Source organism: Strix aluco, chromosome 3, assembly GCF_031877795.1.
Source record: "Strix aluco isolate bStrAlu1 chromosome 3, bStrAlu1.hap1, whole genome shotgun sequence".
In the NCBI taxonomy this organism is placed as follows: Eukaryota; Metazoa; Chordata; class Aves; order Strigiformes; family Strigidae; genus Strix; species Strix aluco.
Window position 1 is genome coordinate 70,250,976 of NC_133933.1, and position 144,179 is coordinate 70,395,154.

Here is a 144,179-nt window from a genome sequence, read left to right on the forward strand (position 1 = left end):
TAATCATCATTCTATCAACTTCACTACTAGTTCTCCCAATCTCCAATACAGCCACTGGCTCATGTAACTAGGGAAAGGAAAGCAAGACAATAGTCAGAAATCCTGATGTGTTCTAAAGCAGTCAATGACTAGGCTCCCTGGCTGAACGTAGTAGTGATGGGGGAAAGAAAACTTCCCATGATTGTTCCTGTAAGTAACAAAAAATCCAGCAGGTTTAAGGAGGCCTCTGAACCCACAAGATCAACTAACAGGTAGTCATTACAGCCTCTGGGGAGAAGGAGAGGGAACACAGTGCTCCCAGAAGCAGTTTATAGCAGAGTTTGTCACGGGCTGTGACAGAAGCTCTATGACACTGCACAGAGAATTGGCACTGAGAAAGCTGGAGATTCTGCAACAGAAAGAGAGTACCCAGGCATCGGTGCCAAGGGAAGAATAAAGGGCTAAGAACCAAGTCTTCTACTCACAGAAAATTTTCAGTTAGATATCCCTATGCAATCTCCATACTTTTATTTGTAAATGACCCACTACACTTTTGAATGCTAGATATTATGACAGCTGAATGGATAGTAGGGGAAATAAATATGACTATAGCAAAACCACTTTCATATTTGCTTTCTTAGAGTAACTGCAACTTCAGACTTCATAACCACAAAAGTTTGTGTGAAATCCAAATATGTGACCAAGATCCTCTTGTGTTAGATGCTATACAGATACAGAATGAGAAATACAGTTTTTGTCAGCTTCATAGGCAGGGATCTTTATGCAGAAGGGGCCAATTTTTATCAGCAGGGTGGGGTGCTTTTCTGGGAGGAGGCTAGACATTTTATCAGAAGAATATTAAAGAATCTTGTAAAGGAGGACAGCAAATTAATTTTGCTGCTATTTAAGTCCATTACCTGTCGTGTGTGAGAGCATGGATGAAATTAATTTTCAGAAGTCTGGGCAAACCTCAAAGACATTATTTCATCATGCAGGTACCCACAGATATACATAATTCAAACATGAGTGTAACTGTTCACAAAGGCATATCTACACCAGAAATTTGCTTTCATAGTTGAACTAGAGTATTGGTCTGAAGCTTGTATTGCTGCCATGGTTGATGATACAGGGGTTAACTCAAATTTAAATATATCAAGTCACAACAATGTCACATCAGTCAAGCTAGTTCTACTTTAAATTGCTAATGTAGACATACTCTTAAGAAACTGTTTGTTTCTTCTTATCTCTGAAATTAATTTTATGATTCTAGACTAGTTAATTTACATGTCTAAATTAGTACATGTTATGTAGATTCATTGACTAGAGTTAGGGTATGATTTTTTATGCTGTGAAAAATCAGTTGTATTCTTAATTGAGGCAGTATAGCAGAAGTCTCTGATTTAGAAGGACAGACTTTGATGTCACAGTGTTGCAGGGTGAAATACAACTACATATTCAAGGCAATCATGTAATGTTTTAACCAAAGATACATATCTCGACATTCAGCTTGGTACCACATCTTGATGTAAGATAAATATTGTTAAGCTACGTTTGGAGTGTATGTGCACACATTGATCCTCTGAGACATCGAAAACAAAATGTCCTGCAGTTGTTTTGGGTTTTTTTGCATAGGCTTTTAAAGATTCATTTTTTAAACAGGCATATCTCCTTCAGTCCACAATTAGTTACAGACTGAAACACTCTTTGACATTTTTTTTAAAACTCCCCACTGTGCCTATAAATCAGACAAACGGTCAATTGTCTGTTGTTATTCATACCTGTGCTTAGCAGCATTTTCAGTGGAGAAAATCAGCTCAACCGTCAGTTAACACGTGACATTTCTGTAATAGCAGAATCTGGGAATTTCCACTGCCTTGTCCCACTTACCTGCCCTCAGTAGTAATTTGTGAACAGCACAGTGTGAGTTAGAGTCTCTGTGTATAAAGTCATTACAAAAAGGAACACTGACTATTTTTCGGATATCACCACTAATTTTGTGCTCTAATCTCAGGTTTAACTATTTAAAACCAGACACAAACATTTAGGTATTGAGAGGCATTTGGAAATCGTTGCAAATACAGGTAAATATCCTGACAAAATTCTTCTGGCTAGAGCATTTCTTCTACCTCTTCATGTTCAGAAAGCTTTGAGATTTCTGAAGGGTACAGAATAAAGCTCATTAACTTCACTTCACTTGTTACTAGTGTAATGATGAATTAGCCCAAGTGGAAAACACAGGGGATGATCATAGAAGACACTTCCACTATATACAAACTTTTTGTGAGTCTGAATATGTTTTATAAATACATAGCAGTTTTCCATGTGAATTAGTAGGTGAGAAAGAGAAATTCAGAACATACTAGTATTACATAACCATAATCTCTCTGATAAACAAAGGGAAAAAGCACACACACTCCTCTCAAACTTTCCAACTCCATCATAGAAATATTTTCTATATAGTTTACAATTCTGGGATCTCTCTACTATGAAACATGTTCCTTTTGAAGATCTTTATCAAACTACTACCAACAAAATATTCCCTGTTTTGAAAGCCTGGCTCAGCAATGACAATTTAATTTACTTTAAGTAATTTTTATTCAGTTGGCACAAAACACTTGACTGAAGAACACGAATTTGAATAAAGAAATTAGCTCCTCTAAGTGTGTTTTCCTGTAGAAGAGCTGTAGTCATGCTTCCTACATACTTTAGCAAGAAAAAAAGTTAAATCATTTAAATTTGCTTTCTTCCAAGCACTGACACTTTTTTAACAGATACTCAGTTAATTTCAGTCTCAAATACTGGCAAAAATGTTTTTAGCTGTAAGATCTCGGAGATGGGTTCGTTTCTTTCTTGGTAAAAGTCAAGCCCAGTTAGCAGCTCCACATCCCGAACACGTGCAGAATGAGCCTGAACTCTTTCTTCAACCCATTCGGAAAGTGTCTTATTTTCCTGCCAAAATAAACAAGAACAATGCTCAAACACATAAAAGGCACTTTGTTGTTTGGTGGTGGTGTTAGACAATAACCAGTGTTTGAACTGGTTTTGACAGACTAAAGGCCTCCAGTTGGTAAAATTTCTTTCAGGTTTTCCTAGACATCTTTACAGCCCTGCATTTAGGGATCTCATTTAGACAGAATCAAATGGATGTCCCCTCTCCCCACCTCCAAAGCAACAGAGAAGTAAAATTATGCTGAAATGGCAAGTATGACTTTTAACTACAAAGTACAGTTGAGTCATGTTTTAAACACTACAAGTAAGGATATTTTTAGTTACAGTATAAATTAACTACAGTGCTCAGGCTAGCCAAACAACAGGCGCCTGACAACCTGAACAAAGTCCTTACATCAGCTCAGTCTTGATTGCTGGACAGCCATAATAATTGCTACATAGACACAGAAAACAATGGAAATGTAAGCACTAATCAATTAAAAATTGTTTGATTCTCTTACTACAAAGTTTTTTTTGTAAACAGATGGTAATTTGCTTTTTTGTTAACAGTACCTGCTTCTGACACAAATGGTTCACTAAATTTACATCACTGCGAGACACAATGAATATAAAGTGAAACGATATTTGGGGTTTGTTGCTAAACTTTAGAAATAACAGATGTTAATTTATGAAGTATAAAGACTAATTCATTCAAATTATTTATTTTGTATATTTAGTCAGCTTTCAGCTACCAAAAAGATCAGTGGGCAGTTATGGGTTAGCCACACCACAAATGAGGACACACCCAAGTTGTTTCTAAGCAGCACAAGCTTGCACCTGTCTGGAGTTATGAGTTCAAAGTTATAAAAAATAAGCTAAATAAACACAACTGTGTTGCTTTGAGGAGCAGTTTTATCTGTGCAGCCATATTTGTGTGTTGGGAGACTCTGTAATACATACACTGAACTAAGGAACCTTCTGCATCCCAGAGTTTATGGAATAGACACTCATCTGGCCCAACAATACGTATTACACTCAGCTAATTTATTTTGTTTGCTACAAGACATGAGATTTACACTGTTAGAGGTAAGCATGGATTTTATCTAATTCAAGTATGAATTTCAACTGCAGAACCATCCATCTAAATGCCTGCTGTCTAATTTCTGATAAAGGTGGAACAAAGGATTGAAGGAATTCTTCTATCTACACTGAATGGAGTAACACTCAAAGTCTTCTGATACCTCTGGCATAAGTTTATCCTGCAGCCTTCCATAAAGCTGTCTTATCACCCTGTTGGCTATGCTGCAGTTCTCAGTCCTTCTCAGGTGACAGCATTGCCATGTCCTGTTATCAGACCCTCCTTTCTTCTTCCTTGCTTTCTATCAGCTCATTAGTTTCCAGCTGCCTCTCCTGGAGCTTCTTGCTTTCCTAGTCATTGCTTCAGCTCTCAACTCACTTTCAACTCATGGGGAATGAATTAATTAAACACTTAGACTTGTAAAGATTCTCCAAATGATGGGATGCCACTGGGAATCAGTTCACAAAGCTCATTGGCACACAGGAGCATAGAACTTTACTTACAGCACAGCTTTCCGTGTTGTCAGGTCGATGAGGAATGATAAAAGACAAAGCATCCAAGGAGCCTGAACAGTTCGATGGAGTATAGGAGCTGTTCTTGCAGCTAGTCAGAACCACAAAGTAATGGGTAGGGACAGGGATTTCTGTATTGTTTACATGCCTACAAAACAAACATTAGTTAAGGGATTTATCTAGATATCAAGTATTAAAACTACTGATGCCACTAGTAATTTATAGAACTTATCTCAGCATAGATCTTTCACTACCATATGACTTTAATTTATTTTAGAATTGAAATAATTACCTGATAGGATAGACAGCCTCACTATCTGTTTCATGAACAGCCAAACACGCATGGATTAATTCTTTTGCTACAAGAAGTCCCACTGAAACCAAGAGGATTGCTTACATGGTCAACACTCTGTTTTGCCAGATCTCTCTACATCTGGAATAGGCAGGATAGAGCATCGTATTTGCCTGTCATTGCATTAATAATTTCAACCACATGAAACTGAATTGGAGAAGAGTGATGAGAAAATTAGCTTCTGGTTCCTTGCCAGCAAGAAATGCTAGAATGATGACTTATGGCTATGTGCTATAGAAATCAGTTGAGGATACCTGATTGAAAATGTCTTTGCCTCCCTTTTGAGTATTCTGTGAATATGGTCACCTTTGTGCATAAAATGATGAGGAGCCGAATGCTTCCCAAATTTCCTGTACATCTTCAGTATTCCACAAAACACGATCACTGAAATCATTATACTGCTTCATATGACTGACTAATGATGCTGAATAAAAAAGGCTTATTCCAAACTGTAGACATTATGTGGTCAACTGGGTATTACAGCATTCTGCTTGGAAGGAAGTTCTAGTCTCTCCTCCCTTCCACCCTCCTAGTTCGTGGCAGAGATGATTTTACCATTCTCAAACCATTTTTGACAGATGTGGTATTAAGTCTAGCCTTGACTAAAACATCTCCAGTGACAGATTCAGCTGCACAGATTTCCCAGCACTTTTCTACTACATAAGTGTTCTTACTGTCAGAAGGCATTTTTCCTATATTTGGAACAATCTAAGTTGTTTGTTCTTATTCTGTTTTTTCCTCCTGTCCTCATTCACTAACATAAATAATTGGTCTTTTATATTTCTCTTTCATAGATTTTTTTAAAATATGTCTTCCCTTATTCCTGTTTCTACACACAGATTAATTTTTAAATGTTTCTGTTATGCTACCAGAGCTCAGTAAATTGTACCTAGAAATTGTCTGACCTTCAAGTGACCTGTGTAAGCCATAGCTATGCAAAGGTACCACTCAGGAACATTACATTTTACATTCCCAGTTACATGATGCAGTGAAGGCAAACACAGAAATCTGATCGTTGATAAAACTCATCAGTTTGAGACAACAGGGAGAAACAACAAACACGTGAGTGAGCACAACATGAAAGTGAGAAAATTATGCTTAAGCACATCTTCTGCATATTTAGATGTCACATATTCTCCTAGTATTTTTGTTGCAGAGGCCCAAAAATCTAGGCATAAGCCTGGGAAACAAATTACTAGTCTGTATCTGTGCATGTGTACATAGATACACATGTACCTGCAAAGCTTTTTTCTCTTTACTGGAACTTCAACTTCTACAGTACTGTATCTGTTTGCAAGAGTATTTGCCGTTGGATGAGTAGCAGTGGATATAGTGTTATAAAGGGAATACTCTATTCTCCTTGATACTTGTTTCTCGTTCTTGTTGAATAGAAGTTTGATTATGTGGAAATACAGTCAAAAATAATCTGGAGTTTGACTTCTGGATTTTCCATGTACTTACTGCTTAATTTCATCAAGAGTATCAAAATGGCCATCATAATTGTAATCAAACACTGGTCCACTAATGACATTTACTCCATTCCTCTCTCTAGCATACTCCTGAAGAAGCACATTATGGAAATAGTCCCACATGTCTGTCATTAAAAGAAAATATAAGCATATTTAATTTAAATTTGAAGTTATTTCACCACTAAAGAAAAAGAACATGCTTCCTTTTTCAATATAGATGAATAATAGAAAGTTCCAAACTAAACGGCCTCTAAAATCAACTCTTTCTTACACAAAATTTTGATTTCATCATAAGGAACATATTCTCACTCGCTATTGAAAGAGGCACGGTAAATGCTATTATAGCTCTGCAAGGCCTATTGCACTACTGGGGATAATTCATTCGATCTGAACCTGTAGCTACAATTCTAGATCCGAGAGGTCATTCATTTCTGGCCTATCTATCTGCTAGCACCTGCAACTGTGCCAATTAGTAGGAACTGAGATAATGGTTTTGTGAGAGGAATGTTTACCACCTGAGAGTTAGTCTAACTCTACAGAACTCATGTCAAATATCACTAGACAATTTGGCTTAGTTCAAAGATGTTATTTGAGAAAATACAACTTGTAGGATATAAGCTAGTGAGACTATTCAGATATTTACAGCTATCATGGTAAAAAAACAACAGATGGGTTTGGGGGGTTGAGGGCATCGCCTATTGATTTACCTCTTGTTTATGGTCTAGAGTAACTTCTTGTAAGTTTAAATCTCTTGTAGAGTTTTCCTTGGGAAATTGGATTTTTCATGATGTCTTTGATTTACTTGGAAGATTACAGCCACTTATGCTTTCTGGATCTCTGTTTTTTATGACATGAGTGAATGAATAAATGAGGTCTGAATGCATTAGAAAGATAGTCACATCACTGTTTTTTCTCCAGCTTTTTCCTTACACAATTCCTCTTCTATCCTTTGTCTAAGAAAATGACCCTAGGCCTAAGAGTAAAACAAGATGATATGCAGTTGTAGAAAATTTCTTATTGATGATTATGAACAAATGTGAATCAGGCTGGATGGAAAGAAGTAATGTAGCTTACTGCATTTGTATAATAGAAACATTTTCCTGAAATAAATATTCCAAGATGAATATTGTCTAATTTGGGTTTCTGCTTGATGAAACAGGCACTGTATCAGGGCATTGTTTACAAACTTTGTCTTGTCTTCTCTTCAGACCTTGCAAAAGGGAAGAAAAAGTGCCATTTTCATTCACCTTGAGCATTTCCCTAAGGGGATATTTTCATGACAGTTTAATAGCTAGCATTTCATGTTAGGACAGCACACAGGAGATGAAGAGAAAATTCAAAAATTCAAAACAGGCACAGCTAAGGAGAGGTCAGACAGGACTATACACAGAAAAAAAAAAAAACAAACAAATAAGTGCATTTTAAAATTTCAAACATCTACTTTAAAACAGTTTTAAATATATTTGCACAAAATCTGCATATACTGCAGGCCATGCATTAATGTTTCTAAGTCCTTGTCATAGCTTTATCAAACCCACAGCCATAATTACAGAAAATTAATCAAAATTAATCAAAACTTTGCAACCTACCTCTGAAAGCTCTATACATGGGAACAATATTGCTGATGAGTAAGGCATCATACTGTTCAACAGCAGATGAATTGAAGTCTATATAAAGGAACAAAGTATAAATTAATGAAATACTATACAAAGACAAATTTGATTCATATGTCACTATAAATTGCAGGTACAGGTATTCAATTACATTTTACATTTGAGCACGAGTGTATGATCCTACTGCAAACATATGTCCAAATTTGTTTGTACAATCTGTTCAATAAAGTAATTATCAAATTTGACAATAGGAAATTATATATTTATACAGAGGACGAGTGACAGCCCTTCAGTCCTTTACATCTTTCAAACCAGTTTTCATCATATTCAAGTTGTTCCATTTTTAAAAGAAAAACTTAAGTGTTCTAAACTGAAAATATTTAGATACAAGTAGCAGTTGTCCTGCTTTTGGTCAGTCTACAAACACTGGAAACCTTTTTCTGCCCAACATGCTGATCCGAAGAAGTTTGTTTTGGTGTTTGGGTATATGTTTAAACATAAACCCACATCCAGCTGATTAAGACTTTCTAAGCTCTAGCTATAAAAAGAACCATGCTCACTGGGAGGATAGAGGAAACTGCGGGTGAAGGTCAGCCCTTCTGGGTAGTTGGAACAATTTTGGCTCCGAGCAGCAGGGATTCTAACATCAGCCCGCAGACAGTCTGAAACAGTGGGAGGAAGAGGAGATGTGTTTTCCTGTGAAAAGGGAAAAAAAAAAAAAAAGTATTACACCCACGGCTGTGGCTAACCCAGTGCTTTGTATTGTTTTAACTTTCTAGAATGGACTTCATTGAATCTTCTCCTATTTTCGTAGTGAAACAGGTCAATGCAAGTAATGGACACTGATGTTTTCTGCCTAGTGTTTTTCCTCCACTTCTGTTTTTAGGTAATTCAGGGAAATCCTTATGCAGCATGTAAAACTGTAGTAGCAAAATAAGGTTATACCTTAGGCAAAACCAGGTGACAAGTTTGGCTCATTTGTCACTTTTACATATTTCTGGAAACACAAACTTGACATCACATCCTTCTGGAAAGCAGCTAGTATATAAAGATGACACTATCACCTCATCTTAGCATCAGAGGATGCTATCTCCATAATAAGAGTCCGTGTTTCTGAACAGTTAAAGCTAAATAAATTCATAGTAAATTCAGTATGTTTTACTGGCTAGCTTCACTAACTTCACTGAGACACGTTAACATCCGTGATAGCTAAGATGAGTATAATTGTTTATACAACCTTTATCTTTTTTCTATAACCTTTATCATAATTTTACAATAGCATTAACTAAAACATCAGAATATGCTTTTCTGTGTTTAACTGCATACTCATTTACACATAATTTATTTTCATTTGGTAAGAATGGAACATATTTATTTGCTTTATAGCTCTGTAAATGGTAGCTAAACATCTAAATTGATTTTCAGTACATTGTTCATTTCGATTGGTTAAAACCCAGCAGAAATAAAGAACTGGAATGCTCTTGTGCCTCTTTTGTACTCCTTGATTTAATTTATTTACTTAATTTTATGAGAATTCCTGAGGATGCCCATATTATGCTCAGACTGTATATTAATGGAAAATGCATATACCACATGAAATGAAATATAAAAGACAAAAGACTGCCTTTACCACCTGAGCAGATAAGCTGTCATTGTCAAGCAAATGTAAATCCCAATAGAAATCTGACATCCAATTCATTTGAGAAATTTGTCCTTTCTAGTGTCCAAATCAGTAAGGCAAGGTTAATGAATCAGGATCACTGAAGAAACCAGTATTTTAAACTTAATAATTGAGCTGTGAAATTCTACAATGGCCTCAACTTATTTATGATCACTGAAGGGAAACCTGAATCAAAGTAACAAAGGTCTGAATAAACATGCCAAGGACTGTCCCAAAGAGAACTTCATTCTTCTCACTAAATACAGAGATCACGCCTAATGTTATCCAAATACAGCAGGGAGGCCACTTTTGACCTTTTACTTTTACTTTTAGGGATATGGTGTAGTTGAGAACAGTCAGTGTTAGGTTAATGTTTGGACTAGATGATCTTCAAGGTCTTTTCCAACCTAGATGATTCTGTGATTCTGTGACCTATATCATGAATCTGGGTTATTAATAGCATTCACATTTTCTCCAGCTTGAAGCAATGAGGACACCACTCAACTCTCTTCTCACTGTTTCACATTTCTTGAAGCTAACTATATGAGCTCTAATCCAAGTGCCAAGGCAGAAGGACAGTGTTTTAGAGCTGTCTGTCCATCACATATGTAATACATCATATAACCTGTATTTTTATGAACACTCCCATACATTTAGGAGATGAAGGCTTCTCATGGCTATTTCCATTGAACAACACAGGAGAAAATTCTCCAACTGAAGAAATGAGAATTCCTAATGAACCTGTGAACTCTCAAAATGCTGAAAAAGCAACCACTCCAGAATATTTCAGCTTGTATTTTCCAATGATCTACAAGTCAACAAGTAAACAATATCAAAAGCTGTTGAGAAATGAGAATGGCTCTGTCTGCGTCACCTTTTAGTACGAGACCAAGAGTTAACACAAATCCAGATTGCAAGCCGTATTGCTAATGCTCTGGGAACTAATACACTCACTCTGCTACAACCACTCTTCATTTTTTTTACCTCAGAACATAGGAATATGCTATTTTTAAACAGATCATCAATAAGAATAGAACGAAGAAGCTGTTGAAAGTGCTCATTTATAAGAAGTGAGATCTTGGCAGTGATAGCCACCACCCCAAAACTTCAGAATTAAAAAAACCCACCCATCACCAATTCAACAGCTTTAGCCCTTTGGCTCCTTGTTTTTCAGGTCAAAGAACCATAATGTCTTCTGAAGCAAACAGTTACAGCTAAAAAATTACTTTGTCTAGCACATCATGCATTACCTTTTCTGATGAAGGTTACTGTCTTCTGATGACCTAGTAATTAATGTCGAGAGGCATGAGTTATTTGCATTACATGACAGACACCATCTGCTGTGGTCTGTCATGTCAACTTCAGCCACCTCCAGGAATCTTTTTTCAGTAGTCAAGAAAAAAAAATACTAAACCACAAAAAACAAAACTCCCATAATCCTCAGTGCACTGAGCTTTAGTTCCAAAAATCCCCGTGATTTATACAAGTCTCATTGCTGGTTTCATCCCATTGCAGGACAGATTAGATTGTTATACATTTTAATACATTTTTATAGTAAACTTCAGTGATTCTACATAACAAAGCTATTTAAATTCTACAGGTGTCTGCAGGCAGGTGGAGGGACTATCTTTTTGCAAGAAAATCTGCCTTCTTCCCTAGCAGATGAGTATAAAACCTCAAGAAAATAAATGTCCTTCAATATTAAATTTTCCTTTGACTGAGAATACTAAGTAATCAAGACTCTCTCTGACATCATTTATTTAAGATCTGTAACTATTCATAATATCCCTGATTCTGATATCACATGCAGGGGCAAAAGCCTGTGCAACTTGATCAACCAGCCCAGTTTCAAAGCTTCCAAATCACACAAAACCAGCAAAACTCTGGTTACTGTTTAAGACCTTCTTTATAGCTACCTAATGTCAAGAAATGCCCCACCTTACAAATTGTGTAAATCTGCATAGGCTTTATCCATGACATACATAACCTAGGATGCAATAAAATTTCAGTAGAAATTGCAATTTTCTGTCATTCCCAAGTATTGTAGCCAAAGCTTAAAGTCAAAGGCATTAGCTCTATCTCTCTGTCCTTCCACTCCTGTTGTAATTCAGAAAGCTTTTTTCTCTTGATTAGTACATGTCGTAATCAAAAATCTTGATGTCAGCTTACTGTGTCAGTAACTCAGTGAGTGAGCTCTTGCAGTCTTTCACCACTGTGTCTCTGAGAGTATTACAGAGGAAACTTATTCTTTCCTGTTCCTTCTATAGAAAACACATCATTATATCAGAGTCTGCTGTGAACTATATCCTTCAGTCTCAATCATTCACTGCTTCCCACAATGTTGCATAAACGACTATAGGAAGCTTACACAAATATGTATTTCTGTTGATTTAGATGTCATATTGGGCAAGAATATACACTTCTTTTCCAACTGAGAATTTGGTTTTCAACAAAGGAAAATGTCCAAAAAGTTATTTGCTTTTGTTTTGAGCTTTTTGCTTCTGGTGCTGAAATATTAAAAAGACTCCAGCTATGGTAGGACTTTTTAATCTTTTTAAAGCAAAATCAGAAAAAAATCTGCCACAATTAAGTGGTTGTCACTAGGGTAAGGCACTTTCATAGTAAGGTATAAGAGCAGATCTTCAAATATGATGAAGTAAAACCGATCTTTGTTGAAATGAACATTTGTTTCAATAGACTTTAAGCCTTCTTAGGGTTGGATTTGTCATCCTTCAGCCAGATTGTGAAAAATCAGTAGAAAGTACGGAGTAAAACTTTCTGAAATACTGACATCCTAGCAGCATATATTTGATAAAAATAACTAGCAGCATATATTTGATTAAAATAACTTCCCCATATTTGTACTGATAAATTAAGAAATCATGTAGACATCAATAACAGCTCTCTTCAGACTGAAAAGTCAGTGTAAAAGTTATTTCCTCAGGGCAACCTAGAAAAAGGGTCAAATTACAGGGGGAATTAAGCCTATGAATGTCCACTACTTTACTGACCCTGAAAACTCAAACAATTTATTCCAGAGCCACATACCCTTGAACTCTCAGAGGTTTATTCAACTATATTTTTCAGAAATGATATGATGTAATAGAGAGCAAATTAACAGAATATACAGAATTATGCATTAGTACAAACTGTCGTGCAGACTTGTACAAGGGTTTGTTAGTAGGAAAAAGATCATGATATTCATAGGAAAGCTTAAAAGGTTCTGATTTTTGAAATCACAGCCTGCTTTTCCTCAGGAACTGACAGCAAGTTGGAGCACTGTCTTGACAGTTCATCCCTTTTACAGAACAGGTTTAATGGAACAAGCTTACCAGCAGCTCTATTCTCCTATATCTTTTATGTACCTAACAGATGGCCATTCCCACTTTTTTAAACAATATTTTAAGATGAAATTTAAAAGATATTAAAGACACTTTTTCAGACATAAGGGCCTTAGTCACATGATATCCATCAGTCAACCAGGATTCCTGACAAATGAACCACATTGTCAATCTGTTATATTACATATTTAAGAATAGTACGGATATTTGATAACCTACAGGCTTATTCACAGTGTATGCAGTCCACAGTGGCATCCAGATATCATAGCTGTATCCACTCACATACTGATGATGGGAAAGGAGGCAGTAGACATTTTTCTTCTGAAGAACTTTGGGTCTCCCATATGGTAAATGATATGAATTTGCCTTCTTTACTAGAATTTAAACAATAATTATTGATTCATTCTTCTCGAACATTTTAGATGGCACAAAAGTTTAAGAGAGGAGAGAAAAAATGTAAATTAAAATATTAATAAACATAGATAAAACCAACAGTAAACATGGGCTCGGGTTTCTTTAAGCTCTTAGCTTATGAGTGGAATAAAACATGTAGAAATAGTTTTCATGTTATGTTTAAGGTACAGAAGTCAATGTAATATATCAGACTTGCAAATTCTTGTTTCCTTGCAATATCATACCAATATAAATACTTTGAACTTATCTTGCCAGTGGAGAGAAATTTTTGGCTAGAAAGCATTACAGTGCTTCCTAAAATTTCCAAAACCCCCTTAAAAAAGCACACAGAAATATCTATGGAAGTTTTTGATGAGAGAAAGGCAAAGTTATGGTTACAAGGTGGGGAACAAGAGTTATAGCATATACCCTGGAAGTGCTCAGGCTTTCTCCAAAGACCACTGAAACCAGTATGGTTTTTTTCCAAGGTTTTAAGGAAATTCAGATCTGATTCCTATGCATAAATGTTGCTATAACAGTATCAATTAGCATTTTTTAAAGAAATGCAAAGAAAAAAAAAATTAGGCTTCTGACTTGGCTTTCCAACTTAACTTTAAATGGTAAGTAACATTGCAAAAATTCCTACCAAAACCAGTAATACAAAATCTAAACCAGTCATAGATTTATAAATATGCTACTTACTTTCTTCTGTGGTGAGATTTAACCTCTCATTTAGTACTGAAACATCTGATACCTGTAAAATATAAAACGATCATTCAGAATGAATCCATAGTTTAGAAAAACCAAAGAAAAGAGAACACACTTGACAAAGATGATTAAAAGAGGCCAGAAGCCCCTACTTACATGCATGCATGTGCATCCCAGTTCATCTACGGGAGTCAGATGGGAAACTGGACATGAAGAAGGAGATGAGTCTTCTTTTGCATGTGAAGGACTGTAAAAAGGTTTTTTTAAGAGGTGATTTAAGCTGCCATGTGTTCCATTGTTTGGTGCTGGTGTAATATGCAGTAAATCTGTTGAAACATTTGAAATTTGTAAACATATTTTAAGACTAAAATGGCATTTTAAAAAGTCATTATCTTCCCAATTCTACGCATTTCCTATGCATTCTAAACATAGAAGAAATATCTTATTCCGTTATCTAAACTATTATGGCAACTACTTGCAATTTTCCACATATGAAGGTTCATTGCTATCTTCCACTGCATCAAGATCTGGAAATTATGTATCTGAGTACTGTCGATACGGTTTTATACATTGTCATAACATTCATAAGATTAGATTATTTAATGCAGAGTACAAATGTGATTGCAAATGCATCACATTATGAAGCATACTAGCCTACTGCATTTTTGTGTAATGCCTTAATACATATTTTCAGAGGCACATACTTCCTAATTGCTCACTGTCGGGACAGCAATGGTCCATCTTAAGTTATGAGCAAGAGCGGTAATTCTCTACAAGATTCTTATCCCACAATTATTCCGCAGGCATCATTTCAACAGCAAGCCCATGTGACAGGGGCTTCTCTCTGATTCTTTAGTGGAATCCTTCTGTAATCAGAAACAGCCTTCAAAGCAGAACAATTTTTGGTAGTTAATCTTTTAGCACTGTATGGAAGGCAAAAGAGCATGGCTTCAGTGTTTTGTGTGACAAACCTAACTTCTGAATGAATTCACTCAATTTTTAGCTGCTCTTTTTTTTAGCTCTTACAACACTGGTATGTGAAAACACTTGGTTTATCATCTAAAGTACTGGATTGTTGCTACTCACCACACATAAGGTTGTAAACCTCAATGTTTTCAAAAGCATCCACTTCTGTTTTCTCTTTAAAGCTTGGGCCATATGCTAAGAATATAGCCTAGATTGTAATAATAAAAAAAAAGTTGTTATCTAAAGGAATCCAAATTCAAAAACAATTCAGTTGTATTTTACAGAAACAGGGACACTGGAAAAAAACATAGTCTTTTCACAGTCATAAAAGTAAAAATACAGGATTATTCTGGTAAAGAAGGCAAATTTTGACCATTGCATATAATTTGAAGAAAAATACAAAGCATAAATGAATTTCTCAGGATACTTTAGACTATATAATGTATTGGGGGGGGCTGTTCTTTAATATTTTGATGCATACTTATGAAAATCATTGTTTGCTGTGTTTCAAATTCACACCTTTTTATGTTTTCATTGCAACAGCCAATAACAATGCCATTTCAACAAATGCAGAGTTATGGCACTCACAGATCCTATCTAAAGGCTAATACTGAGCCAGAAATAGAAGCATGGGGGGGGGTTTAAGGTGAAGGCTTGTTTGTTTGTTTGTTTTCTTTAATACATGCTGCATTCTCAAAAGACTTTGGGTCACTTAAGAGCCTATAGCCATGGCTAAAGCAAGGAGCAGGGAACTGTGGAGACCCATCCCAAGTTCAGCAGAGACCTGCGTGCTGGGTGGCCCTTGCTGGGGTCTGCAAGCATTGTAACAGATACTACTGTAAGTAGTGAACTACTTAACAGTCTCACATTAGTTTCTACTACTTTATAAGCCTCTTGAGCTGCCTGCCATAAGATACAGGAAACATGACTAAACAGGACAATGATCTGTTCTAAAAGAATACTCTTATGTTCCCATAACAGAAAATTAATTTTTAATTTATTTTAAAAAGACGCTATTAAGACATTTTGCTCCTTTATAAAGAAAAAAAAATTCCTCAGTCATTGTGCCACCAGAATAAGATTATCTATGATTAAGGTTTCCATGGTAATAAGAGTTTACATTTTCTTTCTATACAAACATTCAGCACCATTCTGTTCAGTATATTGGCATATGGTTTTAATATAGTTTTGAAGATCTGGAAGAATATGATGCTTAGGCACAGAATATGGGACTAATAGTGGCATTCTTGACCTTACTTACAGGTTCACATCACAGAAAGTACATGAAAAAGCAAAAACTCAAGACCTCAAAATATTTTCACTGTAACCAGAAGCAAAAATGAGATGAAACTGCAATACAAGCTATATTAACATACAGATTATACCAGTGACTGTTTTGTTCTGATGATAGTCTTGTAAGATAAGGGAGATAAGATTTATTTTATTTGAGCACACAGGTTTTCAGATGCTCAACTGAACTCCCAGAGCCTATGGAGATTTTTCAGTCATTGCTTCAGCAGAAGAATGAAAGAATGAAAGAATTCAGCGTCCCACATGTAAACGTGGTATGCTTGGTTTGCTGTAGTCTGTCTGGCTCCATAAGGTGAGCCCAGAGAAGTTTTACTACACGATCCCAAGGAAGCAGGCCTCATACACATCGATGAAAGGCAATATGAATATGTGGACCCAGTATCTGTTCACAGTTTTCCATGTCCAGGTAACATGGAAGAAGCAGCACACTGCAAAAACTATCATATATACTATATTCTGGTGGTTCACCTAGCACATCGTGATTTTCACAGAATCACAGAATCACCAAGGTTGGGAAAGTCCTCAAAGATCATCCAATCCAACCATTAACCTCACACTGACCATTCTCAACTACACCATATCCCTCAGCGCTATGTCAACCCGCCTCTTAAACACCTCCAGGGATGGGGACTCCACCACCTCCCTGGGCAGCCCATTCCAACGCCTAACAACCCGTTCTGTAAAGAAATGCTTCCTAATATCCAGTCTAAGTCTTCTGTATCAGAAAACTTCTATATAAGAAGGTGCAAAACTTGAACAGAAATCATCTTACCTCCATACTTTTAAATTCGTTGTTATAGCCATGGTTACCTCTGTCACAAAATGTGTAAGTTCTGTCCCTAAGGAAAAAACATCATATAGTGTAAATAAAAATGGCACAAACAGAACCAGTTAAAAACAGTCATCCTGACTCACTGGACTCTGGGATCATGTCTTAAGAACTGACTCTGGCATAGTGTTGTAGTACTTTTTGCTCATCCAGTGTTCACCTTCATGAAGATCTCTTTATCCTGTAACAGAGATTGCTATGGACAGAAATAAATTAGCCTAGGTAGCTACTGAGTGTACAGTGAATCAGTGTTTTCAAAATAAATTGAAAAAATGGCTATTGTTGAACTGAGGCCTTCACCTAGCTACAAGTTTCAGATCAAGTGTAATCTGTTTAGGAAGAATTCCTCAGTTACATTCTATGCTATCTGCATTTTAATAGAAAACTTATAATGGGAGAACTCTGCTGTTAGCCTTTATGGAACAATATAAAAAAGACTGCAAGGGATTTTGCCTTACAAAGCAGTGCATTTTCATCATGGATTCTAAAGGCTGAAGGAGAGATGAGGATGTGTGTGGGGGGGTTATAGAATTAATAACATGTCAGAATAGTCTGACTTATAATGACTAACACTTGTTTTAATTTACCCGTTGCTCAGATACATGGAAAGATAAAGAGATAGTCATCCCATACTGATTCAATGCACAGTTGTCAAGCACATGTATCCTCTTTTCAGAGGCACAAGAACATTTAGGAACAGTTTAAAAAAGGGTGAATATGAGATTTTCCGTGGGCATTTCTTTTTATATGTCCAGGACAATTATTTGGTTACATCAAAACAAAGAATCAAGTCACAGACTGATCTAGCATTTTCTGCTATTTGAAGAGTCTTGAAGTTCCAAGCCGGCTCATGCTTCTCCTACTGCAACACTGTAGCTCAGTAAATACAGTATTGCTACTAACACCACAGGCTTTGTATTGAGTTTTCAAAGTCTCAGGACTAAGGATTGTTTGAACGGCTCTTGACTTGCTCAGAGCTATTTATTTTTTTTTTTTTTATTTAGCTCTTACAACAATTTTTTGTAATGATAAGGAGATCATGTCTAATTTGTTATGAGCTTATCTTTGCATGGCAAAGACATCATTTTTATACAGATAGCAGCAACAGTTATTCTGTGTAGAATGGAGACCCCAAGGCTAGAAATAACTCACTGATGGTCAATTAAGGAAATGCAGATCTGCAACTGAGCAAAAACAGACTTAGAGGTTAAGAAAGAGAATAAAGAACAAATATCTAACACACGTAGAATGCACCATACCTAGTAAAGTGAGACGTAATGTTAACTTGCAGGCCACTGAAGAATGAGCAAGCTGTAGCATTAGCATACATATAGAAAGGACCCCATTCAGATCACAGAGTGAGGAAGAAGAAACATTGACATCGTATACCTCCTGATGAAGGACTCTAATACTGATTATTGGCTGTATCCACAGATGTGCCAGGCTGAAGCCATCAACCTCTGGACCCAAAAGGCAGTGGAGCAGTGACTGTAACGCCAGGAAAAGGGCTAGATACTAGAAAGGCTTTGTATAACAATTTTAACTGTATTATTTTTGAGACTTTTTTCTGTGTAGTAGTATTCATTATTTTCTTTTTTTTTTTTTTTTTCTGTAAAAATTTGATCTGGAGTAAATATGATTCTTTTATTAGACTGTTAAGATTTTAATCATACCAATAATACATTCTTGGCTTTATGTATAAGGTGAGATTCCTTTTTACACAATGTAACAAACATAGAGATGTAACAAGTTGAAAGGAAAACAGGAAGTAAGACATCTGTGAAGGCTGAGGATGAGAATGGGATGAAAAAAATAAGGTAACGGTCACACAAATTATGTTACCTCACAGCCAGCCACTGTCGATCAACCAAAAGATGAACTTTATCAATACGAATGTTGTTAGCATAGTGGAATCGTTTTGGCAAGTCAGGCGTCAGATAAGGCTTGAAGTGCTGAGGGGATCTTTTGCACTGTCAAGAGGAAACAGCCCAGACCTGAGTTTTGCTCAGTATCAAAAATAAACCCATCATTCCAAATTATCACAAACATCTTAGTGACAGGAATGTAAGCACAAAGCACATTATTCACAGATAGCTTCTCGGATAACTATATACTATATACTTGGAAAACCAAGCATACATCATGTAGCTTAGTCTAGGATTTTAGCTGCAAGACTGAACATGTCTCTCATGCCATGTAAATGACCAGTGCTCAGGTGTTAGCTAAAGGCCTTGGCTTTTACATACACATTTACTGTGTTAATATAACTGCTGCGGTCGCAGGCATGCCATGAATGAGTTTGGCATTGAGAGCCTAATGACAACCATATGACATACTGCAAAGATTTAACTACATATGGCCATCAGGAGCCATTCCAGCTGGCTGCAAGCATCATGGCAATGTTTCAGAAGTGTTGCTCCTGATCAGAAATCCAGCACTGGGACAACACAGAACATGTAAAATGCTGAGGAAGCTGGGTAAGCCAGAGAAGTGGATCTGTTTTACCACACAGGCAGTACAAACTATAGTGTGCTTGGAGTCAGATCTGACATCTTCACCTCTAAGAACTAGAATTGTATACTCTGCACAAAATTACATTAACATGTGAAATAAGAGTAAGTGTGTCTGGATAGTCATCAAAGCAGCATAGTGGAATCCAGGAATATGAAAAATAAGGATTCATTGGGTTCGTTAGCCCAGGAGAGGAGGTCATTCTACAAAGACAGTTTAATTAAAGGGAAAAATAGAGGAAATCAACATATGACTTTATGTCTATTGATTAGCAATTAATATACAACACACAAGTCCCTTCTCTGCCCAAACCCCTCATTCTAAGAACCTGAAAGGGTCAAAATACACTACTGGGACAAAATACACTATTTATGAACAGAAAAGGAAAGAGGAAGTGTCCAGATACCAGGCTATTCCTGTAAGGCAGAGATGTCACATGTCTGTAACTATTAGCATTTGCAGTTTCAGCTGGGGTTGAGAACATGCGAATTGTGCTATTCTCCTCACACTAAAGCTCTTTGATATGACAGGCTTCACATCATACAATGGGGTAGGTGATATAGCACTGAAAAAGCTCCTTCTGCTACTCCCAACCATTGATATCCTACTTCCGCATCTGCTTTGGACGCTGGGGAATAAAGATGTGTTCTTAGGTATTCAGAATAAAAAAAAAAATAAATAAACGGGGAACATTCACTGACCTTTGGACTTCAGCGGCAGGCAAAAGCTGCATGCAATATTGCACAACTGAGTTGTTCAACAGGTTAAAGGAAGACCTCTAGTGGTGATTTATCAGAAATATACCCAGCTGATATGCCAGAATTTTTCCAAACTGAGAGCATTTATTGTAAAAGTATCAGAATATCTGTCTATTGCTTGGACTAAGAACAGTCACAGAATAGAAAACAAACTGGCAGTGAAGGAAAGAAGGGAAAATTATGACAATATATACATAGAGAGCAAGAAGTTTAAATGTTTATCTCACTGTAAATTATAAATGCCAAGAAATACAAAAAGTAAACTTTTCTACAAGCATTTTACTTTGTATTAATGTACATCTTGAACACTAAAAAAAAAAAAAAAGGTATAATTATCCATCTAAAAACATATAAGGAAAAACATGCACTGTCACGTCTTATCACCTTTCAGTGAAAGAAATAGGCTTGGTCTTCCTTTGGTTTGCGCTGTTCTGAACTCCTTTGTTTGCACCCTTCAGAGCTCAGCTGTCACAGACTGTACCCACAAGGAGCAATAGTCTACATGGGAGACACAGTCAAGCTTGGACCTGCCCTGAAGTGCTACATCCACACAGTATGGCAGAGACCCAAGCCGAACTATCAGTATGGGGCCCAGTGGTAGTGCAGCATACCTAAAAGAACTGCAAGTACTTAAATTATATATTATGAAAGATCCTAAAAGAGCCATACTGCCTCATGCTAAAGGACCATCTTTCCTAGTACTCTGTTTCCAATGAGATCTCCAGAATTTCCAGAATCTGATGTTTAGAGAAAGTGTGTAACAAGTCAAGTGTTGAATGAACCTTCTTTCTTGTACCTTCTCAGTTTCCTCTAGGCTTCAGGGCTTTCTTAAGTCAAAGGTTGCTTGTGGATCATGTTTAATAGCCCTTACAGGCCTTTCCTCCATTAATTTGTCTAAAATCCCCCCTTCCTATTTTTATTTCCAGCCTTTACAACACCCTGTGGCAATGTGTTCTGCAATGTCATTTTCTGTTGTGTGGAAAAGTTGCTTTAACCTAGCCTGGGATCAGCACTTTTGGTCCAGAGCTAACAGATGCCTATTATCTAAAGCACCTCTGTGTTGCATTGTGTTCTGTAATAAGGATATACACTACTTTCTCCATGTGAAGTCAGCCACTTCTTCACTTTCAAAGTGAAGTACAGAAAACTCTTGTTCTGAACAGAGATCGCCCATAGCAAACCTTTGTGCACCATCTTTGAACAACTTCCAGGACTGTCTCCTACGTTACACTGGAGTCAGTACGCTATTTAAACTGGCACTATAGTCTCAGTTTTTCAGAAGCTGTGCCTATTGATCAGATAGTTATTAAGGGGAACTATGAGGAAAAATTATGAAAATATTTACTCACTGTGAGGTTTTTAACAATTCCTTCTGAGTCAACTGTTAAAAAGAAAAGATGAATTAACATACATTCAAACAACTGAAGGTCCAAAGCCTCGAGAAAAATTTCAACATGTTTTTTGCCTGTAAAATTGAATTTCTTTATTAGTCCATGAAGGTTATGGTAACCATAACCTTCCACGGGTAGGAATGTTATGTTTCCAAGGGTGACTGTCTGTAAATGTGTTAGCTTGTGGAAGTACCTAGCACTTTGGGTACATCAAGACAGACTGCAGAAAAATGCCATGGTGATGACTGCCTATACCTAAAGCTGACACATCATCAGAACCATATTTTCTTTTCCCACCTAACCTCTGTTTGAAGTATAACCTTTTTTTATATTGAACTGGACCTGGAGCACTTGTATTCCACTTCCAGCAGCAGTCACAGAAAAAAATCCAGTCTGGCTAAATACATTTAGATCTTCCACATTTTCAAAGAGTGACTTTAACCTTTCGACACTAGCTTTTTAAAAATCAAATCTGAGCACCTTACAGAAGGAAAATTCCTTCAGAAAAAGAAAGACCATTAGAGGAAATGAGTCAACAATTATACTGAGATTAAGACATATACAAAACATTATTATTCTCTCCTCTGCTTATTTCTTTTCTCCTGAGTTAGACTGTCTTCTACTTAAACCAATCAAAATCTGCTTTATGTTGTATAAATATTGTGCCTACAAATATAAATACAATTAAAAAAGATAAATAAGAAGTACAACGGGATCCCAGTTTTTATTTGAGATTTGCAAGAATTATGCCTTTTAGAATGTTTTATGAATTCTATAAACTCACTAAATAGAGCACTTCCATGGTTTTACCTCTCTCTATTCTTTTCCCTGATACGGAAAGTTTTGGGGTTTTTTTTTTTTCAGTCTGGTAGCATGGTATCCTGAGTTGGAGCCAGCTCACATGGTTTCAACTTTGTGTTCTTCTGTGATACTAGCTAAAGGGTTCAACCAGGGCTTAGTTCCCACTGTGTGGAATTCAGATTCTGTAACTTTGTACACAGTTAGTCACTGCTTCAAAAAGGCTGACTCTGTCAATGTTGCGCAAGAAATCTGTGAAGAGCAATGCACTTCACAAAAGACCTGAAGTTCCAGCTCAAAACAATAAAACCGTCTTTACTTCATCTTTCCACATGCCAAGAAAATGCAAATCAGAGTCTGCAACAAGCTCTTCTAACCTTCAATTTCATGTAAGGGGGTTCTTGTAAAAAAAACCCAGACAACTTCCATGGATGTTTAAGACAGGTTAAGTGAAACAGAAAGCTGTTCACTCTGCTGATTACTACTGATTATTCATTTTCCTTATTTATTTATTTATTTATGGTCCACACTTACAAGCAAAATAGTCCTTGGGAACATTTCTCGCTCGAATGCGAGCTGCAGGCCCAGCATATATGTAGAAATCAATCTGTTTGAAGTAATTAGTCATATATTCTAACTGTCTGCAGTAGGTCATCTCCATTCCTAAAGGACAATATAGAAAGAAGGGGTTTTTTATAAATAATGGCAAGGAAGATAAAGTGAATTACAAAACAGTTTAAAACTAGTAAGCACACATATTACAAACAGGAAGAAAACAATGAGTAAAATTTAGATTGAAAAAATAACTATATATATTACCATGATCAGCTAAAACAATGAGGTTTACACATTTGTGCAGGTTTCTTTGTTTAAGTCCATCCATTAGCATCCCCAGTGCTTGATCTGCTACCTGTAAGGCTTTGATTACCTGTGGGATAAATCAGTTTCATTAGAATTTTTCTTTCTGATTTCAAGTTCTCACTTAAATGTAATCATCAAAGTCTGAAAAAAAAGTGAGCTTTTCTCTCAGATTCTTAATATCGCTTCTTTTCTTTTTCCATCACCACTAGACTACGTACGTGCAGAATTCCACTACTTTACTGCAGAATATGCAACTTAAAAAAGACCCACAATTAACTTTTTTCTACTACCTTAGAAAAATTGAGCTTTTAAATGTTTATTGAAAGAAAAAAATTAACACATTCATATCAAATTTGTTCCTTCCTCCAAAATTGATATAAAATGCCAGATTTATAACATAAAATACATTTTTTGTTGTAGTATGAAAATGTCATTGTATTAACAACAAGCAATGTTTCAAAAATATTTACACACATGTATTACCTGTAAGACCAGTGTAGCATCCAAGAAGGCACCGTGCCCTTCTCTCATATACACAGTCCCTTTAAACTTCCTGCAGGAAACCACTGACCACCGTGGAAGTAATATGGAAGAAATGCAGCACAACCCACCCCGCAGCCCTTCGCAAAGGATGGCTCTTCCCTAGGTGGAGCAGGTGACTTACAGTCTTCCTCGAAGTCCGACAGTAAGGACGATACCTGACTGAGTCTGAGGACTCCACACCTGAGCGCTTGCACTCTTTTGTTCCCCTAACTGCTGCACTCTCTTGAATGTCTTGCGTGCATGGACAACGTTAAAGTTGGTTAAGTTCATAGTGCAGCACCATTTTTAGTGCAATTTAGTCTGAGAAAAACATGAAAACTACTTACACCACCACTAACTGGTCCAAATGAATGTCCAGAAGAATCTGGTTCTTCAATATATAAAGTGTAGAAATCAGGCCTTGAATTAGAAATAAATAAGAATGGAATATTATGAGAATTTGGAGACAGTATTTCAAAAGAACATTTTCATTACAAAAAAAAATGAATGAAACTTAAAACAGAATTATAAATAACTTCTTTAACCCTTAACAAAAATCCATACAGCAAATGTAACAATTCAACTTCCTCTGAGTTTTGTAATTAATCAACATGGACTATTTGAAGTTACAATTTCAGAAACAGTATCCAGTGTCTTTAATCGATATCCAGAAATCACTCTGAAAAACTTCAAGATCTCAGACAGCAGAGCAAGCTGTTCATTTTTGAGATGTAAGTGGAACTACCACCTAAAAGACCTCTTCCTGATTAAGCAGTGAGGCTCTAGAGAGCATCTCCTAAATGCAAATATATTAGGAATTTGTTAACAAATTATTGTATAAAAGATTTCACTTGTTTACATGTCACAAAGTTGAGCACCACAATCAGTATTGACCTCTACTTTTCATTCTGAATTACTGCTTGCAATTACTTTCAGGTATTTAACCTTTCTTGTGCAACATCTTTCATATAAAATCTTTCATCCATACACTTAGACTAGAAACTGAATGTTCCATGTTTCTTCTAGGCTATGCACCAAGAAAAAATACACAGCAATAAAAGAAAACTTATACAACAGTACATCCCATTCAGCTATATGTTCAGTTTTTCATCTTTTGTGTCTACAATCTTATCCTGAAAATGATTAGCTATACTTACAGAACAGAATTAAGTTCAGCAAATTATCATTTGATATGGTGAGAAAGATTCCATGTTTCACAAACACCAGTAGAAATTTCAATTGCTAAGCCTTAAAATCTTTCTAAGCTATACTCTCACAAACCAGCTAGATATTACTAAGTGTTACCTCTCAGATTTGGTATAATCAAGCCACTTCAATATTCCCGAAATTCTCTGTTCATATGGAACTGAACTGAAAAAAAGAAACACAAATACACAAAAGATATGTAAACAAGGCAAGGCTTTTCTGATAAGTCATTCTAATTCCAAGATACAGAGAAAATGTCCACCCTCTAGTCATATAGTAAAGCCACAGATTTGGATTTCGAGAACGGTGCATCTTAACAAGGTACCAGTAATCAGTTTTATTATTCTCATTTTTGATTGATTGTAACTCACTTCTAATGGTAAATTAGACAGATTCTGATTTTGCAAACACTAACATGTGATGCTGGTGGGAGTACTCATATATTTATAAATAAATACATGCATGTGATGTTGGTGGGAGTATTCATATATTATAACTACATGCAAAAATAGATTTCAAGTTTAGGACATAAACCTGAAGTACAAGTCAGAATAATTTTTATTCTTTCTAGCATGTATAAACCTTGGACTTCCATATTTTAAAACCAAGTAATGTCCCTAGCAAAATCTTTGTGAGGTCACGCTTTGTCTCCTAGGAGGAAATTCAGCTATTAATAGCTTTGCTTTTCCCTAAAGTCATGCACAAGCTTTATTTTAGTTACCTACGGTACTTGGGTGTTTTCTGAGTACCAATCCTACACATCACTGCAAAAACTTTTATATCTATAGAGACTGACAGTTACATATTTACTTTAGATTACCTTTGTAAATGTGAATAATCATGGGAGATTTACTGAAATCATCATGAAAATTTAGAAATAATTACTAGCATCAATGCCTTCCATAAGGAAAAAAAAATACTATGAAGTTAATTGCTATATTTTCACATGTGTAACCTGTAAATTAACTAAACAAAACATACAGAACTATGATTCAGCAGCAGTGTGCACATTATCACAAACACAAGCAAGAGGGAATTGATCTAGAGCCCCTCTTCCTTCAGTAGCTTCCCTCTCCAGTATCCTCTCTTCAATTAGTTTCTGCCTCCTAGAGTCTCTTGCCATGGCTTCCAAGTTTGTGTTCATTATGTTAGGGTATAGGTTATGTGAAGGCTTATTTGCAAGTACAAGTATTTTTAAAAATGCTATATAGTATGTGTAGATTTTATGTGTGGAAATACAGTAATCATTGGTATAGCTTAGCAGTGGCTACTAATCAGTTATAGGATGCTTTCTTAGTGGGAGATCAGTGGTTTGCAGTTGGCTGAAGCTTTCAAAACTGTCTAGGAGAGCAGAATATACAGTACCCTTTGACTTTCTCATTGTGAATCCCCTAAATGGTTTTGAAAATTTCAACTATTATTGGTAGTTCCATGTCAAAACCAGAACAATGTGACATGGCACCTATCTCTCAGACTGTTGTTTAAAGATCTTATATTTAATTTCCTTCAACTGTCATATGGCAATTTGAATTTTTTGCAGTAATTTACAGGAATTTACTACAAGCCCTATAAAAACTTACCCGTTGAATACATGGTACAACGTGGGGTATGTTCCATTAATTGGAACATCAGAGCCTGGCCAAAAGAAGGTGCCTGCTTTCAGATTTTGATACATTGCTGTCAGCCAGACCTATGGGTAAACATACAAACAAATGATTTTATGGCATTCATACAGCTGGATGACCTCAGATCACCAAAGTAAAAATACATAATTGGATCAGAAATATGGACTGCAAGAATGCATTTCTCTTCCTTCTTTCACAGATCATACAGTTGCCTAATGACCATAGCTGATTTGAAGTTTGTTTTCTACATACATATTCTGAAGAAAAATTAGCATGGAAGCCAGGGTGTTGCCATTTTTATTGGGTATTCTCAGCATAGAAAGAAATAATATAGGTATTTCCATAATTGGCAAGAGGTACAAGATCTTTTTTTCCTGTGGCAAATGCCAGTCGAATGGACCATGAAGATGCAAGAATGGTTTAAAGCTGTGTCAGGGGAGGTTCCAACTGGATATTAGGAAACATTTCTTTACAGAGAGGGTGCTCAGACACTAGAACAGACTTCCTACAGGGGTGGTCAATGCCCCAAGCCTGTCAGTGTTTAAGAGGCATTTGAATAATGCCCTTAATAACATTTGGTTAGTCCTGAATTGGTCAGGCAGTTGGACTAGATGATCCTTGGACGTCCCTTCCAACTGAAATAGTCTATTCTATTCTAAGATATGTATTCTAGTTATTACTTTATTATAAGGGGACATATTTCTATTCATCTTAAAAAGCACAGCAGTGGTTCTGTCACAAACCTGATGAAATCCTTCATGACACAATAGCACCAAACCCTGAGTACTTGAGTATACTGTAAACATGACTACACAGACATATACATATACACACACACATGTAAATAAAAATATATAAACGTATATTAAGTAGATATACTATATGCTACATGTGTATTTTTTACTGTTATTATAGCTTGATATTTCTAGTAAATGAATACTATTAATCATAACCATAGGTACAATCAGGGTGAGAGTTTTTTATGAAATGTGCCATATGTTATATATAAGTGTCAGTTTTGCTGGAAATCAAGCTCTTTGCTATTCTCTTCCTTGCTTTTATATGCCTGGACACTGTAAGTGTATTTGTAAATGGATATAATTTGGAAGTAGATTTTCAGATTTCATTTTGAGCTAGTTGTCAAAAGCCAAACAGAAAAATACCTCACAATAAAACCATATCAATCATATCAAAACCATATCAAAAATTTAGTGTGGCTTCCTGTGGCAAGAGATCCATTCCAATACTAGCCAAAATATTTAAGTCTTTTTAAATAACTGCCACATTTAACTGAAATTTTTAAGTCTCAGACTTAACATTTTAAGAGTTCTTCTACTTCCATAAAAAAGCAAACTGTTTTGTAGGCAGCCTATAATATGAAGTCTACTGGATATTTGGCATGTACTGCAAATATATCACACAGCTTTGCATTTTATTCTCTTTTTGTTTTGTTTTATAATTTGGCACACGAGACACTCTAGATGTAAAGCAATACCATGATGAGAAATAAACCTACTGGCTGCCCCTTCCACCATGAAGGTTTGAATTTTTCCGTCCCCGAAAGTGAGAAATGAGCATTCAAGTCTACATCATACATGCTGTTATCAATAATACCATGAGATTCTGGATACAATCCCTGCAAAATGAAAAGAAACAAAAAACCTCATTGAATCTTTAAATCAAATGGATCCTAAACTATGTTGCAATCCATGCTGTTACAGTGTTGCAATTATTTTTAGGGCTGTTTTATCACAGAAACAGAACCTGCTTTCTTAACTCACACAGATCAGATTCCTGCCAATGAATTCAGTGTGCCTGTCAAGTTCCCTTGAGTTTCCCTATTTTCCCCCCAGACCAGTTAAAACCTGATGTGCTATAGATGAAGTACCATATATGTCTGTGTGGCTGTATATCAGCTGCCAAATCCAGTCCTAACACACACTCTTATCAAAGGCTGTGTCCTCACCCATACCCACCCATACCCAATTAGGCTGACAAAGATCAGGAATAACCGGTTCACAGGTCAGAATCAGATAGCATACATATATAGCCACATAGATCATGCCTTCATGTACTGTCTCAGCATCTCTCTCTCTCTTTTACTCCTATAGTTTGAGTTCCCACATCCCACAAAAAGATTGGCACCACAAAATAATTTCTATGTCATCCAGATAATGAAAAGGAAAAATAGCAAATTCTCACTTACTGTGACAATAGTATAGTGGTTTGGAAAGGTTTTTGTGGGGTAAACAGCTCTCATGTATTTTGAATGTGTGCCACATGTTTCTGCAACAGATCATGGAATTAATATACATTTGCTTATAATTTTTTTTTAATTGAGAAATAACATTCTTAAAAACGAATAGAAAAAAATCACCACAGTCAGTTGCTGTGGTATTAGAAGGGAAACGTGACTCCAAATTAAGACACATACATTCTGTGTCTCCTTGTGAGCTAGGCCTAGTGTCCCACTGCAGTCAATGGACCCTGGACACCCATTTCAGCTGCCTACGGCCATCTGAGACATCTTTAATGCCTGGCTTTAAGATGCTGCTCCTACATCCTGTCTGCCAACCCAAATGAGTGTCTCAGATACTTCTGAGATCCAAAATGGCACTAGATGTATACGTTACACAATGAGACTGAAGTTTCAAGTCAGCCCAGGCAAGATATTCTGCAGAGCTGTCTGATGACCAGATGCATGGGAAGGACTCAGTTGCTTAAGCACTGGAGTTGGGTGTCATTTGAGATACCCTCAGATATCCATGACACCTGCATGAAAGTTGGCAGTTTTGACACAAGATGTGTGTGTCCTCCTGACACAGCTGCTGAAGGCTACCTAGGATATGCCACAGCACTCTAAAGTATACTAGAAACATAGGTTAAGGCAACAATTTGTCTAGTGGCACCCTCTGTCTGTTGGTTGACTTGCTCTCTAGGCTCTTGCATTGCACTGCATAGACTGTACTAACCATAAACACACTGACTATGAATAAGCATGTAGATATCTCACATGCAGACACCTCCAAGAACATATCTAAATGTAGGTGTCCTGCTCTGGAGTGAATCCCACCCCTACCTTTCTCTCCAAACATTGCATCACTTTTCAGCAATCTAAGGCACTTAACACTCCTGAACATCTATAATAGCTAAATACACTCTAGTATCCAGCTTAGTGGGAAGACTGAAGATGCCTTAATGTCATTTTGTAATCTAACTCATGTGGAGAAACAGTTCTGTATTAAGCTGTATCCAGACTATTTGATTCACACTTTATTCTTTGATGTACAGTGTTTCAGTCAAAGAACAGAAACTGATTTTAACTAAGCAACGTCAACTAAAAAATGAAAGTCTGAAATTATTCTACAAAACCGTTCCAGTGTGGTACAGAAAAAAAGGCTTAAAGAGTGTTTAAAGAAGGGCTGAATAATTGACAAATACATAAGAAAATCAGCATAATGTTTTATGGATTTCTCCTGAACAGTAAAGAAGCTACATTCATAGTGTACATATTCTATAACAACTAGCTTGATTAGCTCTATGAAAATCCTAAGTTAATGGAATTAATAGAGAGGAAATATTTTATACTACAAATCAGCATTACATTTTTTCTTTTGCAAAGAAAGGAATTTCCCTTTCCATTATAGATTTCTGAGAAGTATAAGCATGAATGTGCATAAGCCATTGCTAAAATTGACCACAAATATGAGTAATGCTGAATTAGGTCTGTTCTTGTTTAAAAGTTCATGGAAACACATACGTAGCATGGTTTTCATGCCTTTTGAGAATTTGGCATTTCAGTTTCACCTATTTCAAAAGACTGGAACTGAACACTGACTTCTGCATGCATGATTACTGACTCAAGTTCCTTTCAAAATCAGAATGATGTCAGAGAATAAAATATTTGCCCAGGAAGTCAGGTTTGCATACTGCTTCAAGTTCAGGCTTCAGGATACCCTCATTATCCACAAACAAGATTGTTAACTATTCAGTAAAATGTAGTATTTTGCAACATTCATATGAAGTTTTCACATAAGCACAATAGAAACAGAATATGATATATTCAGAACAGATACAGATACAAACACTGTTAATTTAGACTATTACTGTTGAGAAGAAATTAATAAATATGCAGACATTTTGTCCAGGTACAACATATCTTGAGATCCAAGCTCTAAAATATCCAGGAAATTTTAATGAAGTGCATGCTAATGGGTCCCACTTTTTACAGCCCTTTAGAGCACAAGCTAAAAATCTTCAACTTACTCTTTCTCCCAATATTCAGAAATATTGGGAAACTGTTACTTGAACCTTACTGCAATCATATCAATATATTAAATTACACCAATATGTAAATTACATTGCATTTAAGTCTAATATAATAATAGTCACTGACATACTTTAAAATATGCAACTTTTAATATCTTAAAATATCTGACTTGGAAAAGTGCATCTTTGAGGAAAATTTCCCAATAACCCAATGCATTTTCTCTTTGTATTATACTTTAATGATGATCTCCTTATCAGCTAGAATTTTCCAATGGAGTACAGAGAATACAGGAAATCCTTCTCTGAAACTTTTTTTCAGTCTTAAACTGTATTTGAATGTATATTTCAAACAATTTGTTTAATAAAAACTGTTGACCATTATTAGAGGCCTTGTTAAAAGAAGTCATGTTTGCTGTGCACTCAAATACAAGAATTAATGTAGAACATATAATAATGAAAATACACAACTGATGAGGGAGACCTGATTTGTGATTTTCTTATTGCTGAGCAACACATATGCATGACAGCAGCAAAAGGGACTGGAGAGGTTGCATGTAGACTTTTAAAGAACATACTCAAAGCACTCTTGGTAACTTACTGAGTTTTTCAATATTTGGCAGCAAAGAACTCCAAGTTTGCAAGTATTCTGCTCTAAACCCATCCATTGAGAAAAGGATAAGTGGTGGCAGATCAAACCTACAAGAAAATGAGAGTCTGTCATCATAAAGGAGTTTGAAGAGTTGGTGACTTGTTAAGATCTTTAACAATATAAATTCTACTTTTAAAAGCAGGATCCAGAATTTCCATTTACTTCCCAGAATTAATATCACAGTATGAGGTAATAGTTTAATTCTGAGAGGAAATACACAATCCTGAAAAAAACCACTGGAGGAATAAAACACAAGCTATTCAGCATATACAGAATCTAGAAAAAGAAATTGGGTTTTGTTAATCTTTTATTACAAATACAAATAAATACAAACGCTGCAGGCTAGCATCCACATACAAACCCAGAGTATAGAACAGCCAAAGTACCTCTGTACATAGTAATGGGTTAAATTCTGTCTCTCGTCTCGTAATGCATCTTAAAAAATCTTTCAGGGCAGCTGCACAAGGACTGTAAAAGTACAGCAGTCACCCAGCAAGCAGTTAGGGTCAATTGGCCTCAGTGCTGAGAAACGTAACATCTTTGCAATGCCAGGTTTGTGCTAACCCCCTTACCTTACCACATTTCCTCTGTGAAGACATCACTAAGCAGTCCATGTTCTTTGTGGTTTACATCTTTCAAGTTTCCCAGCTCTCATGGAGCTGGAGAACACTTCTTCACCTCAAGGCCCCTGACAACTGAACTCAATGCTACAAAAGGAATGCAGCATCTGCTAATGTGCTTAGGGTAAGACTTCATGTAAAGAAACAAGGATAAAAGCCTCAGATCTGAGTTCAGACAGTAGGTATGATAAAACAGGCACAAACTGCAGCTGATCTCTAGAACAGTGTTTAAATTCTTGCTATGAAAATTCTAACTAGGAGGTGCTAGCTGTGAAAATAAACTTCTAAGTTACTAAACATGCTTTCTCTTAACCAATCTAAAAGGACTCATGAGGAAAAAATTCATTAGCAGTTATAAAGTGCTGGTGCTATAGCACCTTTTTTCATAGCTCCAAGTGACAAATCAGTAGGATCAAGTCATCTAGTTCTGCAAACGCAGTCTTCTTATTAACCATCATTATACATTCCACAGTCTCCTTAGAAACATATAAAGAAACATAAAAATTGTAAACACACAATTAAATTTAAAATGTAGTTTGAAGTAGGCTTCACTACACGTCGTATCTAAAAAAACCCAACTATTTATAATTTATAGGAATGGTTCACTACATAAGCCTGGAAAATATTGTGGGAAAAAATTATTGATAAAATGCAGTTACTGATAACTGACTCCAAACCATTTTTTTTGAGTAATATTTTGAGTAATAACTACTAAAAAAAAAAGTCATATATTCACATCAGGTGGTAATCACTATCCCAGTTTGTTTCTCATTCACAGTAGTCTTTCCAAAACACAGAAGTACACTGGCATCAACAGTTTGTATAAAAACAGTTTGTATAAAACAGCTTCCTGATTTGAATCCAAAATTACATGGACCTTTATATAGCAACACTGTTTACAGCACTTAAAGAAGCCTTCCTCCACTAGTTTCCAAGCTTTAGCTTACGAAACAGTGTTAACTCAGCAAGTTGTTAACCTAAAAAGTATGCTTTTATACCTATGTTGGGAGATGCATCCAGGAACCCATGAAAAAGCCACAATACTAAAGGTATTATTGTTATAATTAAACTAAATTGGCAGTAAAATAGAATAATAACGTCACAAATACCATAAATGAACCAGAAAAGAATCCATTTTTCTTTGTGAACTACTTCTAAACTGTGTTTCTGCCTAGCCTCTACCTATGATTCTGCAATACTGCACAAGTAGCAACTTATCTACAGGTGGACATCAGTATCACTGTGTTTCAGTGTTTGTAGATATATATAAGCTACTTTCATAGCTTCCTTTTTAACACACCTTTCTTCCCACAGATAATTCAAGTAAAAAACCCCTGTTACTTAGATAAAGAATTGCAGTCACAGATTCTAATAGTTACTACAGCTTGCATAAGGTGATTTATCTGAATTATCACAGATGCAACATGGTAACATAAAATGGACTATGAACAATTCATGATGCATGAACCTTGAGATAACTCTTAACAATTTTTCCAGGTCTTTGCAAACTGACTTTCAATATGGATTTGAACTCCTGCTCTCTGCTCTAAACTGTAAATGATGAATGAATGTGCATCAAAATGACAAAGCTTTGAGAAAGCAAAAACATCGCTAGCCACAAACTGCTTCTGTAGAATATTCCTCAGGGCAGGAACCTTATTCTCAGTAAATATGAAAAGCTCATGAAGACCTGCTTCAGGCCACTGGAGTATTTCTGACCATCACAATGATTTTGTTTGCTAAGAAGAAAAAATTATTTTATCCTACCCAGCTGGACACTGAGGAGTTTCAAGTGATATACATGGTTCTTCTACCCAAGGTATTTCACCTATAAGGACAGAAGAAAATACTGAGTCAACATTAAAAAACTCCACACAAACAACAAAGAATTTTCCCGGTTGATCTTTTTAGAGCTCTTCTTGGTACTTTTCCTGCTTTAATACAGAATTATAGAAATGTAGGGCTAAAGATATCTGTAGAAATCATTTGTTGCAACCTATTAGGCCCTCAAACACTGAAAGGGCTAATGTTTACAATTGTAAGTTAAAAACAAAACACATATACTACACAGACAAGCAAACAAACAAAACAGAGAAGAAATCACTATGAAAGATTAGCCTAAGTTTTATCTGGTTTTAAATAGAAAACATTTAAGTTGTGTCCTGTCCACACTGGATTACTGCCTTCTTTGTTTGCAGATACCACTTACACATTCAGAGATGATTGCCAGGGCTCCCTTTAGCCCTTTTTTTTTTTTTTTTTTTTTTTTTGTAAAGAGGCCAAACTCCTTTAATATTTCCTTGTTGACCATGCTCATGCTTTCCAACTTTCAAGTAATCCTTTCTGTTCTCCTTTGAATATTCTCCACCTGCTTCACAGCTATACTTATTTATGATAATGTTTGCCCATCTCTTTGGAAGAAATAAGGGAGATCAATAAGAGAAGAAAGAAGGAAAACACCCAAAAAGGAAAAAATATGAAGAAAAGAGAAGAAGCAGTGGCTGCTGAAGTTTTCAGTTCACCACAGAAAGCTTCCCTCCCAGCAAGCAGCCAAAAGCAGGGATATACAGTGACCTTTACTACGTCAGCTCAATCAATTTAGCAGCCAGTCAAACTCCTGCTTTTAGCTTTAATTTGCATTTAAGTGACAAATATAATTTTGCGAGAGTTGCCTTAAATCTCTGCCACCTCACAATATAAAGGAATCCTGATAACTGATACCATTTTTTATGCCACGGTATACTCCTTAGGTATCATTCTTGTATTCTAATTTTACCAGTGCTATTCTTCATGTGTATGAAACAATCAGCTGTGAACAAAGATATTCATAAATATGTAAAACATAAGGAACCCAAGCTGAAAATTAATTTCTAATAAAAAGGATGGGAAAGTTTAAATTAGGGTTGATTACTACAATATGTACTTTGGATTGCATGAAGTTTAAAGCAGAAAACATGTCTCCATCTATTTTTGAAAAAAAAAAAAAGAAAATAAACAAGCCCAAACCCCCACATTTGGTATACTGCTGCAATAATCAAAACATTCTGTCTTTCTTAAGAATGACACACATTCACATTGTTCTCCAGAAATCATCTTTTTCCCAGTAAAAATACCAAAAGCTTCACCTCAAAACACCTTCATTTTCCAAAATGTCACTGCAAGACTCTAATCTTGAGAAACAAATGCATCTACCTTTATATTTGACATGTTTGCCCATCTATTTATTTCACAGGACAATTTATATATAAATCTTTTTGACTTTTGATTTACCTTTGCAAACACTGTTGTAGTTTACACAGCAGTCTTTTTTCTGCAAGCAGTCATCAGAACAAGAACAGTAACTTCCAGGTATCCGTGTCTCACCACAACGGAAATTAGTGCACCTCCAAGATCGGGCTGAAAATTGGAAGAAAAAAGATTGTGATTCAGTTCACAGAACCTTATGTAAACTCCTTTGTGTGGAAATACCCCAAATGGGTAAAGAAAAAAAAAAGGTTTTGTTAAACTATAATGTACACATTCTGCCTGAGTTGCTTTAGAACTTTTGTCTGAAAGGAAAACTCAAGATTTCATTTAAAACATAAGCCTATTTCTACGGCTATTGAATGTTAACAGAGCATAGAATAGCTTATTTTACAAGGGTGTCCCCAGAGTCACCCTGTTCAATGCCTTCCACTCTTCCAGGAAGATCTAAAAAAAAATAATCAAACCCATATTTCTCCTACAGAAGAGAAAGAGAAGGAAACTGATCTGTTTCCTGCTCTTGTACGTGATTCCCTGCAGACAGCAAAAAAAGAGATGTAAGGGCTGAAGCGGGCAGAAAAAGCGATAAGGATGAAAAAACATCCAAGCAGCTGCTGGGAGAGCAGAGAGAGTAACTGAAGAGGAGTCTGGCCTCGATGCAGAGCCAGGCCGGTCCCCTGGAGAGGAGTGCACTCCTCCAACCCCAGGCCCCACTGAGCGCTACATGAGGCTGGAGAGTGCACCTGACCGGGAAACACCCGTTCATTTTTAAAAGTGTAAGAGATGCCAGCACAGTGGCATTGTTTCGGGGCCCCTGTCAAAGGTAACCTACAATTTCCACTCACACTAATCCACAGCTTTATCTGGACCATGAAATCTGCACTGCAAATGCTTTGGTAATCTACGAGGAACAAAAATACAGGGATCTGATTTGAGAAAGACACAGGAAGATTTCGTGTCCTGCCAGGTCACCAAGTTATGGCCCTCTAGCCATCTGAGTGTAGACAACTTGAGACCGCCACGTCCTTCCCTCCATGAGAAAGCGGGACGTAACTTCCGTATATCTGTGTAAATACAGTAATTCAGCATTTTCCTATTACTATCACTTGAAAAAACAAACCCACAATAAAATGGAAACCAGTGAGCACTGCCTGTAAGGGAACATACTTGGCTCCACGCAGGTGTCCTCATAGTCCCAGCAGCAGTCCCGGCGCTCCTTGCAGCTGCTGTCGCACCGGCAGCCAGGCACCTCATTCCTGTACAGCTCATTGCACTTGTGTCTGCAGCTGACTGTAAGGAGAAGGCAGCAAGAGAGCTTGGATAACCCTGTCCCAGACAGGTCAGTTAAATGAATCACGGACACAGCCTGCAGGGAGAAATATGCTGAATAATTTCCCAAATCCATTTCCCTAGTCATTTTCCCATGCGGTCACTAGCATATTGGGTGAGGAAGGTGAAACAAAAGCTGTAGGAAGTCCTCTGGTCATTGAAGGTCCTGGTGGCTGTTTGGGCCATGCTTGCCCAGAGCCTGTGGCAGGGCTGTTTCTGCAGCAGGTCTCCCCAGGACCAGTGGCATGGGAGGCAATGCCTGGGTGTCCCATCCTCCCAGCATGAGGAGGGGGAAACTGGCATCTCCCTTGCTCATTTCTGGGTCCAGGATGCAAGATGAAGAGTGACTCCCACTTTGGACATTCCCAGATGTACCTGCCAGGGAGCTGCATGGGACAGGGGCTCCCTCAGGGCTGGACACCCAGAGCCAAGGGGCCTCTCCAGGGGTGGCTGGGCAGGGCCTGGAAGCCAGGGCCCATCCCACTGCCCCAGCCAGGAGCAGGGCAGCCAGGGGGACATGGGGGCACCCCCACTCCAGGAACCGGGCACCTCGTGGGGACAGGGGCAGGCCAAGGCCAGGCTGCTGGTCTGTGGGTGGTCCTGGCTCAGCAGGACCTATGGCCAGGCAGGGCAGGGCTGTGGGGACCTGGAGACCAGCCCTGCTGCGGTATTGCTGGGACAGGGGCTGATGGCCCCGTGGGGATGAAATGAGGTCCTGGGCCATGAGCAGGGTGGGGGCAGCCCTGTGGGGCTGAGCAGGGCCCATAAAGCTTATTAGTGCACTCAGAACTCAGACCATACCTCTCCTACTTAATCATTACAACGTCCCTTAAAAATGTGCAGGTTTGGTTGTTTTGGTCGAAAGAAAGAACAGGGTCTAAATGAGGGGGTCTCGTGTTGGAAATGGAGATATGTATTTCCTCACCACAGCTCTAACACCTTCGCGCAAGGCAAAGGGAGAACTCTGGCTGTCCTGAGGACACCCGAGGACAACCCCAGATCTCCAGACATCACCCACCGCTCCATACTAGCCTCCACAAGGACAAGCCTTGTGTCTGCATTCTCTGTACTGCAGAAATACTGTGTGAACCACTCTGAGCACCTACATTTCCAGCTTTCTTGTCTACTCACACTGTTAGACAAATAGGTATAACTACTCAGATTTGTTGGTGCAATTCTATTATAGTTGACAAAGGTTCATGTTTTTGCAGGGTGCACTGCCTACAAAATTTGGGCTTTAATATCCACTGTGTAGAAACAATCTAGAGCTAAAATGTAGAAAGTTTTCATGCTGTACCTTGCACTTTACGTGCTTCCATCAACAACTATTGTTCAATGCAAGAAAGCTTTGCAAATAATTAGAATAACAAACTATATATGTAATGAACATAAATGGATCTGTCAAAAGTAGAGATTGAAAGAAATAATTGAGTGTTAAGTGTTTTATGACTGGAGTCTGTTCTGTCAAGAAAGAGCTACAATTTTTCATGTACATAAACAAATGTACATAAGCGCAAACAGTTTTTCTGTGCTTTTTTTGCTGAAGTTTAGAGTATTTAATTTAATTTTTTCTCTATCCATTGGCTTTTGAAGAACTCAGAGTTGTTCAAATGGTCTACCTGATCTAAAATGATATAGAATGGTGAGTCTAAGTCAGAAAAAATATAAATATAAAAATATAAACCTTTTCCTCTGTCTGTACTGAAACTGTTCATACCCCTCATAAATTGTAACCCGTGCTTCTAATTTCTTTACAATATTTACATAACTGTGAGAGGTCAGGAATTTAGTATTTCATTAACTTTTATTTGAAGTAGTCAGTACAATTACAGGAGCTATGAGGAAATTTACCTTGAGTATATAAACAGAACCAATTGTGCTATCACCAAATGCAAACTCTGCTAATTTTTAAACATACAGAATGCCAGGTCCTCCTGACTCCTTTCCAGGACTGTTCTCCTGAGACCGCAAGCCCCCAGCACCCATGTCGACTGTAACTCGTTTTGCTCCTGAACAGCAACAGTCTTTCCCACTGCCCTCATAGCAAATGGAACTGTGTGCACCAGCACTCAGGGCTGAGGCTTCACCTCCCACTCTGCAGTGTAATACCATGTGTTGCTAATTCATCTTTCCCAAGTAGGTCTGGCTACGAAAGTAGCAAATAAAGTTAGTCAGTCCCTATTTAATGTTGTTCTGTAACACCTGCAGACAGAAGCACCGAAATGCTAACATGCTGATTTGATGCCATCTTCCACTTACTACAACTATGACCAAGTTCCTTGGGTAAATGTCAGTGAAGACTCAAGCTGTGGGCATCTACATATTTTAGTCAGAGAGTTGTAATACAACATACACGTCATCAAAAAGCATTCCATTTCATCCTATTTGCTAGGCCCACAGTATTAAAAGATCTCAGAAGGAGCTAAGACTTGATGAATAAGTAGGTAAACAAGTTCAATATGTGTTGATTAGGAATGAGAAAAAGCCTGTGCTTCCTTGAACTCCTCCAGTATGAGATTACTATTGTTTTGATTCTAAAGGAAGTGTTTTATTTAATTCACCGAGTGGTGTGTTTGTTCTCATCTGGATTGATCCCCTGGCATCAAAATGCTACTTTGTTTTTCTAACTAAAAAATAATATTCCACCAAATCAAAGCATTATCTCCTTTTTACCATAGCTTTACAGAAACTGAAGTCTTCAGGGAAAATTCATAACCAGTTTTAACATTAGCCACCTGAACTATGCCAAATGTACCCAAAGCATGAGTCTCAAAGATGGTCCACTGATATCTCTTCTATAAAATATATTGCTTAAATAATTGCAAAGTATTATATGTAATAAGATAACTACTATCTCAAATTTCTAAAAGTGTTATTATGATAAAATTTCCATAAAATGTCCCGTTGTGAACTAGGTTTAACGCTTCTGGAAAGAGAAGCAAGGTACTCAGTGGTTTAGGATAGGTTTTTCAAGTATAGATTGTGAGTGTACAGTTTTTATACAATCCAGTTTGAAAAATGCAAGAACTTTATTTTCACAGGTGGTAAGTTTTCACAGAGGATTTACACTATGGTATAAATGAGCCTCTGCTGAAGGCCTTTACCAGCTCTACCTTCAGTGGTAATTATGCTGAAAGTATCATAAACATACCTTGCTCCTGGTCTCCACGGTTCAATCCTAGTCCTAAACCTAGTCCCAGGGATACAACGACCAAAGCACACAGCAGAATCTGTCACACAGACACAGGAAAATTAAAGCTCACAATTGTGATAAACTGTTATGTTTATTAGAAATTAACTGTGCGATTTTTATTTCTATGAGTGTATGATTTCTTATGAACTAACCATTTCTTGAACTTGTTCATCAAAACATTGGAGACATTCTGAGCTTCTGACATTGTGAACTGCTCACAAGCCAACACCTTAATACCGCACTTTTAACCTATGGCCAGTCACATGTTGTAATTGGGGAAGTCATTGCTGGGAAGTAATCAAAGTATTTACCTGTTCTGCAAATTCTTAATCTGTGTAAAGAGAAGGAAATGGCTTTTATTTAGCTTCTGTATTTTCCTGAAATGCTCACAGTTATTTCTTAAAGAGACTCAGCTTATTGATTGAGGCTCTAAGTGTCAAATTTTCATCACATGCCAGTTTCTCGTAATAAATCACCCCATTAGTGAGGTTAGAGGAAACTGGAAAGAGACAAACAGCCTAACGAAACCCCATCACAGAAAGCAGCATGTTTGGGAGACTGGGAAAGAGCTGAGGAGGCCTCTATCAGTTTAACAGATACTCAAGATGAATGGTGATATATGCTGGCTGAAAGGCAGAGTGAAAAGTGACAACCCTCTCAGAGTATTTCATAGGGTCTGTACTTTCCTCTTCACTAAGGCAACAATGGAAAAGAAAATGCATATAAACAGAAAAGCACCATAAACCAGCACGGTTTACTTTCCATTTCTGCCTCAGAACCTTCTTTTTTCTCCTGCCATTTCCAGGAACCACCAGGCACTAGCAAATACTAAGATTCAAAACAAAGTAGAAATAAGAGCAGCTTACCCTCATACTCGATATTACTGTAATGGAGCCTCTTAACTGAGACTGCAGCAATTATAAGGAGCTGAGAAAAACTGTATGTGTGGGTAGGATATAACCAAGTGCACATACGCCGCCCTGTTACTTTTTGCCCATCCCTGCTCACAAAAACACTCTACACTCTTTGTTACTGCCCTTCCTGCCTTGCAGGTGCTGGGCAGAAGCGTGGCAGCAGGGAGAGCTGTGCAATTCTCAGGTGTGGGTGTACAATTTGGCTATGGACCAGCTTCACACCGGGACAGTCTAAGAGCACATTATTTCTTCCCATAGACCAGGAAAATCTAGGCATGTAAGCCAGAAAGTCAGGAGTGTAGCACGCTCCCAACTAGCCCTCTCACAGGGACAACCAGGAGACGTAATTGTGGGTCTGGTGTGGCACATACCTCTTCCTCTGGACAGATACAATCAGAGGGGCTCCTTCCATACCTCACATTTTTCCCTCCTGTTGCTATGCTCCCTGTGACCGTGCTCAAGAATTTCCATTACTGCCCACACTCTCTAGCCTCATGTCACTGATTTTTTTCCCAAGCAACAACAAACACCAGCAACACCAAAGTTACTTCCTCCACACTTTCTCTCTCCCACCTTTATTTTCTTCCTGCTGCTCACTCCCTGTTTTTGTACAGGAGAAATGCCCCATAAGTAGGAATGGAAATGGAATTGGTGAGAGAACTGGGTAAGACAGACAGATGGGATAAGCATGTTTGGAAAGAGTGCCCAAAGTTGCAGAGATGCTGAAGTCCCTTGAAGAGAGACCCCAGGTGCGAAGGCAGCAGTTTAATCCTACATCCAGTCAGCAAGGACTGAGAATCACGGGGAGCATTTGGGCTAGAGCAGCGGTCACTCTTTCTGGGCAGGGAAGACAACACTGCCAGAGTAACCTAACAGGTTTCACTGAGAACAGATAAGCCCAATCACCAGGGCATGCACTCTTCCTTAAAGTTCACTATGGTTTTACCCTCCATTTTCATTAAAACTTACATTATTAATTGAAATAAACAGATTATACTAAATTGAAAGTACAGCTGTTACAGCTGCAAACATTCCCACTGCTGCAAGCAATGAGATAGCTGAAGTAAAACCCCAAAACTCATGGCAGGTATACATATGAGATGCTGCATTTATGATAGCATTTGCACAAAGACCCTTGATTTTGGGACATTCATCCTTAAGGTGAAATAACATTGGTAACACCTATTCAAATCCTTAGACTTTCCATGGCTAACTTCTATGTCTAAATTCAGGACTACAGCTACTTACTCATAAAGAAGTTGTTCCTAATGCATATGCTCTGTTATCTGGAGGACTTATTAGACAGTGTGACTACTATTTGCAAGGACACAATTCTCTGCCTAAGCTTTTGGGAAAAAGTTGCCAAGTACTTCATGCACATAGTTGATCCAAAACATATATAAATGGTGTAGAACATTAACAGTATACATCTCCAATATTTAGATCTTGTTTTTTCATATAGCCAGGCATTTAAAAACTAGTGCATTTGAAAGAATGAATATGTTTTAGGATACTTAAATTTATCACTTCACTCTTCCAAGAACCTCTTGAAAGTATAATTTACTTTCCTTCATAGTTAGGCATTTCCCCCACATTGTTTCTCACGATTCATTTATCTGTACTGAACACTTAAGGAAAAATGTGTTATCTTTTTCTTTTCTCAGTTTCCAATATTTCCCTCATATTTTATGCAATCCTTGCACAACACAGCATTAGATAGGAAGTTGTACCATGTGAAATTGTTCTGATGACATAGAGCTGAGAGTATCATAACTTGACTCTCTTTTTCCTAGGGCTGTTTTCAGAACTAAGTTACGAGTCTTTCTAAAATCAGTACCTGTCATTTTCTCCAAATTCCAATTTACAGATGCAAGAGCTTGTGCAAACATATACATGTAGATATATATATGAATGTTTTTAATGTTTGTTTCTTCTGTGCTCACAAACAGAAGCTTAAAACTGTGTATCGGCTACAGCAAAAGATTTAAAAAACAAAAAAACCCTCACACATTATTATTTACAAGGCAGCTGCATGACTCTTAAAGCCCTGGGGAAGAGGAAAAGAGTTGGCATGATATTTGAGATGTGGGACTGACACTGTACGAAACGGTTCATTAGTCTTTTCCCATGCCTTGCTTCCTGAGTGTTTTTCACCAACACCTTGCCTACATGTTCTGCTTTGTTAATGACAAATCCAAAGATAAAAAAGTAAGCAAAAAGGAACGCAACTGCTTTGGCCACAAACACATCTGCTTTAAACAAATGTATAAAATAAATTATTGAAGCAATGTCTTTGCTGTGCAAAAGAACTATCTGGTTATTGTAGTAAAACAAAAAGTTAACTGCCAGAAAAAAAACAAATTTGCTTCATAAGTACTGGAAGAACTTTAGAAGTCTGTCAGTGAAGTTAGTGCATTCATGCAGTAAAACTTTAAGCCCTGATTGCCAAGCTACCCTGAATGATTATATTAATACAATTAAACCCCTAAAAATTCTGCAGATTTGAGAATGGTTAAACTAGCAGCTCTGAAGAACAGCACCTACTTACAGCACAGATGGCTTTGTATTTCAGGAGGCTTTTTTTCTTCACATACTCTCTTGGATTTAAAGACACCTCATCCAAATGTTCTCTTTGATACTTGGTGATATCATCCCGAAGCTCCATTTTGCCGAGATCTGCCTCTCAGCTGCGCGTCTGCTGTGTTCCTCACCCTCCCAGCTGGGTTAGCTGTGACTAAGATACTACTTCTGCTTCAAGTGTGGACGTACTTTGTTCATAGTTTTTTTTATGAGATCCTAGCCTTTGCATCAGTGGTAACTGCAGGAAGCCAAAGTAAGCAGGAAAACGACTCAGAAAGGTCAAAGGCTGAAAAACATTATCAGTGTACGGAGGACCTGTCTGTCACATTTCAAGATAAGGATGGCATTAGGTAAACTCTTAAATGGAGATTAGGAGTAATACGTTGCTAAGCAATAAAATGAAAAAATGACACAAATTCAAGTACCCAACTATTTGGTTAAAAGGTTGTCATCCAGAGTATTTGTTATCTTCAAAGAAAGTGTTAAATACATTAAACAAAACCAGTATGAAAGTAGATGGTTTCTTAACTCCTGCTCTGTATTTTCAGGTCCCTTCCCTTATTTAGTACCAGAAAATTCCTCCTGTGTAGTTTTAATACATCATTGTTACATACTTTTTTCAGCTTGTTACATGTTTTTTCAGTAGTGATAGATGTACTCAATAAAAATAAATTGTATACAGCCAAATCAAATTTAACAAAAAATAAAAAGGTTTTCTTTAAGTACAATTTGAAATCTTTTTTTTTTTTTTAATTTAGTGATTAATGGAAGGGTTGTTTGTTATGAAAATGTACCTTCATAGCCTACTAGGGCTACGCAAGTGTAACTATTCAATTGTTGATCTGATTCTAAAGCTGAGCACCACATGACCTGTAATTTATAATAAATAAATTTATAATATTTATAATTACAAAACCAAATCCAAAACATATGAGCTGGTATGAAGAAAATCAACTCCATCCTAGTCCAAACCAGTATAACCTCTAGCCTTTATTCTATATACTGTCATACTCAGGTCCCACATTATCCAATATATCCCCATTAATCACCCCCTCCCTCCTGCCCGTCCTTTGATATGTAGACAGATATCATTCTCCTAGTTTATGGGCCACCCCTGTAAAATGTCTATTGAGTTCTCTTCTTCCATGTCCTGGGTTCCATCTGTTACGGTGGCTGCTCAGGACAGGAGAAGCAGTGTGTTGTGTGGTTATTGTCTGCCAAAACCTATTCAAGTTGGGTCACTCTTGCAGGGCTTCTTGTGAGCCTCGTCCTCTGTTCAGGTGGTTTCTGCTATGGTACTTCCTATAACATGCAACTCAAGAAATGGGTTACAACAACTTAAAGTTATAGTCATTACAATCTCCATGCCTGGTCCCTTTGAACCAGGCTACATGGCTTAATATTGCAATGAAGTCCTCCCCTTGCCCATGCTCCCATATGGACTTATACATGGGCTGCAGTCCTTTCCTTTGGCTGGAAAGCTGCCTGGTGGAAAAGGACCTGGGGGTGTTGGTCACCAGCTGGTCGAATATAAGCCAGCAGTGTGACCAGGTGGCCAAGAAGGCCAATAGCATCCTGGTTTTGTATCAAAACCAGTGTGGCCAGCAGGACGAGGGAAGTGATTGTCCCCCTGTACTCAGCACTGGTGAGGCCACACCTTGAATACCATGTTCAGTTTTGGGCTCCTCACTACAAGAAAGACATTGAGGTGCTGGAGAGTGTCCAGAGAAGAGAACAAAGCTGGTGAAGTGTCTAGAGCACAAGTCTGATGAGGAACAGCTGAGGGAACTGGGGTCATTTAGTGTGGAGAAAAGGAGGCTGAGAGGAGACCTTATCCCTCTCCTCAACTACCTGAAAAGAGGTTGTAGTGAGGTGGGTGTCAGTCTCTTCTCCCAAGTAACAAGTGATAGGACGAGAGGAAATGGCCTCAAGTTGTGCCAGGGAAGGTTTAGACTGGATATTAGGAAACATTTCTTCACCTAAAGGGTTGTCAAGCATTGGAACAGGCTGCCCAGGGAAGTGGTTGAGTCACCAACCCTGGAGGTATTTAAAAGACATATAGATGTGCTGCTTAGGGACATGGTTTAGTGGTGCATTTGGCAGTGTTAGGTTTGTGGTTGGACTCAATGATCTTAAAGGCCATTTCCAATCTAAACGATTCTATGACTCTGTGATTCAGGAGTGTACCTGTTCCACTGTAGACCTATCCACAGCCACAAATGCTTTGGGGTGTATCTACCCACAGGTCACAGTCCCTTCAACTAGAGTTCAGATTGTAGTTACAGCATGCCTACTACAGCAGTACAGGAACAGCAGGGATGCCCTGGCCATATGCCAGACCAGGCATGTGGCCAGTGCTGTTATCAAAATGTTCCCAGAAACAGCAAACTAAGATGATAAGCAGTACAGCAAATAGCAGCCACCACTCACTAGGACTCTAATATACAGCAAAGAAAGCAAGTGTCATGGCAAGTGCAGGAGCCTGTCATTTAATAGCTAAACAGCTGTACCACCTATAAATCCATTCTAGCACATTCTGATCAAATCTGTCATTATCTTGACCCCTCTGGCCCCACACTGGGTGACAAAAAGCACTCTTGCGGGTTAAGCCCAGCAGGCAGCTCAGCCCCACCCAGCCGCTCGCTCACTCTCCCGCAGTGGGATGGGGGGGTAGAATTGGAGGGGAAAAAGTCAGAAAACTTGGGAGTTGAGATAAAAACAGCTTCATAGGTAACGTAAAGCTGCGCACGCAAGCAAAGTAAAATTGGGAAATTGTCAGCACTTCCCTTCGGCTGGCAGGTGTTCAGCCATCTCCAGGAAAGCAGTGCTCCACCATGCATAATTGGTTACTTAGGAAAACAAACTCCATAACTCTGACTGTCACACCCTTCCTCCATTTTTCCCCAAGGTTTCATTGCTGAGCACAACATCATATGGTGTGGGGTATCCCTTTGGTCAGTTGGGGTCAGCTGTCCCAGCTGTGTCCCTCCCAACCTCTTGTGCATCCTCAGTCTCCTTGTAGAGAAGGCCTCAAGGCTGTGTAAGCACTGCTCAGAAATAGTTAAAATGGGGGGGGGGTTATTGACACTGTTTTCATCACAGATCCAAAACATAGCACCATAAAAGTTTATATGAGGAAAATTAATGCCATCCCAGCCAAAACCAATACATAAATTTACAGAAGTAGCAAAATTGACCTTTGAGAGTGTGAATCATGAGTGTAGGCACCCAGGGTAAATTTCTGCTCCTACTGATATAAAAGAAAATAATTTAGCAAATGGAACAGGATGTGAGCTCATTGTATTGGGTTTGTGTGGCAAGGTTTTGGTAGAGGGGGGGCTGCAGTGGTGGCTTCTGTGAGAAGCTGATAGAAGCTTCCCCCATGTCTGACAAAGCCAATGCCAGCCGGCTCCAAGACAGACCTTCCGCTGGCCAAGGCCGAGCCCATCAGCAATGGTGGTAGCACCTCTGTGATAACATATTTAAGAGGGGGAAAAGAAAACTGTGTAACTGCAGCCAGAGAAAGGAGTGAGCATATGTGAGAAACAACTCTGCAGACCAGTGAAGAAGGAGGGGGAGGAGGTGCTCCATGTGCCATAGCAGAGATTCCCCTGCAGCCCATGGTGAAGGCCATGGTGAAGCAGGCTGTGCCCCTGCAGCCCATGGAGGTTAGCAGTAGAGCAGATCTCCACCTGCAGCCCATGGAGGACTCCACACTGGAGCAGGTGGATGTGCCTGAAGGAGGCTGTGACCCCGTGGGAAGCCCACGCTGGAGCAGGCTCCTGTCAGGATCTGTGGCCCCATGGAGAGAGGAGCCCATGCTGGAGCAGGTTTGCTGGCAGGCCTGGGTTCCCTGGAGCAGTCTGCTCCTGAGGGCCTACACCCCGTGGGAGAGACCCACGCTGGAGCAGTTCATGAAGAACTGCAGCCTGTGGGAAGGACTCATGTTGGAGAAGTTCATGGAGGACTGTCTGCCGTGCGAGGGACCCCACGCTGGAGCAGGGGGAGAGTGTGAGGAGTGCTCCCCCTGAGGAGGAAGGAGCGGCAGAGACAATGTGTGATGAACTGACCACAACCCACAGGCCCTCTCCCTCTGCACTGCTGGAGTTGGGGAGGTAGAGAAATCAGGAGTAAAGTTAAGCATGGGAAGAAGGGAGGGGTGAGAGGAAGGTGTTTTAAGATTTGTCTTATTTCTCATTACCCTACTTTTACTATTTGATTGGCAATAAATTGTTACTTTTCCCAAGTTGAGTCTGTTTTGCTCATGACGGTAACTGGTGAGTGATCTCTCCCTGTCTGTATCTCCACGCATAAGCCTTTCATTATATTCTCCCTCCCTGTCCATTTGAGGAGGGGGAGTGATAGAGTGGCTTTGGTGGGCACATGGCGTCCAGCCAAGGTCAACCCACCACACTCCTATATTTAATTTTCTTCCTCATGCCAATGCTGCTTTTCTTCCTTGTTTGGTGAGGCTTGCAGCTGTATTACCTAATACACAGCGTCTGACAGGGCTTCATGCCTTGGCAGAGACACCTGAGTGCAATCCCTCTGCATAAAACCTGTTCTGTTCCCCTTCTTGGGCATTTGGTTCCCTTCAGCAAAGCAGTATGACCATTGCTTAGGCCTGACCTGCTGTGGCACCCCTGGCCCTCAGCTCTACCCCAATGACCAGATTCTCTGCCAAAGGTAGGATCATAGGTAGTTCAGTTTTGTTAAAATGAGATCTGGTTAGACAAGGGGTTAATTTAGAAGATAAATCACCATTGGGACCTCTTAGGGTGCTGAAGAATATCATGCGGTCCAGTTTCAAAACTCAAAATTGGGTATAGTATTTGGGCCAAGTTGTGGACCAGGACTCTATTAAGGTTAGACTAAGCTTGTCTAATAAGGATAACCAGTTAGATTTGGGCTGGCATGGTAAGTACAGTTTAGAATGAATGGTGGTTAATGACCTAAAATCAAGATAAAGGTATATTAGGCACAAAGTTGTGAACAGATTGTCTCTTGGTACATACTAAGTTTGGATCAAGATCTGGAGCCCAAGGCATGGTTGGGAATGGTTTTTAGCCTGTGAGTGTGACTGAGCATTAAGGAAGACAAAAGTAAGAATAGTAGACTGATCCTCAAAATAAGGATAAGACAGAATGATGAGTAAAAGAACCTCTTTCAGGCTCCATTTCCAGTCGCATTATGGGTCACTATGGGAATGGATTAGGAGCTTGGCATAGAATTAGAGCAAACACCTATCCTGGTGTGGCCATTCTGATAAAACACAAGCCAGTCTGCCCAGCATAGGCAAGTACTGACACTAGATGCTGATGGGACATCTAAGAGCATGTCAGATCGTACTGCAATACAGTTTAAATAAGCATGCAGTGAGGAGTATAATGAACATTTCTTACAGAATAAATAGCTTTGTGTTAAGACTGAGAGCAGCCCAATTATAAGACCAACACATACAAGTACAAACAGAACTTCCAAATATATTCTCTGTGTTTCCAATGATCATTCATTACATGTATATATAGGTAAATGATACACAGGTAAGCATTATTTGTTTCCTGACCAGGTATTTCCCATTACTGACAAGAATGACTGACTTCGATGACGTCCACTACTGCCTGTCGGTGCAGCACGTATCTCTGCCAGCTCTGCCAGTGCTGGTGCCCCGCCTATCACAATTTCCTGGCATAGTTTTTAACTTTATTTATAACATTTGTCATTGCTTATGTTATGTATTCTTCTAGGCCTGTTTACATTTACAACAAACAGTCTTCTATCCAATTTGACCTGCACTTTTCCCCTATGGGTACATCCTGTTATTTTCCACTCAACTCAAAGCCTGGAAATGTTAATTTCTCACTGTTCTGAGGCCTCCATCTATCAGCTAGAATTTGGGATGATCAGCTTTATTTTTCTGCAGTAGACATAGGTTTCTATGGAGTTACCAGCACTAGCTGAACCTAGGTTCATGGCCAAACAGCCACAGACAGCTCAGAAAACAGTGTCAAAGAGCCACGAAATTTTAAAACTGCCTTGATTTGACATTTAATCTAAAAACCACTGCACATATGTATCATCAGATGTTTTCAGATAAATGCATTTTCAGTTTATTCTATCTTTATGACTTTTTATGGGAATGAGTAACTCTAATTACAGCAAACTATAGTCCCGTAATAACGTCAGGAATCCTTACTCTAAGAACCAGACCGGGTATTTTGTCGAATTATTCTAAGAACAGACTATTCCAAAACCAAAGAAGGCTAAGCAAATATTTTCGTTAAAAAACCCCAACAAAATAGCTCCCAAATTTTAAACGGCTGTTGCTTTCCCCACTTTGCCCTCGGTCCCCGCTTCCCGCCCCCCCCCCCCCCCCCCCCGTAGGAATCGCTCCCAGGCCGTCAGTAGCCGGGTCTGGGGCCGGGTGCCGTGCAAGGGCCGGGGCCGGGGCCGGGGCCGGGGCAGGGGCCGGGCCCTCAGCCGCCAAGGCCCGCACCCGGCGGGGAGGGACGGGCGGCATCGCGCGGACCGCGGCGACCGCCGGAACGTCCGGGCCGAGCAGCCGCTTCCCGGGGCGGCGCGATCAGGGAAGGAGCTTCCGGCGGGGGAGGGGCCGCCGCGCCGCCGCCTGCGCCTGACCCCGGGCCCGTCGGGGGCCGCCGCTGGGCTGCGAGGCCCGGCCCGGCCCGATGGCGATCCCCATGGTGCCTATGGAGACGCAGTTACAGAGCATCTTCGAGGAGGTGGTGGTGAGTCCGGCCCCGGAGCGCCGCCGCGGGGGAGCGTCCTGGGCGGGCCGGCCCGGGCCCGGGGCTTGCCCGGGGCCCAGCGGCCCGCCGCGCTCTCCCTGGGGGGGTGTGGGGGCATCCTGGAGAACATAAAGAACAGGGGAGAAGGAGGATTTTTGCTTGTCCTGGCGCAGTTCGTGCGCTGGAACCCCGGGGGTGTGGGACACGGCCGCCCTTCTCGGCGGTAGTTCGCGCAGTTTCCGCCGGCGGGCCCACCGCGCGGTGCGCCTGGGAGATCCGCGGAGGGGAGGGGGTTTCTCCGAGCTGAAATCCTCCCTGTGCTGAGTTTTTTATACGGAAGCTGACGCAGAGTAGGACTGGAGACATTCTTCTTCGGCCAACATACTGGCGTGAGTGAATTATGCATACACCTGCATATAGTGGTATCTGTAAAATGAAGCTCAGTTCAGTAGATCATTAGAATAGAATAGACTGTTTCAGTTGGAAGGGAACTACAACGATCACCTAGTCCAGATACCTGGCCACACCAGGGCTGACCAAAAGTTAAATCGTGTTATTAAGGGCATTGTCCAAATGCCTCTTAACCACTGACAGGCTCAGGGCATCGATCACCTCTCTGTTCCAGGGTTAGACCACCTTCTCGTTAAGGAAATTCCTCCCAGTGTCCACTCTAAACCTCCTCATGTGCAGTTTTGAACCATTCCCACACATCCTATCACTGGAACCCAGGGAGAAGAGATCAGCATCTCCCTCTCCACATCCCCTCCTCAGGAAGCTGTAGCGAGCAATGATGTCACCCCTCAGCCTCCTTCTCTCCAAACTAGACAAGCCCAGAGTCCTCAGCCTCTCCTCCCAGGACATTCCTTCCAGACTTTTCACCAGCTTTATTGCCCTCCTCTGGATGCATTCAAGGACCTCCACATCCTTCTTAAATTGTGGGGCCCAGAACTGTACTCAAGGTGAGGCTGCACCAACACTGAATACAGTTCAGTGTATTCAGATATGTGGTTATGGTGTATATGGTATATTCACCATGGATGGATAGTGTATATGGTGTATTCAGATACTGAATCACCTCTTTTGACCAGCTGGTTATGCTGTGTTGGATGCACCCCAGGATGTAGAGGTTTGCCCTCTTGGCTGCCAGGGCTCACTGCTGACTCACATTGAGCCTGCTGTCAACCAGCACCCCCAGATCCCTTTGTGCAGGGCTGCTCTCCAGCCGCTCCTCTCCCAATTTATACTTGGGCCCAGCATTACTCCGTGCCAGGTGCTGAATCCGGCACTTGTTAATTTCATGCCATTGATGATTTCCTGATGTTCCACTCTATCTAGGTCTCTCTGCAAGGCCTCTTGTCCCTCAAGAGAGTCAACAGCACCTCCCAGTTTGGTATCATCAGCAAATTTGCTAATGGTGCATTCAACCTCTGCATCCAGATCATTGATAAATACATTGAACAGAACTGTCCCTAGAATTGAGCCCTGAGGGACACCCCTGGTGACCAGTCACCAGCCAGATGCAGCCCCATTCACTGCAACCCTTTGAGCTCTGCCCTTCAGCCAGTTCTTCACCCAGCGCACCATCAACCCACTCATCCTACAGTTGCACAACTTGTCCAGAAGGATGCTGTGAGGGTCACTATCAGAAGCCTTACTAAAATCAAGAAAAACTACATCCACCGCCTTCCCTTTGTCCCCTAGGCATGTGACCTTATCGCAGAAGGATATCAGATTTATTAAACAGGACTTTCCTTTTGTGAACCCAAGTCATTTGGGTCATTAAGTCATTGTTTTGTAGAGCACAAATGAACAGGCTTCTCCGTAGATATCAGCACTTCATGGTTGGAGACAGTGGGGTGACAGTAGCTGATAAGGTCCTGAACAGGGACCTGATGTTTTGGACAGAAGAGACTCATTGAACTGTCTGAACTGGAAAGAATGTGTAGGTCTGACAGAGAGACGTTTAATTGAAAGTAATGTCCGTATGATGAATTTCAGTAGAGGGAAGGTTGGGTTTTCTTTCTGTTTGAAGTTTGCACTATAAAATGCACGAGGTACCTTTCTTTGAATGGTGTTCGGTTGCTTGTAGCGTATTAATTACCCATACCTGATTGATTTCTCATTTTGGCACTGTCACTCAGATTACGTTTTTATATGTTTAACATTGTGATTTGACTGTGTGGTCACATTGCTTGTTTTTAAGCCATGTTATTTGCCTAAAATTCTTATGGAACAAAAAAAAAGGCCCTCACAAAATTTCATTGCATTTTTGAAGCTGTAACTGAGAAAATAGCAAGTTATTACTTTCACTGCTGCTCTTACAGACTTGGTAAGTTTCACTGCTGCCCACCTAAGTTTCCGTGCACAACAGATGAGTATTGCTTTCTCTTCTGCTTCTTGAGAAAGCTGTGATGTCATGGTTTAAACCCCTCTGGCAACCAAGCACCATGCAGCTGCTCACTCCCACTCCCCTGCCTGGGGGATGGGGGAGAGAATTGGAGGGACAAAGGTAAGGAGACTCATAGGTTGAAATAAAAACAGTTAAATAATTGAAATTAAATAGACTAATAACAATAATAGAAAATACAGATGGGTAATGCGCAATGTGATTGCTCACCGCCCACTGACTGATGCCCAGCCTGGTCCCAGCTAGTGATCCCAGAGAAGAGAAGATCCTGAAAACCACAATCCCGGAAGCGAGAGCCCCTGCTTCCCGGCCAACCCTCATCTGTATACTGAGCATGACGTTATATGATATGGAATATTTCATTGGCCAGTTTGCTTCTGCTGCTCTGACTAAGCTCCTTCCCAGCTGCACCGGTACACCTGCACACTAGCAGGACGTCGGAAGTTGAAAAGTACTTGATTTCTTAGCAACAACTGAAAACACCAGTGTATTATCAACATCCTTGTCATACCAAATCCCACACTGAATCCAAAACACAACACAATTCTAGCTGCTAAGAAGAAAAATTAGCTCTATCCCAGCTGAAACCAGGACATGTAAGTAACAGTGACAGGCAGTTCTAGGCTGTATGATTGAAAAGGATCACCAGAAAGATTATTTTGTTACATACTCTTATTTCTACAATATAAAAATGAAAATACATAGTGGTCAGTTACAGATCACATCTAAGTATAGTATGAAATTCTTACAGGATGTAGAAAAAGTTGTAGGGTAGTATTTTCCAGAACCTCTTTGCTGGTGTATTAGAATAATGATGTAGAAGCCTTTGAGCAAAACGGAGTTAAAAAAAAAATGTTTTAGAGGAGATAAGTTGGCTAATCATATATAGTCTTTCACCTAGTACAAGGCCATATAATCATTCAATGGAATTTAAAAAGCAATGCATCTAAACTCAGATGAGAAGGTAACTGTATATAATTGATTTGTGTAACTGAATGTCATGGAACATAAGTGGGACAGAAACTTAATGGATTCAAAAATACTAATTTTTTCAAATTGTGAGAAAAGAGCTGCAGTAACAGAATTGAACAATTTCTCCAGCTTTGGGAAGTAAATTAATCTCTAGATGTTTAGAAGGAAAAAAAATCTTAAACAAAGAGCCTTAATCTGGATCCACAAAGTATGGTGTTTATCTATTTATATGAAAACAAAGCAATCCGAACTTTGGAATAGTCTAGCATAGCAGAAGAATTACATCTCTCTCTGATTTAGTCCCATAACAGAATGACTTACTCTTTTGTGCTTCATCCTGGTGGTGTGATACTCATAGAAAACCTCTTGACAATAGCTCACTCAGGGTTTTTCTCTTACAGAAAACAGAAGTAATTGAAGAAGCTTTTCCTGGGTAAGTGTAATATTAGTTCATTTGTGCAAGACTTTCCATATAAATGTGTTTTTCTACTTGTGCTCTTTCATTGGGCACTGCTAATAACTGATGTTCTTACTTGCATTAGTATGTTTATGGACACTCCTGAAGATGAGAGAACCAAACTGATCAGCTGCCTGGGCGCTTTTAGACAGTTCTGGAGCAGTCTTTCCCAGGTTAACATTTAATTTGTTGCTTTCGTGTTCTTTATATACTTTTTTTAATATAGTGATATCTTGTCTAGTAGACAAAGACTTAAGCTATAAGGTCTGTGTCCAGTTATTCAGAATCTAGTTTCAGATATGGCGCTGTAAAGAATATAGGAAGACTTTGCAAGAAAAAAGATTCATTTTGATATTAATAAGATTATATAGTTGTTCAGCTGAGGTTGGTGTGCAGTGCAAATCAAGATAAGCAAATAAAAGTGTAAAGTGTAAAGAAATAAACAGAAAAAGGTAGTTTCTTACAGGATTTCTGGTAGAAGTGAATAAGGAGGGAAAAGTAGGAAATACATGTTTATGTTCAAAAATTACTTTTCAGAAGTTAGATAACTCTAGGCACTCTACTGTAATTGGAGACCTGGTCATCTTTGTTTTCACTGAATTTGATTATAACTGTGAAAAGGAAAGAATAATATAGAACAGTTCTATTTTATTCTATTCTGTGCTAACTTACGTGTGAAAAACAAAGTTGAGTATAGAAATCAATGTGTCAGCTAGGAGGTGTTTCCAGAACTGGGCAACTTCTGTTGAATGACTGGACTTCAAAATAAGATCAAAAGACATAGGAAAAACTGTATGTGGGACAACTGCACAACTACCATTTATAATCTTGTTCTTGTGTTAGTTTCATTTCTTCATGGTAGGATGCTATATGAATTTTACAGTTTGTACAGTTTTCACTCTTTCTCCCCTCTACTGCTTTTTCAGGAATCTCATGAACAGTGCGTCCAGTGGATTGTAAGATTCATTCATAGCCAGCATAGTCCTAAAAGAATTTCTTTTCTTTATGACTGTTTAGCAATGGCAGTAGAAACTGGACTTTTACCACCCAGGTAAGCTATGTTGGAATGAATTGATGAGCAGGATACATGGAAGTTGTAATATTGGAGGGTATTTTATGATGATGATGTAAATTTATTGCTGGAGAACACGTGCTTGTTATCTGTCATTCATTCTTGCATTGTCTCCTTCGGCTAGGATGGTTTGTGAATCTCTGATAAACTCTGATACGCTTGAATGGGAAAGGACACAGTTGTGGGCATTAACATTTAAGTTGGTCCGGAAGATTATTGGAGGTGTAGACTACAAGGTATCTTCCACTCATTCCTTTCTTTGTGCTTTCTGGCTTTGTTTTTATGATTTTATGTCAAAGTCTGCTTTTTCGTACTTGAGCTTTAATAGATAATTCTGTATGGACAATGTAACTCTTCCTACTCTTTTCTCTATTAAACAGTTATCTTTCATGCTTCTTTCAGTGACAAGCTAAATAATCGTAATGTAGTTGCAGAAGTGGTACACATGGGAAAGTAATACTATCAAGCATTAAGGCTGAAGTTCTGTCATGTGCCCTGACCCCTGTTGCTATGTAGGAAAAAGGTCCTGAAAGCTGAGTCTTTGGCAGGGTACAGCTCTAATAGAAGGAGTAGGAAACCATGCAGCTCTTGGAGAGAATCACCTCACCAAGCGTTGGTGAGCGTGTTAGAGCAAAAACCATAAAATGCAGCGTTGTACTTTGGTCAGCCTGCACAAGCCATTGTAGGTTGGATGTCTCTGGATGCACATCAAAATTTCAACGGTTACTTTCTTGTCTGGATTATCCTAAGATTGAGAAGTTCCGTAAGGAGTTTTATGTCATTAACGTTCACATTCTCAGTAGCAGTCTGTCTTCTGACACTTAGCAACAAACAACTAATTTATCTGTCAAAATATTGTCTGACCATATTGATTGTGTAATCTTTCTGCCAGAAAGAAAGGATATCTGGGAACATTAATTTTGCATGCTTTCTTTTAGGGTGTGCGTGATCTGTTGAAAGTGATTCTAGAGAAAATCTTAACAATTCCAAACACTGTGAGCTCAGCTGTTGTACAGCAGCTTTTAGCAGCAAGAGAGGTAACTATCTGAATTTTGTATGTTATCACTATAGAGGAAGATATGCCTTATTCTTTTGTTATTAGTGAGTTTCAAGGGCTGGAATGGCTCTCTTTGAGAGTTGGTACAGTTCAACAGCAAAGACTTGTTCTTTGTGCTCTAATTCTTTTCTGTAATTGCATTTTATACAGTAAACAAAGAGCTTTTGGGGGATATTGTAGATAAGCACTAAAATCCGTACAGGAGAGTCAGGCCCAGTGTTTAACTTACCTAAGGTAAGATGTATGAGATATAATACTGAGATTAATTTCTTTATTTTTTTCTTAGTGAATAAAAATAGTAATTTTTGATGGTTTAGCCCCTGCCGGGGTCTGAGACCACGCGGCTGCTGCCCCTCCCCCACAAAGGGAGTGAAATACAAAGCCCTGAGACTGAGATAAGGAAAGATTTAATACAACAGAGCAACAGCAGCACAACAAACAGTAACAATAAGAATAACAGTGATAACAATGAACAGAGCAAAGTATATACTGATACAGCAAAGAGAGAACCGGCTGCGCCAACCCACGGGATCACCGATCACCGATTCTTCCCGCGCTCGCGCCAGCATGATATATGAATAACCCGGCTAGAGCTTCCCCCCACTGCTGGGGAAACTTAACCCTATCCTGGCTAAACCAGGACATAATTGTTTTCAATACTTTGTAGGCAGACACAGAGGCATAGTTTTACTTAGGGTGAAACAGTCTAACTTACACAATTAAAAACAGGTTTTAAACTAATGTGGTACTATTAGAATACAACTTAAGAAAAAGTACTTTAATTCTTATATCTATTTTCATGGGCTGCCTCAAACTGGTAGACAGACTATATCTTTGTTTACTTTATCCAAAGTCTTTTACACTGATGTATTTTTTTGCCTATAGGTGGTAGCCTACATTTTGGAAAGAAATGCATGTTTGTTACCTGCCTACTTTGCAGTTACAGAAATCAGAAAACTATATCCTGAAGGAAAACTTCCCCACTGGGTAATGATATGATATCAAATCATGTAATCTGGAGTTTTGTTCCACACAAAACAAAATTGCCTTTATTTTTTTAAAACAAAAGTTTTTAAATGAAGATTTGAAATCTTCTATTCAACAGTAAGATCTGTGTTTAGGTATATAAATTTAAATACAGGCTTGATGTGATTGCAGCAGCAGCTCCCTGTGTTCTTACGTGAAATTGATAACATAGTTTTGACCTACAGCCCAATGTTCAAAGCTCTTGAAGCACTGAGTGGCTTTTGTTGAATACATTTGGAAATGCGGGTCATACTTACCTACCAGTTTGTGCTTTCTCTATGGCTTCAAGATAAGAAAAATGACTTTTTAAATAGCTAAACAGTGTTTTCCTTGTGTTTAAATTCAGTTATGCAAAAATATTTGGGGCTCTGGTGCAATGAAAATGATCATTGTTTCCAGAAAGAATGTAGTGTTGATCCAGTTTTAATTTTGTATTCTGTTAAAATAACTGTTGGGAAAAGGATAAAATCCCAACTCACTTCAATTAATGGAAAACTTGGTGGCTTCTTTTCAGCTAAGATTTAATCCAGAGTATACTAATCTAGGTCCTTTGTGGAATTGTTATTCAGAGGCAAACATAGATCTGTTATAAACAGAAATTCTAAAGTTTGTCTTAAATCAGCTGTTACTAAATGGTGTGCACTGAAATAATATGGTATGTATAGGAGAAACAGTTATTCAAGTGCAAACTGAAAAGAGTGATTCCTGTCCCTTCTTTGTAAGATCACATTTTTCCTTTTATGGTTTTAGGTCCCGGGTGATTTTTCTGACTTGTTGAAATATGTAGGAAGATAGTTATTTTAGTAGATTACTGTATGTTTTATTAAAGCGTATAAACTGTTTCTAAGTCTTAAATATTCCTTATCAGTATCTGGAACTTAAACTCTTTATTTTTTCTTCTCTTCTCACCCAGTTACTAGGTAATTTAGTATCGGATTTTGTGGATACCTTCAGACCTACAGCAAGAATAAATTCCATTTGTGGTAAGAGAATGACTTCATGAATGACTTCAAAATAATTTATTTTGAACTATTTTGTTTCTTATAACCTTTTGGGACATATATTCATCTAAGCAAAATGATTCGGAGCTAATGTTTCATGTAGTATCTTTACTCTTGTCAGTTTGTTTTCAGACTTGCTTCTCTTCAGGTTTGCTTTGAAGGGGAATACTTGTATTGATGAGATCAAAATATTTTTTTGCTACAGTCTGGTAGTGAAAGTGTACTACTTGTTACATGGGCATATGGTTTCTAACTACAGTAGATGTTAAGAAAAGCATAGGTTTTCTGTGCTCAGGGATTTTGAGTTAATACAGATCCACTGGCATGTTAGTTACGGAGTGTTTTATTGGAGCTTTCGTAGCTGCTCAGCCTTATCCCTGTTGTTGTAGGCTCTCTGTGAACATTTCCTAGCTCAAATGAGTACTGGCTCTCCACTTCTGTGAAAGAAAAACTCACCTTCGTTTATTGCCAGAAATATGAAGATTTAAATTTGGCTGTTTTAATTGTGATGTCTGTTGCATTTTTCTTCAGAGATACAAATGTCTTCTGTTCGCTTTAAGAATTAAATAGCTGAACAGCTGCATTATTTCTTCGGTCTGGGCAAGGTTTATTGCAACTGAGCTTCTTCACTGAAGAGATTAAATTCATCTGTAATTCATTGTAATGCTCCAAAGCATTTTGTGTTTCAGAAGCACATAGTTAGTCTTCTATTGAAAGTGTGGCATAGCTTTAATGCATATGACCCACAGGAATCACGGAAAAATTTTTACAAGACTTGTATGTGTAAATGACCTGTATAGATATGGTTGAAGGGAAGAAAGAAATATTTATTTATTTATTACTTGTTTTATCTGATAGTAACATGGCCAGTCTGGGCAATAGAAGTCATGAAATTTGAACTGACAGTGAGATTTAAGTCAAAGTTGAGGCACCTAAATTTAGATGCTGATATACAGGTGCACTAGAGGCTCAATTCAGATGCCTGTATTTAAGCAACTGAAATAAATCCCAGGTGTCTAATCTACACTGACTTAACAAGTCTGAAATTTACCCTACAAAAAACTCATGTGATAGCTGGATCACATTGGCCTACACTGACTGAATTGACTAGATCTCCACTGACTGTAGTTGGAGTACAGATGCTTGTATTTGACTAGTTTACTGAACAGATCCTGCCCACAGTTTGTCTTACAGGCTGAATGAAGGAAAATTGAAAGACGAGCTTATATACTTAGATTAGTAATACCATTTTCCTTGTGGAAAGGATCAGTGTACCAATATTAAATCTCTAGATCAAGCCATGGCAATGCTTCTGGTCTTCTGGTAACCTGAAAGGGTACTTTTAGATTAGTGTTTGCAAATACTTTTATTTTTGGGGTACCCAATCTGAATAAATGGGGATTTTACTTCTTAATTTTATTAGTTGAAAATTAGTTAGAAAAAATAAAATCAGCCTGAAGCAATCCTATGGTAAAAAGCTTTAAACAGTGGAAATCTAAGGAGAGCATACAAGTGGCTGAGGCCACAGAATGAGTAAACAATAGGCCAGTTTCACTGTTTTAGAATTTATGTTTTATTGCATGTAGGTCGCTGTAGTCTTCTTCCTGTGGTAAATAACTCGGGTGCCATGTGTAATTCGTGGAAGCTGGATCCTACAACCCTTCGTTTTCCTTTGAAAGGTCTCTTACCATATGATAAGGTATGTCTTATTAAGCTTCTTAAACAAGTTATATTCAATAAATACGAGTCTTTTCTATCATTAGGGGAAAAAAATAATTTCAACTGTGAATATCTGATTGTTCCCGCTAGGCTAACATTAAAGATGTAGATGTTTTCACTGTGTTACATATTTCAATGATTTCAAGCTATATGCGGAGGACCTTTAAAGTAGCGTTTGGTATAACTGGCCCAGGGTGCTGAAGAACATGAGATGTTTAATGTGCTTTGTGGGTGTGTGCGTGTGAGAGAGCAAGTGAGAGCAGACAATTAATTGGAAAATTAGTTTAGTAGTGGGGAGATGAAAAATAATAGGAAGGTGGTTTCTTCTTTTCTGTACTCTTTGTTATTCCATAGAAAAGATAAATATGTTATATATTCTGGTGTATAGAAAGAATTTAAAAACTGTAACAGATTAGGACAGAAATGCACCTTGTCCAGCATCCTATTCTCCATATCCTAGGTGTCTAAGGAAGGGTATAAAGATAGTGTATCATTAAGAGATATGTAGTGTTCACACTCTACAGCTATTATCATTTTGGATGTTTCCTGAGTCAGACTGGCTTTCTGTATATTTAGTAAACCTTCCTCCTGCAAATATTTGTTCAGTCTCCTCCTGAGCCCTTGTAAGCTTTCAAGCATCCTCAGCATCCCTTTGACAAGGAGTTCCACGCTTCAACTTCATGTTGCATGAGGGATCAGCTCCTTCTGTTTGTTTGGAACCTAGCTTCAGATAACGTTTTTCTTGAAAGTGATTCAGCTATCCGAAGATGCAGTGAGCAGTTGTTCCATATCTGCTTTCTTCACGCTACTCATGATTTTTATACATCTTTGTCATGTGCTTCCTCAGTTGTCTTACCTGGCTTCCTTTGAGTTCTTGACAGTCTTCCAGTATTTCGAGGCTGTTTCAAAAGGTGTGCCATCCTTTTATTGAATGAAGAACATTCTTCTACTTGGTCCCCATAAAATCTTTGCTTCTTAAGAGCTGTTATTATTTTCTCCTTTTTTTTGAGTATCAGCAAAAAGATTTTTCAGATAATACATATCTGCATAAATGAAATTTTTACATTGTTTAACTCAGTTAAGCGAGAACTCAGTATTAAACATAATCTTGAGGCAATATATGTTTGTATGTGATTGCTTTTTTTTTCCCCAAGGATCTGTTTGAGCCACAGACTGCTTTGTTGAGATATGTGCTGGAACAACCGTATTCAAGGGATATGGTCTGCAATATGCTAGGTCTGAATAAGCAGGTACTGTACAATGCTGTAACATGTGATTTAATTCTGCATAGAATCTGCACTATTCTTTTTCTCTTTTCTTTGCTATAGCTAACTAAGCAAAACAGTTTAGGTCCAGAGAGTGAATTTTTTATTTTTGTTTTTTTTTTAATTTTTATTTTTTTATGAGATCATATTAGGTTAATTGGACACTGTTGTTCCTATCATTTGTATATTGCTTTACGAATGTTAAATTGAAAAGTAGAGATTTAAAATATGATTTTTTTTTTGCATTGCTTTTTTTTCCTATAAGGCCAGCCTCAAGTACACCTTTGACAGACAGTAGGAGACTGCTAGCTCAAACAGTAAAAATGGTGGTTATTCATTAGTTTTAAAGCATTGTTGTACTCTGTTATATTGGCATGTTATAGTACTAGAATAGTGAAAAGCTGGGTTTTGTTTTGTTACATTTTTTCTTTTTGTACCTTAGAATGGGAGGGCTTAGTCTGACTTGGGGATCCTTGAGGCTGGCCTCATAGTCACTGTTTTGTCTTTTCTTTTTTTCTTCCTTTATTTTTGTTCTGTCCTGTCTTGTCCTGCCCATCCTCCAATGCTCTAGACCTTGAACATTGCTCAGGTATGTTCACAACCTTACTGTTGTATTGTGACTAACGATACGCTGGCCGCTTTGTAGCCACTGATTCCAGTTAGAGAATACATGTACAGCCAGGGCTTGAAATTGGCAGGACCATTAGTCAAGGGCAAATTCTCACTACAGATCTCTAGAGATATGAGAGATGTAGCATAAAGCTGACAGTCAGTGGTCCTTTGGTCCTAAAATTTTTGTTGGAATGGACTGTTCCCATTTCCCTTACCAGTCATAAGAACTTTTACTTTGTCTGCTGGAATTTTCAGATGAGGAAAGATTCTTAGTTCAAAATTTCTTTCCTTATGCAGGTGGAAGAACATCCACTGAACTTGACTGTAAAATTGTAAAGCTGTAAATACATCGTTGGTTTTTTTTAAAAAAAAAAAGCTTTACTAGTGGAATTTTCTTATCATTAGGAAGACTCTGTAACGAACTTCCCAACAGGCAATTGTAATATTCTCCAAGCTAGGTGAAAGAAAGGTAGTGCAGAATACCATGTGAAAAGTAGTTCCTTAAAATTTGACTACTTGTTTAAATAAATAAATAAACATCTGAGCAAATCAACCAAGTGGACTTCTGCTTGAAATTATGGGTATTATATTTACAGTTGATCCCTTGTTAAAATAATGAATTCCACACCTACTTTAAAAGACGTTGTTTAAGACTTATAAAATAGCGTTGCTGTTTGCAATACTATAGTGAAGGTTGTGTCAGTGTTTCCATTTTTAAGAAACTTTTTTCAGATTTGTAACTTGACTATAAAATTTACATGATCCTGAAACCTTGTGTATATTTCCCATTGTAAGTGAAATACACCAGTGCTCTTTCTGAATTGGGACAATGTTTTTGAATGCGCAGATTCTTACATCTTGGCAAACAGTACTCTGTGTTGTATATGACAATCTTTTGTATTTGAGACTTAAAGCAGCTGAAATGTTAAACCTTGGAAATGAGCTGCTAGGTTTAGTGTTGAAATGAGTAGTATTTGTATTCTGTGTCTATTTCTGTGTCTACATTCAGTTAATAAACTATTCCTCTATGCATCTTGTAGCTGGTAAATAATACAAGATCTAGAGAAAAAATGTATTGAACCCATTTTATTCATCTAATTATGATGGTCTGTGCCTTCTGTTCAAAACATTAATGTTAAAAATGCTGTTTTTTAACTCCTACTTTACTGTCCTCTAAAAGTAATTGAAGAAAATTTAAATGAAGTAATGAAATATATAGAACTATACTTCTTAAAATCTGTTTACTAGTATAGGAATTCTTACACAAAGTTTCAACCTGGCGTGAATTTTTATGGCCAAGGAACAAACTTGAAGAAAGTAGCTTATAAAGGAAATGCTGACAGAACATGAACTATAGCTGTGCTACTACAATTACACCAGCATAAAGATGGTTGGAGTGTTGAAAATTTGTGAGTTAAAAATATAAATATAGAGTAGGGTGATGTAATGGTATAGAACAGGAAATAATGTTCCATTTAAACATTCATATACTCTGTTTAAAACTGTGGAAAACAGTAAAATTTTACTTGCTTTTAGGTACAAGTTAACTTCATGTTATAGTTGAATTTGTTAATGTAGCCAGCCACCTGACAAAAAATAGTAGCATACTTTTCAGAAGTTGTGTAATTGTATTGATGCTTTCAGTAAAATGGCTGATAATTTTGTATTTTATTATTAGAACTGAACTAACCTGCACAAATGAATTAACAGTATAATAGAAGACAATAAGAAATGCAAATAGTGCCAAGTTTGTTTCAAAATAAATATAGAAACACCTCAAAGCAATGATCATTATTTATTTATGATCATTAATTACTTATGTGGAGCTGCTTGTATGCCCTGTCAACTATTTACACAGATCCAGTTGCAGGATTGGAGCCTTCATTTGAATCTTTTGGCATCACAAACTAGGTATGGTTCAGCCAAATTTGTCCTAGTTCGCAAATATTCTTGAAGATGAACAATGAAATGTTCTGGTTCAATCTTAATTAAGCAGATCTATGTTAGGAAACTGTTCACTCAAGCCATCTCTGAATTGTGTAAAAAAAAAAGTACAAATCCAGCTCTCCTGTTAATCTTGCAGAGAGAAAAATGAAGGTAAAATTTGATACATTTATAGATTCATATGTTCCCTTTAGGATTCTAAGTTCTGCTGTGGGATTTGTTGTGGGATGAGGTTTTCTAATACCTTTATGAAGTATATGGGTTTGAGTCCAGATTTAGTAATACGAACTTCAAAATGTTTCTTCTGTTGGAGTCTGGGGATTTTTATTTTTTGCTGCTGTGTACTTCTGTGTGGGACAGTACCTTCTCTTGTATACCTGTTTGAAATGGTCTATAGGAAGTAGTGATTTAAATTGTATTTTATCATGTATGTTATGATGGTTTACGGTTGGACTCAATGATCTTAAGGGTCTTTTCCAACCTAAATGATTCTGTGATTTGATATCAATTTATATTCAGCTGTTAGCTGGGGTGATACTTCCCAATACTTAATTATCTTTTAAATAATTTACTGAGGTATGTAATAATCTGTTTTTTGGAAAATGATTAACCGTTCAAAGTGTCTTAATACACTGATGCCAAATTAAGATTCAGTTAGGAATCCTACAGTTGGTTCTTAAAATGGAGCTTTAGTAATGTCTTAAGGACGTAAGTCTTTTTGGACATTTTGGTTTATATCTTTACCTTCTCTGTATGTACAGACTTGCATGAAGAATAAAATGCCATTTTTGCTTGTGTAATTGCAGTCAGGATTGTATTGCAGTCCTCTAAACAATGAAAAACTTTGTTAAACTTCGACTTCTCTGGGTTGGGGAATATTTGAAAGAGGAGGTAATTTTCAGGTGTCTTGTTTCTGTACTGTTATACAAACTTCTAATTAGCAGCTATTGTATTAATGATTTTGCTCTTTAAATAGTATATTTGGCTGGTCACCTTTTAAACCAGAGTGGTGATCTGCAGCTTTGAGTAGGAAATTATCTATGCCATACGCTGTTCAGGTGATTGTGTAGTTTTATTCTCTCCTAGCTACAAACCAGGATAGTTTGCTTGGGGATGATGTTGTTTATTTCATGTCTGTCCATGCATTGTGTAAGCAGAATCATTAAGTGAAAGGAACGATGACATAATGCAATATTCAAAAATCGACTTTCCTTTCCGTTTTATTTTTGAAATATTGTAAGTTGACGCTGGGAGGTTACTATCCAATATTACTAGTGTTAACATGGTGAGGTACTTTAGGGGTGTGATTATTTTTTAGATATTTCTCATTGCAGGAGTGTGCGTTGACAACACTTGAGTGCAACTTCCTTGTTGAAACTTACTCCACTTTTTTAATGAGGAAAACTTGAGAATGTCCACCTAACTTGGTAGAAATAGAATCGGGCATAATACAAACAACAAGCTTTGAGTTTTTGTGTCTTGATAGCATATAGTTTTGGAAAATGGAAGTGGGGTGGGGGACTATAGTTCTGTCTTGTATTAACGACTTCAGATGTTTAACTTACACATTTTGAATTGGACTTTTGGAGACACCATTTACTCTTGCAGGGATATTGGGCTCTGCAGTTTGGTCTTCTGAATCCATTTCTTAAGTATAGATTTTTTTTTTAAATATTTTTGAGCTAAATGTTGTTCGCTTAAAATACTCAAAAACTATAGTAGCTTGCAGGTAGCCTTACCGACTTCTTAAAATACTTTTAGGGAACACTTCGAATGCTACCTGCCCACCTTCACCTCCCCTGCCCAAAAAAACCCTCAACCAACTGGAAAGCAAAAAACACAAGCCCAATTGAAGCTCTGATCCACTTAAAGTACTACTAGTCCATCAGAGGGCTGGTCTCAAGAAATTTTAATATCAAGTTGTCATGGTAGTGCTTTTTTTCCCCCTGTATTTCTTTATGGTTTAATAATGTTTTCAATTAGATTACGTATTTGTCAGATCTTTAAATATTATTTTCAGGGCAGAATGGAGAATATGTATTTATGTAGCCAAATTACAAAAATTTGAATAATGTTCTCTTTAGGAAAAAAGGATAGTGGTTTTGAGTGCTGTGTTTTTCCATATAAAATCCAAAACAGTGTTTGGGGTTTTTTTGTTGTTTGTTTTTGTTTTGTTTAAGCCATACCAAAACATGAATTCCTACTTATTTGTGAGGGGAATCAGCTCTCACCTATATTTTTATTCATCTCAGTGTATACTGAGATATTCTTTCAGTTACGAATAAACCAAGGCCCCAATCCTGCAAATTCTTATGCAGCACAGTATTTTATTCCTGACTGCTCCAAAACTATAGATACAAAATTTGTGCAAAAATGTATATTCACTGAAAACACAGAAAAAAAATGCCAGAAAATTAAATTAGTGAAGATAGAATGTGAAGTACTGCTATATATCTTATTGAAAATTGTTCTTAAAGCAACAAAAGCGTGATTTTTAGAATAAAAGTATGAATCTATTTTTTTAATTTCCTGGCTCTTAAACTTTTCCCAATCTTAGAATTATTCAGAATAGTGAAAATTCCTACTGGAAATTCTGGCTTTCTTTTTAACAGTAATATTTTCCTGTTATATTCTTTGAATAACTTTATTCTAAATTAATATAGCCTAACATGATTAGGCTTTTGGACATTAACCCAGTGCTTAGCAAACTATTAAATTTCAAGCCCTGTACGTAGTAGTTTTGCATGCTGGATTATAAACTAGTCTGTAGTGTTGCCTGTTGCACCCTGCTCTGCTTCATAATTAGTTGCTTTGGGAGGGGGAAAAAAACGAACCACAAAAAGCCCAGAGTATTCTCAGCTGGTGGTGTTAATACTGTTCTCTGTAAACCTGTAACGTGGTTGATCCGTAATAATGACATTATGTACTGGAAGAGAAGGTGAAACTGTAATCAGTGCTTTCTGTTTTAGTTAGAGGTTTGTGTTAAGCATGCTTCAAGAAAGCACAGCTGGAATTGTAGCTTTCTGCAGTTTTGAGCTGGCGAAGAGCATGCAACAGGGGATGCTGTTCACTATATTTTGTCAACTTTTCCCATTCTTGCATTTTATTTTTAATTGAAGAGAATCTCTTTTTTTTTTTTTCATGGCAAAAGACTACCATCGATGAAGGTAGAACAAGCATCTCCTTTCAGCATCTCTCTTTCCTTTTATTATTTCTTTCTTGATTAATTAAAAGGGGTTTTTTAGGCTGCCTGGCTAGTAAGTCAAAGAACTCATCTAAGGTATCCCTAAAATGTTTTATGAGTATTTGGGCAATCTTTTAAAACTTTTTTACATACACCTTTTTGCCTCTAGAAAGGGATACTGCATTTTCATGATTAGTGTTTGAGCAGCTCAGTTCCTTTTCTTTTGTATCATTAAAGTAATAATGTTTTCTTTAAGGCTGCATTATGTTACAGGCATCAGGTATGGAGGGAAAAAAAAAATCAACCCTGAATAGAGATTGTAGTGAAACAGAGGTTATGTTATTTCCAAAGTGCTAGCACTGTCAGGAATAAGTTAAATTCCACACAACTTTTTGTCCTTAGAAATAGTACTTAGTATGAGTGTAGCTATATGAATGCAGGGTAATAAAAGGTTGTAGCACTAAAGAACTTGTGATATGTGACATTATACTTGATGGGCTTAAATTGAAGATTTATAATCTTGAGTTCCAAATCACTGGTAGTGGGCCTGCTTTACATACATATGTGCTAACGTATCTAATGCATATATAATGTATTCCTTACTTGATCATTATTAAAAAACTTAAGGGAAGGTGTGTATTTTAAGTGATTTTGTGTTTCCATAGTTCACTGTAGAGATTGTGGCAGTCTCAGTCTAACAGCTGAAGAGCTCATCACTATGATATGTAATTTCTGTTCTATTCACAGTATGTAGAACATACCACTTTTATCAGATGAAAATTAAGTCTTTTTCATCTAGTCTTGTACCAGGTGGTGCTGTGTCAGTAGGACAGCATCTGATCGTAGGGATATTAACCATGTGTTAATTCCGCTGCTAGTTGTAGGTTGTAGGTGAGCCCAAAATGAGAGTGAAAAAGAGAATAGTCATTAAACACCTATATTGTGTATTGAGATGTTTCCTCTGGGTTTGGTGGTATAGTTGATATATCTTTTTCTTTATGATGATTCGCACTTTTGAAATGTACTTAAATGAGAAAAGAAGGGAAAAAAACCACCACCAACAAAACCCCTCAAAACAAACAAAAGAACCCCCACCAGTGTATTAAAAGAATGGACTTTGTTTTCCATGAATGCAAGATCAGAGAAATAACATTCTGCATGAATTTATTAAAAAACACAAACAAAACCCCCAGGTGTTATTTGTGCATTGATTGTGTTTTGGAACCGAGTAGGGAATTAGGTAACGTGTGATAAAAAGTAAAAGTCATTGGGACCTGTAACATAGTGCAGCTTTAATACACTGGCTTATCCTTAACTTAAGTTCAGACTTCATTTCATGCTTCCCAGCCTTCTGTCAAAATACTGTACTGTAACTGCAACTGTACAAGTTCTGAAGTTAATGGCAAGGCTTTTGGAATACTGTATCTGATCTCTGCCTTACAGCACAAGCAGCGCTGCCCTGTGCTGGAGGACCAGCTGGTGGATCTTGTGGTGTATGCCATGGAACGGTCTGAGACTGAAGAGAAGTTTGATGATGGTGGAACCAGTCAGCTTCTGTGGCAGCATCTCTCCAGCCAGCTCATTTTCTTTGTGCTCTTTCAGTTTGCAAGTTTTCCTCATATGGTCCTGTCACTCCATCAAAAGGTAAATTGTTTGTATCGCTCCCACGCGGTAAGAGAAATTTTAAAAACAAAACAAGTTTAAGAAATAAAAGGTCACTCACCCCTTCAAGAAGTACCTTATGTGTAAATTTTTGATTATTGTGCTCTGTGGAAGTAAGTCAAGTTCTCAAGTTACGTTGCTGTGAGCTAGGTCTGTTTCTAGAGTATTCAGTTACAGGATGTTACATTATATTTGGATTCAAAATGTGCTAGTAACTAGAATAAGGAGATAAACTGGCATAATTCAGAACATCTGAGTACTGTGTTGTTGCATCCAATTTACAACCAAGCCTCAGAGTGAATGCCCGGTTCAGTTTGTGAGCTAAAGAAACATGCCATGTAAATGGATGCACGAACTTACAGTTTGTTTGTCTAATCAAAGCAATCTAATCAAAGATCTTTTGTCCAATTACAGTGACATTGGCAATCACAGTCCAAAGTAATTATTACTTCCTAATAATAATTCTGTTAAAACTGATATGCTTTCTAGTATTTACCCTTTTCTCTGGTGCTCAACACCTCTCTGAATTCTAAGGGTGGTGGTGCTAATCCTCCATAAGAAAGGAAAGGAAGGGTTACAGTAAGTCAGCAACATCCTGAGCTCTTTGCTGAGAGAAATATGGAGTTGATGGTAAGAAAGGAGTGTTCTTTTTCCTCACTGTAGGGTTATCTTGTGGCTGTTTAGATACAGTTTCTCACATGCACTACACATTGCTCCATCTTCATTTGTCCACAGTTTCATGTTACATCAAAATTTACTACATATGTTATGTTTTACTTGTGATGGATTCTAGATCTCTGCTCTCTTTGGTATCGTCAAATTGGTTTTACCAGGGTTGCATTCCTTTAATTACTGTTAATGAACCTTTGAGACAATAGGCACTATACAACGCAATTGCATAAATCTAATCGAAAACTAAAGCAAGCCAGATAAGAGTAGAGGTTAAGACTAGAGTACTGGTTATTAGAGAATTGCTGTTATGGATAAAGAATTTAAATAACAAAAAAATAAATCGTCATGAGTCCAGATGAAGCGAGCCCAAGTTGTTCTGGTTCAGAGACTTTCTTTATAGGTAGAGTAAATATAAAACCTATGGCCTGCTGCTAGCAGTGGCAATACTTGTACTTGGCTACAGGTTTACAAGGTGACAGTTTAAGTCTAATATTTAAGAGTTGCTAATTTTTCAAAACAGTGATCCTCAAGAGCTAAATGTGTTTTAAATCTTACATTGTTGTGGTCCTCTGAGAGTCTGCTTCTGTGTAACAACTACTGTACCTGTTTGCCATCTTTCTGAAAACATGACGTGCATTTCTGCCTAAGTCCTCCTATGAAATTCCCAGTAATCTCTGCTGGAACTGTTTTAGTCTGCCCTTCTACTTTTATAGGAATCTTTGCAGTGATTTTTCTTCTGCATATAGTATTTGTCTGTTACTGAGTGTTTTTGACAGTTGGCAGGCCGTGGTCTCATTAAAGGAAGAGACCATCTCATGTGGGTGCTACTCCAGTTCATCTCCGGCAGCATCCAGAAGAATGCACTGGCTGACTTCCTCCCAGTTATGAAGCTTTTTGACCTGCTGTATCCTGAGAAAGAAGTAAGTCTTTTCTCTGAAATTAAGTTTTATTTTTAATTCAACTTAAGACCTTTATATGTCAATATTACAATCATTCTTGAGTCACTGTTACAGCAGTGTGCTGCATAGTTGGAGAGAGATGTTTCATAATGAAATGAAAATTTTCAGGATTTCCTAACTATGTTTCTTCAGTAACCATGTTTGTGCAGTGTTTTTAGGGGGGAAAAAAACCTTCTGTTAACTCCTCTCTTCTTTGACTTTGATTTGACTAAGGTTTTGAGGAGTTTGTTAAAGCACTGAGGATACTATTAAGGAATAATATGGAATTTTATTGTTACATCTGGGCTGTAACAGAATGATACTTTGAGAGACACTTTGAGGTGCAAAGAACTGAACAAGACACTTTAAATTTGTTTTATATTAATGGTTACTTAATGTTCATTCTGCCATAGCAAATCAAATCCTCTAGAATAAACGTTCCTGAGGAAGGGGAAGTTAGGGGAAGTTCTTAAACCTCCGTCATGACAGCACTGTCAGCATGAAGTCCTGATTGCTTTCTCTTATCATAGGGCACTCTACTTTGGGTCAGTAGATACATTAACACAAATGTGTGGTTTGCCAAACTGATACGTAGCAATTTTTCCCCCTCTTAATTTAGTTTGGACCCATAGAAATTCTGCAGTACAATTCATTTCATGAACTTGCAATTGCTTTTGTCAGCACAAAATATGGGAAAGCTGACGGGATTATTTTAACTGTAGTGATGGGCTCTGAGTTACACTTGTTTAAAGTGTTTGTGGGACTACATCATTTCTGAGGCTTCAATTTCATAGAATCATAGAATGGTTTGGGTTGGAAGAGACCTTAAAGGTCATCTAGTTTCATGGGCAGGGACACCCTTCACTAGACCAGGTTGCTCAAAGCACCATCCAACCTGTCCTTGAACACTTCCAGGGAGGGGGCAGCCATAACTTCTCTGGGCAACCTGTTCCAGTGTCTCACCACACTCACAGTAAAGAATTTCTTCCTTACATCTAATCAAAATCTACCCTCTTTCAGTTTAAAACCGTTACTCTTCATCCTATCCCTACACTCCCTGTTAAAGAGTCCGTCCCCATCTTTTCTGTAGCCCCCTTAAGTACTGGAAGGCTGCTATAAGGTCTCCCTGGAGCCTTCTCTTCTCCAGGTGAACAACCCAACTCTCTCAGCCTGTCCTCATAAGGGAGGTGCTCCAGCCCCCTGATCATCTTCATGGCCTCCTCTGGACCCCCTTGAGCAGCTCCATGTCCTTCTTATGTTGAGGGCCCCAGAGCTGGACACAGTACTCCAGGTGGGGTCTCACGAGAGTGGAGTAGAGGGGGAGAATCACCTCCCTTGACCTGCTGGTCACACCTCTCTTGATGCAGCCCAGGATACAGTTGGCTTTCTGTGCTGCAAGCACACATTGCTGGCTCATACTGAATTTTCCATCCACTAATACCCCCAAGTCCTTCTCCTCAGGGCTGCTCTCAATCCACTCTTCACTCAGCGTGTATTTATGCGTGATATTGCCCCGACCCATGTGCAGGACCTTGCATGGGCCCACCTCTCAAACCTGTCCAGGTCCCTCTGGATGGCACATGCCTTCCCTCCAGTGTGTCAACCGCACCACACAGCTTGGTGTCATTGGCAAACTTGCTGAGGGTGCACTCAATCCCACTTTCCATGTTGCCAGCAGAGCTGTTAAATAGCACTGGTTCCAATACCTACCCCTGAGGAATGGCACTTGTCACTGCTCTTCACTTGGACTTTGAGCAAGTCTTGAGTGTGACCATCCAGCCATCATCAAATCCATATCTCTCCAGTTTATGGACAAGGATGTCATGTGGGACATTGTCAAAAGCTTTGCACAAGTCCAGGTAGATGACATCAGTTCTCTTCCCTTACCCACCAGCGCTGTAATCTCATCATTGAACAAGTTTGTCAGGCATGATTTGCCCTTAGTGAAGCCATGTTGGCTGTCACCAATCACCTCCTTATTTTCCATGTCCCCTAGCATATTCTCCAGGAGGATCCGCTCCATGATCTTGCTGGGCACAGAGGTGAGACTGACTGGCCTGTAGTTCCATGGGTCTTCTTTATTTCCCTTTTTAAAAATGGGGGTTATTGTTTCCCCTTTTCCAGTCAGGGGGAACTTCACTGGACTGCCACGACTTCCAAATATGATGGATGGTGGCTTAGCCACTTCATCCACCAGTTCCCTCAGGACCCTCGAATGCATATCATCAGGTCTCATGGACTTGTACACCTCCAGGTTCCTTAGATGTTTTCAAACCTGATCTTCTTCTACAGTGGATGGTTCTTCATTCTCCCCAGTCCCCACCTTTGCCTTCTGCAGCTTGGGCAGTGTGGCTGGAGCGCTTGACGGTGAAGTCTTAGGCAAAGAAGTCATTGAGTACCTCAGCCTTCTCCATATCCTGGGTGACCAAGCCTCCCTTTTCCTTATGAAGAGGGTCTCATATTTTCCCTAGTCTTCCTTTTATCACTGACATACCTGTAAAAGCTTTTCTTGTTGCCCTTGACATCCCTGACCAGATTTAGTTCTGTCAGGGCTTTGGCCTTCCTAACCTGATCCCTGGCTACTCGGACAGTTTCTTTGTATTCCTCCCAGGCTACCTGTCCCTGCTTCCACCCTCTGCAGGCTTCCTTTTTTATGTTTGAGCTTGTCCAGGAGCACCTTGTTCATCCATGCAGGCCTCCTGGCAGTCTTACCTTTCACAAGCAGTTTAAATGTTATGTATGGCTGTTGCTCTTAAGAGGATCTGTCCTGCTATTCCCTTGATTATGCAGTGCTGCTGTCTCATTTGTACTATCAGTGGTGCTTATGCAGTAGTAACTGTACCAAAGGGAAAGAAATGCAGATGTTGGCAAAAGGAGAGAGCCAGAGTGCCTTTTCCAATGGCAGTAATATACCTGAGTCTGTAGCCAAAACGTTTTGAATTTTGGGATGTATCTCTTCCTTTTCATAGGAAGTGTATTAATCTTTAAGCATAATGGTGATGCTAGACAAGTTAGATATTTCAGAAAATATTGGTGAATCGCTGAGTACCTACTATGGAAGCATGTACCATAATTGATTTCTGAATAATGTGTAACTGTGAGGCTGAGAGTCAAAGTCTATGCTTTGTAACTATATATGTCTTGAATTTGTATACTCTTAAGTATGAACGTCCATTTGCTGAGGTCTTAAAACTGGTTTGGCTTTTTTTCAGAATAGTTACTGAGGTCCAGGTCTCTTCCAGAGCTCTTGATTTAAAATTGCATACACACATGAGGGTAGAATCTGTTCTTTAAAAATGTCGCTTATCGTATTGCAAGTCAGAAAAAGAAAAACAACCTTGTGAATGCTGTCTAAGTTGTTTTCTGTACATTAATGCATGCAATATGTCACATTCATATGTTCTTTCTTTAGTGTATTCCTGTACCTGATATTAACAAACCCCAGTCAACTCATGCTTTTGCAATGACCTGTATTTGGATTCATCTGAATCGGAAGGCCCATAGTGACAACTCCAAGTTACAGATTCCCATTCCTCATTCTCTTAAACATCACCATGAGTGAGTTTTGGGGGTTTTATGTTTTGATTTGTCTCTGGACATAATGGAATAGAAAGCTCCAAGTCTGTATTCAAAATGTATTGTGTGATGGGATGCTGTATAAGGTTTATCAAAGGAATGAGCTCAAAGTCATTCTAAAAGAAAGAGCTCAAAGTCAAAATATTTCATAAAAAGTGAAATGTTGTTATCATACAGCTAATGGAAATAATATATTGCTTCTTAGATGAATATATCTTTTTTACTGATGGAGAATCTGAAAGCAAATTGACTTTTTTTTTTTTTAATTATGCTGTGGTTTGGAAAGTGTGGATAAGCAGTACATTGGGTTAAGTTTTGTCCGGAAAGGTAGTTTTGAAGTGTATTTTTCTCCTGAGGTGTTTCTCTGATGCAGGAACATCATAACACAGCAAAACTGTGGCATAAGATGTAGTCATTTTGTTGTGACACAATAAATACTTTATTTTTTTCTACTATTTTACAATAGATTTTTGACTGGGATTATTGTGACTGTAATCCCATCCCAGAACACATGTGTATTTAATGTTTAATCTCTTCGGCACACAGGTTTTTGCAACAGAGTTTAAGAAATAAAAACTTACAGATGAATGACTACAAGATTGCCTTGTTGTGCAATGCTTATTCAACGAATTCAGAGTGTTTCACTTTGCCAATGGGTGTACTAGTAGAAACTATTTATGGAAATGGCAGCATGAGGATACCTCTTCCAGGGACTAACTGCATGGCATCAGGGTCTATTACCCCGTTGCCAATGAATCTCTTGGACTCACTTACAGTTCATGCCAAAATGAGGTACGGTATGCAGCTAGCTTTTTTTAAATTTTAAACTTGTAAATCTGTGTGTAACTAATTATCATCAGGAAAGCTTTCCTGTGTCTGGACATGTCAGGTATAGACCTGTTGATTTACTTAATAAATTTCTTAACTTTCAAGTCCTTCTTTTTGACTGAAAAATGCTTTCTTTCTTTCCTCAGTCTGATTCATAGCATAGCTACAAGGGTAATTAAGTTGGCTCACGCAAAATCTAGTGTGGCCTTGGCTCCTGCTCTTGTGGAAACCTATAGTCGCCTGTTGGTTTATATGGAAATAGAGTCCTTGGGCATCAAAGGCTTTATCAGTAAGAAAAAAACCCTTTTTTTTTCCTTTTCCTTTTGTTCAGTAGCATTTTCTTTTAATGCAACTAGAGACTGTAGTAAAAATGAAAATCTGATGATGCAGCATGTTGAATACATGTATAAATTATTTTAATATAAAAGAAATTATAGTAGTTATCCTACTGCTGCAGTAAATTTCAGATGGGTGTGCTGCTGTCCCTTTATGCCATCACTTGTATGGTCAGGACCTTCCTAGTTACGCTGCGTTGTGCAAAAATATGCTTAATGGAAAATCGTAAGCAAAGTTACTTAGACGCACATGATATTTAATTGCAGTCGTTAAAATAATTTGCATGTCTGTTGTATACATTCATTCAAAAGATTATTGAGCTCTACACATTTACAGCCTCTTTAGACAGCGCTTGCACACGCAGTCTTTGGAGGTAATACAATTTTCAAATCAAGTATCTGACTTGAAGCTAAATATAACTGTCTATCCACAATGTATTCTGTAGTTGTATTTTAAAGTGTAATCACTTGGAAAACTTACTTTACAAACTCTTTTTCACAAGGTCAGCTCCTGCCAACAGTGTTCAAATCTCACGCATGGGGAATTCTGCACACTCTGCTAGAAATGTTTAGCTATCGGATGCATCACATCCAGCCTCATTACAGAGTCCAGCTGCTCAGCCATCTTCATTCCTTGGCTGCTGTGCCGCAGACTAATCAGAACCAGCTTCATCTGTGGTAAGTGATGGTTACCGTGTTTAACCACAGTCGCAGATTCCTTCTTCATCATGTGTAGAAAGCTGTGTGAGAACTATGTTTTAAATGGGACATAAGTGCTTCCCAGTCTTAGTTCTGTGGCTAAATTGTTTTGTGGTATCTCAGCAGGTCACGTTTCAGAAATACAGTTAAACGTCAGTTGTAGTATTCTGCAGAGTTGCGTGCGGCAGCCTGTTGCGCAGACATGGCAGCAGGGTCACAGGTCGAAACACAGGAATGCGCAACAGAACTGTTGTGTCAGGGAGTGTTGGACAACTGCTGAGCTCCTTGCACTGGAGATAAAGGGCAATGCCTGCTACTTGTAGTTACAGTGACTGGCTCGTCTGCCGGTGGGACTGCACTTGCTTACTCCTGTAGAGGATGTTTCATTCCATTACAAGAGTTAAGTTGGTTCCACTTAGTTCTTTAGTGAAGTTAATTTTCAGTCAGATCAGGGAAATAATCTGATTCACTCTGCAACTGTAAAGGAGTTGGCACAAAGCTATGGTGGCTCTATGTGAACCTGAGAGTGGAGAAGAAAGTGTCACTTCTATTGTATGGCACGTGTATTATATCAGCGTAAGCCACACATAAAACAACAGCAAATTTGGATACAAGAAAGATGGAAAAGGTGGTTAAAGAAGCTCTACAGTTGATGTGCAGGGAAAAGCTTTGAGTTTAACTTGCTGTTTAAAAAAGTTGAAGGGTATGAGAATCAGTATGTAGAATCTGGGGTTTGCTGTAGAATAGTTGGGGAAAAGAATGTCCATTCACTCTTAAGAGTAGAATACTTCTTGTGGGGGTATGTGAGTGAGACAGAGCAACCTTGTTATTATCAGTTCTTATTAAGGAAGTCTAATTACAAAGTAATTTCTTAGTCCAAATTCAAATTGCTCAGTTGCTTATCCTTTATCAAGAGTAAAGAGAACATGTGAAGTCAAGTTTCTTCTTAAATTCAAGGTCTTGCTCTTTTTATTCACCGAAACCTTGTTTTGTCATCTTAGTCTGTGAAATACGGATGTTAAAAGTCACTCGGTAAGCATTGCGTGCAACTAGACTGGAGTAAACTAACCTATGGCTTTGGCATTTCAAAGACATAGTGTTATAAAAGTCTTTTCAATTACTTCAACCTATCTGGTGTGAAAAGCACTTTGAACGAGAGCACGGGAAAATAAAGTGCGTATAAAGTGCAAATCAAAAGCAGTACTTCCTCATTTCTTTAATAAGGACAATTTAGTTCTGTCTGCTTAAAGGTGATGATTGGCTTTGAAACTTCCCATGCATTATTCATAGGTGTTTTATTCTTTTTTTGAATATATTTATTTATCCATGTATCCTTGTTTAGACAAAGATGTTTAAAAGATAACAAAAGGGGGGGCTCTAAATTGGAGAGACTAGAGGTGCTTTTTCAGGGGCTCTGCATCTGGAATTTTCACTAAATCAACTTTTGAGAGCTTTACTTGAAAATACAGTATTTAAATAGTTGATAACAAGTTTATTAAACAGTGGAAAAAACAAACTTTTCCAAAATATTAAGAACGTCACTTTCAAAACAAATGTTTTTGTATTATTTGAAGTAGAAAAATAGGTATTTTTTGAATCTTAGAAGCAGTAGTATAAGCACTATTTGCTAACTGGACTGTTTCCCTCTTTTAGTGTTGAGAGTACTGCTCTAAGGCTAATCACAGCTTTGGGCAGCTCAGAAGTCCAACCACAATTTACACGATTCCTCAGTGATCCCAAAACAGTTCTTTCGGCAGAGTCAGAAGAGCTCAACAGGGCTTTGATCTTAACTCTAGCAAGGGCAACACATGTGACAGGTAATAGCTGTACTGTGAGATAACGTGTAAGTGAAAGCTGTAATCAAGTCATTTCTGTAAAATACTGTTTAATAGAATATCCTGGAAATGACCCAGTCCTAAGACACTTCTGGTTTTGAAAAAAAGTATAATTTTAATTTCCAACTACTTGTTCTTAGGCAAAAGACTATTATTAAAGCAGTACATTGTTTAAAAGTTTGGTTTTATACAGAGATACAGTGTGACTAGGTTTTTTTACTGTTTTATTTTCAGTTTCATTATTTTAAATTTGAATGTTTGGACTGATTACTCTTACATGCCATTTAAAAAAAACATGGGATGTTCACAGCAAGTATGTTCCTCATGTGAAAGCCACTCCCTTTACAGCTTACCTTTAAGAACAAGTGGTGTGTGGTTTGGGTTTGCTTTCTTGGGGAAGGGAGAGGGAGAAGCTTTTATTGTGTATTTTAATGTTTTAACAATGTGCAATGACATGGGTCAGGTCTTTGTTAGCTTTGAGGGGGATGTTTTCTCTATCCGTTTTTATGGTTCTAGTCTGGAGACTTGCTGGAGAGTTACAACAACTGATTTCACAAAAACTGGTGGAGGTAGTTTGAAAGGGAAAGCACTTCTTTGTGTTAGGTTTTTTATTTTTTAACCTTTGCTCAACCTTTAATGTTAAATCAACACTGGGGTTGGGGGGATGAGGCTTGTGGTTTTTTTCTACAGCTTAATTGGGAAAGGTACTGCTGAGCAGCCTTTTTAAAGCAATATAAAATGGAATCTGGCAATTTCATCATCATTATCTTCATGATTTTTTTTAAGTCTAATCAGTTAATCAGCAAAAGCTTGTCTTACTGTCATTACAAGAAATTAAATATAAAATATTAAAATCATGATTGCTTTATTTCTAGCTCAAAATCTAAAAATAATTTTGTTATTGTTAATAGCGTAAAGAATATAACATCCAGCTTGTTCTATAGAGTAAATAAGATTCAAATAAAGGGGATGGGAGAAGTTGGGCAAAAAGGAAACCCAGTTGAACTAGCAAAGCGTTGATGCATGTGACTACAAAATGAACACCAGTAAGAAATGGTTTTTTGTCTGAAATTCTAATATCATCAATCCATTTTCTAGACTTTTTCACAGGCTCTGATTCAATTCAGGGAACTTGGTGCAAGGATATATTGCAGACTATCATGAGTTTTACTCCACATAACTGGGCATCACATACACTAAGCTGTTTTCCAGCTCCTCTGCAGGTAATAGTTTCAACCTGATGATTTTATAATTGGAAATACAAAGAATTTACTCTCTTAACAAGATCCTGTGCCTTTTGCTAGTTGGTGAGATTCTTCTCCTGTCCAGACTACATTCATCTTAAGTCCCTAAAGAATGCAGCATGATTTTAACATTGCCATTTCTTCAGAAAATTAGCTTATCCTGAAGTATTCTAAGACCAAGTTTGGCCAACTTGTACTTCCAGTGGAAGGTAAATCAGATCTTTTAGAAATTAAAAAATAAAAAAAAATAATTGGGAGAAGCCTTTTTTCTTGTGGTGATTTGTCCTGTAGCTTTGTTAGTGATAAAACAGTCACTGTGGTGTCACGGTGAAGCGAACTCATAAGGTGGTAAGTCAGGCAAAAGTTTGCCTGTTCAGGTGTTTTATTCTAGGCTCTGAGTCACAACAAAGCCTACTTTATTTCAGGTATTCTTCAAGCAGAATAACGTACCTCAAGAAAGTCGTTTTAACTTGAAGAAGAATGTGGAAGAAGAATACCGCAAGTGGAAGTCTATGACAAATGAGAATGAGATTATCACACACTTTTCTACGCAACGTTCACCCCCACTTTTCCTTTGTCTCCTATGGAAGATGTTGTTAGATACTGATCACATTAATCAAATTGGTTACAGGTGAAGTTAAAAGATGTGCTATTTCAAAGTTATTACAGCAACATTCTCAGTGCTGAGGACAGGCCTTGTGCATTAACAGCTTGATTGTACTTTTTTCATTAATTGAGAACATGGAAAAAAGGAACGGAGCAAGGTGTTAGCAAGCGTATCATAATACTGAGACTGATTACACCACACAGTGGTCTGCAATGCATATTCTTCCTGGAAAGAGACAAGGATATGAGGTGTTTGAATTAAGCAGTTTACTTGTAATGGCAGTGTTTCAGGCAATCTGAAATAGTAAACTGAAAATATAAAGCATTTATTTACCTAGCCTTTATACATGGATAAAGGTCAAATATTTTTTTTAAAGAAACAAATGTTGGATCAAGGTGAAAATTATTATAGAAGTAGTAATCCTACAATTTTTTTACTTGTTACTGCTAAGAACAGCATCAGCTTCAGCCCTGAAAAATAGATTCTTTCTCTTCAGTCCTTGTTTTAGGTCTGTTGAAACAATATTTATGATAGCATGTGTTATTCTTCTGTGCAGTGGGGACATACCAGTATTCTAATGCTATGGTTATATTAAAATGCATACTGCAGGAAAGCTAGCGTTGAGTTGTAGAAGATTGTCCTAAGAGATGTATAACTAAAAATGCATAACTAAAGCATGGGTTCTGGACAGAATACTATACATAAGAATTGGTGAACCTGAAATATTTCTTCTGATTAGTATCCAGGCTTTGGAATTCTGTTGCTTTAAGGGTTTTTTTGCTTTGGTTTGGGGTTCTTTTCAGTTCACTTAATAAAGGGAGGTTTTTTGTTTTGTTTTTTTTTAAGACAATTGTATTAAAACCCACTAACTCTTATAAAACAGACCTGTCAAAAATGTATTGAGAACAGTAATAATTGTTGCTTTTTAAATCTGTGTAAGCATTCTTGTAACAGAAGTTTTTTGTTTTTTTGTTTTTTTGTTTTTTTTTTGGTGTTTTTTTGTTTGTTTGTTTGCTTGTGTGTTGTTTTTTTTCTTCTTCCCTGGTAGAGTGTTAGAAAGAATTGGGGCCAGAGCTCTGGTGGCACATGTCAGGACATTTGCAGATTTCTTGGTGTATGAATTCTCTACCTCTGCAGGAGGCCAGCAGCTCAATAAATGTATTGAGATTCTCAATGACATGGTGTGGAAATACAACATTGTAACACTGGACAGGTTGATACTGTGTTTGGTAAGTACTGACTTAGAAGATAAGATGCTAGTTCTTCACACAGAGTCTGCTTTCTGCGTCAGTTTTGTAGGAGCAATCTTTTTAAAAATGCATTGGTTTTAAATAGTGACTATTTGCTAACCCAGTAATCAAGTAAAATAATAGATTACTTCTGTAAGCAACATAAAACTCAAAGTATTACTGTTCTCTGAATCTTCAGGGGAAGCTTTTCTTGGTTATTTAATAGCAACCATTGAAGTGGTATTATTAAATGTTGTTATTAGTGCTTTGAGTCTCTGAGGTCAGACCTATGCAATTATTTCTGCAGCCTGAAAAGGTAGAAGGGGTATGGCATGCTGTGATTCAGAAACAAATGGAAAATTTTGTACCCATTAGAGTATGCTATCTTTGCTTGGAATTCAGCCTGTTTCATCAGAAAAGGAGAGAAATGGCATTCTCCGTCTTTCCAGGTTATCCTACAAAATAAAGCAGAACTTACCTAGTGAGAATTAAATTTTCCTTCAGTAATTATTCTCTACTTACATTTTAAAATGTCGTCTTAATGTAAAGTTGATTGTTTGAATTTTAGTTTGGTTTTCAAACTGAGGTCTAAACATGTCAGAGTGGCCAGAAGTTTGAAGCAATCTTAACTTCATTATCATTAATTGGTTATTTTCAAGAAGAGAACTGACAGCAGAAAGAGAGCTAGAATTCTTGGAGAATGTGCTGTCACTGGGGAGTTTGTAAGACTTTCTGCCTATGGAATAAAAAATGTGATGGGTAGTTTTCACAGGACGTGATTGAACCTCCCTCTGTTCTGTGTCTTCACTTGAAAAGTACAGTGGAGAGACCATTCACCAGTGTGAATTTGTGTGCAGATATACCTAAGGTGATAGCCAATGTTTAGGGATTATAAAGCAGACAGCAGCGTCAGCTGTAATTCCATATTTTCTGATCCTTTTTTGTTTAAGGCGATGCGTAGTCATGAAGGAAATGAAGCTCAAGTCTGTTACTTTATAATTCAGTTACTCTTACTGAAGCCTAACGATTTCAGAAACAGAGTGAGTGATTTTGTGAAGGAGAATTCTCCGGAGCACTGGCTGCAGAATGACTGGCATACTAAGCATATGAGTTATCACAAGGTATCAAAGCTAACAAAATTCTTTTGTTGTCATACTTTCTGTGGAGTTGAGATCAGCCAAAGAATCTTTTTTCCTGTAAATGACAGGACAGCTATGTCAATTTTTGGAGTTAATTAGTAAGTAGTAATTTATTTGGGCTAGTATTTAAAAAAAAAAAAAATCACTTTTATATTGCAGTGATATTCAAAGGTAGAAGCAGCTGAAGAGTTGGTTGGAGATTCATTCTTACTCATGTAAATACAATAATTTAAAAATCTCGGTTTTACTGAAATTCATTTAGAACAAGAGTTTTTATGCATCAGGGATAAGGTATTTCCTGTGGTGTTTTGTGACTATAACAATAGTTAAACCTACATTTTCTCCTAATTATTAAAACTTCTTCCATCTCCTGTGTGGCAAGCACATGATACCCTGATATGTTAGAGAAGGGGATTGCTGAGATTTTAATGCTGCTGTAAACATAGTGGCTTCTGCTGGCTGGAAGAGGATGTACCAATGGAGTGTTCTGTCAAAAGATAACTCAGCAGTGTCTTAACAGTGCCTAAAAATGTAAGGGTAGCAGGGAAGCAAATTATATTAGCCTGGAAAGTGCTCTGATGTGGCTGCACAGTTACTAGACCCAATCTGGCATATAGCAGTTTCAGTTACAAGTAAAACACTAAGCTCAGCTTTCAGCTGTACTCATCTGGTGTTTGAGTACACTCCAGTTCTTTCCCAGGGAGTTATTACATGCATATTATTTCTAGTGGTCTGATTCAGTATATGATGCAGAAATTTTCAGTAGTGCTGATTTCCCCTAGGTTTTCTCTTAAAATACTTGACAAAGGGACACATAAGTGCTGGCTGCTTTCAGCTTTGCCTTGGGATGCTTAATGCTCTCTTATGCCCACTTTGAGCAAACTTTGTTTTGTTTTGTTTTTTCTGAAGAAGTTGTTATCTACCAGTCATAATAACTAAATAATTTCACTCAGAGATTAATTTTCTTTAGTAAGCTTTATGGTGAAATCATCTCACTGCATTCATGTGTGATAATGAGGGTTATGAAGCGTCTTTTTAAAGCGATATAGATGCTGAGTGTTTAATGCACTGCTTTTAAGGAAAGAACTTTTGATTTTGTTGGATTTCTTTCTCTCCAGAAATATCCGGAAAAGCTGTATTTTGAAGGCTTGGCAGAGCAAGTCAATCCCCCAGTTCAGATCCAGCCCCAGTACCTGCCAATTTATTTTGGAAATGTATGCCTGCGCTTTCTGCCAGTGTTTGACATTGTAATCCATAGATTTCTGGAACTGCTTCCAGTGTCCAAATCACTAGAAACTTTATTGGATCATCTGGGAGGTTTATACAAATTCCATGGTAGGTTATCTGTGAATACAGACTTTTATTCCTGTTACGATCATTCTATTCTCGTTCATCTCCTTCATTCATAATTTTCATCTATTAGCACAGCAGTGTTTAATCATTTCCTATTCTGTAAGCGCTGTGTACATTTTCACAGAGAAATACAATTCCTATTTAGTGAATTTCAGCCTACAAACAATGAACTCACTTTCATTCAGGTAGCTTGCTATTCATGCTTCCTTCACATCTTTCCCTTTCACTCCCTTCTAGTAGTAAGTACTTGGACCTGTGTCCTAACAAACTTTCTGTTACCACGACTGAAACAGCTAAAAACCAGTTCTTCCATCTATCCTTGTTTAAAATTCAAATATTTTAACTTGATTTTTTTCACACTTTAATAACTGCACTTTTGTAATAAGCTTTTGTATAGATGTCATTGCCATGTTATGCCCAGACATTTTACAATATTATTTCTTTACTGTGACCATACCTGGATTCTTCCTATTTAATGCCTTTTATACGAAGAGATGATTTAGATGGTTTACTCAAAAGTATATTAGTACTATCATTAAGATATGAACTGTTGCTAATACATACTTTCTTTGCTCAACTTCTACCCTTCTACAAACACATAAAGTATACGTACAAGACAAAGGGAAATCAGTGTTACAGTGTAGTGAAATAAAGAACATGAATCAATTCTATATGTGCTGTTTTTAAATACATACAACTTAGTCTTGCAGAGCTCTTGATTTTAATTTTATGTTTGCCACCATAAACATAATAGTGATGCTAGAAGTTATTTCTGTGTTTTGTTGTTTTCCTTTTCTTCTTGGCAGACCGTCCAGTGACTTACCTGTACAACACTCTTCACTATTATGAGAGGCATCTCAGAGAGCGCACAAACCTCAAGAGAAAACTTGTTCATGCCATAATTGGCTCTCTCAAAGATAATCGCCCGTTGGGCTGGTGTTTAAGTGATACTTATCTCAAATGTGCTATGAATCCCCGAGAAGACAATCCATGGATTCCTGATGACACTTACTATTGCAAACTCATTGGAAGACTAGTAGACAATATCCTTAAAGCTTGCATTAAGCTGTGCCAATGTTTTATAGCTTTGTTTCATCGAAATATAAAGTTCAATTTCCATCTATTCAGACACGAAATAAAGCTTGCAGTCTTTATTTAGCAGCATATATTAGTCTAAATTCATACTAGTTTACTTCAGTGTACTTTTTTTACTATTCTACACAGGGACTGAGCTGCCCTAGTAAAAACATCTTGAAAGATACAGTGAAAACAAAGTACAGTACAAATATATAAATATTCCACTGTTTAATGCATCACTTATAAATAGAAATACTGATGTTTATGCATTCCGAATTGAATTCTAATGGCCACATAAAATCAGCTTGATACAAAGCATGAGTATTTTAAAAAAAGTAAAAAATGAGATTATTCTTAGTAATGGCATTAGAAAAAGTAAAATGTTGTAAGCAGTGCCACATTTAAGATGTTACATACCTAGCTGTGTCTAGTTGAAGATCGGTGCATGTGCTGTTAGCAGCTGCTGAGAATCTGTTTTTTAGGAGGGAAAGACTAAAAAAGTTATGTTTTTAACACAAACCTGTATTTTCTTAATTGCTGCCTTTTATTAGTTTTTACAATTATGGCTACAAATGACTTAAATTTCTGTGGAAATAGCTGGCGAACCCATGCAGCTATGTTCTAGAGAATAGCGATAGTGGAATCTCCCTGAACATTGTCTTCTTTCTGGGTCAGCTTTACAGGAGTTGACCAAATTTCTGGATGTTATGTGTTATGTGTGTTCCTTCACTCCTCTTTCTGAACTTGCCTTTCTTTTATGTGTAGCTTGAAAGAAGTTTATTAGATCTCTGAAAAGAAAGCTAAAATTTTTATAAACCCCTGCCTTTATGCAAATGGTAACAGTGTGTTCGGAGATCTTTTCTATATGTAGCTCAAATGAGTTAGTCTTGGTTGGGAAAGTGGAATATTTTCAGAGACTAAGCAGGTGCTCATTTTGCATAAACTGTCACCCTAGAGGTCTGCAGGAAGTTCTTATACTGAAGGAAATCAATGGTTTCAGATTATGCAGAGTAGAAAATTCTTGTTATTTTCATCTTCTTATCTTGTAAGCAGATGGTGAATGAGGTGGTTGGTGTTGTTTTGTTTGACCTCTTAGGGAAATTTAAACTCTGCATGACCTTGGGTGTGTGATATACTTATGTATTCACACAGTCCTTCAGTGATTGAGTATCATTGCCTTATATTCATACTTTTGTCCATATGTCCTCTTTTTATGAAATGTGGTTGTTTTTATTTCTTCTCAGTAACTTATCTTTCATTTCAGTTCAACTTAGTATGTGCAGTATATACATATATTTTAAGCAGTGTGCTGCTCACATTAGGCCTTGTTGGGTCAGCTTGTTTTCCTTAATCATTGTCACCTATGGCAGGCAAATCACCTGGTCCATTTCCGAATTGTGACTGGAGATTCAATGAGTTTCCAAACCCAGCTGCCCATGCTCTCCATGTTACCTGTGTTGAGCTCATGGCTCTGGCTGTTTCAGGGGAGGATGTGGGCAATGCACTACTGAATGTTGTACTGAAGAGGTATGTTGGCTCTCTGAAACTGTTTTCTGCAATATGTAATATATAATTAGAGATTGCTGAGGTAGTCTGTGATACTAATTTTCTTAGGGTTTTATAAATTTTTAATTAAGTGTAAATACTTTAAGTTTTATGTATAAGGTATTTTTGGAGAACAAACAAAGGCTATAGAGATCAAGCAGAAAAATCATGTGTTGGATTTCTGTGCTGTCATGGATTGTGTGTGCCTCCAGAACAGTTGATACATCATGATCCCCTTAAAAGACAGAGGGAAGACCTTGCACAAGCAAAGAACTTGTCCAGTGGGTTCAGTGGCATGGAGGCTGGAAAAAGTCTTCTCTCCTTTGGGCTGTGCTGGGTGGAGGACATTCCATCAGTTAATAGCCCAGCATCTTTGAACACAAAAAAAGGGGCAGGAAGCATTGTCAGGACTCTGAATCCTACTGATGCTAATGTAAAACCAAAGGTACTTTGAAACAGTGGTGTGACAAGGCTAGTCTTGTGTCATGATGCATTATGTTTGACCCACAGTTCTGTTTCTTGCTCAGCCACTGTGAAAAGAACCTAAGTGAAAGAAAGGACCTAGTATTCTTGCAGTGATTTAGATGTCATCTTTGAGCAATGACAAACTGAAGTGATTGGTTTTCAGCCTCATTCAGCTTAGTAATGTATTATTCTTGGCTCTGTTTGGGTCACATGGAGAAGTCAACAAAACCTATTCGGTAGGAAGAACAGTGTGATAACAAACAGCCTCTGAAGCTACTAATGCAAAATCATGCCTGAAAAAAGTTTTGCAAGCAACGTCACAATGGCATTTTTACTGTCTGTTGACTTTCATAAATACCTGTATGTGTATAGTTCTCTCAACTTGAGGAATATTCTTTGGATAAGTATACCTTGTCTTATTGTGCACCAGAAACACAAATTGCAGTTGTGAATTTCAGAGCTTCAGTTTTCTGTTTTCTCTGTCTCTAGTCAGCCCCTGGTGCCAAGAGAGAATATCACAGCTTGGATGAATGCTATTGGACTAATTATCACAGCCTTACCAGTGAGTCAACATGTTGCATTTTAAAATAAAAATAATCTTTTCTTCCATGTAAGGTTTATCATCTTTCTAGAGTATGTTGTAAAAACTTCTGCAGTTTGCGGTGTGATAGCCAACATCTATAGATTCCACAGAGAGCTATTCAGAAAGCTACTTCATGTTTGAGAAACATCCACTCCTCCATCATGGAAAAATTGACCAGGTTTTCTGTTTATCTATTATGTTTTGAGGCTAGGATGAAAAGTAGTAAATCACTCCTATATAAAAACATAGTTAAATGCCACATGTGTAGTATTAATTGAGAACTGGAACCATGAAATAAGGAGCTCTGTAAGGGTTCTGATGCAAAGCTAATTTTCTGTTGATGCTTGCACTTACCCATCCCAAATCTCTTAAACCATGTAAATGAGATGTGCCTACAACTGCAAAAGCAAATACATGTAGTATTAGAGTTTGTGCATCAGTAGAAACTTTGATCTTCTGAATATGACTCTTTGTACCTGACCAGGACCTTTGTACCTGCCTGAATAATTGTGATTTTACTTACCTGTTGCTTATATGTGCAACAGTTACCCTTTCCATACGACTTCTCTTCCCCAACAAAATGGTTCCTTTTCTTGGAAGAAAGCCAACATGGATTTAATCCTTATTATTTTTATAATGCTGCTTCTTCCTGTTCCCTCTCCTTGCATCTTCATCTATGGTCTTTGACTTTTGTGTGGTTTTTTTTGTTTCCTGTTTCCTTCTTGGATTTTTAATCAGTTTGTGCATGTACTCAGAAAACCCAGAAAATTCTCAGTCTTCCATTAAGTCTTCCATTAAGGCTTTTTGGCTCTGCTCTGCTTCTTTTGGAGACCTTTATATTAGCTAACTAAATAATTAAATTCATTAAATATGTCTTGATAATGCCACATCCTTGAGTGTGCCACATGCACTATCATGGATGCTTTCTGTATTGTGCATCTTAGTTTTCACGTTTGTCCGACAGGGTTATAAACTACCACGTAGTTGAAAACATCTTACAAATGCGATAACGGTAGAAAGAGTTGAGGAAGCATTGTCTTCTTAGATGGTGTTCTTTTCAGAAGCAATTCCGACTTTTTTGTTCTTTTTCCAGGAGCCGTACTGGATTGTTCTCCATGATTGCATTGTGAACGTTATCAACAGTCCCAGCTTGACGTCAGAGACAGAGTGGGTTGGTTACCCATTCCAGCTGTTTGACTTCACAGCGTGTCACCAGTCTTATTCTGAGATGAGTTGTAGCTACACTTTGGCATTGGCACATGCTGTCTGGCATCATTCTAGCATTGGACAGCTTTCTCTTATTCCTAAGTAGGTGTAATGATATTTGATTATTTCATTTATCTTTTCAATTCCATGCATATTGTAGATAACAAAGCTGTGCCTGTAGCACTTATACCAGTAAATATGTACAGGGGAGCTCCAAAACTCACCACATGCATCACAAGTTTTTTTCCAGCTGACATAGCTCTTGTTATCTGTAAGCTTCAGGGCTTTCATCTGGACTGTGACTGCCTTTTTAATAAGCCTTTTTTAATCTTGATTAGCTTTTATGTTTTTATTAATTTCAATTTTTCTTAAACCATTGACTGTGGCATATTCCTAAAGCATCAACTATAATCAGTAAATGTATCCTCAATTCTAGCAAGTACCCTCTACTCCAAGTTGAGATGCTTTGCTGACTGAAGGATGTGGTAGTGGTCCACTTAATCATTAAGGCAAATAAAAAATTCCACTGCATTAAAAAGTTGATTAGACTTTCCCCAATGCTGTGTTAATGAGAGAACCAACAGACTTTACTTACTAAGTCTTAAAATACTGAACAAAAATGAAGGTGGTGTGATGTATTTCTCTCAGTTAATCCTGAATCTTGATTTAAGGCTAGTGTTAAAACATCAGGGGACAGCTTTTTGACAGTGTGTAGCGTTCTGCTGAACTTAGAATTGTTGCCTGTTCTAGTCCAGTAATAATGCCTGGAAATGTTCTAGAGCTTCACTGAAGTAACTAATAACTAATACTTGCAGAGCTACACTGTATTTTCTAAAATGAAGGCCCAGATCTGTGAGAGAGAATGTGATGTTTTGGCTAGAATTTGGGATAGGGAAAAGAAAGAAAAAACAAAAAAAAATCCAGTTGAAGTAGTAAATGTCTTGAAATACTACAGGTTTCTCACAGAAGTATTGATACCCATAGTGAAAACAGAGTTCCAGTTACTCTACGTTTACCACCTTGTTGGTCCTTTTCTACAACGGTTCCAGCAGGAGAGGACACGATGCATGATAGAGGTAAAGTGTAGCTCTTGGTCTACTTTATACGGTATATATTATTTTAGCTTTGCAATTATATTACAAAGCAGAATCTGATAGAGATCTTCGATAAACATTCAGAATTAAATTCTATACAAGTTAAACAGTATTTTCAAGGATCTGAATTGCTGAGTTGGTGTTCAGCTACCCAGGTAACTAATCTTGTCAGCTTGGTTCAGGATAAAACACCTAGCACTTTTATTTTTAACAAGAAAAGAAATACAACCCCAAAAATAGCAAGCAATACAGGCTTTCTTTGGCTCTCAAACTGCAGGCAAAATATGCGTCAGACTTACTGACTGTTTTAAAAGCTTCTGTTCAGGGGAAGGAAGTATGCAGGAGCTGAATTGTAAGGATGGAGGAGCACAAGCTGTTTCCTACATTCATATCAATGTGGATAAGGGTAAGGGAGGAGAAAAGAGATGGAGCTGGCCAGTAGGCAGATGAGCTGAAAAATGGCAGCTAGCAGAGACCCTTCTAGAAAGAAGAGCTTAACTTGGGAATCCCAAGCTATCTGTGCTGTTTATAAATATACACAAAGCCTATATGTCAAGTATGCATCTTGTCTCCCTCTAGAGCCTGACCAACATAAATACAGGTCAACCACCACTACTGATTACTTTTTCATCCCCAGTTACCAATGTCTGTGCTGGGGACTTCACTCTTAACCATCTTAGGTCCCTGTTAGTTCCTGTGCTGCAGCTCTCCCCATCCCACCCTGCCCCCAGTCTTTCCTGAAATACTTAGTTTGCATACATTGTTTTGTGAAGAAGTCAAAAAGCGGGAGAAGAGTTTTGTAACTTTTGTTCCCATGTTTTTTGATATATCATGAACACAGGATACTGTAAGAAACTGTATCAGGTAGTTAGATAATCATATGGCAGTGTTTCTGTGTACTTGTTTACATATTTCCTTCAGTTTTACCTCTGAGTTACAGCTTTTTCTGGGTTTTTTTAAGTACATGTTGGAAGTATGAAAAAAAACTAAACATATGTAAATCTTTAGGAATGCTTTTTTCTTTTTTTCTTTTTTTTTTTCTGTCTTAAAGCTACAATAAAAGTAGCTCCAAAAAGTTTTTTCATAAAGCTGTGCTTAAGTAAAAGTATGGGAGAGCAACAGAAAGTACTGTATAGATTCCTGTGTATAATACTATAAATTGTTAGTAAGTATTGCTTTGACTGGTTTCTTCCTTCCCTCCATCAGGAGGGAAATTTTTTCTGTGCCTGCATTCTCTGTATTGAACCAAAATATAGGAAAGGTTAAAAAGCTGTCACCTTTCCATGCTGCTTAGCATTCCCATACCACTCCTTTTTCTTTTGATTTCAGTGTGAGGAAATAGTAAGGGATTGCTACCCTCAGAGTAGGCAGCAACTATCACGTGGCTTCAATAAGCAAGCACAAAGCTCAAGTTTCACATTGCCATCTTTAAGTGGTTGTAGGCACACATATGTTTGCACACAATGCTTCCTTAATAAGTATATTCAAACACTGTAGTTGTAAACTTTTTGTAGAGAACGCTTGTACCGTTAAAATGCACTGTGTTCATTTGCTGAAGACCTTACCGGAGTCTAGATATAAGCTGAGTGCAATAAACTGTAATGTCTTCTCTCTCGAAGACTCAAATCTTGTGCTTAGCTTTTCCTTGTTATTTACTGAGGTCTGCTTTTCCAAATTTTGTAGCCACTTACTGAAACCATATTGCAGTGATGATTAAGCACTAATTATGTAGCATGTACCAAAATACCATCATTGCACTCACTGGAAGTTAACTTGGGAATAGGGGATCATTTAGTTAAGCATAACGGCATGAGTTAAGACCTGCCCATTTGTCCTTGTAAGAAAGTAAATAGGAATCACATATATTTAAAAAGCAGTACATATATTTATTCTGCTGTTTAACTGCATTTCTACTCTAAAGCATTTTAAAACCTGTTTTCATTTGGGGTGCTTTTTGTGTCTGTGGAAACAGATTGGAGTGGCATTTTATGAAATGCTCCTGAATGCAGATCGGTACAGCTCACACCTGAACTACATGGATCCTATATGTGACTTCTTGTATCATATGAAGTATATGTTTACAGGTGACAGTGTGAAAGACCAAGTAAGTAAACAGTAGATACTTATACTTTAATTATCTTTCTTCCCATATAGCAATTTAATCTTTTTATGAATTATTTTCATTGGTAGAAGAATAACAAAATGCTTAACAGTTGACTAGTCTCTGTGCGTAAATTAGGAAGTCGGTGCACCTCTACACATTTAAAAGCTTCAGATACATTAGACTAGGTGTCTCACATTTCAGGATTCATTTCTGTAGTCTGAAGTTTAAGATACAGCTTGAGGGTGCTTTAAGTACTATTATTAAAGCAATCACTAGAAACAAAGGTATTGGATATGTCATAACTTTTCTCCTCATTTCAATTTGTATCTTTTAAGTTTCTACCTAATTTCTGATTCATTAATATAACTTCACATGTGACAAAAGCAAGAATGCATCCATGTTCAGTAAACGTTCACTCAATTTAAGTTCAGTTTGTTACAGTATGCACTTTTAAAAGTGTCAGTTGTGTGAATTGTTTTGCAAAGCTTTGGTGTACAACTGGTACACCGGGTAGGGTTTTTTTTAAGGTTAGTTATCAGAAGAGGTCCAAAAGTTAACATGGTAAATAAAATATTAACGTAAATACCACTATTTACTATATCTTTTTCCTTTTTTCATTGTGCTAACATGATGTTTGTGTACAGTAGTGAAATATGTCAAAATACTCCAGTTTAACCAAATGTATTTCTGTCTTCTTTTTTTTTTAACAGGTTGAGAAAATCATTTGTAATTTAAGACCAGCTTTGAAACTTCGGTTACGCTTCATAACACACATCAGCAAAATGGAACCAGCTGCTGTTCCACAACAACCTCTCAATAATGGGTCACCAGCACAACAGCCTAGCCAAGTGCCTGTTAATGTTGCTTTGCCAGTAACACAGTGAAATAAAGTGTTCAGCTGGCCTTGATGTGAAGGCTTCCTTCTGTTACTAATCACGGTGAAACGTAATCTGATCTGAAATCTGGTATGCTGTATAAAAGGAAAGAGAGCCACATACAGATTTCTGCTTCGTTTTCTTTTGCATAATGAAGCAGTCTAGCTCTGCATGCCAGTCATCTTAGCTATTTATATCAGACACTAGATGAGGTACATGTTGCCTTTCTCTGAAAGCACTGAGTAGATTCTCTGCAAGCAAATACATGGATTGCTGAAGAGTTTACAATACCCTGCTCCCTGTCCTGGTTTGAGTGATCTGGATTTTTCCTTTCTTTGTCTGTGATACAAAAGGACACTTGATGTATGTAGCCTGGTAGAAAATGGCTTTTTTTAAATTTGGGTTCCGCCTTATTAAAAATGTCTATTCTTTTTGTCCAGCAGAAGAATTTAAATTCTCTTTGTCTTTGGGGCAGACAAGCTTTTACACAAAAACGCTCCTAGACAGAGAGATTGCATCAGTTATATTGAGTTAATGATAACGTTCCTTCCAAAGACTAAGAATGAGCCTTTGAAAATATTTGTAAATTTTGTATGTACAGTTTACATTCAACAAATGAGCAATGGGTTTGATCTAGCATCAGTTATTAGACTGTTAGATTACTATTCAGAGGCTGTCTCTAATGAATCTATTGGAAGTCTGCATATTCATTTCAAGCTGTGCTGGTTCATATTTTATCTTTCCTGTTTGGGAAATGGTGTAGTTTTTATTAAGTCAATCCCATGAATTTATTGATATCTTCTTATATGTTAGATTTGTATAATAGTACTTTATGTTTTATGTGTACTGCGTTCAGCAGGTTTTGATAACAAAATTGAAAGGCTCAGTGTTTTGTAAATACTCATCTTGTTTGACAAACTTTTTTAATTAAAAAAACCCACTTTAAAAGACTGTATTAGTCTTGTTAAGTTTGTTTATTTTCTATACCCATTACCTTAAAAATAAGGATTGACTGTAGCAAGTATACTTCCATGTCCGAAGTTCTCTATCAGCTTTACAATAATGCCAGTTTTAACTTGTTACAAATAGAGTCCAGATTGGTAAGGTCAGGTCTAATTTATATCTTTCTGTACAAATTTAAGTAATGAAAAATTGTTGTTGATTCAATGGGCAGAAGTTTTTTTATCTGTTAGGTTTTGAAGGACAGCAAACCTGGCTTGCTGGAAACTGCTGTCATGTGTATTGTACTTGGATCCTAAATTCTGCCAAGTGTAATTTGAGTAACAGAACTGTGAGTGCTCTTCAATGAATTTGTGGTCTTACAGGAAAAGCATGTTTGCCTTTCGTATGCTGTATGTTTGGCTTAAAAGGTCTTGAATTCCATTCCAGAGTCAAGTGACTCTTAATACCGTTGAGCTCGATTCTGATAACAAGATGAACATAGTTGGTCTCCAAAAATCAAGTGGACCATTCTGTACAGGTCTTCCCACAGGTTTTCTGTGGCAGACCCAAGAAGCAAAATTCTGGTCATGGGTTTGCAAACTTCTGTTGGCAGTGAAACTGTGTTAAGACTTCTCTTCCTAAACAGTTTTTGGAGCATATGAATCAAAAAGCATGTAGAAACAGCGTGTTTCATGGCCATGCTGCATGCATGTTCTAGCTGGGCTAATGCTAACACCACAGGCATCTTTCTGAATCGTCTTACTTCATATTGAAATAGTTTTGATGCTTGATGTGGCACCCAGAGTGTTCCTTTTAGTATTTAAACTAGCACCTGTTTTCAATCACTGGGGTTTCAGAGACAGTATCGAGGAAGTTACCTGAAGACAGGATAACTGTCTTCAGAAGCAAATAATGAGAGCTGTTGGAAATTATGGGTGGTTTTACTTTTGTTTTTTTCCTTTTTCTCATAGTTCTGGAAAATTAGATTCTTTACTGCTGTGGCGGGCAACAGTGGTGTACAGAAGCAGCTCCCTCATTCAGCTTTGTGTCTTTACAACATGCAGTGTGTTAAGAAGCCTTGCACTCCGGAAGCGATTTGCCACAGCTGGGCTGGCACTAGCAAATCATTGAAAAACTTGTGTTTCACCAATACTGGACTACATTTGAACCTTTGACTTAGAGCTTAAGGCTGTATATCCCACTAACAGTGCTACAAATCAGGACCCTGAGCCCTTTCTTACCTAGTAGAATTAGTGATTTACATGGTTTATGTATTACCAAATGCAAAGGGAAGACTCTTCCTCCAAGCATGCACACTCGTTCTCTGCAAAACTCAGCAGGTTTCTGAAGGTGCTAAACCCCCACTAGTTGGAATAAGGTATCTCTTGCTAAAATCTACACTTGCATCTTCAGCACAACTGAATTAATTCTTAACAATGCTTTCTTTGAGTTAAATAACTTACCCTTTAAAACCCAGCTAACCAAATTCACTTTCTAAAGTACTAGAACAGCAAGAGAAAATTCCAGTATAATTTCATACGTATGTTTGCAATTGATTATGACTATCATATGGCTGGTTTTTAAAATTCAGAATACTGCATTTGGCCCTCTGCTGGACCTCACAGCAGTTGTAAGTAGTGAGGGGAAACTTAAGTCTGAAGGTTTTGGCTTTTGGGGTTTTTTTGTATTCCAAACTACAGGTAGCCAGTATGGAATGGACACAGTAGTACCAGGCTTCCCCCACCTTGTCTGACTTTTATAGAGAATATTCATTTAGTAGGACTTGAACAGTCTGTTACAGTATGGCTGGATGAGTCAACAGATGGTTAGAAAAAAATTTGAATACCCTCTTTGAAATTCCTTCTTTAACCACCAGAGGGAGAATTCTTCAAAAAGCTTAACCCAATCTCCAGCTGATGGTGTGTATAATGCAACATCCTGAACACTCAGATCTTCCTTAGATCTACCAACATTTTGATCCAAGATTTAACAGCTTAGAAGCCATATTACACTGTTGTCCTTGATGTTTAAAATATGCTTTGTTATTTCTCTTCCTCATAAACAAGTTTACTGGAGGACTCCCTAGAGCTATGGGATTTGCAAAATCTTCCAAACAAATACAAAGTTTTTTAATCTTTCAAAATTGTCACAGATTTTGTTTTAAAATATCTAATCACTTGATGCATGGAACAGTCACCAGAGTGGATGAGAGATTTTTCTAATTAATCACCTCAAAAAATAAGCAATAGATAACAGTGTATTTGACTTTGATTTTTTTAGAACTAAGACTTTAGGACATAAATGGATACTTGCGGCTTTACAGACTGTACCTGAAATCGTGCAGTCTTTTCGGGAGGTGCACCAGATGAGGTTAATGTCATTGTAAATGGGTGCTTTGACTGTTGAGTTCACTTATTCCTGTGAAGATGGACTTACCCCCACCATGCCTACTGCTGAAAGTAATCTTAAAATAGTGAATGAATATTTGAATAAAATGATCACACAATATTTAACTTGCAATACCCTCTGCACCTCTAAAAGGTGAAGAATGTTTTTGGTTTCCACTGTGCCTTTGTTCCTTCAGCAAATACGAGCACAGTAATGCACAAACTTCTTTTTCTGGTTTAGGATCCTGAAACCCCACATGGAGAGGTTCCCATACAAACCCCTATTTCTTCACTTATGCGTCTGCTATTAGTGGGCAGAGAGACGCCACTCTGTTTCTGTGTCCTTTCTTCTAATAATTTGAATGGAAGAAAAAGTCTTTTTTTTTCTTTTTCCTTCTCTCCCCTGTAAGTCAGGTTTGGTCCTTCACCTCATTAGTTTTCACACAGAGACCACACTCTGGCTTGGTGGTGTGCATCTGATGTCAGATTTAATAGTAGTGAGTTGTTTTAAAGGTAAGTGGGCACCTTCTAATATTTTTCTCCTGAAATGTGAGGGAATTCTGTCTGTGTACTGGTGAGAGGAACACAGTGGGTTCCTGTCAGCCATCAAAGGTAGAGGATCTATAGTTCTGCCCTAACCCTGTTTCGGCACTGAGTGGGCCCAGGCTGCTTTATAGTTTAACTTTTAATTAAAAAGCTGAAATGCCCCCACACCTAATTGTCCCCACGTCAGTCCTGCATGGGAAATGTTTAAAGCAATGTAGATGCCTTTGAAGCAAAGGGTTGAGCTGCATGAAGGAGAGACTGAGGGAGGCTATGCAGGCACGGGGAAAAAAAACATTATTAAGTAGTTCCTAGGTATATAATTTCATCCACATTGTGCAGGTCTCTTATCCTTTCATATCTTTGTTCTATAAATAAATTGGAAGTTTGACGTTCCAGATTTATGGTGGGACTCAATGATTTTTGCTCATGAGAAGAGCTACATAGACTAACGTAAAACTTTATTTGGATCAGAATTGTTTATTGTGGTGAAGACTTGACAGGATGAGATTTATGCTTAGAAAGTGAAAGGAGAAAATATTGATGCGATAATAAATTGCAGTTGGATGACATTAGAATTCAAGAAAGAAATTCGGAAAGAAAAAATTATTTCACTGTAGTAAAACTGCTGCTTTTTATTAGAGTTGCATCTGTAAGCCCTACCTGGGGACTTAAACACAGCTGTGGTGCTGTAAACCCACAAATGCAAAGTGATCCTCTTTCATTGTAGGCTGAGATGAGTCAAATCAGCCCGCACATCAACAAGAGCCATTCTCACAGTTACTGCCTCTTGGATGCAATTTCTCCATCACATGTATGAACCAAGATTCATATACTTTGTATTTTTATGGTCCCCATGTGTATGGATTTTGGACACCTATGCCTCTTCAATGCATGTCTCTGTAATGGGGGGGTGCTGGGAGAGAATACTGTTCTATCTGTGGTGCTGGGAGGGGATAGGCTAACACTCGCATTGCATTCCGTGGAAAATACATGATAAAACAAGGGTGCAGATGACCTCACTCTTGGATTAGCCATTAGAACATCCATTCATCCTCTCCAGTAACTGGACAAAAGGTGCAAGGCAGATGAATGAGAGTGAACTATTTTAGTTGGTTGGTATTGTATTAAAGAGGTAATCAGGAAGGCAAGTGATGTTGGGGTCCCTCTGGAGCCAGAGGAGAGATGATCGCAAATCTGCAGTTCAGTTCTTGCTCTGAAGTGGCCTCTGGGAAGGACCCTGCCATTTTCCACTGACTACTTGTCAAGTCAAGGGAGGCTGGCTAGCCAAGCTAGGCACTGGGTGCTGGAATGTATGAATACCACCCAGTCTAGTGCTGATAGGATATAATACCTAGTGATCTCTAGGACATGTTAAATACAGCAAAACAAGCAAGGAGAGGACAGGACATACAAGTGTTGGTGAGTTCTGTGATTCACATCATTACAAATACATAACTGACGGCTACAGTGAAAAACGAGCAGAGAACAGTCTGACAGTCCTTCTGTGTAACACTTGCACTGAGGTACAAGACTTGCAGGGGCCTATTCCACACTAATGTGAAGAACATATCCATCATGACATTTCCTTTCTTTTTTTTTGGATGATACACATTTTCCCAATGCTGTTTTTGAAAGCAACAGCAGGTACATTTAAAATTAGTAAAGTTCTACTGCAAGTTGTATGAAATACAGTTAGCATGTTCAGTGTGAAATGACACCATAGCATTATCTGTATGATTGCACTGGAGTTGAGAAATTCAGTGTTGATTCCTACTGCAGCTATAACTCAGGTGTGCCATTATTTATTAAATACTGTCAAAGTAAAGAGCACAAAACACTGCACTGAAGAACTTACAACCTATAAATGAAGGTGTGCAGAAGAGAAAAACTGTATAGTTGACAAAAAAATAATAATAACTTGTTGGGTTTTCTTATCTGCATTCCAGTTTTTCTGTGACTGCTGCAAAAGCAGGATGCACGTATGATATCTTTGAATGACTTTGTGGAGGTGTTTGGCAAATGAAGAAGGTCCTTAAGAGGTGAGTGAGAGATAAACAGATGGGAACGGAAACCGTTGATGTTCTCAGAATGGTTGTGAGGTTGAATTGTCTAAGAAAATCCCCGTAGGTTCCTTCCTTCCTTGGTGCTGTTTCTGCTAAGACATAATTCAGCAGAAAGGAGTCCTGGTTGTAGCTTATCACATCAATATCTTTTCTGTTGTTTTCTTTTATTATCAAGCCCCAGCTGAACCAGCCTTTAAGGTCCCTTACAGGAGTAAATGCCCTCTTTTTTTACATGGTTTCTTTAACAGGGTAGATGAAGTGATTAAAGGAGTGTAGACTGACTCAACACACGGCAGTAGAGGCAGATTGTTGTCTGCCTTCAGCTGGCGCATAAACCTCTTTTACTCAACAGCAGTGCTCTGACTATGGATAAAAAGGGGAAAGACAGAGAATGTATCACCTCTACCACTGCAGAATTAGCATTGCTCCAGGAGCAAAAGCCATGTTAAAATACATGATAAAAAGAGTTCAGCAGCAATACTGGCTTCCACTTCTCCCTTCCCACCTATCCTACTTGCTCTTGCCCCCACTGACTCTCTTCCTCCCAAATGGCAGAACTGCCCTGTGAAAATAAAAATTACTTTTCCCCTACGTGAGTGGATCCTGACTGGGAGCTGGCATGGTAGAGGCTGGGTGGGCAGCAGGGCCCGGGTGCAGTTCGGCATCGTGGTCATCTCCCAGCCTCCGTGCTGCAGGTAGCTGATGCAACTTGTGGTGAACATGCTAATGGAGGGCTATCAGCACGAAATGAAGTCATAAGTCTTGAATGGGTATATTTGGGCTACTTAGTAGTTTTAGGAGTAGATCAGTGATGAGGGAAACTCTGTGAGGTTGGAAAGAAAGTTTTGGGGTGCAGTTCTCATCTAACTAAGCCACAGCACAGACTGTTGTTGGTGGCTGAATTGCAAAGGACCGAGCTCATGCCAGTAATGGGTCTCTAGGCCTGGATGCACCCACACTTTGAAAGTGCAGGTCACAGCAGCTGAGTCACCTCCTCTTCTTTGATGGGTTTGTGCCCACTTTCCTCATGAGAGCTTGACTTGAGAATCAGATGTTTTCAGAGAAATACCTTTTTTGGAGACATTGAGTGCAAACGCTTAGAGCAGCTGAAAATGGCCCTTAGTCTCTTTCCTACCTATGATCTCAGATTAAGAGCTGTGATGCCTTGGGAGTATCCTGGCCCTCCTGAGGACAGGATGGACAGGATTTCACCTCTCCTGCTTCCTCCTGGCTGTTGGCCCATCCCCTGCTTGTCCCTTGGAGGGCCCTCGCTGTGGGTGCAGGGAGGAGGGTGCTGAGGGCTCACACGTTGCAGGTCAAGCGGAATTTTGACAGTGTGCAAATCAACATGTGCAATAAAGGCTTTCTGAGTCTTCCACCTCTATAATTAAAGGAGCTCTGAGAGAAGTCTGAAAAACACCTAGATGTTGGCATTACCGTCTGGAGTCCTGTGGGCCTCAAATTTAACATGTCAGAAGTACTGTATGTGCCATATCTAGTTGAAGAAGTAGCCTCAAATATGTTTATTTTATTATGTTAAGCAGCTGTGTGCCAGAGTCTCCACTCTTCAAGATAGCATTAGGATGAGTAAAGCTCCCCCACTACAGATGCAAGAGAAAAACCATCATAATAATTTCATTTTAACTCCCCCCTTTTTCTTAATAAAAAGGTACTTTTTAATATTTAGGCTCAGTTTTACACATTTTAATAGCTGGTTTTGAGCTCTGCAAAGCTCAGGATTTGGAGAAATAGGTCAAAAGAGGGCAGTGAGATGAGACACTCCTGAAAGGCTCAATCACTCCAAATACTGGACAAAATTTCTGATTTTCCCCAAATAACTTCTGTATTAAGTTCAAAACAAAGATGACAAATGTCAATCCTGAAAGCAACATTTATGAAAACTCCTTTTCCTCCCCAGTACAAAAAATGTGGCTAAGAGTTTTCCGTATTTTCCACAAAGCTCCTTTTTTTGCACAAAAGGAATGAACAGCCTTGAAGAAAGGTCACAGTCAGTGGCAACTTCATCATTTGCAGTCTCGTACACTCCGAGCAAAAGTGTTTCTTGATCCATCTGACAAAAGCCAGAGATGCTGTTTACCTGTCCCTTTGAAAAAGGAGCTGCAATTATCCCAGCTCACAGCTTCAACTTGACACTCATTATGACACCTGCAACAGAGGTGAAGTTACTGTAACGAGGAGATTTGTTTTTCTTTCCATCCACAGAAAAAAACAATTGCACATACTGAACAGCAGCAGTTACTGCTTTCTTGTTCTTGAGCCTTGTTCAAGGCAGTAATTGTTTTACTGGTTTTTTTAGACTGTTAATTTGCAATCTTTCATATGACTAAAATGCCACTTTAGCATTTTTTAAGAAATACGTGTTTCCATGACATACAACGCTGGACAGCACATCTTGAGTATCTTTGAGTCTTTGAGGGACAAAGCTTTCACAGAATACATTCTATCTCATGTTGCTATTAATAATTTAGGTCAATTCTTTTTTTTTTTTTTTTTTTTTTCCCCAACAGCTTCATTTTACTGTAGACAAAGGCATTGGCTTTAAAAGGATGGATAACCCTTGACCGATAATAATTCTGTCACCTCTGTGCTTCGAAAACTATTTCAAATTGCCTTTGAGATTTTCTTGGGTTCTTTTCTATCATCTTTATTTACTCAGCATTTTCTGAAGGAAAAGGCAGACAAATCAAGGCCAGAGGATTTTCATGATTCCCCACAGTGCGTTGACACATTTCAGAGAAAAATTCCTGCACTTCACTGTTTGTGAGAAACTCTACTCCAGACGCAGGGCACAACTAGGCAAGCACAAGCACATACAGAGTGGGGACACGCAGCATCTTTCCATGCCGCCTTCCTGGGCTCCACCATGTTCGGCTCCTGCACTCCTGAGCTTTCTCCTCTCCCACCCACTGAAAAAATGGAGAGATTTCAAACCAGCCCATGAAGGGTGGCCCCGTCATGAATCACTGCAATGCAGTTTCTTGGTTTTCTGCAGTCTCCATGCTGGCATTATCCCATTTCTGTCACTTCTCCATGTTCCCGCTCTCACTGCTGTCATCACAGCTTTCCTCTGCAGAACCTCAGTGGCCACCAGCCATGACTTTCACTGGATTCACTCCCCCAGTTCTGACCTCCTCACCCCTGCAAGCACATGAAGCAGCCAAGAGCTGAGCATGCATATCACAAATAGAAGTAACCATTTGGTGAAGACACGGACTTTTTTTTTTCTTTAAAAGAGAACAAGAGAAATTATAATAATCAAGACAATAATAAGCACATTCACTATAATTTCTCATTATTACTTTCAGAGGAAATCTAAAAAAGCCTTTGAGAATTCTGGAAAATGCAATGAACCATATTTTCCATGCAGCTTTGATAGAAAATTATTTATTTAGCCTTTTTTTTTTCTCTCAGTCACCCTAACAAACATGTGAGAGTGATTAGGATATTTGCCACCTGCAAAGGAATGTCACTATGTAATTTTATTTTCCATAGCATTGTGAGAGATGGGCTATCACATCAGCTGTGGCAATAGTCCAACCACCCACTCTGCGAAGAGTTTTATTGAGCTTGCTGATGGTACATTTGCCTTTGGGCCACCACTTTCTTCTCTTCAAAATGAGTGCTCTAGCCAAAATGAAAATAACAGGGTGCTATAATTATATTCTCTTTTTCTCTTGGTGCATGAAATCAACACTCAAGAAGATGTTGGCTTGATAACATTTCCAGCCAGTGTGCAAGCAAAACCTGCAGTACTGCAAGCTGTGAAACAGATTTTTGTATGCACATTCCTCGTCTGGGCCTTATTTACATTAGAAACAGTATGTAGTGTATTCAAGTTGTCATGCACAGGAGGATTTTCTAGTGTTGTACCCCAAAATACCAGTACAGCCCTTAGGATAGTCCCCACTCTAGGCACCCTCCCAGTGTTTTGGCTCATATAAGAAAGCCTTAAAACGGAGTTGCTCAGACATGTTCCTTCGGGTCCTCTGTCAAACCTCAGTGAAGCTTCGGGGAACCTTGTCATCACTTCACCGGGATTTGGATTTGGGATTTGGCCTTCTTCTGGGACTGGCACATGGACCCCATCCACCAGGTTTCCCTGGTGGGGTTGTTCAGCAGCCAGCCACAAGCAAACAATGGCCCAAAGCAAGTTACATGACATGAATGCTCCATTTAAAACTTTTCAAATGTGCATCTCATCAGTCCTAAACATTTAACATGTGTGTATGTATATACCTATTTTTTCAGATTAAGACATTGGAACATATGGTGTTCAGCTAACTTGGGGAAAATGCAGGATGGAAAGTTGTAGGAATTAAAAATAGGGATGGTCCTCTGGAGTATGTGCAATGCTTCTGAAGTGGAATCCTGTGTCAACCCTGTCAGAGAAAAGAAAGCCCTTTGAAATGGATGGGATACCATAAAAATCCAATTTCTGTGATCCATCAGCAAACTGTTTCTTCTGCTCCAGTAGATGACAAGCTGACAAAGCTTATTTTAAAGAACATTTTCAACTTGCTTAATAAATTATAAAAGGCAGCTTGCAAATGGCATATTTCATTTGCAGTGACATAAATCCCAAACAGATTTTTCAGTAGTGTTACGAATTACATAAAGTGATTTATAGGTTTCCTTGGCATCAGTTGTCTGTCTTTCTCCCTGAAATTAGACAAGCTAAAAGACAGAAAAGTAGGACAGCATTAAAAAAGCATTAGAATGAAACATTACAGAGTGGGAGTATTTGAGAAATTAAAATATAAAATGCTGACAAACCATCAAGGAATGATGGGCTGATGGCTGAGGTACAAGAAGGGACTGCAAGAACCTAGATTCATTCTTCTTTAACAGAGTCTTGGGAGTCACCTTAGACGAAGCTCTGAGATTCACCATGCCTTTATTGTCCATCAGTAAAACATGGCAAATAAGGCTTCCTTACCTCCCGGCTGGGCCATGGAGACTGTAAAGAGCTCGTATATACATAGTGACAATCAGGGCCATGTGATGACCACAGGGAAATAACAGGAAAAATCATGAACTAAACTGGTAAGAACACCTTTTCCCTTGAGCCACTTTGTCTTCTGCAGAGGTTCCCAAACTTGTGCTCCTGTGTTGTCACCATTGTCACTGTTGTCAGCTGCTGGTTTCTGTGTGTTACAGAAAATTTTCTGTTGTTTGGTCAGCATCTGTAGGATCTGAAATAATAGTTTATGCACCCCATACCAAATCTACCACAATTCAGGAATCCCAGGTCAAAAAATAGAATGATCATTAAGATGGAAATGGATTTTGTTTTCCCCAGAGAAAGGAGGGTAGAAAAGAAAGTTTCAGATAGAGACATAAGCATTCAGGGCCAGGATCATATTTATCTTATAGATTATGTTTTTATGAGCTGTTCTACACACCCCTTGTTTATCTGTGTGGGTGACATTTCCTGCTGAAATCACTGTCCACAATTCTAGTTATCACCCCAGGACATGTGCCACCCTCCCTGCACTCAGGCCATGACAAGGAGCCTCCCTCAGCAAAAGGAGCAGCACAATGACTCTTTTACTCTGGTGTTCTTCATCCTGCAGCCAGGTGACAGAGGGGAAAAAACCACCAACACATTAACAAAGGTACGGCAAGACTTGACAACTCCCTTACAGCCAAACAATTAAATTCATCCCTGTAGTAACTTAGTCAGGCCCCTCAATTTGAAACTGTCAGAAGGTGTTAGTCCAGAAGAGAACTAAGAGCTTGTTCATAGCAGACCTTGTAGCATTCAGCCAGGTTTGTGTGTTAGAGCAGTGCAACTCCATATGTATAGAGTGGCAGATACATGATGCCCCTCATTAAGCTCTTCCACCTCGCTGCGAGGTTTCTGTGCTTGTCCTGCCACGTGTTGTGCCAAGACATTTTTTAAGCTTCTTTCACCTCCTTGTTTACAGTGGTGAAGCAACATCACAGCTGTAAATGAGGAAAAACTGGACTCTTATGATTTGCTTGGCTGTATATCAAGCTGGTTTTCCTGTAAATAGCACCCCTGTTGTACTACTAGGAGTCCGGTGAATCGGATAAACAAGTGAGCAGATATGAACTATGAGCACAGGCAGGCTGTGATTTAACACCACTCTGTAATCCCTGCCTGGCATCAGGTGTGGGGACAATGTGACGGCTCCTGCTGCTGCCAAACCAGGCACAAGTGGGCTACATAGGCAGCTAGTTTTCTTTCAACGGGAAAATACACTTTTATGGATAATAATAGTCCTTCTTGTTTTCTCATCTTAAATACATGACGTGGAATAAGCTATTACAGGGAAGGATTTCTCCACCTGAACCTAAGTGGTAGCAGGGATCACTCTAAGTTGCACTGTCCCTGTTTCTCAAACCAGTGGGTTTTTTGGGCAAGTATTTCCCAGTTGGGCCCTGGAAAAAGAGAAGGCAGACATAGGCACTTAGTTACCCCTTCCAGTGAAAGGTGGGGTGGGGGGGTCTTCCCCTTCTATTTCTCCTTCCCCTCCCTTTTCCCCTTTCCCTTCCCTTTCCCCTTTCCCACTGCCCCTTACAGTGTGTCAGGCCCTGGGCTGAACACTGATGGCTCCATCCTGGTCCCCAAGCAGCTGAGGACGGCTGCGACAGCACTGCTGCCACTTGATGCACTGAATTTTGGGACACCCCTTCACATTGCTGTCATGGCCCTTGCCAGTCTAACAGGTCTTATGCCAGGCCAGTGAGGGTGTGAGGAGGAGAGCAGGACAGGGGCGCCCGTGCCCACCACCTCCCCACCACGGCAGTGCTCTGAGCTCTTCTCCCAGCATCCTGCTGCTCTGAGGACAAAGCAGTCCAGACGAATAGGTGACAGCAGGAATACAGCCCTGACTTTTGTGGTCATAAGGAGGTTTTGGGGGAATGAAATGAAAGCTGGGCTGTTTCTCCATCCCTGCTAGGTCCCAAGAGTGCTGAAATCAGTGCCCTACTGAGATGTGGGGAACCCAGGTTTTCACTCAGAAGCATATGTAAATCTAATTACCGTAGCTTTATACATACAGATCCTAAGCTTGCAATATTGTGCCTACCTTAATGCACTGCAGCTAATCTCATTGCCTTCAGCACTTCAGATTAATATATTGAGTTTATGCAGCCATAACCGAGAACCATAAGCGAGTCATATCAGTGATGGCAAACTTCAAACCCTTCAGGCAGCTAGAGCTTGTGTTTTTCCCACGTGCAAATATGCAAGACCACAGTGACCTGAAGACTTCTCTTTTGACGGCATGAAGAGGTGGGACTTGATTTCTCCACTGTTTACAAATTGCCTTCTCATCTCACTGTTGCCAATTGTTCAGAAACAGGTGTAGATGGGAATTTGTTGTGTCAGAAACTCTGGTGCAGAGAAACTTCTGTTATGTTAGCTGTCCTCCTCCTCCTTTCCCTTTCATAACAAAGACATTTCCATTATTTTTCTGAACGTTCAGAAGAAGAACTCACTCACTGAGTGCAGCAGAGCCTTGTGAACCAGCTTCTAAACCAGCAGCTGCTTATATCAGCAGGCAGTGATGAAGGGAAAAAAGGTTTGGGTGGTGTCATGCAAACTTTGTGTGAAGGTTCAGGAGTGTTTATAAGAAGACGCATAACTTACCGATGCTTTAGAAGTCCCAGTAGTCACACAGAAAAATTGCACTCAGCTTTGCTATTCCCCTCAGTTTTCAAGTGAGATATTAAACTATCTTTTAACTTCAGCTGATGCTCATTCTAAATGTGATCATTTTACTTTGGCCAAATTCCCTATATATTTAGCATGTTTGTCTAGTGTGTCTCATCACATATGAGTTCTGAAGTTCCCTGGGACAGAAACTCTCTTATTACATCTGTTCTCAGTAACTTATAAAACAGAGCTTTAATTCCCCTCAGCAGGGCTTTTAGACACATCTATGCTGCAGCATTAGGTGCTCTGAAGCCCCAGACCTTCAAAGATGTAGAAACTGCAGATTCTGACATTTACTTTTCCTTGAGATGTCTACACAGCGCCACTCCAGAGCTTTGCTTGTCCTGCTGGGAATGTTGTGAAATAATCCTCTGCTGTTCATATTTTTGGCTAAGATCCTTGAAACCAAATCAATAAATCACAGTTTAGAAGAATCTTTTATAACTTCCTGAGAAGAGGGGACTAAATGCAGGTATTTATACTAGTATTACAAATATTTATACTAGTATTACAACTGTCATCATAATTACAATGCTGCTACTTCAATAAAAATTCCTGACTGGATTTTGCCTCACTAAGAATATTTTAAAAGCATGAAACTGGGTACATGCTCCATTTCAGGATGCATGTTCTTTCAAAGTGTTGCATCTTTGTCATATAAACTCCCAGAAGGTTATAGATGGCAATTTAGTTAAGTTTTTGTTTTACATATTCCAAAGATCACTCATCCAGGCTTGGGTGTTCACCTTTACACTGCGTAGTGCTGTAGCCATAATAAACTTTGATGGTGCTCCCAAACCATGTGGAATTAATTTTAGCAAAACAGAAGTGTTGCAAGGTATTCAGTAATGTGCAGAACTGTAATTTTGTGTATTACAGTAAGAGAATAAAAAAAACCCACAAAAGTAACAAATGCGAGCCTGGAGTTTGCTCAAACAACCCAATTACAAAGGAGGAAAGTCAGATGCATGTACTGAACAGCAGCCAAATTGTGACACAAATGCAAATCCTACATTAAAGATAAGAAAGTGTATCACATGCAAGATTTTATACTCATCAATTTTTTTCTTAGTTTTATTTTAGTAATAAAGAGCAGTGATGTTCCTTCATTATTTGTCAGCTAGGGAAAGACTATTATAAGTTTTCCAACTCCTAAAATACTGCAATAGCACAGTGGGGGATTCACAAGTGCTTTGATTAGGACATAAAATCACAAGGAAATTGAACAAAAAAAAAAGAAAAGCGAAAAGCATCTCTTTGTAAGTTTGGTTTAATATGAAACAGAAAGGAAGATAAGATGCACTCCAGCATTTTCTCACTGTGCAGAGACATTCCCTGCGGTGGCTGGGGATCAGTAGAGCAGACCTGGCAGTGCTCTGGAGAAGCCATGGGTTAGTCTGCAGCCCACCTGAACAATATCTGGTCTGAGTAGCCTAAATAGATTCTCAGGCCCAGTGGGCTGTTAGTAGGCAGAAACATACCTTCAGGTGACACAGGCAGAGGGATAGGCAGGGCCTACTAGTCTCCCCAACCCAAGACAAGCATGGTGAGATGGCACCAGGGGACCTGGGGTGAGGGGCTACCCCAGGGAGTCTTGAAAAAGAGTCGAGTTTGGTGTTGGCTGTCCCTGGTGTGGTTCCTTGAGGATCTAACCTACCTCTGAGAGGTAGGCTGAAACACTGTGTCACACAGGGTAGTGCAGGACAGGCAAACTCACACCACAGCAAATGCAGAGGCAGTGGCTGTTCATGTCCCTGTGATCCACTACACTTAGGGTTGGTCAGTGACCACACGACACATTGCCCGGTCCTGCCGAGCAGCGTGGCCACAGTGCCGTGCTCAGCCTACACTGTGTGAGTTTAACCTAGGGCATCTTCCCTGCAATATTCCTATATGAACCAGGAACTTTTACCTTTTGCTCTGACAAATGGAACATGGCTTTACCAGGAGCCTTTTCTGATACAGTGCCAGTGCTACATTTCCCATTTCTGCAAATGCTTCAATTCCCTGTCAACAGAAAAGCTCTGGAAGGCAGATTACAGAAAAGCTTTTGGAGGGCAAGAGAAATTTTCGGATTTTGAAGATCTTGTGGTAATATAACAGGCCACAAAACAGTGCCAGCATAGCAAAAGCCATTTCTGGAAGGGTTGTTTTTTCCCCACAAACAGAGGGACCAAAGTCAGAGTTTTTAATGTAGGCTTCTATCGGGGGGAAAAAATAATAGTTGAACTGAAATCCTATTTAAATATTTTATACTTGTATTGAAATAATGTGTTAATTACATAATTAATATGTAATATTTAATAATTCAGTGTGTGTCATTTTATATATATTAATATATAAATATACAATCCTTTAAAAATATATATTCTACTGTGTTGCTGTGCTGAATGGCGGTATGAATAGGTAAACAGATGTTTAAGTTTTATTTCTGTTTTTGAATATATTAATACTGGACTTGTGAGGGTAAAGCATTTCTCTGTGTCCTCTTATCCAGGACTGCTGCTGGTTCATCACAGAAACAGAAACTTAGAGCCAAACCCTAAGAAAGAATAAACCAAAACGTGCTCCTTTCCTTAACATATCTTCCCAACATTCATAATCTGCAGTTTAGGAATTTGCTGTTTAAAGTTGTGTTCATAGGGTTCTGTATAGTAATGATTAATCAATCTTGTCCAGTTCCTCTCTAAATCTGTTTGTATGTCATATATACACATTTATATAGCCCTCAGTGCTACAACATACTAGTACCTCAGAAACAGCCCCAGATACATCTCAGAAAACTCATATACAAAAGGGTCAGTTCTGCTCATACTCTCTCCATGCTCAACATAGATGTGTAAAATGCCTCAACAGTAAAAAAAAAAAAAAAAAAAAAGACACATGGAAATAAAGTCTTAGTTTGAAAATGTCAAAATACTTCATGTTAAGGCTGTTGGACTAGAACGGTTTGATGTTTCCTTCAAAACAACAGGTTTTGGTATAGAAAAGAAGCAAAATTAGAAAACAAAATACAAAGGAGTTTACGCACAACATATTTTGTTTTAGTTGAATGATTCATCAAATTGTTTAGGTTGTTTTCATATGAGAGGATAATATTTGTTTTGGTTTAATTAAAGCTGTTTGTTTCCAGGAGTGGGGGAGGACAGGGTAGTTCCTACTGTTCACCTGTGGACCTAAACCACTGCATTTATACACCTGGTCCACTCTCACTCTGAGCCCTTTCTGAAACACTTCAAAAAAGCCTGAGTTTGACCTCCTGGACCTCTGGATCTCAATACCTCCCTGTGGTCCCTCCCTTTGCTTTGACTCTGCTGCACTTCCCATGAGTCTTGCGTCTCACCAGCATGTTCCCACAGCCCTTGCCTTTGGCTAATGGGCAATTGCAACCGTGGGAAGTGTCCTTGACCTAACCAATGGTCACTAGCTATGCAGCTTGAGAGCACACTGAAGAGTTTATTTTAGCAAGCTCGTTTGCACAAAACTAATTCTTTAACAATGGCTTCTGTGTATTTCCCTCACCTGAGCAAGGTCAACCCCTCTTAAACCTGCCTCAGGAGGTCATTTTACCATGCAATATTCACTGTGATGTAACATTTTTTCAGTAGGGTCCCTTGACTTTTGGCAAGGAGGAATAGGACAACAAAAGCACTGGTACCAATTCAGCTTTAAAAAAATCTGGGTAGGAAACTGCCTTATTTTTATCCTTGAATAATTTAGATCACAAATAGAACAAATTATGTCAACAAGCAGCTACCTAGTGAGCTAATTAGCTGTGAATTTTCTAGTTTGAATTCATCAGCAGTCATACCACCATAAGCCAAAGACAGGAATGAACCTTTTATGTTATTGTCCTAATATTCACAGCTTTTGCCTTAAGTGAGAGAGAGAGAGAGAGAGAGAGGGAGAGGGAGAGAGAGAGAGAGGTTGTTTGCCTGACACTGACTGCATCACAGTCTGGTGGTAAAGAAATGTTATGAGGCTTTTATTGCTGCTTGGGAGTTGACACCAAATGCTGATGGTCATTCCTGTTTGAGCTGGAAAACCCAACCACTTCATGCACACAGGTACAGAGGGGCAAAATTGCACCTATTTGTTCGTAGGGTCCAGGAAAGGCAGATGACGCTGGAGCTGTGAGTGTGAAAACATATAGCATGCTAGGGAAATAAAGCTTTAGTGACGCAAATGCTCCTATAAATACTGCACCTGAATAAAGAAAAAAAGAATTGATGATCCCACACAATCATCATAATGGTTCTTCTTTCTCAACAGACCAGGGTTTTTAACCTATTCTAAAGTGACCTGATAATGTATCAGACTTGCAGGAAGCATATATATGTATTTTTAAAGACCATTCAAAAGGCTCTGCTTGTTCAAGAGGCCACTCTGTCAATAAGCCCCTCAGTGTTGGGGTTTTTTTTATTTTGCAAGATTTAATAAGACCAAAGGCTAGTGATGAAAAAGATTTTCTATGGAAGTTCAGGCAGAATTGAGTGATAAAGAGTGATTTACACTTTCTTACAAACAATAGCTATATATAAATATTTGTTTACTCAGTACCCTTGAGATTGGTGAGATCAGCTGTGAATTGCCTTCTTTCCTGAAGAACTTTAATTCTCTAGTGCTTTCTGTTGAAAATATCACAGAAGTTGGGAAACTTTATTACATTAACCTTGCTTGCATAAAGTGCTAAGGATCTCCTTCAATATCTGGGTGGTAAGACTATTTCATGCTTTGTCAGTGGTGTGCATCTAAATGGCATCAAGTCTGATAGGAAGACAATAGATTCACTGTGAAAGTTTTTGTGCTAGAGATTGGAGGAGGCGGATCATTTTGCACTAGGGCGCTAGATCAAAACTCAGAAGATATAGCTTACATTGTTTACTCTTTCTGAAGCTGTAATCTTGTTTTGTACACCTCTGTTCTACAAGGGTTTTGTCAGGAGGGATGCTTTGCATCTTTGATCAGGTACTGTATGAAGACTATAAATTAAACTGAGTAAAAATTGTAACTTCAGCTAATTGTCCTAACAAATGAAAGGGGGTCTTCCTAGAGTATTTCCTTGCACCTTCTACTCCAGGCTAATCAAAAATAATGTGAACAGGGGAATTCTAGTTGATGTGCTGATATTCTTCCTAATCTGAGAGGCTAAACCACCTTTTTCATTCCTTGCAGGAGAAGCATTCAATAGTGTTGAACTTGATCTATTTTCACTACATTTCCTTTACCTTTATGTTAGTGAGAGAGCTTTTGTCTTCATCATTGCCAAGGTAGGTGTTCAGTAAAGGTCCAGTCTGATAACTAATGGAGTTCATGGGATTCTTTCCACTGTCTCTGATAGAAGATAGTGACTGAAATGAAAAACATCCTCAAAAGTTTCTGTATCCTCCAGCCCAATGTCCTTAACTCACAGGCAATCTGTCTTGCTGCCTCAGCTTGAGGTCCAAAGAGGGAGATTTCAGTGGGAGAAGACGTGTATGAGAAGTCCAGCACAAAGTGTCCAAAATACAGCAGCAGAGTGTAAAAACAAAAATAAAATCTGAAATAAGCAACCAGTAATTAACAATACTTGAGAATGGCAAATTTATGGAGGTAAAGTAAATAGAGTCTGAAATTAATTCAGACTGTTATAAGATGCAGGATTTACTTTTCAAGCTAGATTTACTTTTCTTACTTCAGGGTTTGAGTTTAAATGACTCAGAAAACACAAGAAAAGGAAAGCACCACAACAATCAACATTTATAACTGGTATGCTTTGTGAGCACACTGGAAACACACTTCTCTGAAATTCTTGTGTGTGCCTTACAAAGAGAAAAAGATGATGAATGTATTTCTCAAGTTGTTGCGTTTATTCCCTCCTTCCAGAAGAACAGTGACTTGCAGCCCTTTTTCCTAGGTGCGTCTCAGATTGCAATTGCAATGATTCCTTCCCTGAACTGCCCAAGTATCTCTTTTCCTTCTCCTCCGGCTACTCTATGCTTTCCCTTGAAGGGCGTAGCACAGAGGTTGGGGAACACCAGAGCAGTGCTATGGCTACCACTTATTTTCATTCTCTCCTTGATGTTGGGTGTCTCTGTACTTTCACTGTTCAATGTGAGTCACTTTTGGCTCTCTGTTATCAATGATTTCTTGCCAATCTACCTACAGAAATAATAATAAGCAAACCAAATGGTAAAAGTTCAGTCAGCTCTTCACTGATTCATGTTTCTGTTTCACATCCTGACAGTAAGACAAGGTGTCAGTACCTGCCAGTTGTCCCCACCACATTCTGCCAGAGGAAGAAAACTTCGGAATTGACAGGAGGGTTATCAGGGCCGCTTGCAATCTGAAACCAACATTATTCTCATCTTTACAAAAGACAAATTATTTTTAAAATGGATATTTAAACTGTAGTAAAAAACTGAGAGTATCAGGATCAGGATCCCTGGTTCCAGCTGTCAAAGTTTGACACTATTGATATGTAAATTAATAATTCCTCAAGAGTTCCTACCGTAGCCTATTTCCTTGCATGCTCTATATAATCTTTAGATAAATTATTAAACTGAGAACTTTTTCTTTCCATTTTATAAAGGGTTAGACTCCTTTCCAATTGTGTTACTGTTCTCCTCTGCAGATGAGAAGAAAATGCAGAGAAATTTATTATTTATAGAGACCAAATATTAATAGTTCATGATGAATTTTATATGATGGTTGCAACAGAAAGGTATCTGGGTAAAAACTACCTTACAACACACCTTTTGTTGTGAATAATTTCACTGCCTAGCATTCACTGTGTGAATTTTACTTGATAGAAGATGAGGAGGTTGGTTTCATTTTGACACCAGCAGTGACTGCTAACGCACTGATTAACTAAAACCAATGGCATCATTACTGAATGAGTCATTAGCATCCTCAGAGAAAAGCATAAATGAAGAAGGAAAAAACTCAATTGCTTAGAAAAAAGTACAAAGAACATGATGGAGTATTTTAATTTGTTCAAAAATAATTACTACTCCCCTGCTCCTATAATTAAAGTTTTATTAATTTAGGATGGAAACAGGTGAGAACACGAATTTTTGTGTCTGCATCAGCTTGGGCATGGCTTGCAATCCTGAAGAGAGATCCCAGTGAATCGCAAACACCATGGCCACTTTCAGGGGCAGAGGTTCCTTCATGGTACAGGGTGTGCGAGAAATGAGTACCACCTGTATTGATGTCTACTTCTATATCAGCTTTTGCAGCATGCCCATATGGACAATGAGCAGACCTCAAAAGTCTGACAGTTTAATCATGTTCAGTATAATTTATTTTCTGTAAGCTCCTAACAAAAACCTACAAGTAACAGGCAAAAGAGACAAAATCCTATGCCACTGCATGTAAATGGGATTGGACATTGGAGTATAACCAGGAGTTCATCCATAATGTAATGATCTCCCAACACCATTTTGAGTGTACCTGTGTTGAAAGTCCTCAGGCAAAAAGTCGCTGAAATTAAGGATGAACACAATGTATTTCAATTAATGATGTCTCAGGCTCCAAGTCTGGGTCTGGCAAAGGGAATTTTTTTTTTTTTCCAAAAAGTCTGGATTAACATACTGAGCTTCTCTGCAGAAGCACGGTACAGAAGTTCAGAAATACAAATTTTCCTGGTTAATTCCATTGAGCATATTTAAAGGAAATAAAACATGATCTTGTCTAGATTGTCCACTTGTATGTGTGGACACTGAAAATGACTTGCAGGTTCAACGTATCCAGAGAGAGATCATAACAGTGAGTAAGCAAAGATTGAAGACCCATGTCTCCAGGTTCTGTGTGTCTTGAATCACAGATTCAGAAAAATCACAGAATAATTTAGGTGGGAAGGGATCTCCCAAGGTCCCATCTACTTTGACCTCCTGCTCAGAGCAGGTCTAGTCAGATGACCTTTCTCAGGGCTGTGTCCAATCAGATCTCCAAGGATGGAGGTTCCCCAAACTCTCTAAGCCCTGTTCTAGTATTAGACCACCCTGTGGTGGTTTTGTCCCTGCCGGGGTCTGAGACCACGCGGCCGCTGCCCCTCCCCCACAAAGGGAGTGAAATACAAAGCCCCGGGGCTGAGATAAGGAGAGGTTTAATACAACAGTGCAACAGCAACAAAACAAACAACAATAACAGTAATAACAATGAACAGAGCAAGATATCTACCGATACAGCAGTGAGAGCAGAGAGATGCGCATAACACACACGTTAACCAACTCTCCCGTGCTGCCACGCTTGGGCACCAGGATGTGACGTCAGCATGGTATTGAATAACCCGGCTAGAGCTTCCCCCCACTGCTGGGGAAACTTAACCCTATCTTAGCTGAACCAGGACAACTCTCATGGCAAAAAAGATTTTACTAATATCTAACAGGACTTTCTCACGTCTTCTGTCTTCTTAGATCCTCTGATCAGGGAACTGCAGACAGCCATAATATCCCCTGTGAGCCTCCTCTTCTTCACAGGCTTTTAAAGAAAAGTACAGTGCATTCAACTCCTACAGATTCAGGCTCCACACTGCTGCCTAATAACAGGCAGCAATCACGGTTGTGGGTAGCCAGACTGTGACGTTACTCATTTCTACCCACTTTTCTTCTCTGTTTGTACCAGGTACCCTGTCTCTTTCAGAAATACTATTTTAAGGGAATCATGACTTTTAATCTAGTTGCTGGTATACCTCCCTCTACCCACAGGAAAGCGTAGCAGCAACTGAGACAAAAACAGAAAAGTTGTGCCCGCTGTTCTCATCCTATATTCCCCTGTGTGGTGGTGATCCACTCTTGTGCACATGGGGTTAACCTCTGCAGAAAGACTACTGTGAACAAAAGAGTCCAGGACTTTAGGTCCAGATTTAAGAAGCCTAAAATCCATGTAAATCCCTGGGTCAGGAGTTTCCTACTGGCTCACTCTGTACTGCCAGGGCAAATATTAGGCATGGGGATGTGGCTGAAAATAAGGTGTGATTTAGTATTTCGGTCTTTTTGTGGCTAGGGCTTGTTATGGGCTGTCCTGATCTGCTCAGTGCTGGGCCATACATTTTAGCAGCCACAAATGGGAATGATTCGGTTAAAATCTCAAAATTCATGCATATTAACTACCATGCTATGTGAGTCTACATGTGTTGAAATCTCAGCACTAAGGATGTATTACAATATTTTTTGAGGATGCAACACCAAACAAAAATGAAAGAAAAATAGGAACAACAGAATAGCTGGAGGCTTGCATCTGTGGAACCCACTTGTTATTTTGCATTCTCTTTACCAATCAACAGCTGGAGCCAAACAGTTGGGTAGCCCAACTATTTCCACACTGATCTTTAATTTAAATCTATTTTTACTCATTATTATATTCCAGTTTAATATTTTAAATGCAATTTCAAGGCAACTCACTGATGAATCCAGGCAGAGATTTCTTTTCAGGGCCTGTGTGGGCTTGGTTATCGAAGGTAGTAGAGTAACATGGCAAGTAGGATATGTGTGCATGGCACGCATACTACCCAGGTGGGGCCTTAAAGCAGCATTGCTGATGCCAGAAAGTCACAGAATCCAAACATCATTTCAGTGCTTCAGGTCTGGACCAATACAGCTGAAGTGGATGGCTAGTCCACATGAGTACAGCAGCAACTGGGGGACCTCCAGACTTCACTGTGTTCCTACAGGTATGTCTTAGGATCTCCTTCCCGGTGTTAGTGTTGTGATTACATGATAAGTAGGTAAGCTTTCTGCAGGAGATTGGACTAGATGACCTCCAACCTAAATTTTTCTGTGATTCTGTGAATTGCCAGATTAAATATTGAGACTTTTCCCTGCCGTAGCTGAGGTTTTCCATAACTCAGCATCTCAAGGGCTGATGATTCAAGGATGTTGAAGGAATATTTTAGGTCAGATCCCTTCTGAAGTTCTTGAGGCTTTCATGTCTGATCAAACATCCAGATCCATGTGGCTCTCCTAAGCCTTTTGGAAAGCAGGAGTATCATACTTTTAAGAACAGCTCTGTGTAAGAACCCAGGTCAGTGGAGGTGAGCACCTACAAATATTCCTGGACAACAGGACATTGCAATATCTAATTTTCAGTCATGTTTCTCTCTGGGCCATTATATTTCTTATTAAATTCACAGGGATAATTAAATATATAAGACATAGTTCAATAAAATACAGCAAGTAAGAAGGGAGCTATGCTGAACAGCTAATCATTCCTTATCCCGTGCAGAATGGTACAGTTCAAACCAGAAGACATTATCCACAAGTACATTGGAGTTGTGGGTTAACATCATACAAACAGCAAAGAGAATAACCCTGGTCTTCCTGTCTCAGGTGAGACTTCTAATAAATGGTTAAGGCAGTAAATAGGACAGGATCCCATCTGTGCCATCGCTTTTGTTCGCCAGATGTGACAGGTTGATGGGCACTCTGTGCCAATCCTGGGAGGGCCCAGAGCAGGAGCAAGGAGGGACGTGACCTCCCTGAGAAGAAGGATTTGTGGGGCTTCAATGCTGCAAGCAGGAACCCAAGGAACTTGTTAGAGGGAGCACCAAAACCCAGGAATATGAGGTAGTTTAAAGGTTATGGTGATGAAGGTTTTTGAGAGCATATACATTTTGGGGACAGGTAGGTAGCTAAATCCATCTGTGAAGTCAGTCTCCTTGTTTGGAATAGGCCCTCTTTATTATATAAATCAACGGATAAGTAAACAGAATATTATTCTTAAATTACACCGCATAACACAAAGAGCTTCAGGGGAGAAAAGAATAATCTATCTCACAGTCTTTAAAACTTGCGTAATTGTAGTTAAATCATATTTAAAATCCATTAATCATTTAATTGCATGTTTGTCTTTTAAACTGATGGATATTTTCCAATATGTTGTCATGTGGTACTTTTTATATTTTTGATACAAGAAAAAAACAGTTAAGTAGTAAAAGCAATTATTTTAGAGAGTGAAAGAGAATGGAAGAGAAAGTAAAAATGTCTGATCACTTCTCGCCCTGAACAGGGAAGTAGTTCAAACTGATTATAATTTTTTCTGAAAGTGTTGCAGACTTCTGGTTACCATGAACCCTGGAAACCCTGTGCATTTGCACTTCAGTTTAGCAAACAGAAGTCTTGCTGTTCTCTTTGTTCAGAAAGGTTTAGTTCAGAATTAACAAGCTGATAAAATACTTTGCTATAAATTTTTATAAGAATCTACAATGGGTCACATCACTACGTTGTCATGGTGATGAGAAGTGCAGATGTCAAATGCAAACTAGAAAGTGGCATATATGATGGTTTGATTTTGAAAAAGATTTTATAAAAGCAGCTTTCAGGGGACTCAGATGTTCTTTCTTCCAACAGATTACTCAGACTTCAGTAGCTAGAGGCCCAATCCAGAGACCACCACACCCAGTAACCCTTAGGCAGTTTGTTTCAGTGGACTGTGGACATGGCCATTATGAAGGTATTCATGTGAGACAAATGCATTAGTTTCCTCTTTGCAGAGAGACAAATCCCTCCTACAGACTGAGGCCATACAGCTGCTTGAAGTACATGTAAATTTAATAAGGATTATTTTTAGATGGTTGTGTTTGATATATGGTAAATGGGGTGTTACTCTTGGTAAAGCTTGCTGTTATCTGAAGGGTATTTTAAGATTAAATTTGAATTAAAATTCTAATTTATTTAACCCAAGTGTAGAGTAAAAATCTAACTTCACATACAATTTGCCAACTTATAGCACAAAATATGGTGAGTGGCAATTTAAAATGCAGCATTGACTCTACTGAAGGCAAGGGAGCCTGGCTGCAGGTAAGTAGATACACTGATCAGGGATGAAGTTGATAACAAGGATGACAACACCGAAGCCATTCCTCTCTTTCTGTTTTGCCTTTGTTCATATTTTTTACCATTTTGTTATTTCCTTTGTGCTCACACCAGAGGGATGCTTTCATACATGCATTTGATATATGTTCTTTGCTTCCTTTGTTGTGATCTAATATTTGTTCTATTCAGTTCTCAAGATTGTATCCCTTCCATGACCTGTACTTGTCTGATTGACTTATATTTACATCCTGGAGCCCTCTGTTATGATGCTTCTCAGGCCTCTCAAGGCCTCCACCATCACCCTTTGCTTGTACCCTTTGGGGGCCAAGGTCTACAGGTGTCTTGGTGGCATTATGAGTTCACAGAGTGAGTTGTCCCTCCTGGGTCCTCTGACCTGAACACTCTAAGCACTTGCCTGGGTGCAAGCCCTCCCAGCTCTGCTGGACCTGAGGAGGAACTTGGTCCGTATCAGTGTCATGTGTGCTGACACAGCATCTTACTGCCAGGCTGTCTTGACTCACCTTCTCAAGAACCACATCAGCTGATGACTAGATATGGAGGAGTGCCAATCATGCCTACCACTAAAGTCCAGACACGGCATAACAGCCTTCAGTTACCTTTAAGGACTGACTTTTTATCTTTTAGGACATGCTCAGCTTCAGAGCAGAAGCTGCAATATACAAACAGTAGATTTATCTGATTTATCCAAGTTTCCATCAGGAGGTCACATGCCTCTTACACCTGGAATAATGGAGGAATAAAGACAAAGATTAATTATTTCTTTATCTACTCGTTTTTCTTATGAAAATATAACAAGCAGATTATTGAGAAGATATACTTCATGTTTTTCCATCAAGCATTTGACTAGCTGAACTTCTACATCTGCCTCACCCTTCTCCTGTGTGCAAACACACAAAAATTATTAGTATTGCACCCAAGAAGCCTATGGCAATTTTATCACAGAATCACAGAACCATTCAGGTTGGAAAAGACCCTTGGGATCATTGAGTCCAACCATCAGCCCTACTCTACAAAGTTCTCCCCTACACCATATCCACCAATATCTCATCTGAATGACCCTTAAACACATCCAGGGATGGTGACTCCACCACCTCCCTGGGCAGCCTATTCCACTGTCTAACCGCTCTGTGAAAAGTTTTTTCCTAATGTCCAGTCTGAACCTCCCCTGTTGGAGTTTAAAGCCATCCCCTCTTGTTCTGTCCCTAATTACCTGTGAAAAGAGACCAGCACCAACTTCATCCTCCCACCATCTTTTCTTGTCCAGACACTGGGTCCTGGGTCTACTCATAGTTCCTGTGAAGAGAAGCAGACATGGCGACTACTGGCTCTGAGGCCTAAGGTGAAAAGGAGGGATGCCCAGCTATTGCTCACCTTGGTCCCAACAGTCAAGGGGAAAAGCTTGGGTGGGAGCAGGCAAATACTGTGGGTCAGTACTCAGCTGAGCGCTTGCTGTCACAGGAGGACTTTGGTGTCTGTGCCCACTCTCTGATGTATAAGAGCTCCTGAGAAGAGATAGGATCCACCTGTCAAAGCATCTTTGCCAACAGCCTTGTTAATGTAGTGAGAAGGGCTTTAAACAAGATTCACAGAGGAATGGAGACCAAAGCCAGAAGATACAGGGAGAAATTGAGTAGGGGACCAATGTGCTTGGGACAGGACAATGGCCACTCCTCTGGAGAAAGTAGGATGCCAAGAGCCCAGCTCGGTGCTTATATCTGGACACACACCACGCGGAAAACACAGAAAACAGGAAGCTGAAGTCAAAAAAGAGTCTTCTCTGACTCCATGTGAGATTTCCTCCTGAAACTTAGACGATCAGATCTTAGTAATCAGAGCCTAAGGAACAAGCTGATGGAAATGACTAATTTATGTCTAACTAGCATTTGTGAGTCTGCATCCAGAGCACTGTGTTCAGCTTTGGACTTCCCTATTACAGGAGAGGTGTAGACACACTGGCCTCCAGAGAAGGACCACCAGGAAATGTTCAGGACAGGAAAACATGAGCATGTGATGTAGGAGAAGAGCCTGAGGGAGATGAGTTTGTTCAGCCAGGAGAAGAGATGGCTTTGAGGGGAACTAACTATGACCTTCAATCACCTTATGGGTAGTGTTAGAAAAGACAAAGCCATACTCTTCTTAGAGGTGCACACTGAAAGGACAGGAGACAACAAACACAAGATGCAACAATAAAAATGATGATTGGACATAGGGAGAAAAAAATTTCACACCAAGATTGGTTAGGCCCTGGGATAGGTGCCAAAGAGGCTGTGCATTCTTGCAGGTATTGAAACTCAGACGGATGCTGAGAAGTCTGCTCTGACTTTGAAGATAGCCTTGCTCTGACTGGGAATTAGGACCAAATGACCTTCAGGAGTCCCTTCCAACCTAACATTTTATGATTCTGTTGTTTTCTGATTTAAACTGGAGATATAAAGCAATGTTGTGATGAGAACCCAGGCTTCTCCTATGCAATGAAATTGATCAATGAACTTCCTGCTTTGCTTTTCTGTTTAGATTTAATGACATTTTAAAGCGTCTTTATGTTGACTGGTCAGTAACTGTAAGACCACACTTCACAGAAATGTCAGTGTATTTAGCTTTAAATATTTCAGCTGGTTCCCCTCTTTAGGTCTGTGAAATGGTTGTTGCTCAGCCAGAGACCACTTCAATCAACAAGATAGATATTTCTGCTATAGATAAAGTCAGACACTTCTGTGTGGTACCACTAGTCTAAAGCTAAATTCATTTGCAAGGCTCAAAACCAGCAGTGGGTCAATGGTGAAAAAGTTTGGGACCAGTTTTCATAAAGACCCCCAACCTGCCATTGGCTATTTTGTTTTCCCAATGGGATCCACTCCGACAGAAGACCAAAGCCTGGGGACAGCTCCAAGACCAGCAGCAGGTATATCTACATGGTACATGACTACGATGATACTTCAAGTGAGGGTGCCAGTCTTTATCACCCTGTAGCCTATATCCCTTGCCCAGACACACTACATTCAAATCCCTTCACATCAGCTGAAACATCTCCTACCCACAATGTTGACTGCAACCACCATGAGCCTCCTCAGGTTCTGCAGCACCCTTTCTGACTCTTGGATGTTATTCTCTAGGTACAAATAAAAAAAAATTTTGGCAGCATCTGCCTCAAGTACAGTTGGATTTTGGACTACTCTCAGTGCAGTGTGGACACCACTCACAGGCACCTTATAGGAAATAAGAGGGAGATGTGGAGTCATGTTAACATGAGTTGGGCTTTTGAGCTCCAACCTGTTGAGATTTCATTGGGGGTTTTTTTGTCTTGCCCAAGAAATGAGTCCCCAGTTGTGATATAGCAATGGTCTATGGTTGGTTGTGTGAACAGAGTGGGGGTTTTGCCATCATCAGATCTTACATATTGATGGACATCTATGTAGTGGTAAGAGAAAGGGTGGAGTCAGGACCAGAGGGATTTAGTTTGAAGTACTAGTAGCAAATGTCTAATTAATTTTAAAAGAGCTACAGACCTCAAAGTTTTCCAGAGTTTTCAGGTCCAGTGCTCTTTGGCTGAGAATATATCTGATTAGATAGTGGTTCAAAATGGTGCATTCTGGCTGCAGACATTTCTTTCTCCCAACAATGATACTATTTTATGTGGTCCACATTATCCTGCCACAGCACGTATCATGGAGATCTGAGTTTCTTTTCCAGAGTCGTGTTGCGTTGTGTTTCTGGAGTTGTGTTGTGTTTCTAAAAAATGTAATGATCACTGAGAATGGAAGAAAGAGAGTGAACATATATTTCTCAGCAGAAATCTCAGAGATAGAGTGTGGTTGAAAAGCTCTTATAACAGAACATATGAACCAGAGGCACATGTTTTTCATTAACCTGCGCTGCTGTGAAAAAACAAGTGGTCTGAGCCTTCCCAGAAGCCCATGTTGATACCTGCAGGGGCAGCCCAGATCCAGCTAGGCTGATGTTTGGACAAAAACCCAGTGACTGAAAATAATCTGATTGGGCAGGTGCACCAAAAGGAACTGAAAAGGGCTCTAGAGGTCAGAGTCAATAAGTGGAAATCTCATACATTAATTTGAGTATGTTGGCCTCTGCTACCTCACTTCCAGATAAGTAGAAATATGACTCATTTCCAAGATATAAAATTCATTTGGTAGAATGGCAAAAGGAGTTTTCAAAAAGTAACTTGACTCTGGGTGCTCTGAGGACATTATTAAAAATATAGCTAGCTGACAATCTGAATGAACTTCTCTGTATACACAATGACATATTGCTTCATCCAAATGCTAGCTTTAGTAACCTGGCTTTTTTCCCAGCCCTTTCAGATGACATTTGGTCAAATGCCTTAAATGAAACAATGATCACAGGGATTTCAGTTTAAATCATTTTACCATGTAGGGAATAGTAGTAAGGCTGTAATTATTCGTTAGCTGTTGGGTGATGCTCAGCTTCCAAAATGAAAGGAAATCTTCAGCTGAGGGTACAGGCATTGCAGCAGAATTAGCAATGATGCAATGTGACCTCCATTTTCTGTAATTGTCACAGCTGCTACTACAATTATGATCATTATTCCATCAGGAGCTAACGTTCCTGATATGGAAGGAAAGGGGGAATGTTTGGCTAATCATTTGGTGATGGTTTAACTGTGGAGACTTGTTTAGAGGTCACAAGTTCAGTTGAAGCTCTGATACTTCTGCTGCTGGGTGAAAACTGTTATTCAATTGCTCATGTCTGTTAACGGTTTGTGTGAAAGAGTTTGTTCTCAAAACCTGTTCTGCAATGGATTTTTGCATCCATATTTTAGGATTCAATGTCTTCATTAGAGGGATTAGCAGAAAGGAAAATGAAGACCTGCTAAGGGTCATACTCTGGAAGGTGCAAGAGACTTCCACCGATATCAGTGGAAATTTAAAGCAGCAAACCTTTCAACTTCTTGAAGATTTTTGTTCTTAAGAAACATCTTTGAGTTTTGCACTCAATGCAAACACAAGAGGAAGAAATCAATACTTAAAGCAAGTATTCTACATTGAATAATATCCAGCTCACCTATAATAATGTGTTACATGAATACTCAAAGATAGATCACCATACACTGTACTCATTACATGAGAAAAAAGATAAAGTTCAGGTTCCTGGGTAACTGTACTAGCAATGTCAGCTGTACACAATCTCATTTTGAAATATGTAATTCAATAAGTTATTTCAATTTTACAAGAATGTACTTTTAAAAAGGTGTGTTAGTGAGAACTAACTCAAATTACAACTCTGTCACAGTCCTGTGGAATACAAAAGGCTTTTTGTCTGTAAGAAGTACCTCAAAAACATTCATAGGGACTTATACAGAGAGCAGGAGTAAAGTCACATGATTTTTTTTCTTGATAGCTTCAGGATTCAAGTGTGCTCCCCACTACATCATTGCAGCAGAGATCATTCCTACTTAGCATGAGCTACAGAATCACACAGAAGGGTTGGGGTTGGAAGGGACCTCTAAAGGTTATCTGGTCCAACTCCTGCTCAAGCAGCGTCATCTAGAGCTGGTTTCCCAGGTCTGTGGACAGATAGCTTTTGAATATCTCCAATGATGGAGGTTCCACAACCTCTCTGATTAACCTGTGTCAGTGCTCTGTCACCCTCACAGTAAAAAAGCACTTGCTGATGTTCAGATGAAATCTCCTGTGTTTCAGTTTGTGCCTATTGTCTCTTGTCTTATCACTGGGCACCACTGAAAAGAGCCTGGCTCCATCATCTTCGCACCCTCCCTTCAGATACTTGTACACACACATTGATAAGATCACCCTGAGACTTCCCTTCTCCAGGCTGACCAGTCCCAGCTTCCTCAGCCTTTCCTTGTAGAAGAGATGCTCCAGTTCCTTAATCAACTTTGTGGCCCTTCACAGGACTGGTTCCAGTATGTTCATGTCTCTCTTGTACTAGGGAGCCCAGAACTGGACCCAGAACTCCAGGTGTGGCCTCACCAGTGCTGTGTAGAGGGGAAGGATCACCTCCCTTGACCTGCTGCCAACAGTCATCCTAACGCAACCCAGGACACCATTAACCTTCTTTACCCCAAGGGCACATTGCTGGTTTATGTTCAACTTATCTGCCAAGCTGCTTTCCAACCGGTCAGGCCCTAGCATGTCCTGGTCCCCAGGTGCAGAACTTTGCACTTCCCCTTGCTGAACTTCACGTGGTTCCTGTCAGACCATCTCTCCAGACTGTTGAAGTCCCTCTGGATGACAGCACGACCCTCTGGCATGTCAGCCAATCATCCCAGTTTGGTATCATCAGCAAAATTGCTGAGGGCACATTCTGCCCCATCATCCAGATCATTAAAGAAGATGTTGAATGGGGTTGGATCCAGTATTGACCCCTGGGGTACACTGCTAGTTACTGACTGTCAACCAGACTTCATGTCTCTGATCACCACTCTCTGGACCTGGCTGTTTAGCCATTTGTCAATCCACCTCAGTCAACTCATCCAACCCATACATTGACAGCTTCTCTATGAGGATCTTATGGGAGACAGTGTCAAAAGCCTTACTGAAGACCAGGTAGGCAATATCCACTGCTCTCCCCTCATCTACCAGGGCAGTCATTTTGTCATAGAAGCTTATCAAATTGGTCAAGCATGACTTGCCCTTGGTGAATTCCTGCTGACTACTGATTATTTTCTTGTCCTTAACATGCCTGGAAATGGTTTCCAGAATTGGCTGCTCCATCACCTCTCCAGGGATCGAGGTGAGGTTGACTGGCCTGTAGTTCCCTGGTCCCTCCTTCTTGCCCTTCTTGAAGATAAGATTGTCCTTTACTTTCCACCAGTCTTCAGGCACTTCTCCCAGTCACCATTATCAATCAAAGATCATCAAGAATGGCTTTGCGATGACATCAGGCCAGATCCCTTAGCAACCATGGGTGCATCCCATCAGGTCCTACGGACTTATGTTTTTCCAGTTTGCTTAAGTATTCCCTGACCTGATCCTGATGTACCAAGGGTATATCTTTCTTGCTCCAACCTTACTCCCTGGTCTTTGGCTCCTCAGATATCCAGAGGCCTGTCTTAATAGCAACAGCTGAGGTGAAGAATGCATTTAGTACATCAGTCCTTTCCATTTCCTTTGTTATCAGGGCCCCTCTCTCATTCAGCAATGGGCCCATGTTTTTCCTCTGCTTTCTTTTATCACTTAAAGAAGCTTTTCTCGTTGTCTTTGACATCCCTCACCAGATGCAATTCCAGCTGGGATCTGGCTTTTCTAACCAGGGATCTACATTTTCAGACAATGTCTCTGTGTTCCTCCCAGGTTACCTATACCTGCATCCAAGTTCCATTTGCTTCCCCTTCTACCAAAAGGGGTTTCTTCCTCTCAGTTGCTGAACTAACAACTTTCAAATTAACCTGCACAGTAATTCAGAGGCACCTCCCAAGCCCTCTGAATATCTAGCAAAATAGATGCAGGAATGCTAGTTATTGTGAAAGAGTCAAGTACACAGGTTTTTAGACTTTCCACTCCACCAGAAGGGCATGATCTGGAATTAGACACATTCCAGCTGCGTCAATAGAGAGGAATTAAAGGTCAAAGGATCTACTTACTTAAAGACAGAATTTTACTAAAAGGTAAAACACTGAAGTGTGTCGTTATATTTTGCAAAAGTGATTTTCATTTGATGCTCAAGTGTCTTGGGTTGTGAGCAGAGTAACTATCCTCTGCAACTTTCTTCAGCACTAGCCTGTTTAGTGTGTCTTTTGAGCTTCAGCTTTCCTGCTCCTGTTGTTAAAAGTAACAACCATAGCACTTGTCCTATGAAAAGTATCCTTCTGTCCTTCAAGACTGAAATATTTTTCCTCTCTCTTCCAGTATGGATGGACACTAGATACCATACGGTACTGCAGAGCAGTGTTATTTCATACTTTATTCCTTCATAAAGTTAGTAATTAACATTTAATCTTATTAGATATATTGTATATCTCAGCTAACATGTTTCAAACATGGAATTTCACACTGATTCCTCTTTTCTGATGTCCAGTAAAACACAGTGGTATATCTGATAATTGTATGTCATAAAAAATAGTTAGGGTTCAAACTTCCTTTATAATTCATAATGCATAGTCTTGTGTAAGTTTTGCACGGGGCTTACACATAAGAGAACAAAAAAAGAACAAAAGTTTGCTCTAAGGATGGACTCACTGGATGAACACAATATACTCTTCCTGCTTTGCAATACTGCTGGGATGCATTCATGGAGAAGCCACATTTCTTTACCAGCTGACTGCTATCCTTTTTGTACCTAATACCCTCCTTAAGAGCTACCTCTTTCAGAGAGTCCTCAAAACACAATAGGGTATTTAAGGATCCTTTCCTACACACGAAGAATATTTTTTTCTTCCCTAGGAGGAAAACATAGTATTTCTGGGATCACTTGTGTTAACTGTTATCACTTTAGATTCAGCTTCCCGCTGTCTCATTAAGTCATGACTTCATCTCACTTGCAAGCTCTGCAAAACGTGAGACACTAATGGGCCCCAGCTGCTAGCACTGCTGGTGACACGGCCCTGCTGGCTTTGCAGAGGCCAGAGCACTGCTTCAACAACAAGAGGTACATAAGAAGCAGGCTCCAAAAGAAGCTGGGCTAGTGGGATATCCTTCACTGACTTCTGCTGCTGAAACATGTGTGTTTTGCACGTGCAGGCTCCTGAGACACCAGCTGGCACAGCTCAGCTCTTTCTCCAGAGGGGAATGGCTTTGGTCAAGGCAGGTCACTCTTGGAAATGTCTCCACTTCCTAGCTCAGATGGGTGTTATGTGTTCATCACAGAGCCAGGATGGGGATTTATGCCCCCCTGTAATCCCTGGGACCATGAGTTACTTGAGTGAGGGGCTGCGCTGCCTCTGCATTCTGAGTGATCTTGGAGAATATCATCCTGTAATATCCATGCTGGTTCTACCACATTTGTGTTACTTCAGGTCACTGGCAACTAAGAAAATCTTCATTGTAACAGAGGGCTCCTTAATTTTTTAAGCTGCAGTTTAATCACAAAAAGCAGCTGCTGCTAAACTGATGTTTAAAAACAAAGCAGACCATGTCACAATGGGAGGAGGTTAAAGCAAAGTGGCTGTTGCACATATCAATTACCACCCTTGGTCTATTCTGATCTGGTATACACTTCTGCCCACATAGATTAATTGCTGTCTCTTTCACAAAGAGATATAACAGTGAAAGTATTTCCCTCATTTTCCAGTCTTCAAAGTTGTTAATTCTCTTTACACAGTAAGCAAATTACTCACTTCACTGAATTGTTCTTGACAATCACCTTTAGGAACAATAGCAACATTAGCAGTGACATGCCATATGGGTCTGTGTCTGCCTAATCTACAGATCTACATTTAACATTATCAGCATGGTAGCAATGGACAGCAAGGAGAGCTTCTCACTATAAGAGTTTCATTGCTGTAATGTAGCTTCACCTAGTTACACAGTGAACACTAACTCCTCAGAAACAGATGACCATTTCCTTTGGCTGTATGATCAGTCTTTCAGTGCACCTGTCAGTGGAATGAATGGGAAGTAATCTTGCAGAAGAAATTTCAAGAGAGACCTGCTGTGCCTGTAAATAAGAACATATAGTACAGATATAAGTGAGGACTATTACCATAACAATTTCAGAGCTTCACAATCCTCATTTGATGGTTTAATGTTGATCTTTTGTCTCCTTGACACAATTTACTTCTTGTCTTCTCTGCAGAGAATGTTGTGAGCAAATTATCGCCTTTCTCCCAACAGCTACTCTTCTGAAGTGCAGTAGGAGTTGCTGGGTCTACACCTCTCAGAGCCATCCATGGCACTCCCACAGGCCTAGTCTATTCCAGAGTGAAATCTCATGAGCTGGAGAACTCTCCAGCCTGCAGGTCAGTGGTTTGTATCTACTACTGTTCCCTGGAGATTAACATGCAAGAACTGCAGTTTGGGTATTCATTATTTTTACCAAAGGTTGGATATGTGCTGCCATGAAACCTAAGAACAGAGCATCACAAGTTGCAAAGCATAGGTTATACATTCTTCTGCCTCCATATTTTGTTACTAAAAAAAACAAATCCAGAACGCCTCTCTTCACTGTTGCATTAAATATTTCTGTGGAGAACTGCTGCCCTTAATTTTGTTCATCAATATTACAGAAGGCCATGTCCAGAGGGATGTCTACAGCTGCATCATGACCTTCTGCAGATCACAACCCATAAAGATCACTCTGTTTCCCTCCAAGGAGCTCGGAGGCATGACCTGATACTTCAGTCTTTCAAAACCTAAATGGTATGTGCTAAGCTGAGAGCCAGAGAGACCAGATGGTACCAGTGCCCAAAGGCACCTACAATTGCAGAGATTCGCTGTGTCCAGAGATCCTGCAGACAATGTGCCACGCTATAGAGATTAATTGTGTCAATCTGATCTAAAGAAAAATGTGACATTAGAGCCATTGGCAGCTGTGAATAAGGATGGGTTTTGTGCATCACCTCAAAGAGCTTGTCCGCACAAAGACTTTCCCCAAAAGTCAGCTCACTTTTTCTGTCACCTTGCTAGCACAGTTGCTGTGTGTGAGATGGGCTGTAGAAAAGCATGGTACCCAGCAGGACATGATCAGGGTGATCACAGCCAATTGCAGTCAGACAGCTCTGAAGAAGGTTGCTTTTCTGTCAGAAATCAATAATTTCTGAAAAGTATTTTGTACTGCACTGATTTGAACAAAAAGAGTAGAAATGATTCACCATCAATTCATTTTTTCCTTTCAAAATGAGTTCTTGTTACAGTTTTTTAAATGTTGTGTACTTGTAGGACAAAATAAAAATGGAATATTTTGTTAAAAACAAAATAAAATCACTGATAACCTTAGGGGTTTTTTAAATTAATTTATTGGGAATTTTTGATTGCTTGGAGTTTTTTCTACCTCTGGTCAGACTTGTGCTCTGATTTTGTGGCAATCTTTGTGAAATGGGAAATCCATTTACTATCCATTCTTGAACTCACCATCTGAACAGTCTTTGTTTCTGTTTTGTCTGTAAAACTTAACCTGATGTGTTTCTGTGCTTTTAAAAAAATTGCATGAATTTTATTTCTGAAAAGTAGAACTTTGATGTGTTCCTACTGTTTGTTCCTGGTATGTTTCATATTTGCAAAGCTAACAAAAACATCTATTTGGTAATTCTTTAATATAATTTAAACATTACTTCCAAGTAAAAGAAGAAAAATAGCCTTATCATGTCATGTATTGATTTCATTTGAATAATAGCACAAGTGAATCAGAATCATGATGTAATTTTGGTAAAATGTTTAGTGAAATACCAGAAGCTAAGGAAGCATGGAGGTGGGGCTTTCCATGTAATTACATTGTCTTTGGCAGTGGTTGTGTTGTGGAGATTGGCACTTCCCACCATGCAAGTAATACATGCAGGACAGATTTTTTAAATAAAACGAATGTATCTCTGGTTCGAGACCTATTATTCCTTTTCCCAGAGCTGATAAAGCTGTGCTTGGTGAGCTGGTAGGGGTTTAGAAGTGAATATTTAAGAAGGTTAGATCTTTCAAAAATTGAATCAAAATGGTGAGATGACCTCGAGTTTCTTTGTAAAGGGGCAATTTTATCAAAAGACATAGTGATGTGAACATGTAGTGTGTCCTGAGAGCAGAACCAAGCTCTCAGAGTGTCTTTCCATTTTACTTTGTAGCTCTTCTTTTCCCTTTGAATCTATTTTAGGAGCCTCAGAGCACAGTTCCAACCCTGTGACAGCAAAGGAGTAGTGTAGGCTAGAACAGACTGCAGTGTAGGAGGACGGTGGATTACTGTAGCCTCATATTACAAGCAAATTTAGCAAGTGTTTTAAAAAGCCAATATAAGAAATAACATCAATAAGATCATGACCAAAAAAAGTCTAGAAATATAAATCTGAGGCTTATTTTATTTCTAAGAGCATATCTAAGAGGAGATAAAGGGACTGCAGATGTAGAGAAGAGCACACTATTACAATAGTAGGAAAGAAGGTCAACCCAAATGAGTGATTTCCTGGCTGACTCACAATCTATTACATTAATAGGATCGCTGATTAATCTTTAAATCCTCTTTTGCTTTTGTTTTTATTTTAAACTATTTCAAAGTTTAATTAGTTAGGTTAGCTAGATAAGCATGTTGAAAAACAGATTCAGACATCATTTATGGCTATTGTGAATATCAGAGTTCTAGGTAGGGCTTAAAGATTTGACAGAAATGTAATCCTTTCCTCTCCTTGATATGATCCAGGCAATTGTTAATGCAGGTTAAGTAACTTCCCCAGTGACACAGAACTCCCCAGTAACTGATGGTTTGTCTGTGAATGAGCAACCTCTAATGAGTAAGAAAAGCAAAATTTGCCTTTGTCATTCAGTAGGTGGTGCTCTTCGCTGCTCCTGAAGTTATGGATCATGCTGCTGTTGCTTAGGTGACATACTTCAGAAGTGGTTTAAGTCTACAGTTCTTCTATCTCTTGTGCCACCACTGCATGCTATGTGTTTTGTCAAGATTTGAATGTTAACCCCTGTGACCAGGCCAAGTCAGATTTTATCTTGTTTACTTCATTTATCTAAAACATCCCAACAGACAAGGACTAGTTAACAATATATGAAGCTTGAGTCTACCAACATTTTGCTGGCGGTCCCCAGGAAAGAAATGGTATATGCATTGTGCATGGATTTGATATCTCCCCAGAAGTGGAGCTGCTGGTTTTCCATTGGGGTACAGCACTGTTCTGAAATGTGTCTCCCACTCAGGCACCAGTACAGACTTTTCTCAGCTATCTGGCTTTACAGGACCTACATCTACATTGGTGGACTCCAAAGCATCCAAAGGGTGAGTGCCCATGTCCTGACACCTGATTTGACTAATCTTATTCCTGACCTGTGCTGAAGCAAGAACTGGGCATGCTCCAGCCTCCACCAGCCCTTCTGCATCTTGTTTCCCATCAGAAGAAAACCTGACAATAGGTCTTCCTGCTAAGTCCTTGATTTGGATTTTGCAGAAATGCTGAAGGCATGCAAGACCGTGCATCTCCTGTTCAGTCTGGAGACAACCTGAGGGATGAGGTTTAAAGAGTCAGAAAAGTTACACCAACCTGGAAGATTAAGCTCAAGGACCAGGATGTGGCTGGAACTGCTAACAGCTGATGGACAGGGTGGATTCCTAGAAGGCTTTATTGAAAGGACAAGGAGACATTTACTTCTTGTGGAAGGAAGAGTTGCTTGTTATATTGCAAGCTTATTTAATTTTGGAACACATTTCTGGGCACATGAAGGAGAAGATGAATGGGAAAAGCCAGCATGGATTTATCAAGATAAATTATGCCTGAGCAAGCCGATTGCCTTGCAGATGAGGCAAGAGCAATGAATGTCATTTACATTGACTTTAGTAAGACTTTCAACTCCATCTCCCACAATGGCCTTGCATCCAAGTTAGGCTGTGAATGTCTCGATGGGTAGAGAACTAACAGAGAAAAAATAGTTGGATGATTGTGCTCAAATGGTAGGAGGTAACAGGTTAAATTTTACCTGGAGGCAGGTTACAAGTGGAGAATTGCAGAAATCTATCCTGGGATGTGTCCTGTTTAACAGCTTAATCACCTGGAAGAGGTGATTGACTGCACTCCCATCAAACCTGAAGATGAACGGTCAGTACCCACAAGCGTCAGGCTGTCACTCAGAGACACCTAGACAGGGAGGAGGAATAAGCTGACAAGAACCTTATGAAATTCATCAAGGACAAATGCAAAGTCCTGCACCTGGAAAGGAAGAGACCTTAGAAATGGTGTAGACTAAGGCTGGGGAGCAGCTCTGTGGGAAAGGCCCTGGGGTCCTGGTGGCAGTGAACTCAACACAAGCCTGTAGAGTGCCCTGGCAGGAAAGGAGGTTGAGAGAAGGGATCTCTACTCAGCACTCACCGAGCCACCTCTAAATACCTCACCACCAGTTTTGGACCCGTAATGACAAGACAGACATCAATGAACTGGACTGAGTTCAGTGGGGAGGACCCCAAGGTGATTGAGTTTGCAGCACTCATGCTGTGTAGGGAAGGTTAGTGATGGGGCTGGTTAAGCCTGAGGAAGAGATGGCTTTTGAGGGGGACCTAACAGCAGCTCTTCCAGTACCTGTGGGGGATGGGTGAGAGGAGGGATCCAGGCTGTTCCTGGCAGTGCATGGCAAGAGCTTGAGAGAAAATGGGCATATGCTGAAAAGAGTTTTCACCATGAGGACAGTCATGCAGGTGTGTAGGTTGCTCAGAGAGGCTGACGGCTGGACCAGAGACCTCCTGTGGTCCCTTCCAGACCTAATTGTCCCATGACCCTATGTTATCATAATTTACAGTTTGCTTTGAAAGCAGAAGCAGTCCTGAATGATTACTGTGGCTATTAGTGACCTGAGGTGGTATTTCATTTCAGTCTGCTTTAAAGGGTCAGATGCTCAGAGCAATGTGCACATGGATGGCCTGCTCATTTGATCTCTGCTGAGGGAGGAAGAGCTTGGAGACTAGCATTTGGACTGGGGATGGGCCCCACATGGGGAAGTGTGAACCTGAGGGACCTCCCTTGTTCACAGGCTAGTCCTGGCTTCTTTTATTTTGTTGTATTACCCAGAGATGCAAGGATCCACCAGTGAATTCATTATGAAGATGAAAGAATGGGTGCATCAGGGGAAGGAGAAAGATCAGTCTGAGCTGATGTCAACTTCAGCAGTAGACCTTGGGTTTTCCTTTGAGAAGCCATTACATAGCATGCGGCTGGAAGAAGAGACCATTACAGAAATTAAAAATAGCTAAGTATATAAAATGCTAATGGCACTCTTCAGCTGTGAGCAGATGCTCCTGGTTGTTCATACAAAAAAAAAAAAAAATGGCTGTACCTTGTAATAAGGAAGGCATTATGCACATTCAAATTATGAGAAAAGTTTCTAAAGTATGAAGAATCAAGTCTTTTAAAGAAATCATATCTCCCCATCAGTTTAGTATAGATTAATATAATTTCTGTTTTGGCAGACTAAACGACACTGCTCCATTACACATGACGATGTCACACCATAAAGAGATGGATGGTTTAATAAGTACTAACTGCGTGTTTTAGCAGTATTGCTAGCAAATTAAACTGCTGCTGTGGCTTGTAAAAATGCAAAATATATTAGGTTAGCTTGATTTAAAGTTACTAAGAGTGGCTCTTTTTACTTTCCCACTGGATTCCCCAGCTTGCTGCTGGTTTCTGCCACAGAGTTTCTGCTTGCAGCACCTACTCCCAGCTGGACCTGCAGAAATGTTTCTGAAGAATTTCTGCAGAGATGCTTGTCTTCTGTCACAGTCTGTTTGGAGTTTGCACAACAACCCAAGTGTGCCCCCCCCCCCCCCCCCCCCCCCAGTCTGCACTGAAGAAAACAAGCCAGAAAATCTATGACAATAATTTTGGGGTGATTGCCTTGCAAAAGTAATGATGGAATGAGATACTTGAACTCTTCTGCCTTCGATGCACTGCACAACAATGCTGCAGTAGAGAAAAAACACGCTGAAGGTGTGATGCCTCCATCAGCAGTACAGATGAGACAATAGATGCTGTAGCTATCCCATCTCAGTCTCTGAAGACTCTGAGGGTGCACTTGTCACACACTACAGAGTCAATTAGGTTACAGACAGTGAACCCACTATTATTGTATCATAGCGCACTCTTAGTGAAAGGGCCATCAAGCAAGGACAGACGTGGATCTAGTTCATACAGGGACTAAACCAGAAGCTCCCATGGATGTTGAAGGTCAGACTCTCAGGCTAGATGCAGTCTGGGTTTCATCCTGTAAATGAGCAAGGATTCAGAGGATGCTTGGAGCAGCAAACACATCTTTTTCCAAACTGGTTTGCTCATCCCTATTCAGAGGTGAATACTGGATACAGTTCTTCATCTAGCAAAAATAGTAAAAATAGTCCTCAAAATCAATATTCATTATGAGCTATTTCATACTCAAAACAAAATACAGAGTTGATTTTCAAATGATTCCTTAAATTAATCACTTTTTATTTTTATTTTCTCTTTGTCTCTTATTTGACATGTGCTGTACCATTCTTTACTAGTTGGATTTAACTGAACAGGATTTTTAAGAGCTCTGACTAATCTTTATAGTATTGGAAAAAATTCTTCCGTGAACAAGGGGAAAGCAGGCAGCACTAATTATCTCCAGCATGGAAGAACTCTATGTCAAAGAAATCCAAGCTTTGAAATATATTTTCCTGTCAAATCTTGGCTCATTAATATGCTTATCAGTCATGTACATATTCAAAGTATGTGTCACATAATACAAATCTGAATGCATCAGTGTCATGTGGATGAAATATGCAGTAGTTTCAGGGTTTTTTTTAATTAAAAGCTTTTTCAGAAATATATTTATGCTGTGGTGTGGTGGTTGTTCTGTGCATCTCTCTCCTGCCAAGCCAGCAGGTGGGGGTGGGTTTCCTGTGCACTACAATGTTGTGGTCTTTCCAGCAGGAAAACTCAAGCAACCAAAGATTTTTTTGATCCTGAGCTTAAAGCTCAGTAAAGGCTGATGTTCATCTGTGTGGACAAAAAGCCTTGGCATTAAAATGTTTCCTCTTTTTTTCCTTCCCCTTCCTTATCTTTTCATGTAAATGTTGAAAAATCAGACACCATAAGCCTTCTCAGAAGACCAGCCATTTGAAATAAGTATTTTGTGACTTCTGTCAGCCAGGTGCACCTTCAGGCAGAGCCTTTGCTGAGGACTGGACCAGGACCACCTACACAGTCCCTGAAGCAAATCAGGAACATGCGTCTTGCTCACAGGTCTCTTGACTTCCATCTCCTATTTCTCTCCCTGCCCCAGAACAGCGAGGGCTGATGTAGCTGAAGGATGTGACTGCAGCTAGCAAGCTGTCCTGTCCTGGGTGGGCAGACATGCAATGGCCAACACACTTCCCATGCAGGCTGACCTTGGCAATAAGAAGGGCTCTTGAAGTAAGTGTCGCCTCTTACTTCACTTCTGCTACCAGAACCTCCACAGGTGCACCCAGAACAGCATATATATAGGAAACCTTCTCCCCCACCAGACAGAGAAGAGCAACCAGCCAGGTTCCTACCACTATCAGAAATTATTTTGGGCAGGTGGGAGGCATTGATTCCTTTTTGAGGGCTGAAGAAAATAAGCAGCTCTTCTTGGTGTTTTTTTTAAAGGACTGTAACATCGTTAATAATTTTCTTCTTTATGGTGTCTCTTTGCCAGCCCCCATACATAATGGCTATCTAAGTACCCTATGTTATGGCATCAGGTCAGTTTGTACAAAAAGGAGTGACATTTTGCCTGTGGCCACCTCCCAGCTGGTCTTGCAGCAGTAGGTCAGCAAACACATCTGGCAAAGACGCCAAACAAGGAATGCAGGTGTAGGTAGCTTAAGTCACGTCTGTCCCAGAAGACAGAGGGTAGAACTAACAGCACATTTCACCTGAAGCTTCCTGCTCCTGGAGTGTTCCTTGTACTTGGCAAGTGAACATATTTCACAGAACAAAAAAGGGAAAATGTTTTTCCCCATGCATATTCTCATGACATCACTGAAAACTATCCAACAAGCACAGATCAGGATTACTTGAAATTACCTGAACTTCTGCAGATACTTCAGCTTTTTCATAGATTTAGTAAAAGGATGATTAAAGCCATGCTCATATAAACTGCAGTAGTTTAGTCCCCTCTCTTATTCTGGTTTCCTACAGTGAACGAGTACAGTCAATATTGAAAACACTGTGATTTTTTTAACAAAAATATATCGAGCTAGAGCACCTTATTTCAACATTACATGTTCTCTCCAAATTTATGGAATTTTTTCACTGTGAAGCATTTTATCACCATGTTGAAAGAAGAAAGCTTGTTAGTTTGGGCCTACATTTCTGTAAACATAGCTTGCAGCTCCTTGGTTTTAGCCTCCATACTCCAGCTGAAGCAGTCCTGGTAAAAAGGCTGGTGATGTCTTTCATCCTCCTCAAGGCCTGTCCATCTGTATTGCTTTCTGTGCAAGGTCTCAAACCCAAAGCAGATTAATTTGTTGCCCTGATAACTTATTTCTGGTTCAGGACTTTTTTTGTCCTCCTTGTTCTTACTCACCAGAACACTACGTACTCTTTGCTCTACCTGCTGTCTGAACAGCTGTAATTTCCTGTCAAGGGCAGTGTCTACACTGAGAGTACAAGGGCTATGCATTTTTAATTAAATACCATTTAAAAATATGTTAGTGGCCACAAAAGACAGATATTACACCACCAATAGACATTTGTTGATTTTGGTCACCCCTATGGCCCACCTGACTGATGTATTTTTTTAATGTTTTAGGTGGGCAACATTAAAAGCTAAGACAGCACTTACCTATAATGCATAAAATTTAATTTTTCTGATTTAAGCAAACTCTAATAAAGTAATTGATAAGGGTTTGTGTAAGAGAACAGTTCTTCCATCACTCCTGGTTCTGAATATGCGATTTTCAGACTACTGGAAGTTGAAATCTTCTCCTGATATCCAGGCTTTCAAGACAAAACAATATTGTTATCATTATTTTCAGCTAGATAAATTAGTTGCAAGGAACATACTCATAAATGCACTTCCCCTTCCCTCCGAAATTCCTGAATTCTCAGTATAAAATGAATCTGGCTGAACTTTTTGTTTGAATTAAGAGATTGATGTACCCATGCTGCGTATTTTTCGCACTTGTCTTTCACATAGTAGTGTTCAGTAGACCAGCTCTACTTTCTTTGAATGCCTTGGATAGGTACAGAAGGAAACCTCTTCTTTCCACATTTAGGCTAAACACTGGCAGTGCAGGTCAGGATCCTGAATTGCTTCTTTTATTTATTTTAAACTTGCACCAAACTGAGACCAGAACCTTGTTTGGGAGGCAAAAGTGGCGAATATTCTGCTGGCAATACTCAGATCTCAGCCACTCACTGCCAGCCTGAACACCTGGAGTGAACTATCCTGGGTGTTGGATAGAAATGGCCATGTGCCCCAGACGGGACACGGCGTGTGACCCTGCTGGTTCTCCAGCCAGCCTGTACACAACAGCACAGGAGGTGATCCCATTGGACACCAGGCGAAGCCCTCGCTGCACCAAACTGAGTCAAGAGATGCTATCAGGTGCTGCTTTGCTGTCCTTGCCACAAAAGTCACACTGAGTTTTTCATCACTTGGGCTACTTCAACTTTTAATGACCTCAAATAATAGGGAGTGGAGGGTATTTAGCATATTAGAAAAGAGATCTCTGAATCTGGGTTATTGAACAGCCCTAGAGAGCAGTGTCCCTTAGGAGCAATGAAGTGCCTTGGGTCTCTAGAAATGACATAAATTTATGTCTTCGTTGATTATTCTCTCAATTTTCATAATCAATAAACTGAGCAGAGCCAGTTTGTTCTTCCAGACTTATATTTCTAATTAGAACTAATGAATAGTCAAGAGAACAACACAGAGGAGTAACTGATTGAGTCATATAACAGATTTATAAATAAATAGGCTACTTGGTTCCTTATGGGAAAGAAGCCAGCAGCATGTCACTCACAGAGGGTGTTACACTGACAGGTGACAGGGATGGTTTTGTTATGCAATATTTAATCCTAAAAATGTTTCTTAAGGCATTGTCAGAGAAGAAGTTGAAATCTACATAATGTTATATTTCCTTTGAATTCAGAGAGAGAAAACTCTGCAACCATTTAAGTTCACAATTTGAAACCTAGCAATGATAAGCTTTGGTCAAGAAAGATATGTAACTTTTCCACAGAAAGGCAAATGAACACCATTTCAGAATATACCAGGGAAGATTTGTTCTCGTGAATGGTTTGGATGATACAGAGACTGCTTTTGAAGTTAGGCTGTATTGGGTTTTTTTTCTTGGCTTGCACACATCTTACAGAATCCAGCCCTGTGTCTTACCAAGTTAAACTGTTGATCCTCCAGAAAGAGGAAATGGTATAAATAGCTGTCAGGAGGGCAGGGCTGATAATGTGCTATCTAGAGTTTCCACAGATGCTAATGTCAGGCCAATCCTGTGGCACTGATTCAAGGGAAAAAAAATCACATTGATATCAAAATGATTTTTGACTCAGTAAGGTCTAGACTGACTGTATTTTCAAATCTATGAAATAAGCTTAATGGTCAAAAAGGGGAAAAAGCACAAAACAAAAAACCCACCCAGCTTCAAAGACCTTGAAGTAATAATCAGTTCTACACCCCTCACTCTGACAAAATCCATGCAGGGTGTTATGCAAAGATGTCCTTAACTCTGATCTCTCATGACAAATTCCTAAACCAGAAGGACTGGGGCAATGGTACAACAGAGGCACCAGTGATGGACTCCAAGGCCAAAGGAGCTCTCTGCTCGTCATTTGTGGCTAGATTGCAACATCCCTGACACCCCTAGAGTGATGCAATATATGTCACAACACAGTTTAAAAATTCCATCTCTCATCGCAGCAAAGGTGAATGGTTGTGGGGCAAGAAACTCTCTTTAGTACATATTGGGGTTCCTTATGGTTCATATTCTCAACCAATGTTTGGTTTGATCTTTAGTATACAATTCTGCATCAGAAAAGAGTTTGTTGACCATTAACATCACGGGTTTTAGGCACAAATTCTGCTTGCAGTTCTTAATGAATTCAACTGTTACCTTATGCAGTATTTTAAATGAAAAACTGGAAACCTCAATGGAGTGCACAGATTTTTCACTGAGAACCTAAAGAATCTTCATTTTCTTGGTTACAAAGACGCTTTTTTCATGGGTTTTTTTTTTCATTAATTTATTTTGTGAGAGTTAAACACATTTCTTGCAGATATCTTTTGGGTTTGCTTCCTACTATATTCATTCTTCATCTTCCTTTTTCTCTGTATCTGCTGCTTCTTAATCTTTAGCTTTGCTGCTGCTGCTGTTACTGGTAGGGCAATTTTGGAAGGGAATATCTATGTGGTCCTCTATTGTAGATACAAAGATAAAGAAAAAACAAATGGACACAAAGGGATACAGTGTCTATGAAATCCTCAGATTCAAAGAGTAAAATATAGAGCAAATAAAGTAATAAAGAGAAAAATTCTCATTTTCAGGTGGAAGGGTCTTAAGTCTTAATAAAATAGGGCATAAAATTGTAAGATTCTTTATGTTATTTTAAGCTAATTGTGTCTATTTTGAGATGTCTCACCCCAAAAGCATTGACAGAACCTTCATCCCTTAGTACCTAAATGACACTCCCACTATTCAGCTACACAGATTTAAAGCTGACAATATACATTTCCACTGCATGTTTTCATTAACAAAATCAAGACCTGCGTGCAGTCATTGTTCATGGCTATGAGATGTCAACATGATATAGCCATGAAAGGAGTTACTGAAGCTAAAAGACAGTATTGCCACAAGAGTATACAGATAGGATACAGCCATTTATAGCCATGACCTGGAAACTAGGAGATTTCTAAACATCAAAGCTATGAAGTGCTGCTATGCCTTCCTGCAGAATAGTGAGGGATAAAACTCAAATTCCACTTAAAAACGGTGCTTGAATTCTTTGAGGGACACATTGTACAGTAGAAGCAGAACCTACATCCTATGGCCCAGGAACATCCCCATGTCCTGTGCACCTTGGACAAGGGGAGATATAAGTCCACAGGACATAAGACACACCTACCAAATTCCTGCCCTTTTTACTCTCCTCCTTACCATCTTTCCTTTTTCTCCATTTCTCCTCAACCCAGTCTGACTTTTCATCACTTCTTACCCCTTCTTTTCTTCTTTATGAGGCAGGAATATGCTTGGCTTGAGGAAAGTGACAAAGCGGAGTAAGCACCAGAAGAAGAAATAGAGAGGTAGAAAAATAAGAACAGACTTAATGAAAGTGATCAAGGGCTGTATCTCAGTGTTCTTTCAGTGTTTCAGTCTCCAAGTTTGGAGGTTTGATTTTTTTATTTTTCAGTATCAAAACTATGCTAAGAGACTTTGGGATAAATTCTCTCTCTCTTTTTTTTTTTTTTTTTCTCCCCAAAAAAGCTCAAGAGTTTCTGAGCTTTAAAAGTTGAGTTTACATGGCAGAAATTTAACTGGAAAAGCCCCATGAATCCCCTTCTGTCACTGAAGTCATCCTTCCACTCCAGGAACGAAAGACTTTTTCTCCTGCAAACACTTGTTAAAAATTATCTGTGAAGAATGGTCGTGGAATTGTATGTGGAACTAATTCTCTTCCAGCTTTTCCTGTAAATACAGTCCCTGAATGTAGCTACCTTCCTGTTTTGGAGCCTGCTGTCCTCCATGAGGGACTGCAGAGCAACTGGAAGCAGTTTCAGATTTCACAGACTTCACTTATAATTCCTTAAACAAAAATTTTGCTATGGGGAAATCAATGTAATTTCCTCCTATCACACTTTGATCTGTTGAAAACTCATGACTTGCCTTTGCACACCAGTGGTAGGTAGTATTTATGGATCTAATGGTGCAATATACATGGAAGTCTGGCACAGTGACATGCCCCAGAGTGCCCGGAAAGTACCAACCGAGACAGCATTCAACCGCATTCAACCGCATGGCTGCACTGGCGCTGGGCTCTCTCTGTTCTTTCTTTCCTGGGTGGCAAGGAGCCATGTCCTACCACAATGCCTTCATTGTTGAAACATAAAGAACAAAATGCGCATGTTTAGCCTGACCAGTACTGGAACAAATCACGTGTACTTATCAGATTGCAAGGCCTTTTCTGGGAACAGAAATTTGGAGTCCTTGGAAACTCAAGCAAAAAAAAATACCTCAAAGAAAATAGCAATAGTCAGGCAAGTCAAAATGCAGTGAGATATCTCCACCTTTGAGTCATGGTGTTTCACTAGGTGTTGTCTCAAACTCAGTTGTGTAACTAAGTATTATAGATCTGGAGTGACACTTGCACATCCAGAGATCTGAACCTGAGGAAAGCAACTTTCTTATCATTCAATACCTACCTGAAATACTAATCCTTACTGCCTAAAAACAGATTTCTCCCTGTTAAGAAGGCAGGTATGAACTAAAAAATTAGGAATTGCAACCCGGGACAAGACTAGTCCAATGTGCTCTCCTGCACCATTTCATGCCAGAGAAGTTGCCAAAAGGCCATTTGTGGGTCATTACTCCCCAGTTTCTTCTCCTCCCAGCACTTTAGATATAATGCTGATGCCACACACTTCAAGACAAAATACCCTAGCATGTCAAACCATTTACACAGTCAAGAATTCAGTGTATGTATGTCATCTGTGTAAATGGTTGTTCCTTATTTAAATTTTGCCTGGAACTCACAGAGGGACAATAAACAGGGAATGGCTGACAAGCGTATTAGTCCTGAACATAACTAGGCTTAAAACAAAGCACTTAAGAAGAGGATCACCTGATGCAATTGCTGGGATCTGCGGTTCAGTGACCTTGGCAGTCTCCTTCAGTCTTGTATTATTTCCAGGTCTCTACAAACAGCTGTTTGATTGTTACCATCTTCTGCATCTCTAAGTAAGCTATTATATGGTTTTTTCTGTAAGTTTTAATAATACTGAGTTTGGTGCCAAAGAGCCCTCATGGGCAGAGAACAGTCAAGTATGTTCCTTGTTGAACTTCAGAAATAATCTATTTATACCCAGAGCCTATCCTAACAACATTTTGCTCTTCTTGGAGTATATTTAGTGTAACAAGTTTGCTGAAGTGAGTGGAGTCAAGACTTCACAGCCTTCCTCCTAGCATTGTCTTTCTAACCTTGCCTTTCCTAGCCCAACAGCTCTGCTTGTATCTCCTTAGGGCTTCCTTCCTTCCTTCCTTCCTTCCTTCCTTTCCTTCCTTCCTTCCTTCCTTCCTTCCTTCCTTCCTTCCTTCCTTCCTTCCTTCCTTCCTTCCTTCCTTCCTTCCTTCCTTCCTTCCTTCCTTCCTTCCTTCCTTCCTTCCTTCCTTCCTTCCTTCCTTCCTTCCTTCCTTCCGAAATGGCTTTTTCTGAGTCATCCAGTCAGACTCTGGTTTATCTGGGAGAGAGAGGAGATTTAGTTTTCCTACTCCACCCAAAATAACACTCAGATGCCTTAATGCAAACAGGTCAATGCATTTGGAGTGTGTATTTTGGTATTATCTGTAGTGTTCACAAACAGATCTTTTTGCTCTTCAGCTGACAAAAGAAATAAGTAAAATAAACTAGTAATTCTTTTCTGTTCCTATTTCTATTTTCTATTTTCTATTGTTTTTCTTATTGCTGGTTCTCTTTTGTAATAATTCAGTAAAATTTCTCCAGTGCAAATCACAGCCTCCCTTCAGCATGCAAAAAAATGCTGTGTTTGGATATTTAGTGCATAATCACAGTCTCCATTGACATACACATGAAGAGTGTCATTCCCCTGGCTTCCTAATGACTGGGTTAGGTCCCGCAGGCAGCAACTCCCTCTGGCTGTGATGTCTGAAAGACAGCTTACCTTTTTTACTGTCCTGAAAAAAAAAAAAATTCTTTACTGGTTGTCCCACTATACAAACTGGTTCCTTTTTGTTAGTTCCACAAAAACAGCTAAGGGAAATGATTAATCCTGACAGATACTGTTTTCTTTGGAGATCTTCTCATTCCCAGCAGCTGGACAACTGGAAAGTTGGATTTGTGAGCAGATAGCAATGCTGTCTACTACAGTCTGAAAGTTTTACTATTGATTTTTATAGGATTTTGTAGCATGTATATCTATCTCAGTTGGACAGAATGAGGTACAGCCCCAAAAGCTGCTCTATATATGTTTGCAGATGTGCCTAAAAATACCAAAAAGTACAAATCTGATCAAATGCATTCCCATGATCCCCTTCTTTCTCCCCCGTCTTTTTCCTTAAGGCTCTTCTTCTGTATTCACACTAGTTAAGTAGTGTTAGTGAAACAAAATAGTTGTTATTAATTTGTAGAAGGTACAAAGAAATGTCAATTTTGCAGCTGCAGCATCATTCTTGCTTGTTTTCCTCTAATATGGAAAAGATTTGTTTTACATATTTATGGACCTTTCATAATAGAAAGGCATAACTGGACAAAATTAGTGTTGATTTCCCCACCTGCACCTGACCCTTTGGCAATGTTTTCCTCATTGGCACAGAAGTGCTGGGGCTGGAGGTAGTGTTTAAGGAGGACTCACAGACCACGTAAGCTATTTGGTTTGATGGAGGAGCCCCATGCAGTACCTGCGCTCCTTTTCTGCTTTTATCAGTACACTCACCTGCCTGGAGTATAGGAGAAATAAGAAAAGCTATATTGCAGCAGTGTGATCCAGACATGCTGCCCAGTCCACAGGTTCTGTATTGCAACAGTCCTTGCCAGCACCCCAGTTTCCAGAAAAAAGGAGGAAGAAGATGAGATGGGAAGTCAGTCAGGGATGATGGGGCACTGGGATGCTGCTGCAGAGCCATGCCTTGGGCAGCTCCTCTCACCTCCATGTCCCTTCTGCTGACCCTTGACTGCATCCATGTGGGACATGAGGGCTGTGGGAGTCATCCTGGGAGCATTAAGATGAAACATCTAGGATATTGATGGATCAGAATGCTGGGGGTGAGCAATAGAGGCAGGGAGACTGATTGTTCACTCTTTGAAAGCTAGGAAGAAAAAAACCTGTTTGGATAGTTTGATGGAAGAGCCAGGGATGACAATACTAGCAGTATGTTATAGTCAGGGAATTACTGAAAGAATTGTGACCCTAGTAGCAGTGTCTTCCTTTGAGAATTGAACAGACCAGAGAAATTAGGATGGAAGAGCTGAAAAAGGAAAAGGAGCAGAATAAACACGGGGAGGAAAGGAAAAAAGGAAGAATGGAAGAGTAAAATTTAGTAAAATTATTGGGAAAAACACTGAAAAGTTTGGGCACAGCTAGTCTATACAAGATCTAACAAGCAATGATAATGGGTCAAAAATAGGCTGTCTGCACTGGTTAAGACAACATCAAGTCTGGTAATTTTGTCAACAGTGAAGATTCACAACTCCAGAGAAAGATAGATTTTCAACTTCTGCTAACTGATGTTCGTTCAACTGTGTTAAGATCTCCCTTGACAAAAACAGTTATTTCATTATCTGTGACCCAATTGAGGTTAACGGTCCCTTTACAGCTGAAGGTAGTGAAGAGGGTTTTGAAAGAGACTAAGGGCACAGGAAGGCAATGTCCAACATAGGGCATGGGCTAAAGGGCAGGTATTGAGAGAAAGGAGATTCAGCAATTCTCTTATTCCAGGCCCTTTTTCCATTTTTCCCTGGGCTTTTGTGCTCACTGTGCCACTATTGCCCAAGGCGGTGTGGGTGTCTGGGGTGAGGAGCGGGTCTAACTTCTTCAGCTGCAGCAACAAATTCTGTTCCCTACTAACCTGATTCATGTTTGAACCAGTAACCCAGAGCTGGGAGGCTGTCTAGCTCATTAAAAATTCCCTGAGTGAGTTTTCTGACCCAGTTCTAAAACAACAGAGAAAGCTTTTTAAGTTGGTTTTTGGAATTCATGTCATAAAAGATTCAGGCAACATATGGATTATTTATTCACGTAGGGGATTTAAAATTACTGCTTTATTAAAAAAAAGGCATCTGATT

At 39.0% G+C, this 144,179-nt stretch overlaps 2 protein-coding genes across 10 annotated transcripts; one reads left to right on the forward strand and one right to left on the reverse strand.

Moving 5' to 3' along the window:
* Positions 1 to 977: 977 nt before the first annotated feature.
* On the reverse strand, positions 978 to 43,905 carry ENPP3 (ectonucleotide pyrophosphatase/phosphodiesterase 3). 3 transcript variants are annotated; one of them, XR_012622552.1, is made up of 26 exons: positions 43,577 to 43,905; positions 40,073 to 40,151; positions 36,760 to 36,882; positions 35,620 to 35,745; positions 34,117 to 34,177; positions 31,679 to 31,776; positions 29,018 to 29,097; positions 28,328 to 28,447; positions 26,767 to 26,876; positions 25,286 to 25,351; positions 24,328 to 24,400; positions 23,417 to 23,525; positions 23,132 to 23,260; positions 21,758 to 21,789; positions 18,982 to 19,109; positions 17,083 to 17,149; positions 15,120 to 15,207; positions 14,190 to 14,359; positions 14,028 to 14,079; positions 13,152 to 13,306; positions 8,492 to 8,627; positions 7,908 to 7,985; positions 6,311 to 6,443; positions 4,489 to 4,645; positions 3,868 to 3,963; positions 2,910 to 2,928 (listed from the first exon to the last, which is right to left on the reverse strand). XR_012622552.1 is itself a non-coding variant. In XM_074819085.1 (25 exons), the coding sequence occupies exons 1-25, from the start codon at positions 43,691 to 43,693 to the stop codon at positions 2,755 to 2,757; spliced, it is 2,661 nt and encodes an 886-aa protein (XP_074675186.1). In that variant the 5' UTR covers positions 43,694 to 43,905; the 3' UTR covers positions 978 to 2,754. The 3 variants fall into 3 exon arrangements, 2 of the variants coding, with proteins under 2 accessions (XP_074675186.1, XP_074675187.1); XM_074819085.1 differs by lacking the exon at positions 3,868 to 3,963 and having other exon boundaries at positions 978 to 2,928; XM_074819086.1 differs by lacking the exons at positions 2,910 to 2,928; positions 3,868 to 3,963; positions 6,311 to 6,443 and having other exon boundaries at positions 4,609 to 4,645.
* A 6,315-nt stretch (positions 43,906 to 50,220) lies between these two features.
* MED23 (mediator complex subunit 23) lies at positions 50,221 to 93,090 on the forward strand. Of its 7 annotated transcripts, none has more exons than XM_074819087.1 (30): positions 50,221 to 50,357; positions 54,138 to 54,169; positions 54,279 to 54,366; positions 55,120 to 55,244; positions 55,390 to 55,501; positions 56,204 to 56,302; positions 57,208 to 57,309; positions 58,262 to 58,331; positions 59,936 to 60,048; positions 61,223 to 61,318; positions 61,905 to 61,922; positions 68,517 to 68,717; positions 70,184 to 70,327; positions 73,758 to 73,903; positions 74,468 to 74,713; positions 74,896 to 75,038; positions 75,588 to 75,762; positions 77,437 to 77,600; positions 78,717 to 78,841; positions 79,288 to 79,493; positions 80,518 to 80,698; positions 81,649 to 81,819; positions 82,956 to 83,172; positions 83,997 to 84,233; positions 85,629 to 85,794; positions 86,767 to 86,839; positions 87,954 to 88,168; positions 89,022 to 89,142; positions 91,133 to 91,264; positions 91,975 to 93,090. In XM_074819087.1, exons 1-30 carry the CDS (start codon positions 50,298 to 50,300, stop codon positions 92,146 to 92,148), a joined length of 4,152 nt encoding a protein of 1,383 aa, XP_074675188.1. In that variant the 5' UTR covers positions 50,221 to 50,297; the 3' UTR covers positions 92,149 to 93,090. The 7 variants fall into 7 exon arrangements, with proteins under 7 accessions (XP_074675188.1, XP_074675192.1, XP_074675191.1 ...); XM_074819089.1 differs by lacking the exon at positions 50,221 to 50,357 and adding an exon at positions 51,420 to 52,866; XM_074819091.1 differs by lacking the exon at positions 81,649 to 81,819.
* Positions 93,091 to 144,179: the final 51,089 nt, after the last annotated feature.

Excerpts from the sequence above, each read along its gene's own strand:
- ENPP3 (XM_074819085.1), bottom strand. The coding sequence starts at position 43,693 with ATGGAGCTTCGGGATGATATCACCAAGTATCAAAGAGAACATTTGGAT. Across the intron at positions 23,261-23,416 it reads CATTGTTTTAGCTGATCATG|GAATGGAGATGACCTACTGC; the intron begins GTAATATATATA and ends ATTGTCCTTTAG. Across the intron at positions 17,150-18,981 it reads CGACAGTGGCTGGCTGTGAG|GGACAGAACTTACACATTTT; the intron begins GTAACATAATTT and ends TTTTTTCCTTAG.
- MED23 (XM_074819087.1), top strand. The coding sequence starts at position 50,298 with ATGGCGATCCCCATGGTGCCTATGGAGACGCAGTTACAGAGCATCTTC. Across the intron at positions 50,358-54,137 it reads GCATCTTCGAGGAGGTGGTG|AAAACAGAAGTAATTGAAGA; the intron begins GTGAGTCCGGCC and ends TTTCTCTTACAG. Across the intron at positions 79,494-80,517 it reads ATTAATCAAATTGGTTACAG|AGTGTTAGAAAGAATTGGGG; the intron begins GTGAAGTTAAAA and ends CTTCCCTGGTAG.